At 46.2% G+C, this 144,179-nt stretch overlaps 1 protein-coding gene and 1 long non-coding RNA gene across 2 annotated transcripts; both read right to left on the bottom strand.

Moving 5' to 3' along the window:
• Positions 1-27,208: 27,208 nt before the first annotated feature.
• On the bottom strand, positions 27,209-27,724 carry LOC120965063 (FBD-associated F-box protein At1g60410-like). Its single transcript, XM_073509590.1, has one exon. It carries the CDS (start codon positions 27,705-27,707, stop codon positions 27,324-27,326), a length of 384 nt encoding a protein of 127 aa, XP_073365691.1. The 5' UTR covers positions 27,708-27,724; the 3' UTR covers positions 27,209-27,323.
• A 16,348-nt stretch (positions 27,725-44,072) lies between these two features.
• Positions 44,073-128,133, bottom strand: LOC141042055 (uncharacterized). The gene is made up of 4 exons (XR_012203864.1): positions 128,001-128,133; positions 44,708-44,742; positions 44,421-44,599; positions 44,073-44,321 (listed from the first exon to the last, which is right to left on the bottom strand). It is a non-coding gene; the product is annotated as an uncharacterized lncRNA (long non-coding RNA).
• Between the last annotated feature and the right edge of the window lie 16,046 nt (positions 128,134-144,179).

Genomic DNA, 144,179 nt, shown 5'->3' with positions numbered 1-144,179 from the left:
CTGATGTATGCCTTGCTATAAGTCTAGCAGGAAGGTACCAAAGTAATCCAGGAGTGGATCACTGGACAGCGGTCAAGAACATCCTGAAATACCTGAAAAGGACTAAGGATATGTTTCTCGTTTATGGAGGTGACAAACAGCTCATCGTAAGTGGTTACGTTGATGCAAGCTTTGACACTGATCCGGACGATTCTAAATCGCAAACCGGATACGTATTTACATTGAACGGTGGAGCTGTCAGTTGGTGCAGTTCTAAGGAAAGTGTCGTGGCGGGATCTACGTGTGAAGCGGAGTACATAGCTGCTTCGGAAGCAGCAAATGAAGGAGTCTGGATGAAGGAGTTCATATCCGATCTAGGTGTCATACCTAGTGCATCGGGACCAATGAAAATCTTTTGTGACAATACTGGTGCAATTGCCTTAGCAAAGGAATCCAGATTTCACAAGAGAACCAAGCACATCAAAAGACGCTTCAATTCCATCCGGGATTTAATCCAGGTGGGAGACATAGAAATTTGCAAGATACATACGGATCTGAATGTTGCAGACCCGTTGACTAAGCCTCTTCCACGAGCAAAACATGATCAGCACCAAGACTCCATGGGTGTAAGAATCATTACTGTGTAATCTAGATTATTGACTCTAGTGCAAGTGGGAGACTGAAGGAAATATGCCCTAGAGGCAATAATAAAGTATTATTTATTTCCTTATATCATGATAAATGTTTATTATTCATGCTAGAATTGTATTAACCGGAAACATAATACATGTGTGAATACATAGACAAACAGTGTGTCACTAGTATGCCTTTACTTGACTAGCTCGTTAATCAAAGATGGTTATGTTTCCTAGACATAGACATGAGTTGTCATTTGATTAACGGGATCACCTCATTAGGAGAATGACGTGATTGACTTGACCCATTCCGTTAGCTTAGCACCCCGATCGTTTAGTATGTTGCTATTGCTTTCTTCATGACTTATACATGTTCCTATAACTATGAGATTATGCAACTCCCGTTTACCGGAGGAACACTTTGTGTGCTACCAAACATCACAACATAAATGGGTGATTATAAAGGTGCTCTACAGGTGTCTCCAAAGGTACTAGTTGGGTTGGCGTATTTCGAGATTAGGATTTGTCACTCCGATTGTCGGAGAGGTATCTCTGGGCCCACTCAGTAATGCACATCACTATAAGCCTTGCAAGCATTGTGACTAATGAGTTAGTTGCGGGATGATGTATTACGGAACGAGTAAAGAGACTTGCCGGTAACGAGATTGAACTAGGTATCGAGATACCGACGATCGAATCTCGGGCAAGTAACATACCGATGACAAAGGGAACAACGTATGTTGTTATGCGGTCTGACTGATAAAGATCTTCGTAGAATATGTAGGAACCAATATGAGCATCCAGGTTCTGCTATTGGTTATTGACCGGAGAGGTGTCTCGGTCATGTCTACATAGTTCTCGAACCCGTAGGGTCCGCACGCTTAAAGTTACGATGACAGTTATATTATGAGTTTATATGTTTTGATGTACCGAAGGTTGTTCAGAGTCCCGGATGTGATCACGGACATGACGAGGAGTCTCGAAATGGTCGAGACATAAAGATTGATATATTGGACGACTATATTCGGACACCGGAAGTGTTCTGGAGATGTTTCGGATAAAACCGGAGTGCCAGAGGGGTTACCGGAACCCCCCGGGGAAGTATTGGGCCTTAGTGGGCCTTGAGGGGAGAGAGAGGGCAGCAGCCAGGAGGTGGCGCGCCCCCTCCCATGAGGAGTCTGAATTGGACTAGGGGAGGGGGGCGCAGCCCCTCTTTCCCTCTCCCTCTCCCTCTCTTTCCTTCCCCCCCTCTCTTCCTAGTTGGACTAGGAAAGGGGAGTCCTACTCCTACTAGGAGGAGGACTCCCCCCTCTTCTTGGCGCGCCCAAAGGCAGCCGCCCCCTTGCTCCTTTATATACGGGGACAGGGGGGCACCTCTAGACACACTTGATATACGATATTTTAGCCGTGTGCGGTGCCCCCCTCCACCATATTACAACTCGATAATACCGTTGCGGAGCTTAGGCGAAGCCCTGCGTCGGTGGAGCATCATCATCGTCACCACGCCGTCGTGCTGACGAAACTCTCCCTCAACACTCGGCTGGATCGGAGTTCGAGGGACGTCATCGAGCTGAACGTGTGCTGAACTCGGAGGTGTCGTGCGTTCGGTACTTGATCGGTCGGATCGTGAAGACGTACGACTACATCAACCGCGTTGTGATAACGCTTCCGCTGTCGGTCTACGAGGGTACGTGGACAACACTCTCCCCTCTCGTTGCTATGCATCATCATGATCTTGCGTGTGCGTAGGATTTTTTTTAAATTACTACGTTCCCCAACAGTTGGATGTAAATCCAACGCCTTCTTAGGCTTCGACCTACTGGCCCACATGTCAGCCAGTCCATTTGTTTTTTCATCCATTTGGTGGGCTGGGTGAAACAATGATGTAGCATCTATGCAGCCCGTTTAAATCCCATTTGCATTTTTCTCGAAATCCGCGGACTTGCTGGGCTGGGTGAAAATATCATGTTGGGCTAGACAAAGAAATGTTATAAAAACATAAATACATGATTGCACGTTAGTAAAATCTTTGCAAGCTTATGTACGCAATCACTAGGAGTTAACTTGCCAAGTTATATATAAACAATTATTATTATTATTTTGTAAGAACTTTCAACTTATGAAATAAAATATCATTTTAATTTGATGAGTTAATAGTACGTGGGGTATTATTATTTTTTCGGCTAGACGTGGGACAGTTGAGTTGGTTCTAGGGGAAAGTACTGGGAGAAAACTCAGTTTACATCGAAAAAGAAAGTGGGAGAAAATTCAAAGACCTGCTGGGTCCACCTGAGGAGGGGAATATGTTGGGAGGAAGGAGATTCAAAGCACGGCAGCCGAGTGAACTAGTTTTTTTACGGACAAGTGAACTAGTTTACATACATAAGCAAATAGCCACTGAAAAAGCAATCAGGTTAATGGGTTCTTAAAAGAAATATTTCGGACAGAACAGATAATTACGACACATAGGCTAATGCATGAAACACTCAGATGATAAAGGTGCTTATAAACAGATAAAGTACAACATCTAGACCTTCCTGGCACGCTTGATCATGACGCTGCGGCTGTCCGTGTACTCGTCGGTTACGGGAATCAGACACGCCCTCATGTCCAAGATCTGCCTGTACATGTCGTAGCATGCGTATGCGTCCTTGGCCGCGTAGGTTATGTAGGCTAGATTCAGAGGTACCTCCCACGTGTTCAGGTCGTCTTCTTTCATGTTGGCGTATCAGGGGTCGATGATGGTCTCAGCGAGGTCAACCACGGAGTCCTTCTCCTGCCCGTTGCTGATGATCTTGTATTGCTTCTGGATGTCGACAAGCTTGTTGCACCAGATGGCCGAATCGTCTCATTCTTCCTTCTCTCCATCGTAGCGAAGGTGCAGTCGGCGGTGCCGATGAAACGGGCGAATGCTCAAGAACCTAGTGCAGCCATAGGACTGAGGCGAGGCAGAGCTTCACCGAGTCCGTATCGTTGGTGTACATCACATTCAACTTGGTGCAGCCATAGGACTGAACAGCGAACTCAAAGGGGAACTCCTTGCTGAAGTCCATATCCAGGCGGCGGCGGCAGTTCGTTTTTCAGCTCTTGGGGAACTGGATTCAATAGTAAGCTGAGTGTGTACAGGCGACAACAGTTACTACCCCTCCCTCATCCGCTGCACGCCCGGCAGAAGATGCACCCTCGGCCACACGTCGGTTCACGAGCAGATCTGTATTGGTATTGTAATAACAGGAGTTAGTGGTCACTTTACTTAAATTTAATTAGCTTTAATAGAAATTTATACTTAAAACAAGCAATGCATTCGCTCGTTCTATCAGTGCCACAGGATCAACATGCACAACAATTATAATTATTATTCTCAGGACGCTCACGATCAGCACATTTGTCGCACTTTCACAAAGATAATACTACCAAGTTTGAACTATTTGTTATGGTTGTTGTCCTCTGCATCGTCATGCCGTGTTTCCCAGCTTGCAAGATTCAGAACCAACAAATAAGATCCAAATAATAAGTACAACAAAGATGCCTACACATCTCATTGATTCCCAACTTGCAAGATTCAGAACCAACAAATAAGATCCAAATAATAAGTACAACAAAGATGCCTACACATCTCATTGATTCCCAGCTTGCAAGATTTAGAACCAACAAATAAGATTCAAATAATAAGTACAACAAAGATGCCTACACATCTCACTAATTCCCAGCTTGCAAGATTCAGAACCAACCCATTAGAGCCTTTTGATAAAGTGAATATCGGGATTAAATCCATCTTGGCTAGCCATGTCATACAATCGAAGAACTTGGTGAATGCTCTTGACCGTCACAACATCTGTAGTTGAGTATTCCTGTTTGCACAGCGCAGATAATAAAGAGCATGATTACTATAATAGTGGCACTAGTGAAAGTCAACCTGCAGCTCCACCCGATGATTCAATTCATGCCACTTTTTCTGCAGTTCGCCTGAAATGAAGCAAAGATTGCATCATTCAGCTACAGCTCATCTTGCAAAGGCTAATAAAATGTTGCACGAGATTACCAGCAGAATTTGACGGAGATTTTGGAAACTCCAATCACCATTTTGTGCAGTTCCACCAAAATTGAGAGATGTTGCCCATGTAACATTTTAGTTGAACTGCACAAGACACTCATTCCCAAAAAGTGTTTTGTGCAGTTCACCAAAACGTCACAATAGCAACAAGGTGAAATGGATATCCCTATCTGCACGAAAAGATAGAAAGTAAATAGTTGCTGGTCAATAAGAATATACGAAACATATACAAAATGAAAAGAAGCATCTTAATTATGTTCATGGCAATCATGCAAGGACAGTAGAAATTTTAAAACGTCAGCAATGCTTCATGTTACTAGAAGCATTACGATGAACAATGAGATTCGTCAAATATGAGATTACTTTAATGGTTGCATTGCTTGTTTACCAGACACAGTAAATCAACAACAGCTAAAGAGTTGGTTTAAGGGCATGGGACCGTGGGGACACCAGGACACTCAGCAGCGTAAAGGAGCAACTTACTTATCATACTGGGGAAAACAGCAGGAGTGCCATTTGTAACACAGTTTAATTGCATCTTATCACTGGAGGCATTAGATTAACAATAACACTGGTTAGACATGTCCCTAAGGTAACAGTGTGATCGCTTCATTTTACACGCGCCCTTACATTAACAACAGCAAAAGGTTGGTATAAGGACATGCGACAGTGGACGCATCAGCACAATGTACCTACAAGGAGGCATAAAGTGGTGATGCCGAGTTTGTTCATGCTATGTGAGGGCAGCAAACCTAATCCTGGAGACCTTGTACTATGTGAGGGCAGCAAATCTAATCCTAGAGACCTTTTACTATGTGAGGGCAGCAAATCTATTCCTGGAGACCTTTTACTATGTGAGGGCAGCAAATCTAATCCTGGAGACCTTTTACTATGTGAGGGCAGCAAATCTAATCTTGAGACCTTTTACTATGTGAGGGCAGCAAATCTAATCCTGAGACCTTTTACTATGTGAGGGCAGCAAATCTAATCCTGGAGACCTTTTACTATGTGATGGCAGCAAATCTAATCCTGGACATACTCTGTTGACTTGTCCACCAGCCGCCACTTTCTATCCTTTTTTCAACCAATAATAGATCTGTTCCTTATCCAGTTTGTACTGCGTTTTCCAATTATTTCCCTTTTCAACCAAGAGACCGGTTGGGTATCCGGTCTCTACTACTTTCAACATATTATTTCCTCTTTGAATCAAGTCCTAGATTCATGCTACAACTTCCCCCCTTTCTTCGTTGTTTGAACAAAGCCCTAGATTCGAATGCATGAAGTAGCTTTACCTCTAATAATACTAAAAATTTAGGTGGCTTTGGAAGAGCTGATGGGAGTAGAAAAATATGCACATGCAGACACATGGGGAGCTGGGGCAGTAGAGCAAGGCCGCTTTCGAAGAACTTATACCTGAGGGTCGCCGGGATGTCGGCGGCGGCAGGTCGGATCTGCGGACAATATGGCAGGGAGGAAGAAGGGTCAGAGGACCTCCCGAGCCGGCGCTGTGTCGGAGAGAACGGCACGGGCAGAGGATCGGGCCCCTCCGGCAGCTGTGGGTTTCCTCCCTCGGCGGCGATGACCGCGTGAACGATGCATCTTTTAGTCCTCTACACACACCGGCTGAAGGGATCTGGCCGGATCTGTGACCAGCGGTGAGCAGAGAGAAAATGTCGCTACCACTGTCTTGTTTATATCTGGAGAGGATGAGAGAATGTAGAGAGCAACCCTAGTAAAGCAAGCGCTCAGGCCCCTGCGTCCATATATAGTGGAGTGATTATCTTTTTTCTCTCCACAACAAGCGTTTCAATTTGTGTACGTGGCATTAAAGAAAAGAAATTCTCTATTTAAGGTGACTACTGTACGACTCCTACTTACTACTAGTAGTACTACAGTATTGTTCACTTGTGCTCCCCGCCCCTCCATTCATTGAACAACCCCATGGGTGAATAAACATACAGTAAGTACTGTATTTATATAGAACGAACAAGCTCGAACTATTTTCGCGTAGTTAAAAGTTGAGGGCGGGGCTTTTCCCGGGCAGTACGCGCGGCAGTTTTCGGGTAGGCGGTTTGACAGAGAGGCGAGGAGGGTGAGCGAGTGGGGCTGTGCGATTTGACGGCGCGTTACTACTGGAAAGACTTGTGATATGACCACTCACTATAGTCATGAATTACTGGTGCTCCGACCGGGGTGATGCCCCCCTTCTGTTCCGCGCTCTAATCTGGTGCATGACACGTCGACCCGGATGCTGGCTCTCCCACATGTCAAAGTAGTAAGAAGGAGCAAAGAATGATGCGGTATATACTAGTACATTACTAGAGTACTACTCAGGTCGGAGGAGTGCGAACCACGGCAGCCCAGTGAACCAGCAGTGCGAACCACGGTAGCCCAGTGAACCAGCAGTAGAAAACAATGTGATGATATGGCCATAAAAAACAATGTGCTACGGTCCACACTGTAGCATGTACAGTAACACTCCTCTTTGTTTGGATCCCTGAGTTACAGCTAGTTTGGGTTGAAATAGCCTCAAATTATCGAAACAAGAGGGGTTAGTTGAGCTAGTTTGCTCTAACCCAGCTAAAAAAACTAGCCTGGTGGAGAGGTTCTAATTGGGTTAGTTATCCTCAGGCCCACTAAAAGAGAACTAAAAAATCTCCCATGCCCGCACCAGATTGCTCCCCTCCCTCTCGCACGACTCCTCTCTGTTCCCCATAGGGCTGCTCGCCCTCTCTCTCCTCCGGCCGCCCTCTCCTTCCGGCCTCCGCCGCCCTACTCCGGCCGCCCTCTCCCTCCGGCCTTCGAAGGTCGCCCCGCTCCCCCTTCACCAGTCGTTTTTCTCCCTCTGTCGTGCGCGGCGGCGGCGCATCTACCAGGGAGGTCGCGAGAGGGGTGAGTTTGTTCATTCCTTCTCTGTCTCATGGCCATATCATTGGTCTTGCTTGCTCTAGTGCTAATTCTGATTTGGAAAAGTAGATCCTGATCAAACTTGGTATAGATTTGTGGTGCACGCATGGAATTGTTTGATGCTGCTTGAGGAGGTAATAAATCTTTCTAGAGGCCCAAAGATTCAGGTCACCTTTCTAGGTGTTTCTATTTCAGGCTAGCATTATTTCTAGAGGCCCAAAGATTCAGTTCACCTTTCTAGGTATTTCAATTTCAGGCTTGCATTATTTCTAGAGGCCCAAAGATTCAATTCACCTTTCTAGGTATTTCAGTTTCAGGCTTGCACTATTTCTAGAGGCCCAATGATTCAGTTCACCTTTCTAGGTATTTCACTTTCAGGCTTGCATTATTTCTAGTGGCCCAAAGATTCAGTTCACCTTTCTAGGTATTTCAGTTTCAGGCTTGCATTATCTCTAGAGGCCCAAAGATTCAGTTCACCTTTCTAGGTATTTTAGTTACAGGCTTGCATTATTTCTAGAGGCCCAAAGATTAAGTTCCCAGTCGGCGGCAAGTGGCCCTGCTACCCATGCCGGTGTCGACCTCAACTCGCAAGGGCCGGCGTCGGAGGGGTTCCCGGGGCTTGGGCTCTACAGAGCCTTCCTCCAGAGCGACGATGGCGAGCTCCTCCCTCGGTGCGTGAGGGGCTCCGGGCTCCCTCCCTATCGTGAATGACTTCCGTGATGAGTTAGCTCATTCTTTGTTTCATGAAGTGTTTTTTTATTTTGTGAAGCTTGATTGACGACTTGTATGTTTAAGTGGGCTCATTTGTATGGACAAAGTAAAAATTATCATGTTTTGCATGCTTGATTTGTATAGATGGTTCGTTTATGTCAATTGTGAGCGGGAGGAGGCCACAGAAGAGCCGGCCACACCAAGAGGGTGCTTGGATCCAAGGGACTTATTTTAGTCTGACTAAAAATGGTCTCTTTAAGAGGCTAAAGTTCCAAGCACCCCTGACTAAAGAGGGGCTAAAACTAGTCTTGAGACTAAAAAAATTTAGTCAGGGGTACCCCTACTAAAATGTGGATTAGTCCTCTCTCTCCTCATTTAACTCCTCGCCTTTAACACAGGCGAGTTCTGGATTGGAGGATTTGGAGGATAATAAATGCTCATTAACTTGATTTTAGTCTCTTTAGTATTTGGATCCAAGCATGGGTGAGGCTAGCAAGTTTTAGTCCCACTACTTTTAGTCATGGAACTAAAACGTATCCGAGCACCCTCCAAATCCGGCAGGAAATAGGGTCCAAAGTAGTCAAATGATTGAGATAGAGCATTTATTATCAATCTAACCCTGCCATCCATACACCTCTTTGGTTTAGAGTTAGTTCAGGGTCAGAATCTAACTCTAACCTCTAACTGAGTTAGAGTTCTCCTCGTCTCGGTTCATCGCCATCATACTTTCCCCATTCCTGTGTTTTCAGTATCCTGCAAATCAAAGAGGCCCCTTTTTTGCGGGAAAAATCAAAGAGGCCCTTAGACTGGTTTCGGTCCGGTCATTTTTTATAAACGTGTTATGTCCAAAATTTAATGAACGTGCTCCGGTTTCCACGAAAATAATATGGTTTCATGTAGTAATTCATTCATTTATTTATTCTTCTGCGGGGGGTTTGCATGTAATTCGTGAGGTCTGAAATATAAAGTACCCTGGCATATGCTCCGAGTCGTGCATGCACTACGACCCAGATGCTCTATGTCCCACATGTCGGCGAATGGGAGCACGTGGAAATAGCCTAGGAGTACATATAGGAGGATAAATGCGTGAAATAATATGTGCTGTGAAGCGTAGCCGCGGTTCGAAAAGGAGACCTAAAGTGATGACAGCTATAGGTCGCACGCACCCAACTAGTGGTACTAGACATACGACTAATTTTTCCCTCAAAAAAAAAGAGGCACGAGTGCTCAGTACTCCTATTCTATAAACACGAGTCCCATCTGACAACAGCGTCCGTGCTACAGCTAGCTCTCCTCCCTCGTTTCTCTCTTCTAATTCTAAACTCGGCCGACGCCCGGTGGGCGGGGTGGGTTTGCTCAACTGCAGCCCCACCTCACAGTGAAAACGTTACGACTGGAATAAAAATGCCATATACTCCCTCCGTTCATAAATATAAGCCTTTTTAGATACTATTTCAAATGGAATACAGCATACAGATGTATGTAGACATAGTTTAGAGTGTAGATTCACTCATTTTGCTCCGTATGTAGTAGTCACTTGCTGGAATCTTTAGAAAGACTTATATTTGGGAACGGAGGGAGTACTATACTAATAAAACATTAAGGCCACGAGGCGATGCAGTGCTGGTTACAGGAGGCAAGAAGAGATGCATCCATCGACGACGTCCACCTCCTCGACTCAGGGCGCCGGCCCACCGAACGGTGCCCTAGTAGCAGCGACTTTCGTGTCCAGGTCGACGTGCTTCTGAACAATGGTGTCCAAAGATTCCAGCCGCTGGAAGAAGGCCAACGTCTTTTTGTCCTCGCTTGCCTTGTAGTGGCCTATGTAGACGATTTCCTCATAGACGTGGATGTGCAGGTCGACGGTTTCTTGCATGGCGAGGCGCTGCGCGGCGAGCGCGGCCTCGAGGTGCACATTCTTCGTCGCGACCTCCGGCACCTGCAGGGCCACCAGGGCTTGAAAGAGTTCGTCACCATGGAGGCCGATGAGGGTGGCAGGCAATGAGGAGCCTGGGCGCGCGGGCTGGAGCAGTAGGGCAAGGTCATCCGCGCGCTTCTTGACGGCGGTGAACTTGTGGATGGAGTTGACCATCATGTCGTCCATGCGAGAGGCGAAGCCGGCGTCGGTGAGGGCTACGATGCCTGCGGTCGCCAGCACCGTCTGGAAACGCTGCGCGGTGCGGGGCTGCAGGCCGGCTCTTTGGATGATTTGGCATAGCCGACTGCCGCTCGCGTCCATCGCCTCCATAGGTGCTTGTGGCTTCTGGTCACTTGGTCATGGATTGGAGTGAGCAGTGTTGCGCAGAGACTTGGGAGTAGATGGATTGGAGTGGTGGGGCGCCTTTATTATATGAGAGTCCAAACTGTGTTGCATTCACATCGTGCTAGCTCTATTCTGCTTCTCCAATTAATTCCCTCTGCATGTAATTGAGGATGCATCATTGACCGTTCAATGTCTCGGGAAGCGCTACCCTCTCCCTCCTTGGCATTCAAGCACCTATGGACCCGTCGACGACGAGGTGCCTATGGTGACTTCGTAAATTTCTAGATGATAGTGTCGTGCGTGTGTGCGTTCATAGGGGTGAGTGTATGCGCGTGTATATGAGCGCTTGCGTCTGTACTGTGTAAAAAAATGTAAATGCGTCTCAAAAAGAGACTAGTCAATATACTCAATATTGTGCACCTCGGAGAGGAAAACGATAGAACTAGTACGTATTTATTTACGGTGCAGATTCACTCGTTTTGCTCCATATGTACTCCATCTCGGTGTAGTCTAGTCACTTGTTGAAATCTCTAGAAGGGAAAATACTCCTTTCTGGTTTACAGGGCTATACTAGCAAGTAGTTGTACGTACTAGTACAATAGTGGGCTCACATAGCAATTTTGTCTCATGCAAGAGCCTGGCTATATGCGTGCTCCAATGTTCACAACTGCAACGTTCGGTTTGCGCTTGGCTCTTCGCTTCTTCGAGAAGATGAACAATGATGTTACTACTACTGCTTCTACAGTGTCGAATCCACTGCTGCATGTCCGTCCACCACGAGCGGGGCGGATAGCTTGTTGTAGAAGTACTACTAAGCAAAAGCCTGTCCTCATTTGCGAGCAACCGCGCGCATGGGTGAGGGAGAAGGCGTGTAGTAAAATCAAGCTTCTCCTCGTTGTACGAGTTGACGCGACACATCATAGCACTGGCCCCACATGCTTGCCTCTAAACTTGGCTGAAAGACCCGCAGTGTACAATATATTTGCTGCAACCTCTAACATTTACCCACCACAAATTAAAATATATGTGGCCGTATGCATTGTTCTGATGCAGAGGCCGGGGAGTCCCCCCTTTTCGAAAAAAAACAAATTAAAATATATATTCCTGTCTTGACCCGATGAGCGTGCAAACTACAATCACCAGGGTGTCAGGTAGGGCCAGAAGACTATTTTATTTTATTTTTAAACTTCAAGACGGCCACATAGCATGGAGCCGACCCCAACGATTTTAAGCTTACAGGCACGGTACACGCTATCCTAGACTACTCTACACATGAAACTGCCACACGAGCGTCCGGGCTGCGCTTGGCTTTTCGCCTCTTCGGGAAGTCGAACAATGATGGAGTACTACTGCACTGGAGGAGTACTACAGTACGCTTCTGGCCATCTGACACCGATTGAACTGCTGCATGTCCACCGCATGCGGGAGGGAGAGCGTGTAGCGAAAGCTTCTCCTAGTCTTGCCAGCCACCACGCTCATGGGCGAGGGAGGGACGCTCCTGCCTTTGCGTGTATGACAGGTGGGCCCGACAGGTGTGTGGCCAACCTGTCATACAGCCAAAGGCAGGTGCAGTTAAGTCCGCGAGGGAGAGGATAATCAAACTTCTCGTTGATGTCGAGTTGACGCGACACATCAAAGCATTGCACTCGATATATTTCAATAATTTGCGTTTACCGATGCATTAATTACAATGCATGCATGCCGTGACTCTCCGTGTTTGTTTAATGCACCTTGAAGTAGTATAAAATATGTGACGGTAAAGCTTTGTAATACCCCAGCCCAAGTCAAGAGATGGTTGTGCACGAGGAGGGCGAGATCATGCAGACCGAACAGGACCCAACGATGGAGCTCTCTAAGGTCTCGATGGACCTCACTGTGCTCCACTGCCCCTTGTGCCTCCGCCCCTTGACGCCTCCAGTGTATGAGGTTCGAATACACCTCGTCCGTTTGGCTGATTGAGCAAGCTGCAGGTTTCTTGATTGATGTGTTGTTTGATTGATTTCTGCAGTGCAAGGGAGGGCACCTGGCCTGCGCGGACTGCCGCGTCGAGCGCCCTGGGAACCAGCGGCAGTGCCAGAAGTGCGAGCGCGGTGGTGGCTTCGACGTGCGGAACACGGCGGTGGACTCCATCCTTTCGTCGGTGAGGGTGGAGTGCCCGCACGAAGGCTGTGGGCTCTACGTCACTTACCACAAGCTCGCCGATCACCAGAGCGTGTGTTCGCTCGCGCCCTGCAAATGCCCCGTGCCCGTCTACGGCTACGAAGGCCCGCCGCCGGCGCTCTACCACCACATCAGCACCGCGCATCCCATGCCCGTGCACAGGATCCAGTACGGCAAGGTGCTCCAGCTGCAAGTGCCACTGTCGGAGCCACGCCTCTTGCTGTTCTCGGAGGAGGACCGCCGTGCGTTTTTCTTGGTCGGCGGCGTGCTCGACATCGGCGCGCCTATCGCCGTGTCGGTCGTCTGCATCAGAGCGGGGGCGTCCCCACTGCCGCACGGCCCGCCGTGGGATCCCAAAGGCACGACCGACGCTGTCAAGGTGGAAATGGAGGTGACAAGCAGCAAGGATCCCGACGACGTCGACGTGCAGGAGCTGACCTTCTTGACAGTTCCGCCCAAGCTGCTAGCCGGGGCTAAGCTTGTGTCCCTCCACATTCAGATTGACAAGCTCACGTCCTAAATGTTTCTACAATGCCTTCTGTTTATCTTAGTAATATGCTAATATAGGGATTACCTTGGTCTACTTTAGCTTATGAAATTGTGGGTTTTGGTGGCGATGCAGCAATTACTTCGACATCAGATCAGTAAATTCCAACAGTCGAACGGATATTTTGTGTCTGTTGGATATAAAGTTCCTTTGGGTAAGAAGTAATACTTGTCATCAAAATGGATAAAAGGAGATGTATGTAGACGTATTTTAGTTCTAGATACGTCCCTTTTTATCCATTTTGATGACAAGCACTCCCTCCGTTCCACAATACATGCCTTCCATTTGTCAAAATATAGATGTATCTAGACATGTTTTAGTATATAGGTACATCCATGATAGAGCCAATCGGATGGTTGAGAACACTACAATTCATAGCTACAGATGCGTGTGTGACTCCTAGATGCAGAGGCCGGGGGTCACAATCCTCCTTTTCGAGAAAAAACAGACGCGTGTGTGAGAGCTCGCCACGCGGCTATTCCTGTCGAATGCCCCATTAACCGTAAGATATGTATACGACGGTGCCAGTTATTGCACGTACACAGCAGTAATCCCTCCTTTCCGGTTTATAGGGCTTAATTCAAAAATCTCACCAACCAAGAAGGTGAGTGGTGGAATATTTTTTGTAGTTTGCAAAAGCACCTAATTAATGCTCTTGTTTTTCTCAAAAAATTATGTTTATCAATGCATTAATTGCAATGCATGCATGCATAAAGTACATGCATTGGTCAATTTTCTCTTAATACTTGCATGCAATGATTTAATGCACCTTGGAATCTGAACATGTGTTGGGGAACAACCAAATTGAGCCTTATAAAATGAAAAAACAAAAATTTTGAGATAAGCCCTATAAAACCGGAAAGGAGGGAGTAGAAAAAGAAGTACTCCATCCGGGAATAGTGTCGCACTTCGAAACTAGAACCGTCAATAAATTTTGAGCTTGTGTCTCGTCACATTCCAATTTACTCCACGCTATATTGAATTGCAAACCTGTTCACACCGATCACAACCTAAACGGTTCCCCACTTAGGAGCGTATTAGTACCACGCTATATTGAATTGCAAACCTGTTCACACTGATCACAACCTAAACGGTATCCCACTTAGGAGCGTATTACTACTCGGTTATAAATACTAGTATGCCAAGATGAGTGCACATTCCTCCTCAACTCCTCATCCACAAAAACAAACAAGTCATTCAGCATCCTTCCCTTGCGTCTGCCATGGCCAGCGTGAGTTCTGGGTCGAGAGATTGCCACCAGGGAGAGGCGAGCATGGAAGTGGAAGCACGAGAGATGTCCCGCCTCGCTGCGAGAGCAGCCGACATGTCCCGCCGCGCGGAAGTAGCAGCACAGAGGTCCCGCCGCGCCGCTGAAGCAGCATGGAGGTCCCGCCGCACCGTCGATGCAGCAGACTGGTCCGGCCGCGCCACGGCAGCAGCAGAGATGTCCCGCCACGCCACGAATGCAGCAGAGATGTCCCGCCGCGCTGCGGCGGCCTGGGAAAATTTCTCACGGGCAGGCGACGACTGTTACAGGCGCATGCATGCGATCGTCCATAGCCAGATGGATCAGATCTCCGGCTGGGCGAGGTTGCAGGACGACATGAAAGCCTCGTTTGAATAGGCTACCGGCGTCATCCGGTAACTAAGGGAGGGCAATGAGAGGCTCCGGGCCGAGCGCGACCTGCTGAGGGAGAAGATCGTCCGAAGTGCAGACCAGCAGGAGGAGACCAGTGCCTTGTTGAAGAGGACCGGCGTCATCGTCAAGAAACTTATGGACGAGAATGACATGCTCCGCAACGAGCGCCAAAGGCTGGTGGAGGAATCCGTGGATGTTCTCAAGCAGCGTCTTGAGGACACGAAAGAGCTCATCGCCGCTCGCCGCGGAGACTAGTTCCCGCGGCCTGCAGCAACGCATCAAGAAAGTAGAGATCAACGAGCTAGATCCTTGTCTTCCTTCTTCTTTTACCCTTGTGTATTTCGGGCATAGCCGCATGTGGATTTTTTAATTATCTTTCTAATTATGTAAGACAATTAATCGTCCTTATCTTTCTGTGGAGGATCAATGTTGCGAGGCTGGAATGAAGAAAACTCTTGCTGTGGCGATCCTGGCATTGATGTTCTTCTAGTTGTTGCTGGGCTTCCTTCAGTTTCCTGGTTTCTTTTGATGTAATAATCGGTTTAGGATGTGGATTGTGTCGTCGGTTGTGAAATGTTTGGTTGTAGTGCGGATGTTTGGCCTTTGTTGGCCTCTTGGGATGTTGCAATTTCAATCTGGTAGCTTTTAGTCCTTCGTGTTAGGCTGGAGTTGTGCTGAACTTCTTGTGAATTGTGGTGGTTTTCAGTAATGAAGATCGGAAGGGGCAAGCCCTTCTTTGATCAAAAAAATTAATCGTCCTTATATATTCATCAGTCTTGCTATAAGTCGCAGTAGATGCTATATAGGTCCATCGGATCTTACATCAAGATCCGTGCTTTCAGATTTTCTTTTTTCTCTCTTAAATCTCAGTCGAGTGAGACATAGCCACGCCATTAAACAGAGGCTTGGGCGCCATTAATGGAGACCTTGGGAGAGAGGTGGACGGCAGATGGAGGTCAAAGGGCTCTCCTCCCGGTAAGCACGCGCAGGGGTCTGATTGCACGCCTCTCGTACTCAAATAGCTACCCTGCATGGCGCCTCCTAGCTAATAAAAAATGGGGACGCATGGCGGCACGTAAATGGTACTAGTAAGTAGAACGCCCACGGTTTCAATAATACTTGTGTTTCCGATTGTAACGTGACAGCACTTGTTCCAAAATGACTTTGTTGATTGTTAATGTGTGTGCCTTCGCAAATCGGACTGCAAATTTACCACAACATGTTGGTGTCATGTCATGGCACCAAGCCAAGTTTCATTATTTTCATGCGTGTTTTGGATTTACAGGAATTAAAAAACTAAGTTTCTCAATGTTTCCAACCCAGCCACGACGCCCAGAATTTTGAATTTCATTCCCATTTCTTGCATGGAATCTAGAAATTTACCCGAGGACACACATGTGATTTTTCAACCAACTTTGGTGCACTGGAACATGTGCTTGTATTTCAAATTTGAATTATGCACACAAAGGTGACACGTTCCCTCCCAGAACCACGAGCCTTCTTGAGAGAAGCTCCGATTTGCAAGAAACTTATACCAAAATTTGTTCCTATTCGGCCAATTTTTTTTACCACGGCATGGTACTACCATGACATCACACCATGCCAAGTTTCATGATTTTAAAACCAAGTTTCTCAATGTTCTCGACCGAGCCACGATGCCCAGATGTTTGAATTTTATTCTCATTTTTTGCATGGGACCTACTCCCTCCTTCCATCTATATAGGGCCTAATGTGTTTTTCAAGACAGCCTTTGACTATTGACAAGATTAATAGAACATGAGATGTATACTATGAAAATCATATTATTGGAAGCTCCTTTGACATACAAATTTGAAGGTATGCTTTGTGTAAGTTGCATGTCATATATTATTGCTCTAACGTTTGGTCAAAGTTAGCCTCGAAAAACGCATTAGGACCTATATAGATGGAAGGAGGGAGTAGAAATTCACCCGAGGACACAAATGTGATTTTTCAACCAACTTTGGTGCACGGAAGCATGTGCTTGTAGTTCAAATTTGAATTATGCACATTAAGTGACCAAAAACTCAATTAATGTGTAAATAAGGCCAAACGAAGCCGGAATAATTCCAAAATTTTACAGGGCACTCATGTAGTTCTATGTTGCCTTTGTAAATAAACTCAAGGGGGACAGCGTATATCGTTTCGCACTCAAAGGTGGCACGTTCCCTCTCAGAACCAAGAGCCTTCTTGAGAGAAGCTTCGGTTTGCAAGAAGCTTATACGAAAATCTGTTCCTATTCGGCCAATTTTTTTACCACAACATGGTAGTACCATGACATGACATCCATGCCAAGTTTCATGATTTTCAGACGTGTTTTGGATTTACAAGAATTCTAAAACCAAGTTTCTCAATGTTCTCGGCCGAGCCACGATGCCCAGATGTTTTAATTTTATTCTCATTTCTTGCATGGGACCTAGAAATTCACCTGAGGACACAAATGTGATTTTTCAACCAACTTTGGTGCACGAGAGCATGTGTTTGTAGTTCAAATTTGACTTATGCACATTAAATGACCAGAAACTCAATTAATGTATAAAAAACGACAAACGAACCCGGAATAATTCCAAAATTTAAGAGGGCACTAATGTAGTTCTATGTTGCCTTTGTTAAGAAACTCAAGGGGGCAGCGTATATCGTTTCACACTCAAAGGTGGCACGTTCCCTCTTAGAACCACGAGCTTCCAAATCGGCCCAATTTTTTACCACAACATGTTAGTGCCATGACATGACACCATGCCAAGTTTCATTATTTCCAGGCGAGTTTTGGATTTACATGAATTTAAAATCAAAGTTTCTCGATGTTCTCGGCCGAGTCATGACGCCAAGATGTTTGAATTTCATTCTCATTTCTTCCATGGGACCTAGAAATTCAACCAAGGACACACATGTGATTTTTCAACCCACTTTGGTGCACCGGAGCATGTGCATGCAATTCATATTTAGATTATGCACATTAAAAGTGCAGAAACTCAATTAATGTATAAAAAGGCCAAATTAACCCGAAATAATTCCAAAATTTAATAGGGCACTCATATAGTACTATGTTGCCTCTGTAAATAAAATCAGGGGGGAGGCAGCTTATATCGTTTCGCACACAAAGGTGACATGTTCCCTCTCGGAACCACGAGGCTTGTTGAGAGAATCTCCAGTTTTGCAAGAGGCTTACACCAAAACTTGTCCCAATTCAGCCAAAAATTATACGTATGAAAACAGGGTTTTGATTATCCCAAACATCTCGCTACCTAGACCAATAATGTACTATGATTTGAATTCAACATAAAATGGATACAAATATTTGAATTGGAGAGCGTATGGTACATGTAGTTCATAGTGAAATATGATTACTACTATATGTATGTTTTTTGTTACCAAGATAATATTTAAATTATTGTATAACTTGACAACATCGTATTCAAATAAGGAAAATTGATTCAAATTTAGTCCATATAGTAGACGACAATATGTATGTTCACATGGTGGAGTAAAATGTTCATATATGATGGAAGATCAAAATATACGACTACATTAATTATAAACCGCAAGGTCACCTAATGATATATTTGAATTCAACATAACATGGATTCAAAAATTGAAATTCGAGATCATGGCATCTGTAATCATATAAAAAGGGACATTACTCTTTCTTTGGTGGGAATTGATTTGTTTTTTGTTGTTGTTGAGGGAAGTGCGAATCGATTTGGTACTATGCAGGGTAATCTTGTTCTCCCGATTTTTTTTACATTTTTCTTGTAGTTTTTTCAATGGCATCTATAGCAATATAGTAAAAGGGGACATGACTCTCTTGTGTCTTGTATGAATTGTTTTTTTTACACGTTAAGGTTGTTCTGCCGAACAAGGAATCCGCACCTTGTTATCCTGAAATTTTCAAGCTCGAGTATCTTTTGTCTCACCTACTTTGAAACTCCCGCTTCTTCAACCCGCGCCACGCCTTGTTATCCCGAAATTTGGACGCGCGCGAGAACTCCCTCCTCATATGAAATCGCTCCCGCAGCCCAGACACGCGAAATACCCCTTCTACCCCTCAGCCAAAAATGAAGCTCCACGTCGCGGTGTCAAAACCGGTGAGGGTACGCTGGTAACTTACCCTACATTTCGGACAAGCGCGTCCCTAAGCTTGGCTCCCCCCTCCCCCTTCGCCCCCCCCCCCCATTCGTACACCGAGGCCGGCAAAACCCGCGAAACCCCACGCTCCCCCGTCGGCCTCCCGACCGCCGCCCAACCGGAGACTCTTCCCCGACTACGTCGTCCACCGCAACAGCTCGTCGTCCCTCATCCACCGCACCGGATGAGGATCCGTTGTCAATCTCGTCGTCCCACCGGATCAGCCGCCCCGTCCTCCACCTCCAAGGAGCTTCCCCGACGTTCGCCTCGTCTATCGCGCCACCTCAATCCCCACAGCGCTGTCTTGACCTGCCCCACCAGAACCGCAGCACCCTCGCCAATTCCTCCGATGAAGCCGAGGCCAACTCGGCGCCACCAAAGAGGTTCTGCACTCACCGCTGCATTTTATCTTTTATTCGATCTCACGGGGCTGCCGGTGCTCGATACCGAGCAGACATGGCGTGCCTCCATCGACGGCGCCGTCGCCGGCCACATCATCCATGGCGTCTCCCCCCATGTCATTGCTTCGTCTGCGGCGACTTCCACAACGGCACTAGCTGCAGCTGCTCCGGCTCTCGCTCGCGCTGCGGCTCTGTTCTTGCTGTCGGTCGCGCTGCTGCACTGCTCCTGCTTTCGTTCGTGCTGCTGCTCTGCTCTTGCTCTTGCTTGCACTGCTGCTGCTGCTGCACGACCTCCGGCAACTACAGGAGTTACTGCTTTAGCACTCGCTCACGGTGCTACTGCACGACTTGCTCTCTGCTAGTGTGTTCCCTGCTCGAGCGTCTGCTGATTTAGATCACTGCTTCTCTGCTACTAGTGCTCGAACGCCCTAAACATCTATTGCAATGCTCTGTTACTAGTTCAATCAGTTTCGACAGTAAAATTCAGTTTCGAATGTGAAGTTCATTTTCTTCAGTTAAGTTCAGAGTGAACAGTACTTACAGCATCTGTCGGAGCGGCCGTGGCGCGGCTGATGCGTTTTACATCTAGCACTTTTTGGTGATGTATTTTACATCATCTATTGCAGATGATATTAGGGTCCTACTTCAGATTAACGTTGTCTGTCTTGTCATGCTTCAGCCTCGTCGCCGTACACCTTAGCGGAGCTGCTCCAACAACAAAACTGTCCATCACAGTGGAGCAGTACCCTCGGCGCCGTTTCCAGAGGCCTCGGATCTTCTTCCCCGCCTCCGACAGTCACACCAGCATCATCACCATCCTCCACGTCCAAACCAATGATGCTGAGGTCCACAAGGCTATGCCAAAGAGGTTGTACACTCGTCGCATCAGTTTGTTTCTCCATTCCTCTGTTCTTCCAATTCATGTGAGCCAAACACCCAGGTTGACTGAAATCCTATGTTTCCAAATGCTCTGTTTTGCATGTGCATTCCTATCCTATTCCTGTGTTTTTCCTGTCCCTGCGTTTATAGAATCCTCCAATTCTAAGGAGCCCTTACAGATTTACTTCATTTTCATATAGGCGTCAAAGAAAACTCTATGTGTTATGTCCTGCTCCTGCCGTGCCGTCATCCACCCCACCTGAGTTGCACCATCGACAGAAGCGTTCACTGCAGCAGAGATCCCCCCTGCGGACTTCCTTTCACCGCCTCAGATCATCTTCCCCGTTGTCGGCAGCCACGCCAACTGCATTACCATCATCGACTGAGCAGATGAACCTGAGGACTACACAGTTCCGGAAGAGAGGTCGCGGTCTTTCGTGTTTGCTTACGTTATACATCGGTTATTATTACCTGCTACTTTATCGTTCAATCTTGAGTTTTGAATTGCCAATGGGTCTCATATCGAGCCAGCAACGAATAGTATCTGTCTACTATCTGGTTCATCTGGGGTCTTCTATGTGGTTCATGTTGGGTGGGCAACAAACAATAGATGATCCATTGTCTATCTTTTTAAACTGAAGCTATAATATACCTGCTATCATTAGTTTTGGATCCATCCACTTGTTTGCTACCATCAGTCTTGATTTTTGCATGCACCCCTTAGGCCTTACAAAATGTAACTATTTTTTATTATGCATGTTAGATATTGTACACAATCGTACTAAACATGTAGAGAAAAAGAGAAGACCGTTACGTGCGAATATAATGTCATGCAGACGCCGCTCCATGGTGGGCAAAGTGCCCCCCCCTCCTGCATTTCCAGATTGTTCCAGAGGAAGATAACTGTTCAGATGGAGATTCAAAAGGAGCCGACCACGCCTGTTTACCACCTGAGGTGTTTGCTCTAACCTGGCATGCTGATGTTGGTCATATCATGCATATGGCGCCTTGCATTGCTTACATTATACATCTTATATGTCATCAGCTTAGTTTAGATTTGCTTCGTGTGAATGCCACCTGTTTGGTTTCTATATCATACTCCCACCATTCCTAAATATTTGTCTTTTTAGAGATTTCAACAAGTGACTACATACGGAACAGAATGAGTGAATCTACACTCTAAAATATGTCTATATACATCCGTATGTGGTAGTCCATTTGAAACCTCCAAAAAGACAAATATTTAGGAATGGAGGGAGTATATGGGAATTATGCAATGCCATCTTCTTTAGCAAGGCATCATATACGTGAACCATGCAATGCCATCCTGTTTAGCCAGTCATCATATATGTGAATTGTATTGTGCCATATTTTTTTCCATAATGTATTCCATTTGTCAACAATGTTTATACATTCATCTACTCTTCCTGTGCATCAGCCATTTGAGTCGGTCATGGGAAAATCTGGAGTGAAAACAAGGTCTTCTGAGCAGTCAGTGCTACCTATCGATGCAGATTTCTTGCTGGTTACAGATAGCTCCTCAGAGGAGGATTCAGAGAGAGATCACCAGTCGTATTCCCCCCCCCCCCCCCGAGGTGCATGCTCTAACTTGGCTGGGTTATATTGCTCATATCATGCATATGGTGTCTTGCATTGCCATGCCATCTGCTTAGATTATACATGCTTCGTGTGAATGCCTCCTGTTTGCTTTCTATATCAGATATGTGAATTATGCAATGCCATGTTTTTCAGCCAGTTATCATATATGTGAATTATGCACCGCCATGGAGCCAGGCATCATATATGTGAATTATCTCATGCCATCTTTTTTTTCATTACGTATTCCATTTGTCGACAATCTGTGTATATTGAACTACTCTTCATGTGTATCAGACATTTGAGCCGGTTATGGAAAAATCTGGAGTGAAAACAAGGTCTTCAGAGCAGGCAATGGTACCTGTTGAAGCATATATCTCGATGGTTACAGGGAGCTCCTCAGAGGAGGATTCAGAGACAGATGACCAGTCCTATATCCCACCTGAGGTGTATGCTCTAAGTTGCAATGTTTATATTTCTCATATGATGCATATGGTGTCTTGCATTGCTTAGTTTAGACATCATATGCACAATATTGAATTCTATCTGCTTAGTTTAGATATCATACATGCGAGTGCTAGCTGCTTAGTATATGAATCAATTATGTCAATTATATCATGCCATCCTGTATACTTAGACAACATGTATGTGAATTATTTCATCCCAACCTATTTTAGAAAGACATCATATAGTTTTGTCATGTCATCCTGTTTAGGTACTCATCAAATGTTGATTATGCCATTATATCCTGTTAAGTTATCCATCATATATCTGAAACTGTGTCATGCTATCCTGTTTAGTTAGGCATCATATATGTGAAATTGTGTCATGTTGTCCTGTTTGGTTAGACAACATATATGTGAATTACCACATCTGTCTATCATACAATGTCTGTACGTTCAATTTCTTTTCTTGTTTATCAGCCATTTGAATTGGAGGGGGTGATGGCAGTATCTAAGGGAGCAAAAACCCGTTCTTCACAAAAGACAGTGCTACTCGTTGATGCAGATAGAACCATGGTTGTACTAGCCCACAAACTAGCCCCACCACACATAATCGAGACTCTTCCAGATTGCACACTTACACCGTTGGGCAGAGAACCAGCTACAACCCATCTAACCGTAACCCCAGCGGATAGTAACCCACTTATAGTTGATAAAGCACCATGTCCACCACAGAGTACCCCCACACGAGCAGTTTGTAAAGCTACTGCAGTGCACAAAGCACGAAGACCACCACAGCTAACCCAAACTCCACGTTTAAAGCAGAAGAGCAACTGTTCTCAGGTCAGATTCCGTAGCTATGGTCCATACTCCTTTGCTGTTGCATCACTGTATTTACTCATACCAACTACTTTCGAATTTGAAGGATCCAATTGAAACTCCAATGGCGCAACAGGTATGTTTTAAACCTATTTCTTTAACTGGATTGTTGTTCTAACTTCTTGCTCTATGTTGATTTCAGTTTAAGTTGTATAAACAGTTATGTTCTCATGTGATGCACATTACAAGTGCTGCCAACGTTGTGTAGTTTCTCACACTTATATTCTGTCTATGCTGTTGTGTCTTAAAAATATATGAGTTGAACTGTGTCTCTATCTTGATTAGGGAACATAAACTAGAATGATATGGACAATACAGTGACCATAGTACATAGATATTTGTTTGTTTCATGCTGTTATCCTATCCACCTTACTACTGAACCGGTTTACCAAAATGAGTTTCGTATACTACAAGCTAAACCTGTGATGTGTCTGCTTGTTTCTCTTGTAGTATGCAAACAGAATATTGGAGAAGAGCACCCCACTATGCAATGGTAGAGAAAGTAATGCAGATAAGGTTCAAGATAGTGAGACAACCCTGTTGGTCTCCAAGAAAGGTGATAAAAGCGATCTTGTAGACAGTGAGAAAACCCCATAGTCTTGTGTTGATGTAGTGTTCGAGTTACTGGCCAGTACCGATGGCACAAGCTCTTCGAACTCGCTGCCTGAATCACTTCGGCTTCTTCAGTCTCAGCTACAAGCTGAAAGGCATCAGTCAGCTGTGCTGCGGCAAGAAGCCGAAGGACTGAGGAAGTCCCTGCAGAATTCAGATGCGTACTTTCTTGTGCAACAGCAAGCGTTGGAGGATTTAAGCGCCAAACAAGAGAAAGTTAATAAGCTTGCTAAGCATCTTGCCAGCATTATGGGTACCTAGGATATTGTTTCTTGAACTCTTCTGAAGTGGTTTCAGTTCTGGACTTGTTTTGCTGCGGCGTTTATATGCTGCTTTGTTCCCTATATTTGCACTGGTGGCGAACTTTGATGCCCAATGCATGTAATATGTGTAATAGCCGTGATAGCCTAGCATAAGTTGCTTGCTTATTTATTTCCTTGTTGTCTTGTTTATTTGTTTGCTTGTAGTCAGTGCAGTTCTTTTTCCGCGGTTTGCTAGTGGCTGCAATAACCTATTTTTTAAAACTAGGCCACAATAACCATGGGCTAATATTTACTGTAGTGACACTGGGCCTCCTACGGGCCGTAGAAATAGTGGGCCTTCTACGGGCCGTAGAAACAATGGGCCTTCTACGGGCCGTAGAAACAATGGGCCTTCTACGGGCCGTAGAAACAATGGGCCTTCTACGGGCCGTAGAAACAATGGGCCTTCTACGGGCCGTAGAAACAATGGGCCTTCTACGGGCCGTATCATCAATGGGCCTTATACGGGCCGTATGATCGATTGGCCAAACATGGGCCAATAACAGGCCGCATTATGGGCGTAAACGGGCTAGAGTTGGAATCGTCCCTTCATGGGCCGACCATAACGGGCCATCGTTAATAGGCCGTATTTGATGACGCTATGAAAACGGTCCAACGTATTAACGGACCACAAACGGGCCGACTGTAACCACGGGCTGAATTTGGCCCACAAGCAGAAAATGATAGTAATGGGCCGTAAGTAAACGAATGCTGGAAATGAGGCCAAGAATAAATAGGCTCTGAGAAGGCCGAAAGAAAACATGGGTTGGAAACGGCCCAACGGAATAACGGGCCGTTAATGGGTATAAAGTGATACGTTGTTCATTACGGGCCGGTTTCACCACGGGCCGTTAATGGGTGTAACACTACAGGAAACAGCTACTTTGTCGTCTGCCACGGCGGACGGCAAAGGCTCGAAAGGCGGACGGCAAAGACCTTTGCCGTCAGCCGCGGACGGCAAAAGGCTCCGGCAAAGAAGGCTACGGCAAAGACCTACTTTGCCGTCTGCTTCCAGGCGGCGGACGGCAAAGGCTCTTTGCCATCTGCGGCGGACGGCAAAGAAGCGGACGGCAAAATGAGTAGTGTTAGTGTCCGTTAGGTGGCTAACGGCAGCCTTTGCCGTCCGCCAGCTGACGGCAAAGGCTGCAGGCTCTTTGCCATCTGTTGGCAGATGGCAAAGAGACCAAATAGGCATTAATTCTGTTTCTTCTTATATCAATTCATTTTCACAGAAAATCAAACACATATATATATATGACCAATATAGCATATCCAACACATATTACCAATACTCATGAACACATATATATCCAACACATGTTACCAATATATAGTCATGAACACATATATATCCAACACATATCCATGAACACATATCCAACAAATATTACAAGGAATGATCTAAAACTAAATATCTATTTTCCTAAAAGACTATCTTATTACTAAGATCTTCTCCGGATCTTCTTCTTTTCTTCCAACCTGCATAACAAAAACACTAAGAAAGAGAGAATGGGTTAGGAGTAGAAATGTAGCATTTCACTTGGTGAAATGCAATGCCCTAGGAGCCAGTACTTGAGATCAAGATAATCAGCCAACCAGACCAAGTCCCAACACATCCAACCACCAGCAGCTTAGAAGAGATAACTATTAAGGAGAGCTACAGAAGACCTCAAGGTATACTTGAGGGATTATGTGCTCAGACAGCCTCGAAGTGCCAGGGCTAGTTCATCACAGCACAGGGATAGTCACATGTAAATTAAGCCTAAGAGAGGGGGGCTCAGACCAGCATCACTGCCCAAATCAGATGTAGTATCTGTCTTATCAGTAGAAAACTAGGAAAGTAACAGCCAAAACCAAGTATAGCATCTGTTCATAGGCTATTAGAAAGAGACAAATAGGAATAGCCAAACCAAGTGGTATCTGTTCATATCAGTATTAGAAGTAAAATAACTAAGAACAAGTGAGTATCCGTTCATGAGTAAAGTAACTGACCAAAGTAACAACTCCAGGATCAACTAAATAGAACAGAGCAGTACAGGAGTATATATACTTCACAAATACACATAGATGGTCACTGACCAAAACCCTGACACAGCAAGAATCATCACAGAGAGCTCCAATACAAGTTGATGCTCATCTACAGCAGCTAACCACAGCTAATAGAGCCTCACATCCCACAAGATCAAGATCTAGAGCTATGCATTAGAGAGATCAGGAGGGGAGCAAGGAGAAGCTCACCAAAAGGAGTTGTAGCCGAAGTAGGATGCAGCCACACCATCACTATGGTGTGACCAGCATCACAACCAACACCACCACAACAAGCCGGAGCTTGCCAAAGAGCACCACAACGGCGGCACCAGTGAGAGCACGGGCACGAAGGCGCCAACCAGGGGCACCGCAGCACGGAGGCGCCACCCAGGGGCACCACCGCGCCACGGCACATCCAGCACCGCCGGCGACGTGGGCACATCCAGCACCACCGCGCCACGGCACATCCAGCACCGCCGGCGACGTGGGCACATCCAGCACCACCGCGCCACGGCGCATCCCACAACCACAACCACGGCACATTCAAGTTGTGAAGTGCCATTCATGTGTCACTAACATGTGGCCCCAGGGCACTTTTTAGGTATACATCTTTCTGTGGTACCAAGTTAAAAAAAATCTTGGTACTAGTTGGCCCCAGACGCACAGAGGTCAGGTTTCTGAATATAGCAATGAGCTGCTTCGGAGGTTCTGGCTGAATCCAAATCTGCAGCAAGAACATACATGCACAACTGAAACTGGTAGAGAAGACATGGTATGACGATGCAGAAGATTTATATTTAAGTGGTGCGCAGAAATTAAGTATACCATTTGGTACCCAAAACACAGAGTCAGTGTTGACAGGTTCCTGGCACCAACACTCGTTGACAGGCATTCGCTAAGCGCGAATGGCTCTTGCCATGCCTTGGCTTTAGAAGCGGGTACTAAACCGCGAAGCTCAGGAACGTAGCTAAAGCGCACTGGAGGGTTATTGAAGAGCCAACATTTGCACTCCACTTGTCTAAGCTTGGGGACAGAGACGAGCTCGATCCGTGTGCACAAAAGGCCGATGAACTCAAGCTCCTGGAGCTCAGAGCACGGCACATCGATCTTGAGCGTGGAGTGCAGATCAAGCAGTCTGCAGAATCTCAAGCTGAGGTGCCTGAGCCTACTGCAAGTGCTAATGAGGTCAGGTGAGGGGAAGACGTGTAGAAGCTGAGGACGAGCACCTTGAGGGCACCACTCTCGCACACTCCCTCGGCGGGAGGCACCCGGGTGAGCAAGGCCCGCGCCGCGCCCGTGAACGCGTCCATGACCTGGAGCGATGTGGCGCCGCGGAAGTGACCGGCGTCGAGGTGCACGAGCGAGAGGTGGCTGGGGAGGTGCCGCCACCGCGTGGAGAGCGCGCCGGCGCGGACCGCCTCGCGCAGGTGGAGGCGCTCGAGGATGTCGAGGAGGAGGTGGTCGGGGAGGGCGCTGATTCCGTCCTCGCCGACGTGGCCGGCGTTGCGCTTGGGCGGCGGCGACTCCATGGTCCCGACCGATTGACTGAAACCCTAGCTCGAATAAATGCGCCCCAGGCGGCGGCCTTCTGTTCGAGGTCGCGGCTCCCCCACCTTGTGCCTGCCGCGCGATCCGGTGGCGAGGCCCGCCGGGAGGTCAGTGGCGCCGCCCGCGGCATCCCCGGGGCGCCGGTCCCAGGCGACGGAGACGGAGAGCGGGTGCGAGGAGTCCGGGCAGCGGCCTCGCGGGGCCTCGGCGGGCGCCCGGGAGAGGGAGACCGCGGCGGCGAGGAACCCGGCGAGGCCGAAGAGGAGGCAGGCCGCGGAGACGGCCGGCGAGGAGAGGAGGCGGCGGAGCGAGGAGCGGCGGGGGCGGCGGTGGGTGCGGATCTGGTGGGCCTCAGGGAGGGGAGAGAGGGAGAGAAGAGATAACGGCGGGGGGGAGAGAGGGAGAGAAGAGATAACGTGCGGTGGGGGTGTGGATCTGGTTTGCCGTCCGCTGTTTTGTCTCTTTGCCGTCTGCTAGCAGACGGCAAAGTGGGGGCGTTTTTTTCCGTAAACGGCTCATTAGTGGGGGGCCACCTCTCTCTTTGCCGTCCGCCAGCTGACGGCAAAGATTCTTTGTCGTCCGCCAGCTGACGGCAAAGAACTGACTGATGGCAAAGGCCTGTTTTGCTGTCTGCCATTTTCTTTGCCGTCTGCTTTTGGGTAGCTGATGGCAAAGACCTTCTTTGCAATCCGCTAGCAGACGGCAAAGAGCTGGCAGATGGCAAATTAGCTGATTCCAGTAGTGTAAAGTGATACACTGTTCATTACGGGCCAGTTTCACCACGGGCCGTTAATAGGCCAAGAGTTACATAGGGCCTCATATGGGCCGAAAGACGTCATGGGCCATACATGGGCCAGAAGTGAAAACGGGCTGGAATCATATTGGATGGCCCAGATGACGCTACTGGGCCTAATTCGGATAGGCGTAACGGGCCTTGGGTTAGCGGGCTGTAAATGGGCTATATGCGAACAGGCCGTTAACAGGCTTTCCATGGGCCGGCCCACCACCTTTTAACCAAGTCAAATGGGCCGGCCTTTTCACAGGAATGGGCCTCTGTTGGGCCGTGCCACATGTCGATGTATCATAGGCGCCTTCCGTCCAATGAGTGGATGACATCTGTCCCAACGATGAGCCGACACGTGTTTGCTCCAGCCAATGATGATTTTACACGTGGAAAATCCCCATTGGTCGGGGCTGTTAACGGATTATCGGATCCAAAACCCGACCCGATAACTTAATGGCGTTCCGTTACGGTGGATGCCACGTGTCGGTCACCCTTGACGAAAGCACTTCTATGACGCGCGATTTATCGTCATGGAAGTGGACACTTCCGTGATGATAATTTTGGCAATGTCATGGAACACTTCTACGACAGCACATGTATGACTATCTTGATTATGTCATAAATTTGTCATGGATGTACATGCATGACAGAAAACGCGACCTACTGTGACAAACACTTACCATCACGGAAGTGTATTTTTTTGTAGTGGGGCTACTGGAGTTGATCTATATGGTTTTTGGAAATTTACAGAACATTCTATTATGTCCAATAAATTTGGCGGCTAAGGGAAGAATATTTATGCAGAGTTAACAGCAGTTAGCTCATACCGCTCCTTCATCATGTTAACTAAACCGGCTTCATAGTCACGCTTGTGTACAAACAGTTTAAAAACCCAGAATAGATATCTTGGGCGCTAAGGTGGGCATAGCTTTCCAGGTCCGCCTTCCACTTGCCCTTATCAATAGCAGAGATTTCTTCTTTGGCATTGTGTTTTGACAGAGCAATGGGGTTGCCAGGAGTTGTGTAACCAAAGCCAGTAACCACAATGTCGTCAGCTTTGTCATCTACAGCTTTAGTTGGGCTTGGCGGTTTATCAGCTTGAATCATCGGATCAACTTCCATACGTTCAACTTCAGTTTCATGATCTTGCGGGGGCGGGTCATCAGGAATGTTTTCAGCATTTGGATTAGACGGTTCAGGGGTCCTTTCTGGTTCAGATGGAATGGGGTCTTCAGCCGGTTTATTCACTTTGGCCCTTTTACTGGCTCTGGCTTGGGCCTTGAAAATAATAAGTATAGATTAGGTCAATATGAAGATCAAGTATAAGATATGAAGGTCACTTAAATATGCTCACCCAGGAACTGTTTTGAGGGTTGGAATTTGCATTCCTGTTGATTCGCCAGAGGAAGAATGGGAAGTTCCCTGATAGTTTGAATCAGACGGATTAAGAGGATGTCGGAAATAACCCGCCTTGGGATAACATGTGTCAGAAGTATAAGAGACCTCTGGGCGGCGTTTACGAACCAGTGTGTTCGGTAAACCGGAGGAAGTTACCACCTGGCCGCTATGCCAGGTTGTGCGGCGAGCTTCGTGTTGCTGTTTCTTCAAAAGAAAGTTTGGATCCAAGTGAGCTAGAGGGTGAGAAAATCTTACTTTCCGGTTTGCTTGACGGGTTTTCTGTGTTGGCAGAGGATCTGAGCCGGAGGAAAGAATAATTACCTCTACGTCACCAGCATGGCTAGCCTCAGCGTCACCCTGATAAGGATCATTGTCAATGAGATGTATGAAAAAAGAGCCAAGTGAATCAAGTTCTACCTCTGACTCATGATTGTCATCGTCATCATCAATGTTTAACTCGGTGGACTCGGCGGTTTTCTTCTTGGCAGTCTTCTTGGTGACCTTGGTTTTGGGGCGAGTTGTCTTGGCCGGTTTATCCTGCGGTTTCCTCTTCCAGAATGGATCATCACCCTGTAAAAAGTTGAAAAGATCATAAGGGAATATTAAAAATATGGATTAAGCAGAAATTAGGCAATTCTTATAGATGGCGGTTTGTTGGAGGCGCAGAAAGGACTAAGCCCTGTTTTGCTGCATTCGGCCACCGGTATATCCAACATCTTCTTGACGGCTTCAGTAACTTCAGCGTCGGTCAGCTGAATATCAATGTGGCGTTGAGGGTCTTTCATATCCCCTGTGTATTCACACATTAAACCGGGGCGACGGCTTAAAGGTAAAATACTCCAAGACACCCAGCAACGGACGAGATCGACGCCTGTTAAACCGTTTGCCACAAAGCTCTGAGCTTTGAAAGTTGTGGTGCATACTTGGCCCGTTCCTTTGCAGTGAGTCTTTGGGGGAGTGGATGTGTACTGCTAAGCCGGTGAGCACGATAACCCGGCAGAGGATTTTCATCATCTGGAGATGTATCTCGGCAATAGAACCAAGTTTGATTCTAGTCTTTGGGATGGCTATGCTGGTTAGCGTGAGGGAAGCTAACATCTTTCCTTTTTTGGATTGACACCCCTCCAAGTTCAGTATTGGGCCCGTCCACAAATTATGTGCGGCGGTTTAAATAGTAGAAGCTCTGAACAGTTCGACCGTGGGCTCCTCTTGCAGATAAGCTTCACAGAATACTTGAAAGTTGCAAATATTGGATATGGAATTAGGTCCAATATCTTGAGGGTGAAGTTGGAGGAAATGGAGCACATCACGGAAATTTTTTGATCCGGGAGGGCTGAATCCTCAACTCAGATGGTCAGCAAAAACAATCACTTCCCCTTCCTTGTGTTCAGGAGGACATTCAGGACCAGGGACTCTCCAGTGGATGACTTCCTTTTTGGCTAAAGCGCCAGTAGCAACACACCCATTCAGTTTTCTTCTGTAACCCGGGGTTGAACCCAGTTGCAGGAATAAAAGGACTTGGCCATTTATTTGAAAACCTGGAAGAAGGTTTGTGCCGGTTTAAGATTCATGTTTAATCCGTTAAAGGTTAACGGGCAGAAAGTATTGAAGCATGCAAAAGTGTTAAACCGGAGATTGGCATTATCAAAGTTGCAGAGATGAGCAATTGGCGGTTTAAGAGGGGACTAATGGTACCTGGCGGGTTATTATTTTCTGAGTTAAACCGCCTACACAGGTATTGAAAGTATATATCTGAAGTTGGAAAATGACTAAGTGATGAAAAACAGTTTTCACAGGTTGATATCACAGTTTCGGATCTACTGCGTGTCAGAAAAAGAAAATATATTCAAACCTAAATATTGGTACTTGAACAGTTTATGAAGTTCCAGATTGGGTTTTCTACATAAAAGAGATGATCTGATAGAAAAAGAAGGATTATTGGTACTACCGCACAGGAAAATATCCAGTTTGAATCCGCCGTTTATGCTAAGGTGAAGAACAGGTGAAGAACAGCACCGAACCTCCATGAGCTCGTGCGAACCCTAATCAGATCTACGGAGGGGAGGAGGAAGAACTTACTTAGGTTGTTGAATGGCGGAGGCGCATGAGTGGAATCCGGTCCGAACAGGTTGATGCAGCGGCCAACGTTGAAGCAGAGGTGAAGCTTGACAGCGGCGGCTGAGCTCAAGCGCTAGGGCGTCGCAAGGAAGACGGCGAGACGAAGAGGCGCGGGGGGGAGTGAAAGGGACCCCCGGTTCTATTTATAAGGCGAATGGATAAGTGGCAGGCGCGGGAATCGAGGAGGTCAAAAAACAAATCTGTAAACGTGCAGACACCTCGATTTTCGGAGATCCATTAAAGATAAGGAAATACATTAAAAGATTTTGGCTTTGTATAAAATTAATGACAGGTGACGTCATGGCGAGTTATCAGGATCTCAGAAGATGACGTCACGGCGAGTTACAAGACTTCGCAAAGGTAATCAAGAAGGAATTTTTCTAAGTGTTGAAGATTGACATGAACAAGTTCAAATCAACCTGGGGCCTAATGTTGGGGATATAACTATTGAGTATAAACCACCCAGGAGGGGCCGGATCATACTCATGATGATTTACCAGTATTGAAGCCCATGAAGACATAGAAGATGGCGACTTATGAAGGAGACTTAATAAGAAGGCCCAAAGCCCAGAGGCGGGTTAGGGCCCATAGACATAAACCGCCATATGCGTGTGACTTGTATTGTAAGATAGGAAAGAGTAGATACCGAGCCAGACAAGTTTATGAGCCGGCCGGTATTCTGTGAACCGCGGGGCGTCAACCTGTGTATATAAAGGGACGACCTGGCGGCGGTTTAGGGACAAGAAACAACAGATCGAGAGCCAGGTTAAGCGTATCCGCTCCCTGGTCATCGAAACCCTAGCAATACCACCTCAAACTGGATTAGGCCTTTACCTTCACCGCAAGGGGCCGAACCAATATAAACTCCTTGTGTCCTTTGTCCTGTTTAACCCCTTTAAGCTAACCTCGCTGTGATGGCTCCACGACTAAGTCCTCACACTAGGACATCTGCCATGACAATTCCACGACAGATAGTGTTTATTAAACTACGGACAAGAAATAAAAGACAGAAAAGTAAAGAGACTAAATTACGTGAAACGATGCTTCAGTAGTAAACATTCTCGAGAGAGTCGGAGTCATCACCACAAGTATGATGACAACACATGATAAACATGGATCTCTAATTGTATCACTAAGCCACTTGTATATGATCTCGCATGGCTGGAGCCATATAAAGTATGCATCCCCACTAAGGTTACCGCGTACACTCGTGCCACCACTGTGCTTCCCCACTCCGGTTATCACCACGATGATAAAGGGGAGTGAACTCCCCGTGGTCACGGCCTTAAGTTCTATGGTTCTCCACTAATCCCTATTGCAATGATCAAGGAGGAAGTGAGAATAGGTCCTGTCACCACCTACCCTCAACAACTACCCTTCTCACCAACATAAATCACCTCAAGTCCATTAGTGGCTAATGTTGTGTGGGCGCCCTTCACAACACCATGAGACAATCAACGCAATATATATAAAGAAAATATTGGATCGCTTATTCAACAAAGTACCAATCATGCAAGGGTTCATCCAATTCATCAAGAACTAACACAACTACTCAAACATCATAGAGGGAGAGGGCAACTTATAAGCTGGCCTGAAGCCGGTGGAGGAGAGGGGCATGGCGGAGCTGGTGGTGGTGACGATGGCGCACCGGCGGTGAAGACCGCACCGGCACGAAGGCCGGTGTGCGTGGTGGAGGCACCCCTTTTTCTTCCTCTTGGCTTGGACCTTCTCTTATCTATGGAGGTGGTCTTGGAGCAACAATGGAGATGGATGAAGGCTGCGTGGATGAATGACTGTGGATGTGTGATGACCGCGGCCATGGTTGAGGGAGACATATAGAGAGTGTCTCCCTAGCCTCCTCTCTCGATGGGCTTCGTCCAAGGGCTCTAGATGAGCCAAATTCTCTCTCAGTCTCTTCTTAACAAGCCAAGGATTCCATGGGGTCAAATGGGGATGAAATCGGTGAAGAATCCCATCTGGAGAGGCAACTTTCGGTGTTGTCTGCCTGTCAAAACAACCGCTCAAACGACCATGTGCGGTCGTTCGGAACGTCGTCTTTTGGTCTGGACTCCTCCGGTAAAACGGCCACCATTTCTTCATACGAACTCAGAATTTGACTTTCTTGGGCTCGTTGGATTCATATGAACGACTTTGATCCATTTCTGGTCTTATATATTGATTTGGAGCACTTTGTAAATATAACTTTTTTACCTTCGAAATGGCTAAGTCTGACCCCTAGCTGACTCCGTATTGAACCCATCCTTGCTCCTTTCATCGTGCTCGGTGCTAGGTTGCTCCAATACACCTATGGACACAAGAAAAGAAGGAAAACTAAGAAAAACAAATAAATACACAAATGTGAAATGCTCACAATGAAAAGTGCAAAAGCCGGTAATCATAACGGACATATATTTGGTTCAGTGGGACATAATATATGAACAGAACATGCAACATATGAGCTCTAAAAATGCGTAAAATATAGAGCCATCAACCTCCCCACGCTTATGCCTTTCTCATCCTCGAGTAAGTAGGTTGACTACCAAAATCTCATTGCTACCAACTCTAAACCATACATTGGACCAAACCCCAAGAGTGATATCCATGTTTATCGTGCAAGGATGCAAAAGTTAACTAGCAAGGAGTAATACAAGCTATCCCCTTAGTTCCATTGCCATAGAGGTTGAGAAAGAGGAAAATATTTTTGTGGAGTCCAAATTCCCATTGCCAAAGGTTCAGAGAGGAGGTCAATATTATGTTAGGAACACATCAATAACTTTCATGGACAAAAGAAATCAAGCGTTAGCGATCGCTTCAAAAACACCAACGACCTGAAGCATACCAGGTACAATAGAAAAGATCGTATGTCTGCGTTATTAAACCACTCGACTACTTATGCAGCACTGAGTGCAAGTCTATGCCTTGCACTTAAGGGAATGATAGAAAATGGTTGTGGTTTTTGAGAAGTCGAAAACAAAGAAAATCTTGCATCAACGCATCTGACCATTAAGCAATGGAGAAGGCCATATGATCATTGTAAACGCAAGGAGTAGTGATCACCATGCAACTAGGATGCACATAAAGCTATGAATATGTGAAATCTCTCCTATGGACTAAGTGGGGTGCATCCGACTTGCTTGCTCATGAAGACCTAGAGCTTTTGAGGATGCTCATCATCGGAATATACAACCCAAATTATTTAGTGTAGGTTTCCCGCTAGTATGAAACATGAAGCTCATGAAAATTTCTATTTGACAATGCATGAAGTGGTGCTACTTTGAAGCACAAGTGTGGTAAAAGGATAGTAGCATGCCCCTTCTCTCTTTTTTCTCAAAAAAATGTCTTACTTTTTTTTCTTTTATAACAGTCTCATGGACCTCATCCCCACTTTCTCGGGGACTCATGAGTCTCCACCATTCTTTCTCTCTTTTTTTAAGAACAGTTTCATGGACCTCATCCTCACTTTTTCAAGGACTCATGAGTCTCCATCGTTCTTTTCCCCACAGGGGCTTGCTCTAATAATGATGATCATCACACTTTTATAATTAATGACTCGCTTCAACTGAATGTTATCATAACTCAAAACTGCTAACATGAGAGAAACTCTATATGATGAATGCCTATGGCAGCGTGCCAGTATGTCCAATGATTCGGTGTAGCATAGACATCAAAGAACGGACAAGCCATGAAAATGTCGAGCTAGCCATACTATGATCATGCAAGGCAAATGAAAACATGTCTCTAGTCATGTAATTAAAATGATGGTAGTTCATGGAGATATTCTCGGAATGGCTATGAAAATGCCATGTAGGTAGGTATGGTGGATGTTTTGTGGAGACGGGGTGTCTTATGTGTAAGAGAACAAGAGAAAGTCCTCCCACGTGTTTGGTGTACCTATGAAGTTTTCTCCAAGTCCCAATGTGAGAGTGGGCAATGCAAGGTACAGTAGAGACTAGCAATAAAGGATGAACGGAAGTGCAAAAAGTTTTGAACTTTCCTTAGTCATAAAGAACTCAAACACTACACAAGAGTATCGCAGTGTCATGTTGCATAAGACTCAAAAGTTAAGTACCCCGAGGGGATAGTTTGGTGGAGATAAACCCGTTGCGCGTCCCGGATCAACCAAAGATGTTGGGTTCATCAGCAAAAAGCCTCTACAATCGTTCAATCGCTAATCAAGCCACTACTCAAGCCCTCAACTTATGTAATTAGGTGAAAGAAAGGCATCAGTTCAAAGGACTCCTTTATTGGGTTTTTGATAAAAGAACATGGCATTGGTTTTCAGAAGATAACAAGATTCCCACAAGCTAAATTAGACAAGTGCAAAGCAAGCATGTCAAAACAGCGGGACACACTAATGCACGCAAACCATATAATGAAGAGCATTACACATGACACTACACATGCAAAAGTAACCTCCCCATGCTTAGAACTAAACTACAGAAAAATACAAAAGTGGAAAGAAGATGCAGTTATTAAAAGATAGAGTGAGAAGTGGTTACCTCCCCTAAGCTTAGTTAAGCAAAGGGTTAGACACTTTTACCATTGAGGTGCATATGACCTCTTTTCTAATAGACATGGACCTTGCTTCATGTGATCTCCTTGTTGTGGTCCAGCGTCTGCCCTCCGATAGAACCTGCTAGAACGAACTAAAAAGAAAAAAGTATTTTTGTGCATTTCAGGGTTTTCATTTTTTGTAGCACAAAGGATTAGCAACACGGGTGATAAAGCATAAGCCTCACAATACTCGGTTCATTAACCTAAGCACCTCACTTAAGTCAACAAACTAAGTCTAAGAGTGTATTGGCCTTAGGTGTGGATGTAGTGCAAGTGAGACAAAATATAGACACAAGGCCTAATTAAAAAAGGAGATCTTCACATAAGGTGAGAAACTCAACAATAAGAAACTTTTATTTGAGCAAGGTTTGTATTGGAAAACGTTGTCGGGCACTTGTTGTTGAAGTTTGTCATGATAAAGCAACCAAGCGGCTTGTGTGGGTCTTTCATACGGTTGGCACCATACCATACATGTCACCACATAAGGTCCAAGCCCTGCGAAAATAAAACACGAAATAAAAACATCGGTTCGGTATACGAACGGAGTTCGTATGCCCAACCGGCAAAAAGAAATAAAAGAAAACATAGTTGCTACGGAGATCATTGGCTATGGAGTTTCAGAGGTAATTGTCATTTATTAGAAAGCAAATAATCGGTTTAAAAATACCTCGGCGACCTCATACATTTAAAATAAATCAAATGGAGGTATATTTGCCCTCATGCGAGCACACATACAACCAGGAGCGGTCATAAAATACGCCGTCGTTTGCTCTGCCGATCTATGTCCAGCGTCAGCCTTTGATACGGGCGCTCGTACGAGCGCAAGCGCTCGTACGGAACACCGTCATTTGCTCTGTAATTTCTGCTTCTTGGGGTGGACTTGGCATACGGGTGCACGTACGAGCCCTCGTGCTCGCACGGTATGTCATCTTTTGCTTTGTGGAGGTGCTCTTCGTGGCTGCCAGATGATACGACCATCTATACGAGTGTGTCTGCTTGTACGATAGGCCGTCTTTTGCTCTTCTCTTCTCATTTCTTGCGGCCACGAGCTCATATGGGTGCTCAAACGACCAAGATGGTCGTATGGAACATCGTCTTTTCCCTGGGAGCCGCAGAACTTCACGAAATTTTGTGTGCTTCCTCCTCATGTTAAGCCCATAGCAATATTGCAATAAAATTAGTAGGAGGTATGCAAAAAATATAGGTTACCGACATGCTACAATTTTTACCAATGAAAACTATATGAAGCCAACTCAGATAGCAACTACTCAAAATAAATCAAAAGTGCCAATGCAAACATGAATGCAACTAGACTGAAGACACAAAACTAAGAAAGACACCTATGGACTTCCGGGTTACCTCCCAGACCGTGCTTTATTTATAGCCATATAGCTAGGCTTCGGTGCTCCGTAAGGTCATCCACCCGGATCCCAAGGGATATCAACCCCGAGCGTGAGATCAAACTCCGACTGGGGTTTGGAGCACCTCATAGCAGGGCTCGGTCGGAGTCGTACTCTCTTCCGGTGCATCAGCATCATATAAGAAAATTCATACTCGCTCCTTGGCGAGCACCGATGCATCCGTTTTAGTGGAGATATCTGCAAGGTTAGTAGCTACTATTTGACAATATTTTTATAACTGAGAGGATAGGCAGCTACTAGGAAATCATAAACCTCTTCTTCTTCTTCTTCAGTGTACGTGGGAATTTTAGTATCCAAATTTGCAAATTCAATACCAAGGCTATTATCATCTATAAGACTTTGCAATTTACTCTCCAAAGGAGGTCCATGGAGAGCCTGCAGAAAATCATCCCATATATCTTCAAGATCAATTTTAGAATATGCAATTTGGGGTTTGTCCAATATTGATAAATCCATAGGTACAAAGGAGTGATCGGCACTATGGTAGTTGCATATCTCTTTGATAACTCTCTTTATGCAAGCAACTCACCCTCCTTTTGTGCTATCTCATCCTTAAGATGAATGTCAATTGGTGTTTCATCAAAAGGAGTCATCGGAGGCACATTAGGAACAATGCCAATATCTAGTTCATCTCTAACAATAGACTTAGAAACATCATCCCTCACTATATCGTCTGAGGGCAATATTCAAGCATTGTTTCAATAAGTTCCATGAAAGCTCTAATAGAACATAGATATGATAAATGATCATCGAGTTGTGCATTAATGATGTCTAGAAATTTATCATGATTGGTAGGAGTTGTTGGAAGGGGGCCTATTGTGGTTTTGTCATGGCAGATGCCCTCGTGAAAGGTCTTAGGTGTGAGTCCATGGCTACGGTGATTAGCTTAAAGGGGTTGAACGGGACGACAGACACACAAGTTTACCCAGGTTCGGCCCCTCACCAACGAGTGAGGTAAAAGCCTACGTCCTGCTTTGTGTTGTATTGATTGAGTATTGATTACAAGGGAGCGGAATCGCTTAACCTAGCTATCGATTGATCGTAACATAACTTTCACCCACCGCAGGGTCTCGCCTTAACATACATAGGTCAATGCCCTGGGCTTACAAGAGTCCAGGTCGGATCATACTCAGTGACCGACTCCAGTTCTAAGTCACCTTGTCTTGCTAGGCAAGTCGCCGGCGGGCGGCTTACACCTCCGGGTCTCACGCCACCTTTGGGTCTTGGGCCTTCAGTCAGCCCGCTTCGTAAGCCGCCTCCAGGCTTTATATCTTGGCTTCTTGGGCCTGCTTATGCTTCATCATTGAGTCGCCAACAGTGTAAACCGGCCCCTCCTGGGCAGGTCACACTGTGGGGTTATATCCCCAACATTAGGCCCTAGATTGATTTGAACCTATTCATGTCAATCTTCACTCCTCGATTGGCAAGTCTTCATTGATTCTTATAGAACTTCAATCTTGAATAAATATTCATGACCCACCATACAAAAAAGGGATGACGTCATCTTCATAATTTCAGAAAAAACCTCATGACGTCAGAACGGATCTTTGCATTAAACAACCGTTTCGAAAATCAAGGCGCCCCTCACGCTATAGTAATTATTATGCCTCCTCGATCTTCGTGCATGTCGTTTCACTGTTCCCTTATAAATAGGGATGGGGGCCTACCTTTTCACTTTTTACCCCCGTCACCTTCTCTTCTTCTTCTTCCTCACATCGTCAGCCGCAACCGGAGCTCCGCCGCCCCAGCCAAGCTTCGCCAGCAACTCCGTCAAGGCCGCTGCATCAACCTGTTGGGACCAGAGATTTGTGGCGCTCGTCCTCTCTTCAACAACACCATGAAGTATCGTTCTTCCCCTTGCTCAGATCCACATTAGGGCACCCGATCGAGTTCATGGAGTTCATCGGTGTTTATCCAAGTTCATCCAGCCCGCACATAGAACCAATACTTGAATCCAAAAATGGTATAGGAACAACGAGGTAGCGGTTTTGGCCTTCATCTTGTATCTAGAAAAGATCCCTTCTTTTTTAGAATCAACACGCACCTTGCTAGTTCTTCCACTATTGCGTTCTAGGTTTAGCAATTATTCACCTTTTCTAAACTGTTGTAGATTCATGAATATAGTTGTAGATTGTGAAATCTGTTTGTTCCACACTTAGTAAAATCCAGCAACCTTAGATCCATAGACAATTGACCTGCCCTTCACCTTTCGGGCGGCTTAACACTGAATTTATAACTCGCCAATGAATTCCAAGAATTGCTTCTTTCAATTAACCTGCCAATATGTTGTCGGCTTATATTTTCATAACTTAACCCTCCATGCTCTCATAGCTTGATAGTCACTTCAACCAATGGCTAGAGCGGCTTATAATTTTTTAACTATTCAGTGTAACACATAGTCTCTAATCATAATTAGCTTATTATTGTTGAAACACCATGTAACCACTTGGGCGGCTTAGAACTGTAATTTTGACCCGCCATATCTTTTATGCCTTGATCACAGCTCTTTAACCCGGCCAACCATGACAAACCCCCCCCCCCCACTTCCTGTGATTGGGAAGCCTCCCAAGTCTCAGAGCTCATGCTCAATGAGTTTGTGGATATGGGCGTCTTACCTCCCAAAGAAGTCGTTCACTAGCGGGTTCCAGGTCCTAAAGTTACTCCACAACCCGGAGAAGGTGAAGTGGTAATCTTAGTAGACCACCTTCTCCATGGTTTTTCACCGCCCGAGTCAAAGTTTTTCCGGGACGTTTTGAACTTTTATAACATTCATCCTCAAGACATCGACCCCAACTCCGTCTCCAACATATGCCAGTTCCAAGTTTTTTGTGAGGTGTATCTACGATAAGAGCCTACCATTAATCTCTTCAAGGATTTCTTTTATATCAACCGCCAGACTGAGATGACAGATGGACCCAGTCTAGAACTTGGAGGTGTTTCCATCCAGCGGCGAAGAGAAGTGACCTTCCCCGTAGCTATCCTACCAAGCCACCCCAAAGGTTGGAACCATACTTGGTTTTACTGTAGAAATACTACCCCAGCTGAAGAGAACCCCCTGCCGGGTCATCGCCCCTACCGGCTCAACACCAACACCGAGCTCCCAAGCCGACTCACTGTCGCAGAGTGCACCCAATATGTGCCAACTTTTTCAAAGATAAGGGCTTTAATTGCCAATGGCTTATCTGGAGTCGATTTGACTCGTTGTTGGGTGCCATGGAGGATCTTGCCTTTGAGCCGGCGCGGCGGCTTAATGTGTGAATATACTGGTGATGTAAAGGACCCGCAATGTTGCAACCAGAAACCTTTGACTGACAAAGAGGTTAATGAAATGGTCAAATCGTTGCTTGGAGAGCCTTAAGAGAACTACAATAAGGCAGGGTTGAACCCCTTCTGCACTCTTAACCCGGTGATGTTTGCTTGAACTACGTCGGTATTTCCCCAAAGAGGAAGGGATGATGCAACACAGCAACGGTAGGTATTTCCCTCAGTTATGAGACCAAGGTTATCGAACCAGTAGGAGAACCACACAACACCACGTAAACAGCTCCTGCACACAAAGAACAAATACTTGCACCCGACGTAAGAGAGGGGTTGTCAATCCCTCACGGGTAAAAAGATAGATAAAATTGTAGTAGATTGGATAAATAGATCTCACGGGAACGCGAGATAAAATAAATAACAATAAATTACAGCAAGGTATTTTTGTCTTTTTGGTTTAATAGATCTGGAAATAAAAGCAAATAAAAATAGATCGCAAAGGCAAATATAATAAAGAAGAGACATGGGGACCACTAGTGGGTAAACGAATTACTGTTGGGCAATTGATAGAACTTCAAATAATCATGACGATATCAAGGCAATGATCATTATATAGGCATCATGTCCAAGATTAATAGACCGACTCATGCCTGCATCTACTACTATTACTCCACACATCGACCGCTATCCAGCATGCATCTAGTGTATTAAGTTCATGGAAAATGGAGTAATGCAATAAGAACAATGACATGATGTAGACAAGATCTATTTATGTAGAAATAGACCCCATCTTGTTATCCTTAATAGAAACAATACATACGTGTCGGTTCCCCTTCTGTCACTGGGATCAAGCACCATAAGATCAAACCCATCACAAAGCACCTCTTCCCATTGCAAGATAAATAGATCAAGTTGGCCAAACAAAACCCAAATATCAGAGAAGAAATAAGAGGCTATAAGCAATCATGCATATAAGAGATTAAAGAAGACTCAAATAACTTTCATGAATAAAAACATAGATCTGATCACAAACTCAAAGTTCATCTAATCCCAACAAACACACCACAAAAAGAGTTACATCATATGGATCTCCAAGAGACCATTGTATTGAGAATCAAAAGAGAGAGAGGAAGCCATCTAGCTACTAACTACGGACCCGTAGGTCTACAATGAACTACTCACGCATCGTCGGAGAGGCACCAATGAGGATGATGAACCCCTCCGTGATGGTGTCTAGATTGGATCTGGTGTTTCTGGAACTTGCAGCGGCTGGAATTGATTTTCGCCGACTCCCCTAGGGTTTTTGGAATATTGGGGTATTTATAGAGCAAAGAGGCGGTGCGGGAGCCACCGAGGTGGGCACAACCCACCTAGGTGTGCCTGGGGGCCCAGGCGCGCCCTGGTGGGTTGTGCCCCCCTCGGGGCACCCCCCCCCCCAGGTGCTTCTCCGGCCCATTGGGTGTCTTCTGGTCCATAAAAATTCCACAAAAAGTTTCGTTGCATTTGGACTCCGTTTGGTATTGATTTCCTGCGATGTAAAAAAACAAGCAGAAAACAGCAACTGGCACTGGGCACTATGTCAATAGGTTAGTACCAAAAAATGATATAAAATGATTATAAAATAATTGTAAAACATCCAAGAATGAGAATATAACAGCATGGAACAATCAAAAATTATAGATACATTGGAGACGTATCAGCATCCCTAATGCTGCCTAACATGTTCATCGCATATTCTTTTCTTTGTAGCATGGACATTTGGACTTTTATATGGTTCAAAGCAATAGTCTAGTTTTGACGTGAGGACTTTAATACTCAAGCATATCAACAAGCAACCATGTCTTTCAAAATATCAACGCTAAAGCAAGTTATCCCTAGCCCATTATGCTCAATCATTGATCCATTCATGAAACACACTCGCACATTAGCTACACCCAATGCTCAAGTACGATCATAATGCCCCTTAGTCGGTGCTTTATAAGAGAAGATGGAGACTCACCGGTACGTGTCGGTGCTATACAAACGGTGTTTAACCCCTTTCCACGACGGCATTTCGAACCGTTGCCTAGTGAGCGACGGCGATAGGGGGGTCCTTCCCACACGACCCAGAAACCGTCGGGGATATGCCCTCCTGGCACACACGCTCGGCGAAATGAGTTCATGTGTGACCGGCGAGAGCTCAAATACGGAAATACATACAGTAGAGCTAAAAATACAATTATACAGGTGAAATTGTTTCCAATCGCAGGTACATCCCACACAGTCAGTCCCCGCTAAACGTTTCCGCTCGTATGTACATCCCACACAGAATATCCAAGGAAAACGTTTCCGTTCACAGGTACATCACACACAATTTTCCCCGTTAGATCATTTGTGATAGTGTTGCCATTGCACACGATATTGACAATTTTATCGTTTGCGTTATTATGCATCACACACGGTGCGTAGAAGAAACTGTGTGGCAAAGGCTGTCCATCACACACAGTTTTTATGTGGTAAACGTTTCAGCAAGGTGGCCTAATGCAAACAGTTTTCAAGAGGATGTCGTGTGTGCATTGGAGATTGATCGCACACGTAGTGGATCCTAGAAACGTTTCTGATATCCACGTCTATCGCAGACGTTTCGCTTTCACAAACCGTGTGCAGTGTAATCCCTAATTTAAAAATCACATGCTTTGAATTTGAAAGTAGGCAATCACTTATTTCATATCCAACCATGTTTATTACAAATATAGGTTCAACCACCAATGCACAAGTACAGATACTAAAGTACTACAGAAGAACCAAGTAAAGAATGATGAACCACGGTTGTACTAAAGACTGTAAAGAGAGAGGCGAAAGACATTATGGTTGCTGGAGAAGGTGAAGCGGAATGCCCATATTGTGCCCTCCTCCATGCGTAATGCGTGCATGACTGTAGGCCAACCCCTTGTGATGGCTGCCCGACCATCCTTCACTATCTTCATTACGACTTCTCGATGCTCATTGTAGTCTGGATGAAATACTTTAACCTTCATTGCGTGTCCACCAATCATGTACTTTGCGAGGTAATCTTGAGTGAACTCCTTTAGGAACCACTGGGAACGAAAAAGATTCAGACATTGTTGTCTAACAACTCATTATGGGCAGTAAAAAGAGAAGGCTGCAGAGTTTGCAGTTACCATCCTACAGCTCACTGTTGTGTTGGATAGAGCATAAACAAATAATTTGCTTGCCACCATTCGTATCTTTTTGCTAATAATCCTTATCAGTTTCCTCACTTGATGTTTGTTCATGAATATCTCATTGCCCCATATGCAAAAAGGGTCGATGCGTGGATCCTTGCCAAGGGCATATGTACCTACAAGCAACAAGTCAATATTAGAAGCTAACAAGTGTCCAGGCCTGGATCTATATGCACTACATTATGGAACGACGGGGGGAGTACAAGCCGAGGGATGAAGCTAACCTCGGCGGAAAATGGTGGCCACTCCCGTTGTTGTCCTGCATAAGTAGCAGAAAGGCATGATAAGTACAGCAACCTTAACATCAAACAAATATAGCAAAGGTAAACAACATCATCTCCAAATGATAGCTTGAATGTGTTGGTTTCAGCATGATGTTAAAGGAGATATAAAATGGAAGGCAATGTTACCGACAGCAGGCTTAACAGCCATCAAATATTGCAATTCAAATTGGTATTGTTGAAAATGAATAGAACGTAGGTAATGCTTAAACATCACACTGGATAAATGTGTAAAACTAAAATAAACGGCATGTGTTAACTACACCGGGAATAACTAGAACCAAATATAGCCGTTCAAACTAGTATTGATGTAGTCGAGCGGCATAGTTCCAACTTGCACATAATGAACAACACATTGTGAATGACTGAAATAAACAAGGCATAAATGACCAGTATAACAACCAAATATAGCCATTGAAAACTGGACAGAGTCTCACTGCAACCAACCTAATAAGCAAATACAGATAAACAGGGCATATGCTTGAAAACTTGACAAATGCTCACTGCAACCAACCTAACAAGTAGATACAGATAAACAAGGCATCTGCTTGATAACTGGACAAATGCTAAAAAAGCAACCTAACAACCAAATACAGATAAACAAGGCATCTGCTTGATAACTGGACAAATGCTCACTGCAACCAAACTAAGAACCACATACATATAAACAAGGCATCTGCTCGATAACTAGAAAAATGCTCACTCCAACCAACCTAACAACCAAATACAGATAAACAAGGCATCTACTCACTATAAACAACCAAATATAGCCATTCGTGAAACTGAAGTGGACAATTCATGCTTAAACATCACATAGCCCTATTGAACAATACATTTTTGCATAACTGAAATAATTAAACACGGCACAGTTAAAGCACCACACGGCAAATGCTACTACAACAAAGGGTACGGGTTGGCAAGGTAGAAAACGTAAGATTTGCTGATAGAATGTTGCCTCACATTTCATGGAGGTGATCCTTCGAGTTGGAAGAGCACAGACCCATGGTGCGCTCTCTGATGTCACGGATGGGTTGTTTCACCTTGGAAGAACCTTCGTGGGTGCCCTCCTCGTGGTCGTGGCCGTGGTCGATGAGATCTTACTTGGCAATTGAGGATCCCAAGCCGCCGCCATAGAACGTGTCCTTCAGAAATGACAAAATGGGCTCGATGGTGTATAAAGCTCGCAAATCCTTGACCGCTTGGCGGAGGAGATCAGCGGCAGGGCCGTCGAAGAGATCGACGGCGGTTGAACCAGAGGGGTTGGGGATGGACCATGTAACCTGTGACATGGCCCGCGTGAAGCCATCACTATGGACGAGCTTGATGTCGTAGCCATCTTTCCCGAGATACAGTAATACGCTAGCCCGCTGACATGAAGCCTTCGGCATGGCAACGTAGTCAACATCTTCGCCGGCTTCCCTGGCGACGTGTTGCTCCGGGATCGACAGGTCAGGGCAAACGGCGGCCACCTCGCCAACGTCTGCCGGAGTGGCCATGATAAACCTCTTCTTGGTCGAATGCTCGTCGGGCTCCCCGGTATACGTGGTCGAGCTTAGGCTGCGACATTCTGGAGCAGGGGATGTGGATCTGGTGGGCAGGGACACCGCAGGCCTCATCTAAAAACTCAGGGGAGTGGGGCGACGGTATGGGAATCGCTGGGTAACCTGACATTTATTGTCTAAGCTAAGAGGAATGGCCAGACCGGCAAGGGTTGGCGGCGGTGTTGGCAGCGCCGGCGGTGGGCGCGAGCTAGGGTTCAAGGGGGGAGGGGGCGGGTGGGGACTGTGGAGGGGGGGTGTTTGAGGATACGCCGCGGCTACTAATTTTTTTAGTAATGGTGGGTGGAGATGGTGGTGGATGAGGGAGGGCGACGGTTCAAATGCCTCGGATACTGCAATTTTACTATAAGGTCGATGTTGGGGGAGTGTGGGCGACGGTTGAAGTACGGCGGATACTAAAATTTGGGTAAAGGAATTGATGCGGGGCGGGAGTGCCCAAGATCGTGCACGGTCCAATAACAATATGCGTGTATGATAATAAGGAAAAGTGGCGCGGAACCGCCGATTTTTGCAACGCTCAAGGCGAGTAGTTTGTTTTTATATTTCTAGCTAGCTGGTCTATCGCACATGGTTCGTCCTAATTTCCAAATAAACTTACCCGCCTTTAGCTTGCACAGGTGGTGGTTTTACAGCGCACTTGCATCGCACACGGTTAAGCCAGTACCTCCACCCTTTGCTCGCGCTTGCGTGGTCGTGGTGATTTTACAGCACACTTGCATCGCACACGGTTGAGCCAGTACCTCCACCCTTTGCTCGCGCTTGCGCGGTCGTGGTGATTTTACATCGCACTTGCATTGCACACGGTTGAGCCAGTACCTCCACCTTAATTTGCTCGCGCTTGCGTAGGCGTGGTGATTCACAGCGCACTTGTATCGCACACGGTTAAGATATTATACCCGCGTCCGTTGAGCGTCATCAGAGTCTTTGCAGAAAAAATAACGTTAGAGAGGGTCAGAAGACAGCCACACGAACATGTGGCCCAAATATATATGAGTGAAAAGGGTGGTCTATGATGTTCAAAATTTCAATGCACAACTTTGACCGTGCGGGCCCACGGTTGGGCGCGTCGTCGAAGATCGATGAGAGGGGCCAGATGTCAAGAACCACCTGGAAGTGGCCAAATATATGTAGGAATATTGGGGATGTTTAAAACTTTAAATACACAATGCATAACTTTGGTGGCACCTGCCTCGCAAACCCGAAAGCACCCTTGGATATATATCTATAATGACATAATGTCGTACCTAGCTAGGATGCTTGGCCCACCACCTCCCACTTCGTGTCAGCGGGGCGGATGCACATAATGATCGATACTTTGGTCATACATGCATGTCGCCATGACCTACCATAAGACGGACCAATGAATCTATCATTTGGTCAAACGACAGCTGTTGTTGTCGATAAACCGCTTGGGCCAATAGATTGAACCATCATAAAAATCACACGAGAGGGACCACAAAACCAGCACCTCTTGCATGCGGCCCAAAATAATGTACGTTGGGAAGGGGTGATGTGTGTTTTCAATATAGAATAATGTACAATTTAGATGTGGTGCCTACCTCTCGATACAGACAACAACCATGAAGGCAAGGTAGTTAAGGACGAGATACGCAGGGTATGATGTAGGCATACCCAACAATCCGAGCATGTGGGAGGGAATCCTAACAACGCATGAGCTCGAGCTTTGGTTGAGCGACATGTGATGGTGACCGGCCCTAAGACGAACTAGGAGGAATCCATTCATGGCCAACACATACCCCTCATTATCGGTCAAAGGGATGATATATATATACACTCAGAGAGCCCACAGATATGTGTGTCATCACAAAAAACTGCACAAGGGAGACGTGGTCGATCAGAAGACCCCGTATACACTGCATGCGGCCCGAAAATATGTATGGGTACGGTGGTGTGTGATGTGTTTAAATTCCAAATGCACAACTTCGATGGGCCACCAACTACATTACAAACCGAACACCATACCCGACTCCAAGCCTGGTTCAATACGTATGATGTCAGTTTCCCAACTTCGAGGCGGCGGGGGGGAGGGGGTCGTCTCACGCTTGCGTCATTTGAACCTCGCGAGGTTCGCCTTGCCTTGATCTCTCCGCCCCTCGCGAGCTAGCCTGGTGAGGCCGCTCCTGAGGAGGTCTTGTGTCGTCCGCCTCGTGAGGCTTGGCCCCTCGCGAGGGTCTTGAGTGTTTGCTGGTGAAGACGGGCTGTACTGGGCCGCGAGTGGAGCCGCGTCGTGGGCCGCAGGCAGGCAAGTCTGGGGACCCCCATTCCCAGAACGCCGACAAAAAGAGAGAGAGGAAGCCATCTAGCTACTAACTACGGACCCGTAGGTCTACAATGAACTACTCACGCATCATGGAGAGGCACCAATGAGGATGATGAACCCCTCTGTGATTGTGTCTAGATTGGATCTGGTGTTTCTGGAACTGGCGGCGGTTGGAATTGATTTTCGTCGACTCCCCTAGGGTTTCTGGAATATTGGGGTATTTATAGAGCAAAGAGGCAGTGCGGGAGGCCACCGAGGTGGGCACAACCGACCTGGGCGCGCCTGGGCTGGTGGGTTGTGCCCCCCTCGGGGCACCCCCAGGTGCTTCTCCCGCCCATTGGGTGTCTTCTGGTCCATAAAAAATTCATAAAAAGTTTTGTTGCATTTGGACTCCGTTTGGTATTGATTTCTTGCGATGTAAAAAACAAGCAGAAAACAGCAACTGACACTGGGCACTATGTCAATAGGTTAGTACCAAAAAATGATATAAAATGATTGTAAAACATCCAAGAATGATAATATAACAGCATGGAATAATCAAAAATTATAGATACCTTGGAGACGTATCACCTGGCTCCTCCTGTAAGTACTCTTATTAAACTTTCTTCTCACTCCTTCATCCTTTATACTCTTACTCCTTTTTAAACCATTGTCAACATGTATATGTATATGCAGGCTAGTCACGCCTTGTGGAAGAGGAAGATAGCAGCCGCTATACCGCTTAAGAAACGAAGGCAGTAAAGACTCGAGTTTCGAGTCGCCCCAAGAAGCAGACAGCCAAAGAGTTACTCGAGCTAGATGTGTCGGAGGTAGAACTTGACTCTCTTGGTCTTCTTTTCATGCAACTTGTTGACGTTGATTCTTCTCAGGACGAAGTGGAGACGAGCCATGCCGACGAAGCAGAGGTAACTACTATCTCCTCCGACTCAGAACCTTTGCCAAGAAAGAAAACACGGCGGGTCATCCAGAAAGTAAGATTTTCACACCCTCTTGCTTATTTGGACCCCAACTTTCTTTTGAAGAAACAGTAGCACGAATCAAGGCACCAGACTAGGAGTGGCAGCACTGAAGATCTTGTGGCCGGCTTATCCAACACACCGGCTCCTCGCAGACGTCGTAATGAGGTGCCTCATAGTCCGAATCTATCCCTTCCAAAGGCCGGTCTCATGCGTCAACCTCTTACTCCTTCTGATTCAAACTATCAGGGAATGCCACCATCATCTAGCGACTCAAGTGGAACCCAGATGCATGTCTTCATTGTTGCCCAGGGGTAAGTGTTTTCACTTGTTGATAAAGAACTTGTGGTGATATACTCATAAACTTTCATATCTTTGTCATAGCGCCAAGGCCAAGACTGGCAAGAAACAGAAGGTGGGCGGCTCTTCCAAAGCCCCCGAAGTTTCTGAGCCGGAGAAGCAAGTGATGGAAACCCCTGAGGCCCCCATACAAGACCCCGAAGAGCCTATTAATCAAAATGATCTACCTCCGCAAACTGACGCTGCAGCCCTTGATCCCATGGACACTGAGGTTAACCCGGTCACTAGCTATGACCCGCCAAGTCCTAAGCCACCCTCTCCTGCCAAGTCCACTAAGAAGAGCCCTGCTGCTGCTGATGTCAATGACATTGCTGTTACCGGGTCAGCCTTTAAGGCGCCCGAGGTCTCCAGAGTGCTAACCAAGCACTCCACTAAGGAAGAAATACCCTCATGGGAGAAGGGCAAGGCCAAATTGGATCTGGAGAGCTACTCCTCATTCAATGCAAATGAGATATACTCGGGCTATTTAAGCCGCCTTCACACAAGCCAGGACATGGCGGCCAGGTTAGTCCAGTTGATGAAGCAAAAATATGAGCTATGATGATATCCAACTCCTCTTTAACCTATATATATATATGTCATACCAGCCCCCAAGTCTTAAGTATAGGAATGATAATGGGTATGCTTTAGACTTTGTGAAAGTTTCCAATATGTAGCCCCCAAGGGCCGGCTTATCTTGATAAAATGAGTCGGGTCTTTAAATCATTGTTAAGAACCAAATAGGTAGCCTCCAAGGGCCGGCTTATCTTGATAAGATGAATCGGTTCTTGCAACCATTGCTTCAGAACAAAATCTGTAGCCCCTAAGGGACGGCTTATGTTGATAAGATGAGCCAGGTCTTATAAATTGAAATGACCTACATTAGTCCCCAAGTGCCAAGTATATTCCTTGCAATGTGCTTGGGACTTGAATACCATGGTTGAATATGAACTTAACCATCTTAATCATTGCTTGTCACCCTTGGCAGGAGGCATTGAATGTGGGCGAGTCAAACACCGCCGAGCTGAAAAAGAATCTGGAAACTCAGCAAAGTGAACGCGCCAAGGCTGAATTAAGCCTAAAATCATCATTGGAAGATATTGAGAAGATCAAAGCCAAATTCGATGAAGAAAGAGCTGCCTTGGAAACTGAGAAGGCTAATCTTCTAAAGAGAGCAAAAGATGCTGAGGCTCAGCTTAAGCCGGTGATTGAAGAGCTATCCGGCTTAAAGCAACATATCCCTCAAATGACAGACGCCATCTTTGGTAAGTTTAACATGCGACTCATCATCTCCTTTAAAGTTCTGTAACCCGCCTGGCAACTCATAATATGATTTCTAACTCGCCTAGCGACTCTTGTGCAAAAACTTAACAGGCGCCAGAAGTGCAAGTCTTGGTCAAAACATGTTGTTGAAGCTGAAGGCGGTTTATTCATTGACTGAGCAATTATACACTGGAACTCTGCGCAGTCTTGTAGCCTTATCAAGTGGCAAAAAACCACCAACCCTCCTCAAGACTGTGCTGGATCATCTTTCAATAGTGCCAAGTCAAGTTGAGGAGCTTAAATTTTTGGCCGCCCGTGCAGGAGCCATTGTCTCTCTAAGCCGGTCCAACGCTTGGCAATCAGAGTTAGACCCAGAAGAAATGGCTGACGGGTGTCCAGAATTCAACGATGACAGGTCGATATTTGAAGAGGAGGACTTCAACAGATGCGTCAGAGAGATGCGGCCCTTGGCATGTAAACTTGTGCAGGAGCTGGATCTGAACAAGTACTAGCCAGCTTATGATAGCAATAATGCTAAGATTAAGCCGCCATCCCATGATGTTATATACCTTACTCCGCCAAGGCGTAAGCATATCTTCCCTCCTGATCTTGATCCTTTTGTTATACTTAAAGATGAAGCAACATTTGAAACTTTAACCGGCATCGACTGGACCTCGTCCAATCTCCAGATGGCCATCGACGAAGAGCCGACATGGGATGACCTGGGGGCTTCAAGATCAAGATGCCATGAAGACACAGACCCATCCAGTTCTAACCCAGACGGCACAAAGGCCGGCTTAGAGGAGTGAACAAATAGTTAAGAAAAAAACTCGCAGGCACAGCTTTAGCCTTGTAATTAATAGGTAGCTGAAAAACAATTATCTTCTCTGCCAGGCCTTCGTGCATGTTCTTATCAACTTATGCTTCAACAGCTTGAACTTCTGTGATCTTATCATACATAGTTATTCTTGCAACATTGCCAAAAGACTTTGGCAGCTTATATAATCCGTCAAAGAGCCGTTAATCCTTGAACTGACGGCTTATAATTATAATCCAGGGCGAGTTAGATAACTCAACAATCCAGGGTGATTTATAATCATCTCTAGTCTTTGAAAAGATTACTTTGGCGGCTTATAGCCCCAGTAAAACCAATATAGAGCGATATAACCCGGATCTATATGACCCGGCAGCTTCTCATCTGTAAGAACTTCTGCAAAGCATAAACATAGAGTATGTATAACTCGAGTTTTGTTAAGCCGGCTTGTAAGGCACGACCAAAATAGATTGATTTTTGAAAAAACTCAATTTTTTGCTTCAAAGAAGCTTGGCATGATAGCTTGTAATCCCGTAAGCCGGCTCTCACGTGACATAAATCCATCATTTAAACCTTAATCAATTCAGGGTCTTATTAAAATGATTGTCTGTTAAGAGTACAAACATGCCACATAACTGAAAGACTATAGCAGACGGGTGATTTTATCCTAGCTCACTGTAAGCCGGCTCTCACGTGACATAAGCCGCCGTTTTAACCTTGACGAGTTCAGGGTCTTATTAAAAGATTAACTGTCAAGAGTACGGCGAGTCACCTAGCGGAGTAGCAAGTTGCAAACAGGCAGGTTTAACCCAGTTATGGCATGAAAGCCGGCCAAGTGGGTTATAAAGCTATACTCATAGAGTAGGAAGCCCCCAAGCGACCTATCACATGAAAGCCGATCAAGAGGAATATGAAGCTATGCTCATAGAGAAGGAAGCCCCCAAATGGCCTATAACATGGCATAAAAGCCGATCAAGAGGGTTATGAAGCTATGCTCATAGAGCAGGAAGCCCCCAAATGACATATAACATGGCATAAAAGCCAATCAAGTGGGTTATGAAGCTATGCTCATAGAGCAGGAAGCCCCCAAATGACCTTATGATGTAATCAATAATGACTCTTGCTCATAAAATTTGAGATGAAATGACAAAGGCCCTGAAATTGGGGATGCCGGGCTTATTATACTGATCATAAAAAGGTATGTACATCAATGAAGGTATATACAATGATGAGAGCCAATGACTCATGTGTAGTAAGGCCGAAGATGAGCACTGTTCCACGGCATGTTGGTCTCCTGCTCAGAAGTATGTGATTTCTTGCGCTCACGTATATCAATGAGATAGTACGTGCCATTGTTGAGATTCTTGCTAACCACAAAAGGTCCTTCCCAAGGCGGGGACAGCTTATGCATGCCTGTCTGATCTTGAATCAGTCGGAGCACTAAGTTGCCCTCTTGAAACGCCCGAGTTCTGACTCTGCAGCTATGATAGAGATGCAGGTCTTGTTGATAAATCACCGACCGGGCTGCTGCAAGATTACGTTCTTCATCCAAAGCATCAAGTGCATTGTGACGTACCGTCTCGTTATCAGCTTCAACGTAAGCCGCCACCCGAGCGAGTCATGACGGATATCTATTGGGAGAACCGCCTTTGTGCCATAAACCATGAAGAAAGGCGTATAGCCTGTTGATCTGTTGGGGTGGTTCTAATACTCCAAAGGACTGAAGGAAGCTCTTCAACCCAACAACCCGGCGTCCGCTCCAAAGGAACCATAAGCTGGGGCTTAATGCCTCTCAGAAATTTCTTGGTTAGCCCGTTCTGCTTGACCATTAGACTGTGGATGAGCCACTGAGGAAACATCAATACGGATATGCCCTCTTTCACAGAACTCCTTCATAGCACATTTGGACATATTAGCGCCATTATCAGTGATAATACTATGAGGGTAACCCAAACGGAAGATCAGTTTTTTAACAAACTAAACTGTAGTCTCCGCATCACACTTGCTAACTGGCTCCGCCTCAATCCACTTGGTAAACTTGTCAACCGCCACCAGAAGGTGGGTCTTCTTATCCTTAGACCTCTTGAATGGTCCAACCATATCAAGCCCCCAAACCACAAACGGCCAAATTATTGGGATCATACGCAATTCTTGAGCCGGCAAATGAGCTTGTCTGGAAAAAATTTGACACCCATCACACTTGCTAACAATATCCTCTGCATCAGCATGAGCCATCAACTAGTAAAACCCATGACGAAAAGCTTTAGCCACCAAAGACTTTGAGCCGGCATGATGACCACAATCACCTTCATGAATCTCTCGTAAAATTTCACAACCCTTCTTGGGAGAAACACAGTGTTGAAACACGCCTGTCACACTGCATCGGTGTAACTCGCCATTGGCAATAGTCATAGGCTTAGACCTCCTGGTGATCTGTCGTGCTAAAGTTCATCCTCAGGTAACTCACCCTGAGTCATATAGGCCAGATAAGGCAATGTCCAGTCAGGAATAGCTTGAAGAGCCGCCACCAACTACGCCTCTGGGTTAGGGATAGAAAGGTCTTCTTTAAACGGTAATTTGACCGAAGGATTGGGTAACACATCGAGAATATATTAGGGGGCACCGGCTTACATTGAGACCCAAGCCGGGACAGTGCAGCAGCTGCCTCGTTCTTCCGTCAATCAAGGTGATCCACCTAATAACCCTTAAAATTTCCTGCAATATTATCAACCGCTCGGCGATAAGCCGCCATGAGCGGGTCTTTAGAGTCCCATTTGCCGAAGACTTGCTGCACCACGAGATCTGAGTCACCCACGCACCTGACCCGGCTTAAATTCATTTCTTTAGCCATACGAAGGCTATGAAGCAGAGCTTCATACTCACTTGCATTGTTAGTACAAGGAAACATTAGCCTTAAAACATAGTAGAATTTGTCACCTCGTGGGGAAGTCAAAATAACTCCAGCCCCCGAGCCCTCCAACTGCCTGGAACCATCAAAGTGGATTGTCCAATATGTGTTCTCAGGTTTCTCCCCCGAGGTCTGCAACTCTGTCCAGTCATTGATGAAATCCACCACAGCTTGAGACTTGATGGTTGTTCTTGGCACATACTTCAAATTATGAGGTCCAAGCTCGATTGCCCACTTAGCAACCTGGCCAGTGGCTTCTCTGTTTTGAATAATATCCCCCAAAGGGGCAAAACTGACCACCATAATAGGATGCCCAAGGAAATAATGTCTCAACTTGCGACTCGCCATGAACACCCCAAACACCAACTTCTGCCAGTGTGGGTACCTTTGCTTGGATTTAGTCAAGACCTCACTGACACAGTAAGATGGCCACTGGACTGGGTACTCTTTTCCTGTCTCCTTGCGCTTGTGACACCCAAAAAATTTATTTTTGGTTTTATCAAAACTTTTATTTGATTTGAGGGAGGTTATTTAAAATTTTCTTCTAAAGAACTCTCCCTCTCAAAGATTTCCTTTTATGACAAGTATTTTGTTTGGATTCACCAAAGACTTGATTTTGGTCTTGGAGGTTTTTCTCCATCTTATGTTGACTCATCACAAATGTTTTTCATTTGGGAAAAAAAATTGACAATCTTTTTAAATAGCCCTATGGCATTTGCAGTGATCTTTTCCCCTTTCAAAAATCCCCTCTTGCCATGACATGAGTGGAAATCCCCTCCCAAAAGTCATCTCCCATCTTTGTGTCAAGTTATACTTCAAATCCAGCAAGTTGAACTTCCCCATGTTTTTCCTTCCATTTATTTCTTATCAAAAATATTTTCTGCCTTCTACTTTGGCTCTTGGAGATTTACAAAGGAACTACCTTTTCTCCTTTGAGTTTTGCCTCCAAACCATTTTCCCTGGCTAGTCCTTAGAGCCCTCAACCAAGATCCATGATGATCCACTGGTCTCCAGTTCAAAATTTTCAAATTGTGCTTGCTGCAAGTTTGGACCACATTTGCCAAATTTGATGAAATTAAATTGTTTTCCGCTCCTAAAAATCTGAGAAAATTCAGGCAGCCTCTGGATGCATTGAGAGGTCACCTCACCAAGTCCCAGCTCCAGAAAAAAATTTCTTCATGCCAAATCATTTCGTCGAACACCTGAAGGGCACTGTTACTGTCAAGTTCAGAAGTTCAGTGATACAGTTTCAGTGAGCCACTGTCGTTTTCTTCAGAACCCCTTCTCGATCTCGCCAGTAGCCGCGGTGGCGCCATGCGCCCTGTGCTTCCTTCTTATCCCCTGCGCCGCACGATCGCCTGGAGGCTTGCGGGCATCGGCGACGAGCAGGAGGAGGTGCGCCACCCCGTGAGCGACGGTAGCAGCGCCCTTTGCGGCTGCCAGAGAGAGGCGCAGCGTTGGACGGCGCCGTCCAGCGCCGCCCAAGCCACCAGAGGCCACCGCGTGGCCATCCACTCACCCGTGCACGCTGCAGTCCGTCGTCGTGAAATGGTAGGCGCGGAGCGCGCTCTCTGCCGCCGCCGTGCCCGTACGGCCGTTCCGTCGAGGGCCAGTGCATTACGCAAGCCCGACCGAGGTTTGAGCAGAGAAACGGCGCCAGTGATCCTCCCTGATGGTGCCTAGCCTCCTAAACCCCCTGCCCAACCCCTACCTCGCCGTAATTGCTCGCCGGAGCTATCCCGTTCACGGCCACCCCCTCGGATCGCCTATAAAAGGAGGTCCCGAGCTCGAACTCGAACCCGCACCACCTCTACACACCACCAGTACCACGCCAAGCCACTGGGAGAGCCCCGAGGGAGCCTTCTTCCCCAACTCTGGCCGCCTCGACCCGTTTCGGGATCCAGCGCGATTCACTCCCGTGCGTGCACCCCTACCCATTAGCTCTTGCCAGTAGCCTCCTAGTACATCCACATCTCTGACCCGCGCATCAATTTGACACTTGCAGCACCCACCGGAGTACTCCACCATCGCCCGAACCACTGTCCGCCGGAGATAGTGTCGCCGTCGATGTGGTGCTCTCTGACAGCCAAGTCCACCACCCACCGACGCGGAAGAACACCCTGAACCTGTTGGTACCCTCCGATCTCTCTGCCTCGCCGTCACCGCAGCCTTCGGGCGCCGGCGAGCTCCGTTGGGAGTTTTGAACCCGACGGGTGGGACCCCCCAGTCAGCCTCTCTTCTTTTCCCCCTTCGAACCGTTTTCTGAAAGCGCCTTCGGGCAAAATGTGTTTTCTCTTTGGGCTGACGTATTCCTTACCGAACCGTTTTCTGGTTTTTCAAACAAGTCCCTGGTTCTTTTTTGTTTCATCACAGATCAGTCCTTGGACTAAAACCCTTATATCTTTTTAATAAAGGATGCTTTTTGATTGATTCTTTTTCTGTCAGTCTTATATTTTTGTCTAGTTTTTTATAGTATTTATTTGTAAAAAAATTGGAACAATTTTTATGCATGCAACGATTTTCACGTTAGTGTACGATTTCGTTATACCGTAGGTTCCGGAGGAGGTGACGGAGCCGCGAACTTCGCCGAGCTAGACTCCGACTTCTCCGAACCAGGCAAGCATGTTTGAACCTCTGATATGATAGGTGTTTTGCATGTTTGCTTGAATGGTTTGTGCATGGCATATGAGTATCGGTGAGTATTACGTTGCATGCAAGGCAACTAACCGTGTGTTTCGAAGTTACTGTGATCTCTGATGAGAGATGACCTGATCATGTGGTGACATGAAAGGTAGTAAGATGGTATTGTTGTAGCATGCCAGTCTTACATCATCCGATAAACTCCGACGTTAACGTGGGCTGAGCCACGTTACCGTTTCTCCCCTTTCGTGCTGCCACATGTTTTCTGCAAAGAATACGGTTTAGTAAGTTGCTAACCTCTTTCCTTGTACACACCAAATAGAGGGGCCGGGATGAGGGTTCCATGGCCCTGGATTAAAGCCAGTCATCCGGTCAGGGGGCATGGGTGTTTCCGGTTGGGACCGAGAGGGGGGCACCCCTTAGAGCGCGCGGTATAAATTTGATCCCATGCTATGCGAGGTTGTAGCCTCCCCGTCTCAAAGTTTTTCTTGAACGTTGCCGAGGGTGATTCCTGGCATCGGAATGTTGAATGGTGTGTACTGGTTAGATGTGTTTCTCCTAAAACACCGTAAACGGAACTAGTCCCTTGTGACTACTGAAATCCGTTGGTTGTCGTTAAATAGTACAAACTCTGCAGAGTCAAATCCTTCCGAGTCATCGTGTCCATGGTCAAGGACCATGGCCAGTATATCCATATCCATGTCAGTCCCTATGACAGTCCCCGTGGTAAATCCCCGGTGAACAAGCTTGAGTGGTAAACCCGGTTGAATTGTTATTCCTGTGGATGGACTAACCTTTTATTTATCTCGTACCTGAATATCCCCTTGAAATGATTTAAATTCATGAGCTGCTGAAATATCAAGTTATGAAATATAAGCCCTTTATGTGATGTCGCTCAGACGTCCGACTGTGGCACTCTTGTCATTTACTTTCGATATAAGCCCTTTATGTGATGTCGCTCAGACGTCCGACTGTGGCACTCTTGTCATTTACTTTCGATATAAGCCCTTTATGTGATGTCGCTGTGACGCCCCCGATTTGGCCGTACACTAATCATGCATGCAAATGTGTACGATCAAGATCAGGGACTCACGGGAAGATATCACAACACAACTCTAAAACATAAATAAGTCATACAAGCATCATAATACAAGCCAGGGGCCTCGAGGGCTCGAATACAATTGCTCGATCATAGACGAGTCAGCGGAAGCAACAATATCTGAGTACAGACATAAGTTAAACAAGTTTGCCTTAAGAAGGCTAGCACAAAAGTAGCAACGATCGAAAAGGCAAGGCCTCCTGCCTGGGACCTCCTAACTACTCCTCGAAGCCGAACTCCATGTAGAATCATCCTCGGGATCTCTAGCTCCTGGACTCCAGCATCTGGTTGCGACAATCAGGTACAGAAAGGGAAAAAAAAGGGAGAAAAGCAACCGTGAGTACTCATCCAAAGTAGTCGCAAGCAAGGAGCTACACTACATATGCATGGGTATATGTGTAAAGGGGCATATCAGTGGACTGAACTGCAGAATGCCAGAATAAGAGGGGGATAGCTAGTCCTGTCGAAGACTACGCTTCAGGCCACCTCCATCTTGCAGCATGTAGAAGAGAGTAGATTGTAGTCCTCCAAGTAGCATCGCATAGCATAATCCTACCCGGCGATCCCCTCCTCGTCGCCCTGTTAGAGAGCGATCACCGGGTTGTATCTGGCACTTGGAAGGGTGTATTTTATTCAGTATCTGGTTCTAGTTGTCATAAGGTCAACGTACAACTCCGGGTCGTCCTTTTACCGAGTGACACGGCTATTCGAATAGATAAACTTCCCTGCAGGGGTGCACCACATAACCCAACACGCTCGATCCCATTTGGTCGGACACACTTTTCTGGGCCATGCCCGGCCTCGTAAGATCAACACGTCGCAGCCCCACCTAGGCTCAACAGAGAGGTCAGCACGCCGGTCTAAACCTATGCGCGCAGGGGTCTGGGCCCATCGCCCTATGCACACCTGCACGTTGCGTACGCGGCCGGAAGCAGACCTAGCCCCCTTAATACAAGCGCGAGCTTACGGTCCAATGCGGCGCGCGCCACTCAGTCGCTGACGTCAAAAGAGCTTCGGCTGATACCACGATACCGGGATACCCATAACTACTCCCGCGTAGATGGTTAGTGCGTATAGACCAAATGGCCAGACTCAGATCAAATACCAAGATCTCGTTAAGCGTATTAAGCATCCGCGAACGCCGACCAGGGCCAGGCCCACCTCTCACCTAGGCGGTCTCAACCTGCCCTGTCGCTTCGCCATAAAGTAACAGTCGGGGGCCGTCAGGAACCCAGGCCCACCCCTACCGGGGTGGAGCCACCTGTCCTTTCAGCCCCCTCATCAGAATCACTTGCGGGTACTCAACGAGCCGACCCGACTTTAATCACCATATGTCATGTATATAAAGTGTATAGTATATACCCGTGATCACCTCCCGAAGTGATCACGGCCCAGTAGTATAGCATAGCAAACGGACAAGAGTGTAGGGCCACTGATGGAACACTAGCATCCTATACTAAGCAGTAGGATAGCAGGTAAGGGTAACAACTGTAGCAACAATGTCAGGCTATGCATCAGGATAGGATTAACGGAAAGCAGTAACATGCTACACTACTCTAATGCAAGCAGTATAGAGAAGACTAGGCGATATCTGGTGATCAAGGGGGGGGGCTTGCCTGGTTGCTCAGACAAGAGAGAGGGGTCGTCGGTGACGTAGTCGACCACAGGGGCATCAGCATCGTCACGGGGTCTACCGAAGAGAAGAGGGGGGAGAAACAGTAAATACATAGGAAGCAAGTACATAACAGGACAACAGGCAGAGCTAGACGTGTTCTAACGCGGTATGAGGTGATACCGGTGAAGGGGGGAGACATCCGGGAAAATATCCTCGGTGTTTCGCGTTTTCGGGCAAATGAATCGGAGGGGAAAAGTTGCGTGTTCGATAGGTTAGGGAGGTGTGGTGGACGAACGGACTGCGTATTCGGATTCGTCTCGTCGTTCTGAGCAACTTTCATGTTGAAAATATTTTAACCCGAGTTACGGATTAAAAGATATGATTTTCTAAAGATTTTATTACTTTCTGGAATTTAATTAATTATTTAAATTAATTTGAAAATGGATTTATGACATCAGCATGATGTCATGCTGACATCAGCAGTCAACTGGGGTTGACTAAGTCAAACTGACATGTGGGTCCAGTGGGACCCACCTGTCATTCTCTGTTTAGTTTAATTAGGGTCTAGCTAAATAATTACTGTTTAATTAATTAATTATCTAATTAGATTAATTTAAACAGGATTAATTAACTTAATTAATTTAGTTAATTAATTAATTAATTAATTAAAATTATTTTTATTTTTATTTTATTTATTTATTTATTCATTAATTTTTTTATTAATTAATCTATTATTATTATTATTTTATTTATTATTTTTATTTTTATTATTATTTTTTATTTTTTTTATTTTTTTACAATCATTTTTTTTTGTTTTTTTGTTCTGTGGGCTGGGGCCCGTCGTCATAGGCCCTGGGCCAACTCGGGGCGGTTAGCGGGCGAACGGGCACTGGGGTTCAGGCGCTGGCCCCGTGCGGTTGCTCGCCCAGCAGGGCTGCCAAGGCCATGGCCACGACCGGCCACAGTGGGAGTTGGCCGGCGAAGGCAACGCAGGGGCGAAAGGGGCGGGCCAGAACGGGCGCAGCGGCGGGGCGCAGCAGGCGCCGCGCGGCCACGAGCGGCAGCAGGTGGCGCGAGCAGGGGAGGCCCGATGCGTGGTCTGGCTAGCAGGGACGCGCGGGATCGATGGCCGGGACCATGTCCGACGGCGACGAAGCTACGGGCACGAGCGGGTACGGCGCGGGGAAGGGAGAAGGGACTGGAGGCCGGAGGTGGCCTCACCGGCGTTGGAGAGAAGCGGGGCGGCGAGGCTCGGGGGCGACCGTTGTGGAGGAGGATGGGGACGAGACGTCGTCGCCGTGTCGGGGAGGCGGACGCAGTCCGGCGGGGAGGAGGACGGGGACGCGGCGACGGCGGGGCAGCGTCAGGCGAGGTCAGCTCCGGGCGGCGGCGGTCCGGTGATGGGGTCACGGGTGGTGGCTTGGGCCGGGGTGGTCGAGGCCGACGCGGGGAGGCGAGGTGGCGGAGGAGGTGGTCGAGGTCCGGCGAAGGGCATCGGGACGGCGATGAGGCATGGCCGCGGCTTCTGGTGGTGTCGCGCGAGGGAGAGGAGGGCAAGGAGGCAACGGCGACGGCGATCCGGGTGACGGCGTCGACGGGGTCGGGGCGGCACCGGGCGGCGGCAGCGGGGGCGAGGTGAGGCAGCAGCGGCGGGGTCGAGCCCTGGGGCGAGGTGAGGCAGCGGCGGCGGGGTCGAGCCCTCCCCGATCCAGATCGAGGGAAGAGGGGAGTGAACGTGGGGGAGGGCGAGTGGGGAGTGGGGGACGTGGCTTTAGGTCAAGGGGGGTGCGGGGATAAGGCGACGGGGTGGGCTGGCCTGGTGGCTGACTGGGCCGACCTGTTGGGTCGGTTGGCCCGGGGGTCTTTCTTTTTTTCTTTTCTTTTTTTTATTGGTTTGGTTTTCTTTTATCTATTTCCTTTTTACTGTTTTATCTCACTTTCTATTTACTATAGTTTTATAAAATGCTAAATTAGTTCCTAAAATAGTGTTACTACTTATTCTATTGTCACAATAACTTGGGCTCCCAAATAAATTAGTTTAATATTTTATATATTATAAAAAGCATTTAATTATTGGTTTTAGCTGCTGTTTTGCTCATTTTAGAGTATTTACACATTTTATAAAAGTGTGGTTTCTCCTCCATTATTACTTAGGATTTATTTGTTCCAATTTGAACATTTTAGTTTTAATGTTTGAAAACTTTTATCGTTTGCCTTGATTTTGAATTTTGAATTTGAACGGGATTGAATCATCGGGAGAATAACAACAGTGATCGTGGTGATGTGGCCCCATTAGTAGGGAATTACTGTAGCCTAATTATCCGGGCGTCACAGTCGCTCAGACGTCCGACTGTGGCACTCTTGTCATTTACTTTCGATATAAGCCCTTTATGTGATGTCGCTCAGACGTCCGACTGTGGCACTCTTGTCATTTACTTTCGATATAAGCCCTTTATATGATGTCGCTCAGACGTCCGACTGTGGCACGCCCGTTATTTACTTTTGATATAAGCCCTTGACGTGATATCGCTCAGACGTCCGACTGTGGCACGCACTATCCTTTATATTCCATTATAAGCCATTTATGTGGTGTCACCTTGACGCCCGACTGCGGCATTGTTATTTCATTTGTATCCTTTCGAGGAGTCATTCAGACACTCGAATATGGCCTTCATCTTCACATTGGGATTTCGGGAGGACTACCGCCCGACTTCCCTTTATTTTCCATCCATCGCTATCTCATTGTGTGAGTGCGCTCTGTTAATGTGTTCATATGCATCATGTTTACATTTGTTATATCTTATGTCCAAACTGTCTTGCGAGTACTTTCATAGTACTCACCTGGCTTGTTGATTTGGCCAGATGTTGACGAAGGCGATCTCATGGATGAAGAGTTTGATAGTGAGTCCGACGCCTAGAGGAGTCCCAGTCAGTCCCGTGCGATCCTGGATATTGGTCACTTGTGTTATATATGCTTCCGCCACCCGCAATAAGAATCCTCGAGCCTCACTCCGACGCTCGATGAGTTGTAAGATTTAGGAGTCATGTCACCCACTTCACTGTGACATATCCACCACCGCTTTTATTTTGAGTCAGTAGTTATGCCACCCTATCCGCCTTTATGTGTAATATCGGCGCGCTTGTAATAAATTGTTGAGCAGCCTCCGCTCAACCTTGTATTATATTTAGTACTCCTGGTTTTTCTTCTGTGATCAAGAAATTGTCTACCAGTGAGAAGGATTCTTCTCTACTGGTCCGAATAAGGGATCGGTTTCTCAATAAATATTTTTATTGGAAAACCGGTCGTGACAAGCTTGGTATCAGAGCCAGGCTGACTGTAGGAAGCCACTAGGTGCGATCGCTAATTGGTTATTAGCGTCTTTAGTGCTTTTTCAGCATTCTGCAAATGTAGCTATTTTCTGTTGGTCATCATAAATTTATGATTTGACTACTCAGAATTTTTGCCTACTTTTGTAGATGGCTGGCAGCGACTGCGAGACTCGGGTGTTCACGAATGTGCCCGAGGGGTTTATCAAACTCCTCGTCTCCATCACCAAGCTCACGATCGGGCCAGCGACTCGTCCGGAGTTCACGCTTTACCAGCACAAGCTCAGCGACGACGTGTCTATGCACCAGGCCGTGGTGCAATTCAAGGGAGGACGTTCTGCGTCTCGCCACTTCCGTTTTGTGGGAAGGGCCATGCCTACGGAGAGGCATGCCATGAAGATGGCCGCCCGTGAGGCCATAGCCCGCCTTCGGGATATTCTTCCTTCGATGAAGACTCGTCGCTACCGCTACCTCCCATGCCATGTGCCATATACTTGTCACTATGCATTCGCCTGCCATAGGGGAGAGCGAGATGAAGCTATCGAGATGCTTGTTGAGTATCTCAAAGCTCTGGAGGAAGCTTTCGACAACCTCGTGGACGATCTTGTGGTTGCCCGCATGGACTTAGTCCGGGGCTGTTCTTCCAACAGGAGGGAGCTTCTCCACATGGCACCACCACTGACATTCGTCTCGTCCTCAGCATCCTATTCACCTGCCATTTTGGCCACCGCTCGCCGTCTGCCTACCACTGAGGAGTTCGACCAGGTCATTGCTCCTACCCCAGTCAAAGCTGCACCGCCTGCCGCGCCCACACTACCGCCTGTCGCACCCGCGCCATCTCCTCAGCGCAGTGCTACGCGCCTGGAGCCTATTAGGGAGGAGGTGGAGGTTGAGTCTCCTGCACCGCTGGGTCTTGCCCTCGGCAGGGGGAAGGACATCTTCACCATCTCCGACTAAGTGCGCCTAGTCGCCGCGCGTTGTGTCTGCATGTATGATATGTTTTATATGTTCATAAGTTTGTAGTAATTGTATGCGCATCATGTAGGATGCCGGAGGAGTGTGCTAGCCTTAATAACATGTCAGGAGTGTGTACGCACATCCTGAGTGATGTATAGTGTGTTTGCGTGTCGCGTGTAAGATATGTATTGAGCAGTCCTTCTCCGTGCGCAATCAATTATGTTCTTGAAAAATCTTGAGGTCTTTTAAAGTTTTTGCCTTTGCAAAATTTTCCTTGTGCCACACAGCTCTTCTCAAGAGTTTTGCAAAATAATACCCCAGAGTGGAAAATGTCTCGTCCGTGGACTCGTTCCATGCCGAATCCACCCGAAGAAGTTTATGGAACACAGACAAGCAACAACTTCACTCAGGGGCAGTCTAGTCAACAGGACAGCGAGGCAGCCTTATCTCAAGTATGCCGCCTTTTCGAACAAAGCCAACAGCAACACCAAGAAATGATGAATCACGTCATCAATATGGGAAATCACCGTGAGCCATACCAACCACACTCCAAGTTGTCTGAACTACAGAAGACACGCCCTCCAACATTTGCTCACACTGATAGGCCACTTGAAGCCGATGATTGGCTTCGAGACATCGAAAGAAAATTGATTATTGCTCAATGTTCAGATCATGAGAAGGTGCTTTATGCACCTCACTACCTCACTGGAGCAGCTGCAGCATGGTGGGAGAACTTCCTACACATGCATCCAAGTGAACATAATATCACCTGGGAAGAGTTTAAGGAAGGTTTTCGTGGGGCACACATCCCCAGGAGCATCATAAAAATCAAGAAAAGGGAGTTCGATGATCTCAAGCAGAGAGGCATGACAGTGACGGAATACAACAGTCAGTTTACCCAGCTATCTCGCTATGCCTACGATGAGCATATGACCGAGAACAAAAGGATGGAAAAAAATTGGACGGCCTGGCGCCGGCACTAAAATGCCAACTGGTCGTACACACTTTCCCAGATTTCAAAACTCTGGTCGACAAGGCCATTACGTTGGAGAATGAGCGCCGCAGTCTGGAGGATATTCGTAAGCGAAAAAGGGACAAGACGACTCTTGCCCGCAGCATCCGGAGCAAGACTGATGTTCAGAGGAATGAAGCAAGAAAATCCATGACTACTACTCTAAGGCCAACCAGACAATTTCATTCAAGGGACAAGGACTTTACATACCATCCAGGGGTCACTTGCTATGCTTGTGGAGAGGAAGGGCACTATGCCAAACAGTGCCCAAAACCAAGGAACTCGGCCCCCAAGCCGAACAATGGTGGGAACAATCCAGCCCCCAAGCCTAACAATTTCAATCCCAACAACAATCACAGGAAGGGTCATCTGAACCATGTGACCAAGGAAGAAGCACAGAATGCCCCAGACATCGTACTCGGTACGTTCCCTGTCAACACAGTACCTGCCATGGTTTTGTTTGATTCTGGAGCTTCTCACTCGTTCATTTTGAAGAGTTTTGTTTTGCAACACGGTTTTCTGATACTTCCTTTGGAAAAATCTATGATTATCAAGTCCCCCGGGAATAAGCAGATCACTCAGAGTTACTGCCAAGGAGTGATTATTGAATTCGAAGGACTAAAGTTTCAAGCAAATCTCATCGTGTTGGAAAATAAAGGACTGGATGTTATCCTAGGGATGGACTGGTTGACCACCAACAAGGGATTTATTGATTGTTTCAATCGGGCTGTGATTCTCACTCATCATCACGGCAAGACAATAAAAGTTACAGCTCAAGAGAGACCACGGTCACGGCAACCAAAGTTGAACAAAGTGGACATTTCAGAACTGAGAAAAGTTCCAGTGGTGTGCGAGTTTCCCGACGTATTTCCTGAAGAACTACCAGGCATGCCACCAGACCGAGAGATAGAGTTCAGCATCGAACTAGCACCTGGCACCACCCCCATCTACAAGAATACTTATAGAATGGCACCATCCGAGTTGGTAGAATTGAAGAAGCAAATAAAGGAATTACTGGACAAAGGATTTATTCGAGCCAGCTCCTCACCATGGGGTTCACCGGTATTATTCGCCAAGAAAAAGGATGGGACACTGAGATTGTGTATAGACTATCGAGCTCTCAATATGGTCACCATCAAAAACAAATATCCGATGCCACGGATAAACGATTTGTTTGACCAGCTCGCACAAGCCAAGGTGTTCTCAAAAATCGATTTAAGATCGGGATATCATCAATTAAAAGTACGGACAGAAGATATCCCTAAGACAGCATTCACCTCCAGATACGGATTATATGAGTTCACAGTAATGCCGTTTGGACTGACGAACGCCCCCGCATATTTCGTCCACCTCATGAACAAAGTGTTTATGAAATTTATGGACAAATTTGTCGTGGTGTTCATTGATGATATTCTGGTATACTCAAAGACACCAGAGGAACATGCTGAACATCTCAGAATTGTATTGGGAGAATTAAGGAAACATCAATTATACGCCAAATTTAGCAAGTGTGAATTTTGGCTAAGACAAGTTGGTTTTCTAGGCCATATATTGACCCAAGAAGGCGTGGCCGTAGACCCAGAAAAGGTCAAAGCCATACTTGACTGGAAACCACCAGCCAACGTAACTGATGTACGGAGTTTCCTAGGAATGGTTGGATATTACCGAAGATTTATTGAAGGATTCTCCACTGTGGAAAACCAATGACACAGTTGCTCAAGAAAGACAAGAAATTTGTATGGACTGAAGCGTGCGAGAAAAGCTTCCAAGAGCTCAAGAAGAAACTAACAACAGCACCGGTTTTGATTGTGCCAGACATACACAAGAGTTTTGAAGTGTATTGTGACGCATCCCGGAAGGGCCTCGGGTGCGTATTGATGCAGGACGGCAAAGTTGTCGCGTATGCTTCCAGGCAACTACGGAAGCATGAGGAAAATTATCCTACTCATGACTTGGAGCTAGCAGCAGTCATCCATGCACTCAAAGAGTGGAGGCACTTTCTGTTGGGAAATCGTTGTGAAATATATACGGATCATAAGAGCCTTAAATATATTTTCACACAACCAGAGCTAAATTTACGACAACGACGCTGGTTGGAATTGGTCAAGGACTATGATGTCGGCATTCACTACCATCCAGGGAAAGCAAATGTAGTGGCAGATGCTCTTAGTCGGAACCCCAGCCCGGGCAACGACAGTCCACAGAACATGAGGCCTGAGTTTCAGCAGGAGTTTGCTAGACTCAACATGGTGTTAGTCCCTGAGGGCAACGTATCAAATCTGGAGATACATCCCACCCTAATGGAACAAATTAAGGAGGCTCAGCAGGGACATCCCAGCATCGAAGGTATAAAGAGAAAAATGAGCCTTGGCAAGGTTTCAGAGTTCGTCACAGACAATGAGGGAATATTATGGTACGGGGACAGACTTTGCGTACCAAACATTGAGGAACTCAAGCAACAAATCCTAACCGAACGCCACACCGCCCCATATTCGATCCACCCTGGAGGAACCAAAATGTACAAAGACATTCAGGAAAGATTTTGGTGGCACGGTATGAAAAGGGATATAGCCGCATTCATTGCTTGTTGCGATTCATGTCAGCGCATAAAAGCCGAGCATCAAAAGCCAGCAGGGCTACTACAGCCAAACAGGATACCTGAGTGGAAATGGGATGAAATTGGAATGGACTTCATCGTCGGACTACCTCGATCACAACGCGGAAATGATGCCATATGGGTCATCACAAATAGGCTAACCAAGGTAGCACATTTCATTCCCATGAAGACGACCTACTCCACTCAAAGGCTAGCTAAGCTTTATCTCTCCCGTATAGTTTGCCTGCATGGAGTCCCAAAGACTATAATATCCGACCGAGGCACTCAATTTGTCTCTAAATTCTGGGATCACTTACAACAAGCTCTGGGCACGCAACTAGCATTCAGTACAGCGTACCACCCACAGACTGATGGACAAACGGAACGCGTGAACCAAATCCTAGAGGACATGCTGAGAGCCTGTGTGCTCACCTATGGATCCAGTTGGGAAGAAAGTTTGCCGTATGCCGAGTTTGCTTACAACAACAGTTACCAAGCCAGCCTACAAATGGCACCTTTTGAAGCATTGTACGGACGGAGATGTCGTACCCCACTAAATTGGTCAATAACAGGTGATAGTCATATCTTCGGCCCAGACATGCTCAAGGAAGCCGAGGAGAAAGTTAAACAGATCAGGGACAGACTCAAGACAGCTCAAAGCCGACAAAAGAGCTATTACGATCGAAAACATCGTGAGGTCAGCTTTGAACCCGGTGATTACGTATACCTACGAGTGTCTCCTATGCGAGGCCTGCAACTGTTCAAAATTAAAGGGAAGCTAGCCCCGAGATTTATTGGACCCTTCTGTATAGTTGCGCGAAGAGGCACAGTAGCCTACCAGCTAGATCTACCCAAAGAGCTGTCAGACGTCCACGACGTATTCCACGTCTCACAATTGAGGAAATGTGTGAGCAACCCGGAAAAGCATGTATCTCATGAGAGCATTGATGTGCAACCAGACCTCACCTACAGAGAGCGGCCAGTAAAGATATTGGAAGAGTCTGAAAGGAGGACCCGTCAGAAAACAACTAAATTTTTCAAGGTTCAGTGGAGCAATCACACCGAGGACGAAGCAACATGGGAAAGAGAGGATTTTCTTCAGGCAGAGTACCCACATCTATTTGAGGATCAGCTGAAATCTCGGGGACGAGATTTTTCCTAAGGGGGTAGGTGTTGTGACACCCAAAAATTTTATTTTTGGTTTTATCAAAACTTTTATTTGATTTGAGGGACGTTATTTAAAATTTTCTTCTAAAGAACTCTCCCTCTCAAAAATTTCCTTTTATGACAAGTATTTTGTTTGGATTCACCCAAGACTTGATTTTGGTCTTGGAGGTTTTTCTCCATCTTATGTTGACTCATCACAAATGTTTTTCATTTGGGAAAATTTTTTTGAAAATCTTTTTAAATAGCCCTATGGCATTTGGAGTGATCTTTTTCCCTTTCAAAAATCCCCTCTTGCCATGACATGAGTGGAAATCCCCTCCCAAAAGTCATCTCCCATCTTTGTGTCAAGTTATACTTCAAATCCAGCAAGTTGAACTTCCCCATGTTTTTCCTTCCATTTATTTCTTATCAAAAATATTTTCTGCCTTCTAGTTTGGCTCTTGGAGATTTACAAAGGAACTACCTTTTCTCCTTTGAGTTTTGCCTCCAAACCATTTTCCCTGGCTAGTCCTTAGAGCCCTCAACCAAGATCCATGATGATCCACTGGTCTCCAGTTCAAAATTTTCAAATTGTGCTTGCTGCAAGTTTAAACCATATTTGCCAAATTTGATGAAATTCAATTGTTTTCCCCTCCTAAAAGTCTAAGAAAATTCAGGCAGCCTCTGGATGCATTGAGAGGTCACCTCACCAAGTCCCAGCTCCAGAAAATTTTTCTTCATGCCAAATCATTTCGTCGAACACCTGAAGGGCACTGTTACTGTCAAGTTCAGAAGTTCAGTGATACAGTTTCAGTGAGCCACTGTCGTTTTCTTCAGAACCCCTTCTCGATCTCGCCAGTAGCCGTGGTGGCGCCGTGCGCCCTGTGCTTCCTTCTTATCCCCTGCGCCGCACGATCGCCTGGAGGCTTGCGGGCGTCGGCGACGAGCAGGAGGAGGTGCGCCACCCCGTGAGCGACGGCAGCAGCGCCCTTTGCGGCTGCCAGACAGAGGCGCAGCGTTGGACGGCGCCATCCAGCGCCGCCCAAGCCACCAGAGGCCACCGCGTGGCCATCCACTCACCCGTGCACGCTGCAGTCCGTCGTCGTGAACTGGTAGGCGCGGAGCGCGCTCTCTGCCGCCGCCGTGCCCGTACGGCCGTTCCGTCGAGGACCAATGCATTACGCAAGCCCGACCGAGGTTTGAGCAGAGAAACGGCGCCAGTGATCCTCCCTGATGGTGCCTAGCCTCCTAAACCCCCTGCCCAACCCCTACCTCGCCGTAATAGCTCGCCGGAGCTATCCCGTTCACGGCCACCCCCTCGGATCGCCTATAAAAGGAGGTCCCGAGCTCGAACTCGAACCCGCACCACCTCTACACACCACCAGTACCACGCCAAGCCACTGGGAGAGCCCCGAGGGAGCCTTCTTCCCCAACTCCGGCCGCCTCGACCCGCTTCGGGATCCAGCGCGATTCACTCCCGTGCATGCACCCCAACCCCTCAGCTCTTGCCAGTAGCCTCCTAGTACATCCACATCTCTGACCCGCGCATCAATTTGACACTTGCAGCACCCACCGGAGTACTCCACCATCGCCCAAACCACCGTCCGCCGGAGATAGTGTCGTCGTCGACGTGGTGCTCTCCGACAGCCAAGTCCACCACCCACCGACGCAGAAGAACACCCTGAACCTGTTGGTACCCTCCGATCTCTCTGCCTCGCCGTGGTTCAACGCCGGCGACCACCGCAGCCTTCGGGCGCCGGCGAGCTCCGTTGGGAGTTTTGAACCTGACGGGTGGGACCCCCCGTCAGCCTCTCTTCTTTTCCCCCTTCGAACCGTTTTTTGAAAGCGCCTTCGGGCAAAATGTGTTTTCTCTTTGGGCTGACGTATTCCTTACCGAACTATTTTCTGGTTTTTCAAACAAGTCCCTGGTTCTTTTCTGTTTCATCACAGATCAGTCCTTCGACTAAAACCCTTATATCTTTTTAATAAAGGATGATTTTTGATTGATTCTTTTTCTGTCAGTCTTATATTTTTGTCTAGTTTTTTATAGTATTTATTTGGAAAAAATTTGGAACAATTTTTATGCACGCAACGATTTTCACGTTAGTGTACGGTTTCGTTATACCGTAGGTTCCGGAGGAGGTGACGGAGCCGCGAACTTGGACGAGCTAGACTCCGACTTCTCCGAACCAGGCAAGCATGTTTGAACCTCTGATATGATAGGTGTTTTGCATGTTTGCTTGAATGGTTTGTGCATGGCATATGAGTATCGGTGAGTATTACGTTGCATGCAAGGCAACTAACCGTGTGTTTCGAAGTTACTGTGATCTCTGATGAGAGATGACCTGATCATGTGGTGACATGAAAGGTAGTAAGATGGTATTGTTGTAGCATGCCAGTCTTACATCATCCGATAAACTCCGACGTTAACGTGGGCTGAGCCACGTTACCGTTTCTCCCCTTTCGTGCTGCCACATGTTTTCTGCAAAGAATACGGTTTAGTAAGTTGCTAACCTCTTTCCTTGTACACACCAAATAGAGGGGCCGGGATGAGGGTTCCATGGCCCTGGATTAAAGCCAGTCATCCGGTCAGGGGGCATGGGTGTTTCCGGTTGGGACCGAGAGGGGGGCACCCCTTAGAGCGCGCGGTATAAATTTGATCCCATGCTACGCGAGGTTGTAGCCTCCCCGTCTCAAAGTTTTTCTTGAACGTTGCCGAGGGTGATTCCTGGCATCGGTGAATATAAGCCCTTTATGTGATGTCGCTTAGACGTCCGACTGTGGCACTCTTGTCATTTACTTTCGATATAAGCCCTTTATGTGATATCGCTCAGACGTCCGACTGTGGCACGCCCGTTATTTACTTTTGATATAAGCCCTTTACGTGATATCGCTCAGACGTCCGACCGTGGCACGCACTGTCCTTTATATTCCATTATAAGCCCTTTATGTGGTGTCGCCTTGATGCCCGACTGCGGCATTGTTATTTCATTTGTATCCTTTCGAGGAGTCATTCAGACACTCGATTGGCCTTCAGCTTCACATTGGGATTTCGGGAGGACTACCGCCCGACTTCCCTTTATTATCCATGCACCGCTATCTCATTGTCTGAGTGCGCTCTGTTAATCTGGTCATATGCATCATGTTTACATTTGTTATATCTTATGTCCGAACTGTCTTGCGAGTACTTTCATAGTACTCACCTGGCTTGTTGATTTGGCCAGATGTTGACGAAGGCGATCTCATGGATGAAGAGTTTGATAGTGAGTCCGACGCCTAGAGGAGTCCCAGTCAGTCCCGTGCGATCCTGGAGATTGGTCACTTGTGTTATATACGCTTCCGCCACCCGCAATAAGAATCCTCGAGCCTCACTCCAACGCTCGATGAGCTGTAAGATTTAGGAGTCATGTCACCCACTTCACTGTGACATATCCACCACCGCTTTTATTTTGAGTCAGTAGTTATGCCACCCTATCCGCCTTTATGTGTAATATCGGCGCGCTTGTAATAAATTGTTGAGCAGCCTCCGCTCAACCTTGTATTATATTTAGTACTCCTGGTTTTTCTTCTGTGATCAAGAAATTGTCTACCAGTGAGAAGGATTCTTCTCTACTGGTCCGAATAAGGGATCGGTTTCTCAATAAATATTTTTATTGGAAAACCAGTCGTGACAGCGCTCTACAACAACTACCACGCTAACCGCCTTGTTATTAGCAGCCACGTACAGGAGCAAAGGCTCTTTGTGGATAGGAGCAGCTAGGACGGGCGGCTCAGCCAACTGTTTCTTAAGATCCTCAAACGCTTGATCAGCAGCATCACTCCAGACAAAGTGGTATGTCTTCTTCATCATCTGATATAGTGGAATTGTCTTCTCTCCTAGGCGACTTATAAACCACCTCAAATCCGCAATACGACCCGCCAGACGCTGGACGTCATTAACACACTCCGGCTTAGAAAGCGAAGTGATGGCTTTAATCTTTTCCGGGTTAGCTTCGATGCCCCGTTCTAAAACCAGAAACCCTAGCAGTTTACCCGTAGGCACACCAAAGACACACTTAGTCGGGTTAAGCATCATTTCATAGACCCGGAGATTGTCAAAAGTTTCCTTCAAATCATCAAGAAGAGTCTCCTTCTTCCTTGACTCGACCACAATATCATCCACATAAGCATGAACGCTGCGCCCAATCTGTTTGTGAAAACAATTCTGAACACAGCGCTGATAAGTCGCCTGGGCACTCTTGAGCCCAAAAGGCATAGAAACATAGCAGAAAGCCCCAAAAGGTGTGATGAAGGACGTCTTCTCTTGGTCTTTAACTGCCATCTTGATCTGATGATAACCAGAATAAGCATCCAAGAATCATAAACTCTCACAACCCGCCGTTGCATCAATGATCTGGTCGATGCGGGGGGGGAGCAAACGGATCAGCTGGACAAGCTTTGTTGAGATCTGTGTAGTCAACACACATATGCCATGTGCCGTTCTTCTTGAGTACAAGCACAGGGTTAGCCAACCACTCAGGGTGAAAAACTTCCACGATAAACCCAACTGCCAAGAGCCGAGTTACTCTTCTCCAATAGACTTACATCGCTCTTCATCGAAATGACGGAGGAACTGTTTGACCGGCTTAAACTTGGGATCCACATTAAGAGTGTGCTCAGCGAATTCTCTTGGTATACCCAGCATGTCAGAAGGTTTCCATGCAAAGATGTCCCGATTCTCATGGATGAACTCGATGAGCGCGCTTTCCTATTTAGGATCCATATTAGCCCCCACAGTGAACTGCTTAGATGAGTCGCCAGGGACAAAATCAACTTGCTTGGTATCATCAACGGACTTAAGCTTCAACAAAGGTTCTTGCTCAGAGGTGGGCTTCTTCAGAGGGGTCATATCAGCCGGGTCAGCATTATCCTTGTTAAACTTAAGCTCCTCAGTAGCACAAGCCGATTCTGCATAGGCCGCATCTCCTTCCTCACATTCCAAAGTGACTTTCCGATCACCATGGACCATAATTGTACCCTTTCACCCTGGCATCTTGAGCTGTAAATAAACATAGCAAGGGCGAGCCATGAACTTAGCATAAGTCAGCCGGCCGAATAAAGCATGATACGGACTCTTGATTTTGACCACTTTGAACCACAGTGTCTCTGCTCTGTAATCATAGTCATCACCAAAGGCTACTTCCAGGGCAATTTTTTCGACAGGATACGCCGACTTACCAGGCACCATGCCATGGAAGACTATGGAAGACGGCTTAAGATCCTTGTCAGTTAAATTCATCCAGCGAAAAGTGTCATAGTACAAGATGTTGATGCTGCTGCCACCGTCCATAAGCACCTTAGTAAATTTATAGCCACCAACCTGGGGGGCTACCACAAGGGCTAAATGACCTGGGTTATCAACCCGAGGCGGGTGATCCGCACTACTCCATGATATCGTGTGCTCAGACCATCTCAAATACTGCGGAACAGCTGGCTCTACAGTATGAACCGCCCTCTTATGAACCTTCTAATCTAGTTTGCAAAGACTTGTGATGAAAATAGGGTATTGGCCACCATTGAGCTGCTTTGGATTACTTTGATATCCTGGCTGATTACCTTGCTGTTGGTACCGTGACAAGACTGCTGCTTATAACTACCTTGGTTACCTTGACCTTGATAGCCAGAATTTGAGTCGCCGCCACCAAAGCCGGACCCTGTGAATCGGTTCCTGACCCGCCGGGCGGCCCATTATTATTCCCATGATTCTGATTGAGGCTATAATTCCTGAACTCTCGCATAACCCAACAATCCTTCCAAGCATGAGTGGATGGCTTGTTAGGAAGACTGTGCTTCGAGCACAGGGTCATTAAGCGCCGCCTCAAGATTAAAAGGCTTTGCACCGCCAAAGGGCGGCTTACCATTACCATTGCGGCGCTGGTTCTTATACCCAGTGTTGGGTTAGCCACCAGATCTGACCCGCCGTCGGGGTGTCTGTGCTTACCATCGTTACCCTGGTTATTGCCATTATGCCCTGCCATGTTATGCTACTGACCCTTACATTGCCACTCTTTTTACCCTTGTTGGAGTTCTCATCATCAGATCCAGGGTCCTTGGTATTATCAGAGTCTGAATACTTAATGAGAGCCGCCATGAGCTCACCCATGTCAGTGCAATAACGCTTGAGCCGCCCTAGCTTCTGCTTAAGGGGGTGAAGTGATAGTTCTTCTCTAAGACCAGAACCGCCTGACCCGCCGCAATACTATCCGACGAGTGAATAATAGCAGAGATCCGCCGGACCCAATGGTGGGCCGACTCATCCTCACGCTGCACACAGTTATCCAGATCGATAATCGTCAGAGGCTGCTTGCATGTCCCTTGAAATTTTTTTGATGAAACATGCCTTCAGTTCTGCCCATGAGCTGACAGAATCAGCAGGCAACTTTTTAACCATGTACGAGCTGGCTCATCCAACATCCTAGTAAAGTACTTGGCACAGACCGCATCATTGACATCCAACATCTCCGGCTAACTCATAACTTTCAATCCAACCCTCTAGAGGAAGATCAGCCACATAATTAGGCACTTTACGAGGACCCTTGAAATCCTTAGGGTGCCGTTCATTACGCAAAGCTGGTACTAAACACGGCACTCCAACCGTCCTGGAAATCGTCCCAACTGCTACCAAAGCTGAAGGAGTCACCAAAGGCTTCTGATAAGCCCCCTGCTAGGCCGCCGCTTCCGCCTCACAACGAGCTCTAGCTTGATCTACAGTAGCTTGAGCATTAACCAGTAGGTTATCATCGCGGAGCGGGTTATCGTCACGGGGCGGGTTACGACGCCGTTCGCTGCTGGAAACTGCAGGCGACTCAACACGCCGACTGTAACTTTGACTTGGACGAGGGGTCGAGTGAACACGATCATGACTATATGAGTAAGCCGCCTGCTGTGCAACAACCGTTTGAAGGAGTTCAACTACGTTCCAGGTCTCCACCGCAACTAGTGACTCGTCGACGATTGGAATAGCCGCCAACCGGGTTGCCGCTGCTAACATGTTATCCACCGGGTTAGAAAAGTGCCCTGGTGGTGGCGTCAGAGAACGCTGTGGTGGCGTCAGAGAACGCTGCGGTGGCGTCTGATTGGGGGCGGGTTAGGCGCCCGATCCTCCCACCGTGCTGGCTCAGGCTGACAAGGCTGAGCCGCCGCACGACTACCACTCACTTCCGGGTTTAACTAAGGATTCACCCTCGTATCTCGAGTGTTTGGCCCTGCCCCTGGTGTGTTAAACAGATTCATGGGCTCATAATGCAAAGGCAAGTGAGTCTGGTGCCTCCTATGAAGAACTGCATTAGAGGCGTTCTAATCCAGACTTAAACGCTGATACGTATCCAACGTATCTATAATTTTTTATTGTTCCATGCTGTTTTATTATCAATCTTGGATGTTTTATAATCATTTTGTACTCATTTTATATCATTTTTTGGTACTAACCTATTGACATATTGCCAAGTGCCAGTTGCTGTTTTTTCCATGTTTTTTACATCGCAGGAAATCAATATCAAACGGTGTCCAAATGCCACGAAACTTCACGATGATTTTTTATGGGCAGAAGAAAGGCAATGGGCCCTGGTTGCACTTGGGGGGTGCCCCGAGGGGAGCACAACCCACCAGGGCGTGCCAGGAGGGCCAGGCGCGCCCTGGTGGGTTGTGCCCACCTCGGGTGCCCCCTGCACCGCCTCTTTGCTCTATAAATACCACAATATTCCAGAAACCCTAGAACAAGCGTCGAAATATTCATCCAGCCGTCGTAGAGTCCAGAACCACCAGATCCAATCTAGACACCATCACGGAGGTGTTCACCACTTCCATTGGTGCCTCTCCGATGATGCGTGAGTAGTTCTTTGTAGACCTTCGGGTCCCTAGTTAGTAGCTAGATGGCTTTCTCTCTCTCTCTAGTTGGATTCTCAATACAGTGGTCTCTTGCAGATCCATATGATGTAACTCTTTTGCGGTGTGTTTGTTGGGATCTGATGAACTTTGAGTTTATGATCAGTCATATCTTTTTATATCGACGAAAGTTATTTGAGTTTCTTTGTTCTTTTATATGCATGATCTCTTATAGCCTCGTATTTCTTCTCCGATATTTGGGTTTTGTTTGGCCAACTTGATCTATTTATCTTGCAATGGGAAGAGGTGCCCGGTAGTGGGTTCGATCTTACGTTGCTCGATCCCAGTGACAGAAGGGAAAATGACACGTATGTATCCTTGCTACTAAGGATAAAAAGACGAGATCTATATCTACCGCCATATAGATAAACGGATCTTGTCTACATCATGTCATCGTTCTTATTGCATTACTCCGTTTTTCCATGAACTTAATACACTAGATGCATGCTGGATAGCGGTCGATGTGTGGAGTAATAATAGTAGATGCAGGCAGGAGTCGGTCTACTAATCTTGGACGTGATGCCTATGTAATGATCATTGCCTGGATATCGTCATAATTATTTGAAGTTCTATCAATTTCCCAACAGTAATTTTTTTACCCACCGTTTGCTATTTTTCTCGAGAGAAGCCACTAGTGAAACCTACGGCCCCCGGGTATATTTCTCATATATTTGCCTTGCGATCTACTTTTCCTTTGCATTTTTATTCAGATCTATTAAACCAAAAAAATACAAAAATACCTTGTTGCACTTTATTCATTTCCGATCTATTATTTCAATCTATTACTATTTACCTCACGTCTGCTTGCCAATTTCTAGGGCCGTTACCCGAAAGGGATTGACAACCCCTTTAACATGTCGGGTTGCGAGGTGTTGTTATTTGTGTGCAGGTGCTGTTTATGTTGTGTTGCTTGGTTCTCCTACTGGTTTGATACCTTGGTTTCATAACTGAGGGGAATACTCTACCGTCGCTGTGCTACATCATCCCTCCCTCTCCGGGAAATACCGACGTAGTTCTAGCTACCATCAAGGAGAATTTCTGGCGCCGTTGCCGGGGAGGATCTTCAACATAACCAGGTTCCTAATCACAAATCTCGTCTCCTTGCCATTTACATTATTCGCCATTTGCCTCTCGTTTTCCTCTCCCCCACTTCACAAAAATTTGCCATTTTATTCGCCTCTCTTTCCCCGTTCGTCGTTTTCTTGCCAGATCTGTTTTTAAGTGCAATCTTGTTGTGTTGTCATCATGACTCAAGAGAACACCAAGTTATGTGATTTCTCAAATACCAACAACAATGATTTGATTGGCACTCCGCTTGCTCCTCCCGCCACTAGTGCAGAGACTTGTGATATTAATACCGCTTTGCTGAATCTTGTTATGAAAGATCAATTTTCCGGTACTCCTAATGAGGATGCCGCGTCCCATCTTAATACCTTCGTGGAATTATGTGATATGCAAAAGAAAAAGGATGTGGAAAATGATGTGGTCAAGATGAAATTATTTCCGTTCTTTTTGCGTGATTCTGCAAAAAATTGGTTCTCTTCTTTGCCTCGCAATAGTATCGATTCTTGGAACAAGTGCAAAGAGTCTTTTATCACTAAGTATTTTCCTCCCGCAAAAATTATTTCCCTTAGAACCCAGATCATGAATTTCAAGCAACATGAACATGAGCATGTTGCACAATCTTGGGAAAGGATGAAAATGATGCTAAGGAATTGCCCAACTCATGGGTTAAATCTTTGGATGATCATACAAAAATTTTATGTGGGATTGAATTTTGTTTCTCGTAATCTTTTAAATTCCGCCGCAGGTGGTACTTTTATGGAAATTACTTTGGGTGAAGCCACCAAATTGCTTGATAATATCATGGTAAATTATTCACAATGGCATACCGAAAGAGCTCCTACTAGTAAAAGAGTTAATTCGGTTGAAGAAATTTCTTCTTTGAGTGGAAAAGTTGATTCTCTTATGAAATTGGTTGCTAGTAAAAGTGCTCCTATTGATTTTAATGATATGCCTTTGTCTACTTTGATTGAGAAAAATAGTGATGCCATTGATGTGAATTTTATCTCTAGAAATAATCTCAACAACAATGCTTGTTGAGGTAATTTTAATCCTAGGCCTTTTCCTAGTAATTCCTCTAATAACTATGGTAATTACTATGGAAATCAATCTTATAATAATAATAGGAACCCCTATGATCTTGAGAATATTATGACAGAATTTATCAACACGCAAAAAAAATTCAACACTTTGATGGAAGAAAAGTTCAATAAAGTTGATGATTTGTCTAGAAGTGTTGATAGAATTGCTCATGATGTGGAAAATCTCAAGATGAAAATTTTTGTTCCTAAATTGGATGAATCAATTAAATCTCTTTATGTTTCTATGGAGGAAAGTAAGAAAAGAACTGCTATGCTTAGAGCTAAAAGAGAATTTTTAGAGAAAGCTTTTTCTAGTGATTTTTCTTACAAAAGTGATGAAGATCTTAAAATGATTGGTGTTTCTTCTATTGATTCCTTGTTTAGTAAAGTTAAGAAATATGAAAAGGGACTGGAGAAGAGTCAACTTTAGGTAGAAGGCGTCCCAATATTTCGGAGGGTGAAAATCTTGTTGAGAAAATTGATAAAAGTGGGTTTGGAGAGGTCAAAACTTTAGCTAGTGATGTACCCACTCTTTTGGATTACAAAAACTTTAATTATGATAGTTGCTCTTTGATTGATTGTATTTCTTTGTTGCAATCCATGAGAAATTCACCCCATGCTTATGAACAAAACAAAGCTTTTACTAAACATATTGTTGATGTTATGATGAAAGCTTTGGAACAAAAGTTGGAATTAGAAGTTTCAATTCCCAGAAAATTGCATGATGAATGGGAACCTACCATAAAAGTCAAGATAAAAAATTATGAGTGTTTTGCTTTGTGTGACTTGGGTGCTAGTGTTTCTACAATTCCGAAATCTTTATGTGATGTGCTTGGTCTTACTAATCTTGAAGAATGTTCTTTGAATTTGCACTTGGCGGATTCTACTATTAAAAAGCCCATGGGAAGGATTAATGATGTTATTATTCTTGCAAATAGGAATTATGTACCCATAGATTTTATTGTTCTTGATATTAATTGCAATCCGTCTTGTCCAATTATTCTTGGTAGACCGTTTTTACGCACTATCGGTGCCGTGATTGATATGAAAGAAGGAAATATTAAGTTCCAATTTCCTTTGAGGAAGGGTATGGAACACTTTCCTAGAACTAGAATTAAGCCACCTTATAAATCAATCATGAGGGCATCTTATGGATCTCGAACCAAAGATGACAAAACTTCGATCCTTGCTTTATGCCTAGCTAAGGGCGTAAAACTATAGCGCTTGTTGGGAGGCAACCCAATGAATAAAATTATTTTTGCTTTTTGCTTTATGTTTTTGAGTGTTATCACAATTATGCTACTGTTAATATTGTGTCTTTTATGTTTTAATTAGTGTGTGTGCCAAGTAGAACCAATAGGATCTTCTTGGGTGATAGTTGTTTGATCTTGCTCAAAAACACAGAAACTTTGTGCTCACGAAAATAATTCTCATTTTTGTTCAGAAAGAGATTTTGCCCTGACTCTTTTTGCACAAGATTAATATACAAATTACCCTGGTCGTCCTATTTTGGTAGAATTTTTGGAGTTCCAGAAGTATTCGTTTAAATCAGAATCCTACAGACTGTTCTGTTTTGACAGATTCTGTTTTCTTTGTGTTGTGTGCTTATTTTGATGGCTCTATGGTTTTCTTTGATGAGTTTTTGCCATAGAAAAGTTGGAATACTGTAGATATAATACAAAAACAAAATATGAATTGGTTTGATACAGCACTTATAGTAGTGGTTTATTTTCTTACACTAACTGATCTCACGAAGGTTTTGTTGAGTTTTGTGTGATTGAAGTTTTCAAGTTTTGGGTTTTTTTATCCACTACAAAAAAAGACACTTCCGTGATGATACGTGTTTGTCACAGTAGGTCACGTTTTCTGTCATGCATGTACATCCATGACGATTTTATGACAGAATCAAGATAGTCATACCTGTGCTGTCGTAGAAGTGTTCCATGACATTACCAAAATTATCATCACGGAAGTGTCCACTTCCATGACGATAAATCGCGCGTCACAGAAGTGCTTTCGTCAAGGGTGACCGACACGTGGCATCCACCATAACGGGTCGCCGTTAAGCTATCGGGTCCAGTTTTGGATCTGGTAACTCGTTAACATCCCGGACCAATGGGAAATTTCCACGTGTAAAATTCTGATTGACCGGAGGAAACACGTGTCAGCTCGTCAGTGGGTCAGATAGGCGCCTATGATATGTCGACACGTGCGACAGCCCACCACTGGCCCATTTAGCTTACAAAGGTCGGCCCGTTTGACTTGGTCAAAAGTTAGCAGGCTGGCCCATGAAAAGCATGTTAACGGTCTCTTCGCAAATAGCCCATTTTACGGCCTGGTAACTCACGGCCCGTCAGGGCCTACACAAAATCGGCCCAACAACGTCATGTGGGCCGTCGAATATAACACCAGCCCATTTCACTTTCAGCCCATGTATGGCCCACGACGTCTTTCGGCCCATATGAGGCCTTCGTATCTTTAGGCCCTTTAGAGGCCCATGGTGACTCTAGCCCATAATGAACAGTAAATTTCTTTGTACGCGTTAACGGCCCATGATTCACATGGGGCGTTTCCAGCCCGTGTTAGCTTTCGGCCTACTGATGGCCCATACATTCTTGGGCTCCTTTCCGGCCCTCGATTACTTCCGGCCCTTTACTGGCCTGTTCCCCTAATGGGCCAAGTTCGGCCCATGGCAAGAGTCGGCCCGTTTCTGGCCTGTTAACCGGTTGCGCCATTTCCAGCCCGTCCTATATTCTGGCCCATTAACAACCCGTTATCCCTGTGACAGAATTAAGCCTTTGCTGTCCTCCGGCCTATTAACGGCCTGTTACCATGCTGGGCCGATACCAATTATGCCCGTTTACAGCCCATGTAGACCCATTTATCCGACGGCCCGAGGCCCACCGATTCTACGGCCGTGTTGGAGGCCCATTTAAATACGGCCCGTAGGAGGCCCATGGATCCTACGGCCCATAACAGGGTCAAGGTTACCACGGTCCGTATATGGCCCATGGTTGCTGCGGCCACTAGCAAACCAGGGAAAAAGAAGACTAGGAAATAAATAAGCCAGAAACTAACGCTAGGCTATTAACGCGATTGCACAGATTACATCCACTGGGCATCAAAGATCGACACCAGTGCAAATATAGGGAACACCCTACACTGTACAAAAATGGCTTGCTGTTTTCTTCAGCCGGTGGCTGCATGTTAAGAACAAATTTTGTATCGCAACAAAACAAATTACAACTATAAAACAAAAGGAAGGTTGGCATAAAAGTTAACAGTCTGGCAGATAAATGCACCACCAGAAGTTCAGAAGCTCAGTTCATTTGACCTGACTGTTACGTTTTCATGTTGTATTGTCCGATGGAGCACCATAACCTTCGCCTTCATTTCTCCTAGGCTCCTGAACAACATAGCAAATGTCTGATAGTCTGGTTTCAAAACCATGCATATCTTGACGACATCGAACAATGTCTGTCCTTGTTTCACAAAGGGTCTCTGTTAGGGAATGGACTTGTGTCTAGAGCGCAGATATAACATTGTTTTGAGCTTGCCTATCTTGATCATGAGGCAGTTTGGACGAGATTGCCTTAACAACCAACCCAGTATTACGCAGGAACATGCTTTTGGCACTGTTAGTGGACAGGTACTGACCCACTGCAGCAAGAGCTGACATTGCGGTTATAGTTGCCTCGCCAACTTCAGAAGGTGGCGGTTCCACCATTTTTCCATAGCTTGCTGAAAAGTTGAGTTTTTACATTAGTAGTACGAGAACAGAAGATATTAAGGAGGCAGCAAAACCAAACAAAATAGCATTGGTCTATATATAGAACTTATTCTCGTGAACCCATGTAAAATATTAGTTGTATTTTACTGCAAAGTACATAATAAAACCAGGTTCCAAACATATGACCATGTACCATGGCTAATGTATTGTCTATTTCTTCACATTGTATTGACAGCTAAGGATAAAGAGACAAAGTTTACAATACGGTAAGCATAGTATGACATCATTCATATCACAAAACAACTGAGAATAGACAAACAGGCAATTGTAATGTTGTGTGGGCAAGTCCAGCACGGAACTAGATTACAGGTCAAGATCAAAGGAACATCACTCCTCTCTTTTAAACCTTGTAAGGTGCAATGATACGCTAAGACAATTGTGTATAAGATTGAAAAGAGTAATAGACATTGGCTGCAAACCATGCAGTTCAAGGCACAAGTCAGAGTAAGTAGTAGTTAAAAGGCATGAGGATTAAGGACTTACAACAGCGGCTTCGACTGGTGTAGTCATGCCCTTCGTCTTGCTGGTGTGACAGTCCCTGAAGATTTCCACAACATTTGGTTCAGGTACTTTTGGTCCTCGCGGGCTTTCCTCTGCATTTGGAATAAGTCAATATAGATCTGATAATATGGTACAGCAAAAAGAGTGAAACAACAGCTAATTACAAGAGCCTCGCAGTGTGCAATATAGCTACGAGATCCTGTCGTCAGTTGGAATTTCACTTTCGTACAGTTGGCCTTGTTCTTTGAATAGTTCACCTACAAGAAGATAGATTTGTGTGGCACATGCGTAAATAGGACTTCAACATGTGATCTGATCACATATATATAATGTACCTGATACTTCGGATCAGACCAGTGTTTAACGAGGCCTCTCCAGTCTTCATCCGATATATTTACCACTGGAGATGTTTGGGCAAGTTCACTGTTAGCCTTGCCTTCAAAGTGAGTTTTCCTCAAGTTATACTGATACTGTCGTAGAGCAGACTTGAAAACAGAGGTGCAAGCTTGTCTGGTTGCATCATCTTGGCTATCCAACTTGAACCTCATTTGTTGAAAATTATGGGAGTCTCATTATCAGCAACCTACAAAGTATTGGACAGAGCAAGACGATATTACTAGTTTCCATACATAACCATACTTAAAGATAAATGGTCGAGGAAGGTGTTGAACTTGGTTTCGTCTTTGCCATTCCTGTACTGAATCCATGTTGAGAGGATACGTACATGACACCTAACAACAACCGCTGCCTCTGATACTAACTTGGCTGACTCTATAGCATCACGTGGCCTTTTTAAACCTGCCTCAAAACGGATCTCCATTCTTCCTCCTCTAGATTTAGTTAACCTATCGAGCATTATCCCTGATGTTTGTTTCCTCTTGCGCCTAGGTGCTACTCCAACAACGAACATAGGAAGTGTTAGTGTACATCAAATTGTGAGACTACATATAAAGAAGCATGCAACTGTAACTTGACTCCAGCAACTACCTTCTTGTTGTTGAAGCTCACAAAGTTCATCTGATCTTGCCAACTCATCTTGTGTCAGGAGTGCTTCGGAAGTAGTGTCACGTGGCAAGGCAGCTTGCGAACGTGCTGCTAGCTGAGTTGACCAACGAGTAAATGGTGTAGCTGGTGGTACTATGGAAGGTGTTGCAACAACTAGGGTTGTCTCTGCTTGTTTGGTAGCAGCTATTTGTTTTTGTTTGGCTTGTTCTGCAGCTCGTGTAGCATGGGATACCCTGTCGGTACAATTTTCCGCTGGACTTTGACCTTCTGTTGCACCATCAGTACTAGCAGAATCTGCAGGATTCTTCCGCTTCCCTTTCCCTGTCGTACTGTGTTGCTTCCTCTTTCTCTGTGCCATGTTAAGTCAAGCCGACAAGAAAAACGAATAACAATTTAGTTCTTCAGAACAAATTGATGCGTGATACAGACGAACTGAACTTTGATGTTAGACAACCACATGATAGGAGGATGTAATATGTACAAAAAACAGGACGGCATGAGATAACCAGAACTATGATGTGTAAACTAAGCAGAAGGCATTTCACTAAATTAGAAGCAATGCAACGGAACGTAGACACCATATGAAAGATGCTACAAATATCGCTCTGCTAAGTTAACAGTGTCTCATCATAAATGTCGTTTAAACAAATGTGAAGCAGTACAAGAAATAAATCATATGCAAGATGCAAACAACATCACACTACCAAGTTAAAGGTCTCTCGTCATTAGTGCCATTGCATATTCACAGCTTATGATGTGTAAACTAAGGAGAAGGCATTTCAACAAATTAGAAGCAATGAAATCTAGACACCATATGAAAGATGCACCGAATATCACTCTACAAAGTTAAAATTGTCTCGTTATAAGTGCCATTTCAACAAATTAGAAGAAGTACAAACTAGAAAGGAATGCGAGATGTAACCTATATCACACTCCCAAGTCAAATGTGTCTTATGATAAGTGATTGTTGTAGGTTACACAACAGTAGTACTTTGATGTAAGAACATGGTGTGATAGACAGATATTATAAGTTCTAGAAACAGGAACACGTGTCTTAGTCACAAGTATAATGTGTAAAGTAAGCAGATGAAATTCAACAAAATTAGAAGCAATACAAGCTAGACATCATACATAACATGCAACCACATATAACAGTGCCAAGTTAGAGGGAGCACCTGTGATGGTGCACTAGGGGATACGTGCTCATCACCAACACGGCTACGTTGAGTGTCTATGCATGTGTTGTCTTGGAAATCATCTTGGGGGGATGGAGGAGTAGAATCTATAGAGGCCCTCCATTTAGAAGGAGCACCTTCATCCGCCGCCTTGCTAACTTCCTTCCGCTTTATTGATTTGAATTGTCAAGTAAAACCGACAAGAAAAAGCAATAAAATTCACTCTTCAGAACTCATTTGTGCATGATACTGACAATCACTACTTTGATGTAAGGCAAACACATGATTCCAGGATGGAATAATACGAAAAACAGGATGGCATGGCATATTCACAACTGTTTGTGTAAACTAAGCAGAAACCATTTCAACAAATAAGAAGCAATGCAAGCTAGACACCACATGAAAGATGCAACCAATATGACTCTGCCAAGTTAAAAGCGTCCCATCATAAATGGCATTTCAACAAATTAGAAGCAGCGCATGCTATAAATCATATGAAAGATGCAACTAATATCACACTGCATATACTAAAGGTGTCTCGTCATATTGATTTATGCGGGATACAAAAAAACAATAGTTTTATGTAAGGACATGCTTAATAGACAGATGTACTATGTACTAAAAACAGGAAGGCATGTCACATTAACAGGTATAATGTATAAACTAAGCAGAATAGCACATGCAATTTAACCAGATTGGAAGAATTACAATCTAGATGCCATATGCAACATGCAACCACATATCACGCTGCCAAGTTAGAGCAAGCACCTGCGATGCTAGTGTAGGGGAAATGCGGTAATCAACTATAGAGCTACGTTCACTATCTTCATCTAGCCTTGCTGTTTCTTGAGAATCATGTGGGGAGGCTGACGCTGCATTCTTTAAATGAGGATCTTTTATCACATTAGTCCACTGGCCTGACTGCCTCATCATAAGTGATTGATGAGGGATACACAAGAACATTAGTTTGATGTAAGAACATGGTTAATAGACAAATGTACTAGTATGTACCAAAAACAGGAAGGCATGTCATATTCAAAGGTATAGTGTGTAAGCTAAGCAGATGCAATTTAACCAAATTGGAAGCAATACAAGCTAGACATCCGGCTGGAGTGGTGAGCATGATCATCTAGGACCTGAGAGCCTGTGGGAGGTGGGCTGCTTCACCACTATCGTGGCTTTTTAGTTGGCTTCCAGGTGATGCATGTCTGTGCTGGGCTTGTCACTGGCTCGGCCAGTGCCCTGACTAGCTATTTGACTTCTGGTGCTCCCGGGATGGTGGTTCATGTGAAAAATATCTTTCCTTATCTTAATAAAGACCGACTTCGGCCTTTCGAATACAAGCTAGACACCATATGCAACATGCAACCACATATGACACCGCGAAGTTAAATCAGGCACCTGGGATGGTGGTTCATTGGGAGCAGGATTGTCAACTCCAGAGCTACATTTACCATCTCCATCTGCTGACACTGCACCTATTATAAGGCTGAAACGTGTCTGGCCTATCCACGTACGACGCTGGAGCGACTTCTCTCTTTTTTTGCTTCTCTCATAGCAGCAGAGTCTGAAATACCCTTGCATAAAAACACAATAGTGAGAGTATGGGTGAAGTGTGTGCAGAACTAGTGCATTGTAAAAGTAGCAGATAACAGGTGGCTGAAAAATAAAAGACAGGAGACATATGATAGCTCTACAACATTGCATGGCAAACAAAATTAGATTCTACTCCGTATGATTTTGTAATATATGAGCACAGGAAATGCAGGCACTCCTCCAGCACACCACCACATGTGGTCCTATCAAGATAACAGTCGACTGAAAATAAATAGGTCAGTCGATTTTTTTATGAACCGTCCGATCTATAAGGAATGGGCAGATGGCCTTTGTCTACCTCCCGCCAGTCACTGTTGACGATCTTTCTCGAACCGCCGGCGACCACTGGCCCAGACCCCTGCCTCCGCCGCCCCGCCCTCCCCTCGATCTCACACCACCGCCGTGCTTGGCAGCACCCCCGGACCATCCCTTTAATCCCCGCCGACCTCTAGATCAGGCGCCAGCAGCTCTAGGCCCCACACGCCCCTAAGATAAACACCGAGGCGCTGCTTCCCTAGCGTAACAGGCGGACTAGCGCCTGTTACGCCGAGGAATGCTTCCGTTAATTGGGAATCAACTGACCAGGAATTGAAATCCAGGGGGGCGACGGACCTCTAGCTAAGGTGAAATAGTATATGAGGAGAAACCTTGTGCATCGCGAGTTACTAGGAACATCTAGTATCAAGAAGAAGCGGTCAACTAGTGACACGTAAGATTTGCACGAATAAGGGAAGAGGAGTACCATTTCCGGTTGCCAGTGTGGTCGCCTCTATATGTCGCGCCGATCTTCTTCTTTTTGCCGGGGAAACCGATGTTTTGGAGGAGGGTGCAGGCTTGGACAAACCCATGGCCAAATTGTTGATTGTGTTGCCGTGGCCGTATGTCGGCGGAGGGGAAGCAGATCCAAGGCGGCGAAGGACAGCATAGCAGGAACAGCTCTGGAGCGGTGGACGGTGGTGAAGTTGGAGCGGCAGCGGTGAGGCGTAGGACGACGTGGTTGAACTAGCTCGGGTACGTATGGCTCGGCCTCGTCTTCAACTACTAGCCTTGGAGGGCGTTGCGGTTGAGGTTGCGATGGACGACGACGTCGGGGTATCGGCTCCGGCGTGATGGAGGAGGGCGGTGGTTGATGGGTGGGATGGGGTGGCGGACGGAGGACGCCTGGGTTTCGCGGCTGGTGGAGAGGTAGTTTTGGCGCCCACGGAGTACGAATGGGGAATCAGAGTGGGGGGCGGGGGGAGCTAAGGGAGAACCATGTTTCGGTCTGGGACGCACTTGTTTTTGGTTTTTTGAACAGATGGGACGCACTTGTTTGAAATTTGGGGAAAGTACAAACTTTGCCCCCCTCTTAAATTTCGGACCTACTGCGGGTCGGGGGTAGGATGGTAATCCCAGGTGTCCCAAATAGTGGGCGGGAGCGATTTTGGCCACGCGCATGTGTGCTTAGGCGGCCATTGTGTATGAATGTTTTTTGGAGGCGGTTGTGTGGCGTCTAGATGAAGCTACAAACTTACCGCGGTTTAGACCTTTGGACGTCGGGCTGGTAGGTTTTACGGGTCGGAGTTAGAAAAGTAATTTCCTTCTACTACCAAACATTGGTCTCACACGGTTTCGGGCGAGTAGAGGCTCTTTTGGCGCTTCGTTCGAAATTTTGAAACAGAAGCATTCACGTTTAGAGTACTTTTGAACTTTGAGGATTGACCTAAATAGACAACATTAAATTTGACCTTGTATGTTTGAACACCTCATTAAATTATCCGCTTCTTTTTGAAATTTCGACACTTGAAAATCCTATAACTACGATTATTTTGGAATGGAGGAGCTAAATTTGAATCTATTTTGTACAGGACTATATATGGTATTATGTACAAGATCGGAGCAAAGATTGGTGCCCCCATAATTTTGGTATGATTTACAAATGCCATGATATCGAATTCAAATAATTGAATGGACTTCATGTTGAATTCGATTTTTTTAAACCACCTTAAGTTGAATTCAAATGTATGCTAGTTCACGGCTAGCTATTTATAATTTTCATTGTGTAAATTTCGTATGTATAATGTGCTTTACACACACAACATGAACTATACTCCCGTTTATATTCGATTGCTAAAGCGATGCATTGTCTGGAGTTCAAAATACTAACTATGTGGACCAATTATGTCGAATAATAACATAGACATGCTCAAATTCGATAGAATCTAGATGTCTGATGGATCAATGACCGTTCCTTACGCGAATTGCAAATATCATGATCCCATCCTAATATTTAGATACAATTTATATATTTAATCAATGTGTACATCAGTCTTTTACGTGTAGTTTCACTCTCCATCGGTGGTCTCTCACACATGCTCACACACTCTCCCGAGGTGTCTTTTCTCGCAGACATGCTCTCGATATAACCCTCCCTCCCTCTCGTAACCATTTACGACTGTTTTCACTAACCTTTATCATAAGCACTCTTCCTCTCACAAGCATACACACTCACAATCCCCATCGACCCTTTCTATATACATAGACATGCCTATTTGTCTCTTGTACGCTTATTATCTTTAGGCCTGTCTCTCACGCATTGTCTCACACCTCTCTTCCTAATCGACGAGTATGATTCTAGCGGAGCATTCTGTAGGATGCCCCTTAAAGTTAGGTTGGATGAATAGTAATATCAGAGATAAGGGGTTACCTTAGTCCGAGAACCTAGGGTTACAAATCCTAGCCGGCTTTGTCAATGGACACAGAGTCCTTCACAATTCTGCTATCTTTGTCTTGTACGACTAGTCATCCATGGGTCTCCCTAAATGCGTCACGGTCCGACCAATGTGGCACGGGACGGAACCGAACCAAGGGCCTTACCTCGACCCACCGGACCTCACGCGGTGACACACCCTCTGCACCCAGGTCTCGTTATCTTCTCACACCCACACATACCAACACAGACACCACACACAAAAAATTCTCCTCGTGCCTCTATCCCCTCCCCACTTGCATATACACACTCAAGGGAATCTCTCACTGTGACATCATATTCGTCTCTCTCTCTCTAGACCTCTCTCATTTCTCGTGCTATCTCTCCCACACGCCCCCTCCCCCCGCCGACCCCTCTATCCATGCCTCTCTCGAATACGTAATACACACACATACCTCTCTAGGCCCTGCCAAATACATCAACTACACATTCACACATGTTACATCACGTACCCCATTGATCTAAAAAGGCCTCTCTTCACGTTTATTTCGCATACAACATTCCTTTTGAATAAAGTGTGGCCAAATTTTTTTTAGAATTTCTAAATATATACAACATTACAAAGTTATATGGAGGAGTATGAACGTTTATTTGCATTGCGTGGTGCCCACAATGATATTTATTCCGCACTGTTATTTTTTATATTTTTATACTATATATAAAGTTAGTCATAATAAAGAGAAACGAAGAGCATCTGTCTCCATCACATACACCTCCTCTATGCCCCTTTCACGTACGCACACAAACTATCTCCAGGTCCTCTAAAAGTAAGCCCCCAGCACATTCACACATGTTTGAAGCGAAAGCATGATACGTACATTGGACTTCAGAATCCACTCATTACAGCCACCGTTTACGTTTTGTGGTTATTATACAGTCATGGGCTCACCGTACAGCTCTGTATTTGCTCAAGACATGACTAGTTGACCAGTTAAACGCTCCACGTGGCACCTCTAGTGTTGCATCACATTATCTCACTACCATTGGGCCCACCTGTCGGCTTGTATCTACTCTACATCTACATCTACACTCTTATAATAACTACACTCTTATAAAAAACAGAGTTGGTGATGATGGTGTGCCTGCCATCCTGCAATATAGGCCGTCCGATTTATATCTGACGGATAGGAAGGAAACTATGGCAATTTTGCAAAAAGGTACCCACACACCTCTCCACATTTGCAAATAAGGCCTTCCCTCGTTCATCCTTTTCTCTCACAAGATAAACTAGTCATACAAATGCATCTTGATGTTACGTGCAACGCACTGGCATCTTGCTAGTAAGAATGAAAACAAACGACAAAAAAATATTGGACGGTGGTTCGAAGTCATGACCGCAGGCACAACGGACAAGGTGGCCTTGTATTGGTATGCTGAGCCATCTGTTTTAACACACAGGAGCTGGTGTGGTGATTATACACACACGCACGCATGCACACGAACTGAATGCATGCAACACTCACACGAACACATGCAGCCACGCGCACACGCAACACTCACACATACACACACAGCCATGCACACACGCACGCATGCATGCACACACCACATGACCAACACACACTCTCACGCTAAAGTGGTCAACCTACACGTGCATGCCCACACATCAGGCCCTGACAGACACATACACAACCAGGTGATTCCCGCGCACGGGTTGGAGTCTTGTCGCGCCTGCGTAAATTTGTGTTTATCTGACCTTTTTCCTATGTGAACTGACAGGTGGGACCCACAAGGAACGTGGTCAATTTAACTAGCCAACATGGTGCCACGCGGACTATTTGGCCGGTCAATAGAGTGCAATCCGATGCTGAACGGTGAGCAAGTGACCGTATAATCACCGCAAAACGTATATAGTGACCGTAATGAGCGTATTCTAAAGTTCGGTGACCGTATTATACTTTCTCTCTGTAGGCCCTCCAAAACTACATCTCTACACGTTCTCGCATGTTACATCTAACAACTATGCAATACATCACTACTACTACACTCTAACGCAATAAATCATATGTGTTTTTAGTTTTACTAGATATCATATTGTTACTTAATTATTCAGTTTGCATACATTAAAATTGCCTTTGAAATGTATGGCCATCATCTACGCGCGGGAAAAATCCCGCCCTTTCCTGTTTAATCGGGTCTGTATCGATGGATCGTGCGAAACAGCAAAACTATAGTACTATACAGTACAAGTGACAGTTCATTGCGCCGTCGTGTCGTGTACTCCTCCGTCGTAAGAGTGTAGCGCTCGCTTTCATAAATGTTCTAGTCCCTTTCGCCGACATGTGGGACATCAAGCTATTGGGTCCACGTGCCATACCGAAATACAGTGCAGAGCAGCAGGGGTGAAGCACCCCAATCATGGCGCCGGCGTAGTAATGAGCAATGAGGCGTCAGATCACAAAGCTGCACCTTTCCTGCAGTTAAGTTGGAGGGACGAGTAATAATAATGCTAGTAAAAAAAGAAGTTGGAGGGACGAAGCAACCATCATTTCACTCGTTGTTGAATCCGCTTCTCCCTCATCTTCTTCAAGTTAACCACGTGTTGCTTCTGCCGTTGTTCTGCCTCATGTGGGATGCGGATCGGCTTGGTAAAGCACTGACACGTGGGACCGCATGTTAGCAAACCGCCAGGCCAACGTCCTCTAAAAATAAGAAACCTCCCCCGCCATCCGCGCTACAAAATAACCTCCTTTTTACTAATCTTGATTCTATAATTTTTTAGATCAATATAATTGAGATTTGTATAGATAGCACACAGGAGAAAAACCAAGTGGTACGGTTAAGGGCATCCACAATGTGTAGCCAAATGTGAAAATAGCTTTTGTCATCAATGGGAACCATTGTGGACGGTGCTGCCAAAGCCAAAAAGATGGAACCGAAGCTCCCTGATTGATTGATTGAAGGAATAGGAAAATGCAACGTCTCTCCCCTTTCTCCCGTGCTTGGACGCATGTACAGTGTAGAGCATAGATTCTACTCCCCTGTCCCTTCTATCACAAATCACAAAGCAGTGAGGCGTCAAATCACAAAGCACGGACGAAGCAACCATCATTTCACTCTTCGCTAACTCTGCTTCTCCATCGTCTTCTTCGAGAAACCACCTCACCGCACTAAGCTGGACGGACGACGCTATTGTGTACTAGTAGTACTAGTACATTTACGCGTCCCTTGGTTCAACGGACTTCCTGGATGCAAATAAGGTGGTTGTCTCGGCTTGCAGGCGGCACTTGCGAACGACTTACCGTGGTCTCCCTCAATGGTGTTCTCCGTCGAACGCACTTCGCCAAACCACAACGTTCGAGATATCATTGACGTCACCGCAATGGGGAAGGAAGTCAAATAGTTACTACCTCCATTTTTTTGTACACAAGGCCAGTATATCAAATTACAATTTACAAAAGGCCACTAACACTAATCGAGGCAAAATTGATGGGGTTTGCCTCATACTAGCAACCAAGGACATTAATATACTCTTGCATGCATGCGAAAGTGAGAAGGTTTGTTTGCATGGCGCTGCATTAATCAAGCGATGAGGAGTGAGATGGTTAGCTCTTTGGGCTTTGGAGAAAAAATACGCATTAATTGACACGTCAAACGAGGATTTGTATCGATTAATCCCGCCAAGGAAAACCCCGCCTTTCTTTTTTAACACTAGTACTCCTAGTACGTACGTACTTATCCTGTTTGGGTCTAGGCCTTGCATTGCCATACTTCACCAAACATTTTTGCCAAGCTTGCCTAAAGTTTTCAAAATGAAAAGGAGGTACAGTTGCGCACGGCTGTCGCGGTCACACCGCACCCTCACACGGTCGCTCCTGCACGTCGCGGTCGCACTGCACCCTCACACAGTCGCTCATGCACGCCGCAAACCCAACCAAGGGAACGCACCCTCACTGACACATGCTACCGCTGACAGATAATTTTCGTTTATACATTATGTTTATCCAACCGCGTGTTGGGGTGGATCTGTACGGCCCATGCGGTGGTCTGTTGGGGAAGAAGAAGAGGTGAGGAAGAAGGGTTAGGAGACGTAGTATATTCATCCAACCGCCTGAAATGGTGGACTGACCCAAATGATGAAAGTCATGCGACTTGCATAACAATATATGTTTTTACACAGCAAAAGATCCCTAAAAACAACAACATAAAGAAAAACTATGACTGCTCGTGGAACGAGACGGCCTTATCGTCTTTGGCTGCCTCCGCGAACCAGTCGTAGCTGCCGACGTGTGTCTCCGCACCGTGGTTGTCCTCGGCCTCCAGCTACTCGTTCACACGGAGCGTGCGGGCGCTCTGCACGGACAAGAGCACCGCCCGGTTCAAGTCCAGGACGTCCGGTTCCGCCTTGCAGGAGGGCCTCGATGGCAGCGGCATCCGCGCGCTCCGCGTCGAGTTGAGCCTCCGCCGCCCGGTTCAAGTCCAGGATGTCCGGTTCCGCCTTGCAGGAGGGCCTCGATGGCAGCGGCATCCGCGCGCTCCGCGTCGAGTTGAGCCTTCGCCGCCCGGTTCACATCCACGACATCCGGTTCCGCCTGTAGGAGAGCCTCAATGGCAGCGGCATGCGCGCGCTCTGTGCCGAGTTGAGCCTCTGCCTCCCGGTCCTCCTTAGTATCGCCAGGTTGAACCGCTGGTCCGCCTGCACCATGGGGGACCCGAACGCCGGCACGAAGTCGACGTCCATCGTCTCATATCCATCGGGGGCCTTCTGCGCCGTGACCTCCACCATGAACATTGGATCTGCTTCCTCCTCCTCGTAGCTTGGCTCCAGAGAACTCGGGGATTGGCCCGCCGAAAAGCAAGCTTGGGAACGGAGGTCTGTGGCGCCGACCACCGACGCGATTTCTGCATGGCGCTCCAGCGTCAGCATCTTGTAGTATGTGATCTTGCGGCGCACCATGGCTTTCCGGCGAACTAGGGGACGCTTGATGCGGTCTAGGGGATCGAAAGGTGGGGGAATGGGCTGGAGAGGACGTGTGGTTTTTGGGCAATGGCTGGCGTAGGTCGAGCAGCGAAGGTTCTTGTGTGAATAGTGGTTCCAGCCGAGCGGCGAAGGTCAATCGGTTTTGACTATACATCGATCTTGTCGCGTTCGCGTTGCACCCCGGCACGCTGGACCCTCCACGTCGTTCACCGAATGGAACGCGCTTCGTCTTGCGTTTTCGCTCGCTTGTGGGACCGCAGTTGAGAGCAAACCGACGTCCCTCCCCCTCCCCCGCCCGCGTCATTTATACTACCACTCCCTCCGTTTTATGCGGAGTAAATAAAAACAGAGGGAGTATACTACGGATGAGGATCCCCTGACGTGGCCAAACCCATTGAGTAACTGGCATGCAGGGCCTAGCAAGCATGGGGTCCACCAGTAAGTGACCGAAAGGGAGGGTAAGGTAGGGATACCTACGTCAGAGGATCCACTTCCACTACTACTCCCTCCTTCCATCTATAGGGCCTAATGCGTTTTTCGAGGCTAATTTTGACCAAATGTTAGAGTAATAATATATGACCTGCAACTTACACAAAGCATACGGTCAAATTCGTATGTGAAAGGAGCTTACAATGATATAATTTCCACATTATACATCTCATGTACTATTAATCTTGTCAATAGTCAAAGGCGGTTTTGAAAAACGCATTAGAGCATGGTTAATAATATAGCCAGCCGATGGCTATAAGAACTGTCATGTCATCTATAGCCATCATCTATATGCATCATACAATAGTGTGGGCTATAAGGTTGGCTATTTCCCGCAAAAAAATAATATAAAAGGTTGGCTATTGTATTAGTACTTTTTCCCATCTCCTCTCTATCTCTTTCTTCATATTTATTGTATTTACCTAGGAATGCGTATAGAGCTCACTCCCCTTACTTTTTCACATCTCTCTCCTTCACATAGGCAAAAGTGCCATGTAAGTTGGCTCTTAGAATGGCTATTAGGTTGGCTCTAAGCATTTAATATTTGCATGAGCAAGGTATATGATTGGAAGAGAGTTGCATGCATACTATTTTTTCTTGATCTATGTGTTATGGTCGGGCTGTAGAATATAAGAGCCCGCTTCACTCTCTCTCCTCTCTTCTCACTCCTCCAAGTAGGATTTTAATGACATGACAAGTCTTATAGCCTGCTGACTAGACCTTATTAGACTTGCTCTTAGGCCCTATATAAATGGAAGGAGGGAGTACTATATGAGCACTTCATACTCTACTACAGATGTTGTCAGTACTCCACTAGTACTATTGGACAGGGAGCTTAAAAAAGGTTACTATTGGACTGGCTATACGTGGCAAAATCCTAGTAGGAATAGCATGCGCGAGAACAAGCACATTCACGTGGTTGAAAACAAATTGAAACCATCTTTGTTTGAATACAAATCTAGGAGTACGTATGAATCTAATAATATTGATTGGGCGTTGTTGAATGCTGATACTTCTTTCTGTAAGTTTGATCAAAGTAGAGATACTTTGACTGCACATAAAACTTATATGTAAACTAGAAAGGATCGGAGGGAGTATATTGTACGTTCAAAAGAGAAACGAACATTGAATACCCTTTATATATGATTTGCGGATGCTATGATCACCGGTTCAAAATTTTGAATCCGCCTTAGGTATCACACATGCATCCACTCGTTTTCTCTCGATTTCATCTCGGGGTCTGGAGATCGATTGAAAGAGGGCTAGGGTGGGTACAATACGTTCGTTTCGCTTATACGCATGAACCAGGGCACAAAAACCACTTGTTCTGCGCCTAATGCACAACGCGGAGAACTGACGCTCGAATATGGCCGGGAAAACAGGGAAACCAACATGTGGGGCACTCCTGTCGGGACGATGTGGCGTAGACTAGTCCAATGGAGGAGCTGGCCCACGACCTCCTCGCCACCGGCAACCGTTCATGTGGGTCGTGGGGGCCAACAACGTGGCGCAGCTCCAGCACCGCCTCTGGACAGGGCGACCACGGTGAGCGACACGCTCATCGTCGCTGGACACGGTCGGTTTCAATGTGCAGAGGGTGGCGTTAGCACTATGGCACGACCAGCAGATCAACACCCGGCTCGTCGACGATGCACGGGACGCCGAAGTGCGCGCGCGCCGCGATGCGTCCGCGGAGTGGTGTAGCACAGCCAACTGCATCCCCAGGACCTGAGACCATGCCGGGTCGTCTTGCTTTTTCAATGACATGTGGGGTCGAATGTGAGCAAAGGGCATCTCCAACGTTGCCACGACCGCAGCTGACTACCCTAGCACACCAAAAACCCTCGTCCCTCGCACCGTCGCGTGGTGTGTTCCCAGCCGGCGCCAGCTGCACGCATTCATGTCGACCGTCGGTATGCCGTCGTTAAGAGGCTCGGTGCTCGAGGAACAAACTTCGGCGACTTAATGACGCGCCCGGACGCTTTGGCCTCACCGGAATGCGCTACTTAAAGCGACAATGCCCAGCTAACCTCCACACCCTAGTGCATAGTCCTGCTACCTGGCACCACATCCGCCATGACTGCGAGCGCGAACGCTCTGCTGGAGAGCTTTGTCTTTGGGGATGAAGCTCGAGGTCGCCGCCCTCACTCAAGTCGCCGCTCGCGACGCAATAGCGGCGTAGCCGGATGCGGACGCGACCGCACAAGCGGTGGCCACGATGGCGGCCGACGACGGGAGCACCGTCAGCCACGCATCCTACTTGTCGCCATCCAACATCCGGCACCGCCGAGGTCGAGGACTCCTCCGAGGATGAGTAGGGCATGGGAGGCGGCAGGGCATGGTGTGCCAACTGGCCGGTCCGTCTCCCGTGTTCTACTCTTCCTCGTCGGAGACCGCACCTTCGTCTTGAACCCCGCCCCCGTATATGGAGATCGCAGATGGAGGACGTCGGTCGCCGCCGTAGAATAGGTTTAGGGTCGGGTTTCTTTTATTTTTCTGTCCTATAAAAGTTCGAAATGTAATGAAAATCTGTTGTGTTTGCATTAATCTCGGCCGGTGTATATGAACTTTCACAATAATATAGTACATTGTAGGAGTACTAGCAAGATGCCCGTGCGTTGCACGGAATATCAAGATCTTGTGGGAGAAAAGGATGAACGAGGGAAGGCCTTATCTGCAAATGTGGAGAGGAGTGCGGGTAAATTGTCATAGTTTCCTTCCTATCCATTAGATATAGATCGGACGGCCTATATTGCAGGATGGCAGGCACACCATCATCACCAACTCTGCTTTTTATTGAACTGAGACAAAGCTAACATGCGAAGTAAATAAACACATAGGGTCTACATACACAATTTATCTTAGGCACTCCAATAGTACGTCCACTACACATTCACACATTTCACATCTTTCTACATCTACGGGAACCTACGAAAGGGTTAGCGTAAATTGCCTCTCTCTCTCCTCCCTGATTTTCATGGTGGTGGGCCCCTCCCTCCCCCAATCTACAATCAACAGCTCACACATTTGGTCCTGCACACGGAACGCGCTTCGGCTTGCCTCTTCACTGACACGTGGGACTGCACTTGGAGAAACTGGCCATGCGCCAAACTCCCCCCGCCCACCACGCGAAACCCCCCCCCCCCCAAAAAAAATTCCCCCCAAATCCCAAATTCAACTGCCCTTCGGCCAACTAGCCAATAATATTCCCCAAACCCCCCTCCCCCCATCCCCCTCCACTCCATTCACTCCGCCAAAGCCGCCCTCCCCGCCACGCTGATACGTTGGCGCCGCGGTTCGTCGAGGGGACGCACGGCGATCCTCTCGCTCCCACAGTACGCTCTCGTAGACTAACGTCCTCGAGCCGCGCCGCCACCGCTGGCGACGTTCTTGTGGAGGCGCACGGCGGTCAGCGCCGCCACCGCTGGCGACGTTTGTATGGAGACGCACGGCGGTCAGCTTCTCCCATGGTACACGCATTCTAGACTGAGGCCCCGTGCATGTCGGTGTAGCATTGAATGTTAGCTAATAGACGCTGTTAGTCTCACTGTTTGCCGAAGTAGTTTACAGTCAATATGCTCTGCTTAAGAAGCTTCCTTGCCCTGTTCTGCACTCAATCTGCTTAGCTGAGATGGCATGCCAAGCCTGATTAGTTGCTAAAATATCCTGCCATATATTTATTGTGACGTAGATTGCCATGGTCTAGTAGCCAATCTGTTAGGTGAAATAGCTCTACATTGTTTTATACTCGATCTTTGTTGCTGCGATGGCCTTTGATAGTTCGATGGTTGTGTGCTCGGCCTCATTGACTGCTGAAACGGCCTGCCATAATTTAGCACTCAAATCTGTTTGCTGAATTAGCTTTAAATATATTTTGTTACTTAGATCTCCTCGTCCAAATATCTTGCCATAGCTTTAGACATCGACCTAGGTATTTTTTCTGGACTTCATAAAAAAGCATATATGTTTTTCCTGTAATATCTAGTAGAAGAACTAATTTGTATGTCTAACAGATGGACATGACTTGGATAACTTCTGCTCGAAGATTCTCCGCTGCATATGTCGAGGGGGTTGAAAACTTCATGAACTTTATCAGAGCTGAGTACAGTGATCCGAAATCAGATGTGCTCTGCCCGTGTAGCAGTTGTAGGAATTTAGTTACAAGACCCCAGTCATCTGTGCAAAATCATCTACACTTGTATGGGATATCGGTCACATATACTAGGTGGGTTCATCATGGTGAAGCTGTGAACGTCAATGTTACTGACTACGTGGAAGCAGCAGATCACCATTTTGATCTGCCTGATGCTCAGGTGGAAGAGGAGGAGGAGGTGGTGGTCGCGGAGCCAGTGAGTTTGACCAACATTGAAACAATGCTACGAAATGCTCGTGCATTTCATGAACTTTCACCTGCAGAAGAAAAACGGTGGGCCCGCATGTTGGAACAATGCAACGTGGTTGTCACCCCAGGAAATAAGATGTCAGTATTCTCAGCTATGGTCACCTTTCTTCAGGTGAAGACATCTAAGCGGATGACCAACAAATCATTTGATGTGATGTTGGCTGCTTTCCGCAAAGCTTTCCCAGATGTGTCTGAGCTGCCACACACCTACAGTAAAATGAAGAATTTCCTTCATGCAGTTGGAATTGGATATGATATGATCCATGTTTGTAAGAATAATTGTGTTCTGTTCCGGAAGGATTATGCGAACTTAAGTGAATGCCCGAAATGCAAATCATCAAGATGGAAAGATGGCGATGCTGTGAAGAGGATTCCTCATAATGTTCTGACACATTTTCCAATTACACCAAGATTGCAGAGGTTGTTTCATGACGCTGAAACAAGAGAGGATGTATTGTGGCATTCTAGGAACCAGGATTACAGAGATCAGAATGTAATGAGCCATCCATCACATGGTAGTGAGTGGAAAAGCTTCAATCAGAAACACAAAAAGTTTGCTGCTGACCCGAGAAACATTAGACTTGGCTTAGCTTCAGATGGATTTAACCCATTTGGCCACCAGAGCGCCACATATAGCATGTGGCCAGTGCTTGTTATCCCTTACAACATGCCTCCAAATGTCTACACCAAAGAATCAAACTACATGATGGCCTTGCTCATCCCAGGTCCAAAAAGTCCTGAAAAGGATTTTGATTTATTCATGGAGCCTCTTGTGGAGGAACTTCAACAGCTATGGAGGGGTGTTCTCACTCGAGACCTATATAGCAGCCCACCAGCTGATTTCTTTCTGCGTGCGGTTATAATTTGATGCATCCATGATTATCCAGCTTTGGGCACTATGTCAGGGCGAATGACACATGGTTACAATGCATGTGTTCCCTGTGACAGGAATCCGATGTCATATGCAATACTTAGCAAGATCTGTTACATTGGACACCACCGTTTCCTTGCCAAGGACAAGCCGCGTCCTACAAAATACCGAAGACATGTGTTCAATGCAAAGCATGAAAACCGCGATGCGCCAAAGAGGCTCACCGCCGATGATTTGCAAGTGGAATTAGAGAAGGTCAGGCATATTACACCAGGAAACCATCCTTTTAATGGTAGCGGTAAAAGGAAGCGTGGCAGGGCAGAAGAGAGATTATTGTTTACCCGCAGGTCCACTTTGTGGGACTTGGAGTATTGGAAAGATTTGGATCTGCGGCATAATCTTGATGTGATGCACATCGAGAAAAATATATGTGACAGCATTATCGGCACACTTCTTAATATTGAAGGCAAGACGAAAGATACCTTAAAATCTAGGATTGATTTGACACACCTGGGTATCAGAAAGGATTTGCAGGTGGAAGATGAAGGTAAACCACGGGATATGGCACCAGCTGTGTACGTCTTGGACAAGGTAAAAAGAAAAGAATTCTGCGAGGTCCTGTCACGTGTGAGATTCCCACATGGATTTGCTTCCAACCCTGAAAGGAGAGTCAGTGCAGATGGAAACAAGGTACAAGGGTTGAAAACTCATGACTGCCACGTCCTACTTCAAAGGGTTTTACCTGTTATCCTTAGAGGATTGGGCCGCCCTGACTTATACAGAGCAGTTGCAGAGTTGGGACAATTCTTCAGGGAACTCTGCAGTAGAAATATCAGGGTAGATGCTTTGGAGCGTCTTTGAGACAAGATACCAACTATCCTATGCGACCTTGAGAAGATATATCCTCCAGCCTTTTTTGATGTGATGGTGCATTTGGCTGTTCATCTACCTGATGAGGCACTACTTAAAGGTCCAGTATAGTATGGCTGGATGTACCCTATTGAAAGGCGGCTAGGCACTTTCAAGGGCTATGTTAGGAATAGATCTAGACCCGAGGGTTCCATTGTAGAGGCCTACATTGCTACAGAAGCGTTGACATTCTTCTCAAAATACATTGAAATAGCTGATCAGCTTAGCAAAGAGGTGGGTGAAGACAATCCCGGGCTCAATGTTTTCGATTATTCTATTCGAGTTACAGGGAAGAGTCAACAAGAGAACAAACCTAAAGATTTGGACAAAATGGTTTGGTATGTGTCCTGAGATACTACCTTATATCAAGTAAGTGCTAAGTACTACAGCTTATACATTGTAATCTACTAAACTTGCAGCACATTCTTATATACTTAGATGTTTGACGCGATCACTATGTTGTGCAGTATCTACAAAAAGGAGTTACTGCCGCAAAATCGAAGAAACATTGACAAAATGGTTATGGCAGGATTTGCGAAATGGTTCAAGAGCCATGTAAGCTTTTGAATTACACTGTCAGTTTTTTTAATATATTGAGTACATAAGATGATCAGCTTGTCTATTTTCTAACCATAGGTTAAGAAGATGCGGGAGGATGGGCAGGCAGTTGATGATGCCCTTTATGCACTAGCAATGGGTCTTGATACTCGGGTAAGACATTATGAATCTTGCGTTGTTGGAGATGTGCGCTACAACACCCTTGCACGCGACGAAGGCAGGAAGACACAAAACAGTGCCATCATGAGCATGGATACGTACGACAGAGAGACAACTGAAATGTATGCTAACATAACAGACATTGTTCAGTTGCATTATATCTCCAGTTTCGAGGATCATCGGTGTGTGGTTCTGTTGTGCTGTCGTTGGTATAACCTGTTTTCCAGGATTGCAAAACCCAGAGCTGATGATTATTTCAAATCCATCAATGTCAAGGCGGCGTACCAGACCAACGAGCCTATTATTTTGGCAAATCAAGCAACACAGATATTTTTCTTGGAAGACACATTTGCACGTAGCGATGACTGGAGAGTATTGCAAAGGTTTGAGCAGAGGAATTCGCTTAATGAAGTTGCACAACAAGATGATGCTTACACTGCTCCTGATGTACAAGATTCCACAGATGTTCCTAATATCTTTGAGAACCATCACGTCAATGACGCTGGCGAAAAGATTGCCTGTCGTGTTGTGGACATACAAGAGTTGATCAAGAAGAAGCCAACGTTCGAGGACACTGAGGATGAAGAAGAAGATGACACTCTGGGGAATTATGATTTAGACTGATACACATGGCGAAGATGTTGACGCTGCTACTGCGGATGATGATTAGATTGCTTTTGTCGTATTTGCCTGTCAGAAGACGTTTTTTTATCTACTATGTGAAATTGTGTTTGCTATGACAACTGGAACCTGATGAACGTGTTGTTTAGTATTTTGCTGTGAGAACATCACTTGTTATGTATGTTCATTTGTGTTTGGTGATTGTATAACGAGTAAAACATGATGGCATTGTTGTTTAGTTGTACTCATATTTGGCTGTGACTTGAATTTGATGACATAGTTTGTTGTTGGACTGCAATTTGCTCGACGTCTTCGAATGGGAACGAAGCTGACCCAACAGGGCCTCTGCTAATTTAGTTATTTATTTATTACCAAAAGGGCCTATGCTATTTATTTATTTATGAGCAAAAGGGGATACCCCCCGATTTCTGTTAATAGAAATCATTAGATGTTCACAACACTACGCCCAGCCTGCTACACAGGTTTGATTCATTACTAGTTTCAGCAAAGTGCTCATGTCATAGCCACTGAATACATCACGAGTGCTGCATACACTGCAAATAAAGAGACAATCATCCTACAGAGCACATCGATTTTGCCCATTATCTTCACAAGCTCTTTCATCTCCTCATTGCTGTCAAGGTCGTTCAGCAGCTGTTGCTTGGGCATGATCAGAGGAACTGCATCTTTAACCTTCTGCTCTCCATCTTCCTCTTCTATCGTTCCTTCAGTTACTTGTCCAACACCCCAACCTGCTGGTATTGGGATTCCTCGGCTAACCAAATAATCAGCGTAGTTGCATTCCCCCACATCAACAACTTCCTAGAAATACAAATCACACGGATCTTCCCTTTTCTACACGAATCAAATTGGAAGATCATCAACCAAACTATTAAAAAAATCAGCAACTGAAGCAACAGAACAACACTTAAACATATTATTACCCCATGATTCGGGCATTTGTAGAAGACTCGGCCAGGGTTGAGGATTGTGGTTGAGACGCGATGGATGACTCTGCGTGATTTGCAACAGTGGCACCACACCAACGGCAGCGGGTTGCGATGAGCAACCGGCTACGATGCGTGTGTCGGCGGGGGTGTGATGAGACCCACAGGCGATGGTACGGGTGGTGACTTGGCGCATATCTGGTTGTTGCCTGCTGAAGAGCAGGTGGACGAGCAGCCAGTGGACATGGGTGTTGTGGCCAGAGCTTTTGATGCTAGGCAGAGTAAGTAGAGAAGAGGAGAAGCGAACGTTGGATATGTCAGTTTCATTACTTGTAGAGTAGCATAGCACCATATATAGTCATAGTCTAGGTATGGATTTGAACCAGCTACAGGAGCACGCCTCTCTTTTTTCTAAAACTCGGCAACGTCTCTTTACTGGTACACTAGCTTGTTCTGTACGCCTTCTCAAGTCTTCGATTTTCTTTCTTTCTTTTTTGCGAGGAAGGAAGGAGGACAAAATTGAGAGTTCCTGGGACTCGAACCCAAGACCTCTTGGTTGAAAACCAAGGGTGCTAGTCACTTATGTGGCGAACGTTCCCTGGGAGGAGGACGGCAGACGGGCGCATTTTCCTCGCAGTTTTAGTTGTGACGCAAGATCGAACGGTTGCAGTTTTGGGAATGTTATCAGGCGAACGAGCCCAGTTTTTCTTTTCTTCCTATATATAAAAAGTATGCTACTTGGTGTCAGCTTAGTCAACAAACGATTGTGCCAACCTTGATCGTTGTATTGACATTCAACGTCTGTCGTGTTTCTTCAGTCTCTTCTTCCTCCATTCGCCAAAGCCAAACCAGCGCCGGCGGGACTGCCTGCTCCCGCCTCCCATGGCTGGCTGTGCTGCAGCGCACGCATCGTGGCCACATCGCACCCTAAAACTCTGCGCATCTTCCTCGGCTCCTGTTCGTTCCCGTCCGAGGCCTCACCAACGTCCTCCGCCTTGGTTCGCTCGCCGCGGCGCCGCCCTCCGGTGTTGTCAACATGGTCAACAACCGAGAGGAATAAGGGGATGACTGTACATGGTGAGGATGACAGTAGGGACCCAGCAGCGCGCGTAGTAATTTTGTTTTTTCGGGACGGAGAAGGGTATCAACTGGGTTGTTCGGGAGCTGTGGCCCGTCTAGCACATGACCAGCCCAGTTTGTTTTTTTCCTTTCTAAAAATGGCTAGCCCAGCTATTTTGTTTTTTTGCAGAATAACCAGCGTAGGCCTACTTCTTTTTCTACTCCCTGCTGGGCCGGAAATCTTTCAAGACGAGGAGGGATGAATTTTGCCCAGAAAATGGGCTATAAGTAATATTAAATGGGCTGTAAAATGAAAAAATACAACAAACAGGCAATTAGTTCCAAAATACTTTTTTATTTTGGATTTTGATATTTTAAATTTCATTGTTTTTGTGTGGGTAAAATTTCATTGGATTTAAATTAAGGTATGTTTAGTTTTAAATTAATTTGAATCTGTCTAGAAATTTCAGGTTGTATGCTATTTGGGACAGATTTGGAGGCTGACTTGTGGGTCTACTAGGTTGACGTGTACGAAAGGCTTTGTCAACTTAGTCCACAAATGATTCTAGCAGCAGTGATCGTTGGATGTTAATCCAACGGCCGTGCTGCTTCTTCAATATCTGATCTTCTAGCTCCAGCCGCCCAAACCAGCGCCGGTGGGACTGCCTACTCCCGCCTCCCGTGGCCGGCTGTGCTGCCGCACAGGCCGCACCGCCCCACCCTACTCCATTGCTGGCCAGGCCATTCCTCTACTCACCCATACCTCCTGTTATTTTTGGCGACGGCAAACGGACCAGTAAACCCTCGTACTCCCCACCGCGTGGGCAACCACTGTCGAGTCTTCCCCGGCTCCATGTTGTTCCCTTCCTAGGCCTCGCCGTCGTCCACCGCCCTGATGCTCTTGGCGCGCCGTGGTCAACGTGGTCAATGAACGACATCCATCGGACGTGGACTGTACATGGAGAGGCTGACAGCTGGGTCCACGGCCGCACACAAGGAAATGCCTCCTTATTACGCGCAAAATAATGATTCCTCCACCTGACATTTGGGACCCACGGGAAGGGCCTCTGTATTTCGCGAAAAAAACGTTCCCCCCGCTGACAGGTCGGACCCACCAGCTATATCTTCGCAAGCAAGGAAGTGCCTCCTTATTTTTTTGAGGGTGAATGACAGTGGGAGAGGCTCCCACTGACTTTGTATTACTCACAAAGGAACAATTACATATGTGTTACAAAGGGTTTTTGTGGCCCCCCGGCCATGCAAACTATCCACAACCCTAGTGACCCAAATTTACAATGTAATTAGACAGGAAGGGGCGAAGTTCCTCTCTGTAGTTATGTGTTAGCAACTCCAAGAGATGCTTGAATCTAGCCAGCCATGCTCCAAAGGAATGCTGAATCCCTCTGAAGTGTTGGTTGTTTCTCTCCATCCATAGACTCCAAGCAGCCAAAAGAAATATATCCATGAAAAGAGGTTGCCTCCAGTTATCCCTACCCCCACGCAGCAGAGCCAACCTGTTGGCATCTATCGGCCACGCCAATCCAACTTTACTCCAGCAGTGTTGGCTAAAGGGGCAATTGAAGAACAGATGTTCCACAGTTTCCTCGGGAGGGTTTTGACAGAACATGCATGTGTAGTTGCCCCCCGCGACAGCAAAATGTCTGCGTTTGAGCATATTCCTGGTATTCAGACGATCAACTAGGAGTAGCCACCCAAACATCTTGAATTTGATCGGGCTTTTGGCTTTCCAGAGCCATCCGAACGCCTCATCTGCCACAACCTGCTTATAGCAATGGTTATAGAATTTCTTGGACGAGAAGCACCCGAGCGTGCATTCCCAGATGTCACAACGGTCGTTGGCCACACGATTTTGTGTCAACCCCTCCTGGATCTCTTTGATTTCCTCCCTCGCCTGGATCGAGAGAGGTAGACTAAAGATCATGGCTGGGTCAGTTGCAGTAAGAACCTTAGCAATGGAGTCGTCTTCATTCAAGCAAAATGAGAAAGCCCGTGGGTACATGTCCATGAGGGGGGAATCCTGACTATTATCAGACCAAACATCTTTCCAGAATAAAGCGCTAGAGCCATCCCCCGGGGTGACTTTGGTGATCCCTCGGAAGATCCCACTGAGTTGCATCACGTCCTTCCACCAGAAAGAGCCCACTGCCTCAGTTGCATGCGGTATTCTGTTTCTGTAGTAGGCGTCCCAAACTAGCTCCACCCAGGGGACATCTTCATGATTATAGAATTTGAATAGATGTTTTAGGAGAAGGGCAACGTTCTGTGTTTTGATATCAATAACACCAAGGCCTCTGCATTGTTTTGGGCGGCAGACAAGTTCCCAGGCCGCAAGGGAGTTATTCTTGACCCCATCATCAGAGTTTTTTGCCAAGAGGCAATATCTACGCAGTTTGTCCAGATGCTCGATCACCTTTGGGTGCAGTTTGATTGTGCACATTGCATATATCAGCATCGAAGTCACAACAGAATTGACCAAGGTCAGTTTGGTCCCGGATGACATCAGCGACAACGCAGTGGACGTCTTCCTCTCGACTGCATTTACTAGCGGCATAAGATCGAGAACACTTGGCCTCGTCGTGCCCATTGGCAGGCCGAGGTAGGTGAAGGGCATGGAACCAACAGAACAACCAAAAAACCCAGCCAGTTCACAAGCACGCTGGTGATCAATGTTATAAGAGTTGATTTCTGAAAATTGATCTTCAGCCCAATCGAAATAGCATAATCCTCCAAGATAGTTTTCATACGGGCAGCCTGTTCGGGACATGCCTGCATAACCAAAATCGTGTCGTCAGCGTATTGGACAACGGGGAAGTCACCCGCCCTGTCACGAGGGAGAGGAAGCTCAACTAGTCCTCGAGCAAAAGCATCATTAATTGCTGCTTGGAGAAGGTCTGCCGCAAGGACGAAGATCAACGGTGAGAGAGGTTCCCCCTGTCGCACACCACATTTACAGTTGAATTTCCGACCAGGAACTCCATTAAGGAGTACAGAAGAAACCCCCTAGCCAAAGATCGTTTTCATCCATCCAAGCCATTTGTCATCAAAACCCATGTGCTTCATGATCTCCATCATGGGGGCGTGCTCAATCCTGTCAAACGCCTTAGCAAAGTCTAACTTGAGGAGGATGTTTTCCCTCGCTGAGGTATGGCATTGATGGATATATTCAAACGACCACGCCAGGCAATCTTGGATTGTCCTCCCTTTGATGAAACCGTACTGGTTTTTGTGGATGATTTTGAGGATGACTTTCCATAGCCGGTTAGCCAAGATCTTTGTGATGATTTTCAGACAACAATTCAGTAAGGTAATTGGTCTATAATCATTTGCAGTTTCTGGAGAAGAGTTCTTAGGGATCAAGGTGATATACCCCTCACTAATGCTGGTGATATCTAGCCCTCCAGCATGAAAGGCATGGCACAGCTCATAGAAGTCCGACTTGATGATCTGCCAGCAGCTCTTAAGGAAACAAGCATTAAAACCATCAGGACCCGGAGCCCGGTCACTTGGCATTTCCTTAATAACAGTATCAATCTCTTCATTGGAAAAAGGTGCCGACAATTGATCCAGTCCCTCGATCCGACGAATGATTCTAGAAAGATCAAAACGCATGTTAGTGGGTTTAGAAGAACCCACACGATCCTTATAGGAAGTGCCTCCTTATTACGCACAAAAAATGAATACTCCCCCTCCTAGCTGGGACCCAGCATAGTGGGAGGCTGACATGTGGGCCTACTAAGTTGACGGGGACGGAGGGCTTTGTCAACTTAGTCAATATGAACGATTCTAGCTCTAGTGACCGTACGATGTCCATCCAACAGCCGTAGTGCTTCTTCAACCTCTGGTCTTCTTACTCCAGCCGCCCAAAGCAGCGCCGGTCGTGCCACCTGCTCCTGCCTCCCGTGGCCAGCTGTGCTGCCGCACAGGCCTCACCGCCCCCTACTACTCCCACCGCTGGCCAGGCCCTGCGGCGACGGCAGCCTCACACCGCAGCCGAAGCAGTCAACCCACGTACTCCCCTCCGCGTGGGCATCTACTATCGCGTCTTTCCCGGCTCCGCGTCGTCCCCTTCCTAGGCCTCGCCGTTGTCCACCGCCCTGGTGCTCTCAGCGCAGCATAGTCAATGTGGCCAACGAATGACTTTCATCAGAAGAGTACTGTACGTGGAGAGGCTGACAGCTAGGTCCATGGTCGCAGCAAGGAAATGCCTCCATATTACGCGCAAAATAATGATTCCTCCACCTGACAACAGGGACCCACCTGTAACACCCCGGATGTAACTTTCCATATTTGTAACTCCAACTCTTGCCATTTTCGGCTATGTGTTATGATATTCCCTCCGTGGTTGGGTTTCGTCTTCGTTTTGCATTTTGTTCATGTCATGCATTGCATATCATGTCATCATGTGCATCTCATTTGCATACGTGTTCGTCTCATGCATCCGAGCATTCTCCCCGTTTGTCCGTTTTGCAATCCGACACTCCCACATGCACCGGAGCACCCCTCTTGTCTCTTTTCGTGAGTGGGTGTTAAACGTTCTCGAAATGGACCGAGTCTTGCCAAGTGGCCTTGGTACACCACCGGTAGACCACCTGTCAAGTTTCGTTCCATTTGTAGGTCGTTTGACGCTCCAACGGTTAACCGGGTAACCGCTAAGGCCTTTTGTGTGTTGCAGCCAAACACCCCTCCAAACAGCCCAATAACCCATCTAAGCCCCCTCCATGCTCTCGGTCGTTCGATCACGATCGTGTGGGCGAAAACCGCACTCCATTTGGAGTCTCCTAGCTCCCTCTACCTATAAATAGGTGATCCCCCCGGAATTTTCGCGCAGATCAACCCTAACCCCTTCCCCTCTCCGCAGCCGGACGTGTCCGGTCCGGCCGGATAAACCCGCGCCGCCGCCCGCAGCCAATCGGGTCTTCCCGGGAGAAGGTTTATCCTTCGTTGACCATGAGAGCTTATAATGGGCTAAGTTGGGACACCCCTGCAAGGTATTATCTTTCGAAAGCCGTGCCCGCGGTTATGAGGCAGATGGGAATTTGTTAATGTCCGGTTGTAGAGAACTTGACACTTGACTTAATTAAAATACATCAACCGTGTGTGTAACCGTGATGGTCTCTTTTCGGCGGAGTCCGGGAAGTGAACACGGTTTGGGTTATGAATGAACGTAAGTAGTTTCAGGATCATTTCTAGCTTCGCGACCGTTGCGTTGCTTCTCTTCTCGCTCTCTTTTGCGTATGTTAGCCACCATATGCTTAGTGCTTGCTGCAGCTCTACCTCATTACCCCATCCTTTCCTATAAGCTTAAATAGTCTTGATCTCGCGGGTGTGAGATTGCTGAGTCTTCGTGACCCACAGATTCTACCAAAACAGTTGCAGGTGCCGACGATACCAGTGCAGATGACACAACCGAGCTCAAGTGGGAGCTCGACGAGGAACGTGGTCGTTACTATGTTCCGTTTCCTGATGATCAGTAGTGGAGCCCAGTTGGGACGATCGGGAATCTAGCATTTGGGGTTATCTTATTTTCATTTGGATTTGACCATAGTCGGTCTATGTGTGGATTTTGGATGATGTATGAATTAATTTATGTATTGTGTGAAGTGGCGATTGTAAGCCAACTCTCGTTATCTCATTCTTGTTCATTACATGGGATTGTGTGAAGATGACCCTTCTTGCGACAATACCTACAATGCGGTTATGCCTCTAAGTCGTGCCTTGACACGTGGGAGATATAGCCGCATCGTGGGCGTTACACCACCGTACAGGCCATCGTATTTCGCAAAAAAAATGTTTCCCCCCTGACTGCTCGGACCCACCAGCTACATATTCGCACACAAGGAAGTGCCTGACAGTCGGGACCCACCTTGTCGAAGCATATGTAGCGGGTTCATTCTGGTCGCGAATGTGTACGTACATACTAGTCAATGTAGAGGCACGCACGTGTCGTAGTAGAGGCGCGCACGTAGCATGTACACGTACGTACAGCGGCCAGGGTGCAAGAAAGAAAATACGACCACGTACGTACATACGGGTGGGGTCTCGAACGCCTACTCGCGCATACGTACGGCCAGGGACGGTGTACATGGCTGGTCGGAACGGAGAAGCTGCGTCATCGTCATGTTCATGGGGAGGCAACCGGCTGGGTCAGAATAGAATGCGTCGTCGTGTTCATCGGGAGCCAACCGGCTTGGACGGAACAGCCGATGGAAACGAGGCCTGGCGTACCGCAGAACGGAGGAAACGGCCTTGTGTTCGACCGGCCACGGTCGAAACGGGATCCTGTTCATCGGGAGGGGTCTGGCGTACCGCAAAACGGTCGAAACGGGGTCCTGTTGATCGGGAGGGGTGTGGCGTACCGCAAAACGGAGGAAACGGACTTGTGTTGGAGCGCGACGGTCGAAACGGGGGTCCTGTTCATCGGGAGGGGTGTGGCGTACCGCAAAACGGGACTCCACGGGATACTGTTCATCTCCTCCGTCGACCTCCTCCAGCCTCCACAGGCTACTGTTCATCCACCGTCCACCTCCTCCAGCCTCCACCTGCGACTGTTCATCCATGGGCTCCTGTTCATCCAGCCTCCATCGTGCGCTCCTCCACCGGCTACTGTTCAACCAGCCCTCTCCACGGGGTCCTGTTCAACCACCCCTCCACGGGCTACTGTTCATCCAGCCCTCCACCAGCTACTGTTCAACCAGCCCTCCACCGGCTACTGTTCATCCAACCCTCCACGGGCTCCTGTTCATCCACCCCTCAACGGGGTCCTGTTCATCCACCGGCTCGATCGATCGGGGTACTGTTCATCCAGCGACAACGGCCTCTACTACCACGGGGTCCTGTTCATCCAACCCCCACCGGGAACTGTTCATCCAAACCCCCCAACAACGCTCATTGTTCATCCAGAGGCAGCATTGATCGGCTTCAGTTAGCAGCAGTAGCGAAGGAATCACTCGGGTTCAGTTAACAGCAAGGGATCGATTGATCGCTCGGGTTCAGTAACGCGTAGCCTGCAATGCAATCGCTCCGGTTCAGTTAGAGCCCAACGCCTCGCACACACGCACGTACGTACGAGAGAAACGTGCATCGCTCGACCCCCGACCACCCACCGTAACTAGGAACTCCTCGATATTTTCCTCATCCTCGCTTCTACCACGGTTTTTTCCGTCGTGGACGGCCCAAAGAATGTCATGCAGCTACGTCTCCGGCCCGCCTACGACGAAAAGCCCATTTTTTGTCATGATTTTTTTGTCATAGAAGTAGGAGCCCACCACATCTATGATGATACCGGGTTTTGTCACAATTATCGTCATAGAAGTGTCATAAGTATGACAGAAAAAAATTCGTTCGGCCCAAAATGCCACGGATGTGTCTTTTTTTTGTAGTGATCTTACGATGGATGAAGGAAGGATGTAAGAGCCTAAGCTTGGGGATGCCCCGGCATCCCAAGCTATTATCCAAGAATGAGCACCCAACTAAGCTTGGGGATGTCCCCGAGTGGCATCCCCGCTTGCTTCCAACAACTATTGGTCTTTTACTCGAGGCTATATTTTTATTCGTCACATGATATGTGTTTTCTTGGAGCGTCTTGTATGATATGTGTCTTGCTTGTTTTATTTTGTGTTTTAAGTCATCAATCCTTGCTGGACACACCTTTTTGAGAGAGCCAAAATTATATCATGACTTGTTAGAATTGCTCTCTATGCTTCACTTAAATCTTTTATGAGCTAGGACTTGCTCTAGTGCTTCACTTATATCTTTTTTAGCACGGTGTGCTTTGTTATTTTTGAAGAAATGCTCTCTTGCTTCACTTAGATTTATTTGAGAGTTAGTAATTTTTGTGAAGAAATTCTCTCTTGCTTCACTTAAATAATTTTGAGAGAAAGAATATTTGTTATGCTCATGATCTTCACTTATATTTGTTTGAAACTATGAAAAGCAACACGTGAAAATTAGTTCCAAAGTGATAGATATCCAAGAAGGATAAAAGAAATAAAAATGTCATGAAGATCATTGGACAAAATAAACATGATTCCTAGTAATAGTTTTGAGATATGATGATGTGATATGTGAGTTATGTTGATGAGAAATTGTGCTCTAATAAGAATATTGGTGTTAATGTTTGTGATTCCCTATGCATGCACGAAAGTCAATAATCATGCAATGAAAATTATATCATACTTGTGGTGCATTATTTGGTGTTAATTATGCTTAATGCTTGCTTATGAGATTATTCGTTTCTTGGTTGGTCGCTTCCCAATCTTTTGCTAGCCTTCATTTTGCACTAAGTATGATCTCTACTTGTGCATCCAAAATCCTTTAAACCAGTTTTGCCACATGAGTCCACTATATCTACCTATATGCGGTATTCTTTTGCCGTTCTAAGCAAATTTGCATGTGCCATCTCTAACTTTCAAAAATAAACTTCTCTTTTGTGTGTTTGTTTCGCTCGCGGAACGGTAACGGGTGGCTAATGTTTTCCATGCTAGATGTGTTATTCTCAAGATAAGTGTTTACTCACTTGTCATTGCACGAGAGTAAGGCAAAGGTTTTAGGGATGCCCAGTCCCGAAATGCAAAAAAATATTTACTTTATGTTGTCAAATAATAAATTCCTTGGAAAGTGTTGGTATGGAGGGCGCCCGTGGATACGGTTAGCCATGGAAAGTGAAAGAATGGTGGAAAAGGAATAAACTTTATTTTCTGTTTGGGAACCGCCTATGGCATATCTAGCATGGAAAGTGTTCGTAGCTCTGAGTCGTTTTTGTTGGTGGGATGGATACACCTCCCAAAATGTTTTTATCTCTAATTTTTCACCTTGAGCTCTGGCACCTCTACAAATCCCTACTTCCCTCGCGATGGGCCTTTATTTTACTTTATGCAATTTTTATTTTGAAATTTGAGTCTCCATCTTCTCTCATAGAAAGCACCAACTAGGAGGCAATATGATCGTGCTCAAGTATTGGGTGTAGTTAATATTCGAGTGTGTTTCATGAATGGATCAATGTTTGAGCATGATGGGCTAGGGATAACTTATTTTAGCGTTGATATTTTGAAAGACTTGGTTGCTTGTTGATATGCTTGAGTATCTAAATTATTATGTCAAAACTAGACTATTGATTTGAATCACATAAAAGTCCAAATGTCCATGCTATAAAGAAAAGAATATGATATGACTTGATGAACAGCACTCCACATCAAAAATTATGTTTTTATCACTTACCTACTCGAGGACGAGTAGGAGTTAAGCTTGGGGATGCTGATACGTCTCCAACGTATCTATAATTTTTTATTGTTCCATGTTGTTTTATTATCAATCTTGGATGTTTTATAATCATTTTATAGTCATTTTATATCATTTTTTTATACTAACCTATTGACATAGTGCCAAGTGCCAGTTGTTGTTTTTTCCATGTTTTTCACATCGCAGGAAATCAATATCAAACGGTGTCCAAATGCCATGAAACTTCACGATGATTTTTTATGGGCCAGAAGAAAGGCAATGGGCCCTGGTTGCAGCTGGGAGTCCCAGGCGCGCCCTGGTGGGTTGTGCCCACCTCAGGTGCCCCCCGGACCGCCTCTTTGCTCTATAAATACCACAATATTCCAGAAACCCTAAAACAAGTGTCGAAATATTCATCCAGCCGCCGCAGAGTCCAGAACCACCAAATCCAATCTAGACACCATCACGGAGGGGTTCACCACTTCCATTGGTGCCTCTCCGATGATGCGTGAGTAGTTCTTTGTAGACCTTCGGGTCCATAGTTAGTAGCTAGATGGCTTTCTCTCTCTCTCACTGGATTCTCAATACAATGGTCTCTTGGAGATCCATATGATGTAACTCTTTTGCGATGTGTTTATTGGGATCTGATGAACTTTGAGTTTATGATCAGTCATATCTTTTTATATCCATGAAAGTTATTTGAGTTTCTTTGATCTCTTATATGCATGATATCTTATAGCCTCGTATTTCTTCTCCGATATTTGGGTTTTGTTTGGCCAACTTGATATATTTATCTTGCAATGGGAAGAGGTGCCCGATAGTGGGTTTGATCTTACGGTGCTCGATCCCAGTGATAGAAGGGGAAACGACACGTACGTATCGTTGCTACTAAGGATAAAAAGACGAGATCTATATATACCGCCATATAGATAAACGGATCTTGTCTACATCATGTCATCGTTCTTATTGCATTACTTCGTTTTTCCATGAACTTAATACACTAGATGCATGCTGGATAGCGGTCGATGTGTGGAGTAATAGTAGTATATGCAGGCAGGAGTCGGTCTACTAATCTTGGACGTGATGCCTATGTAATGATCATTGCCTAGATATCGTCATAATTATTTGAAGTTCTATCAATTACCCAACAGTAATTTGTTTACCCACCGTTTGCTATTTTTCTCGAGAGAAGCCACCAGTGAAACCTACGGGCCCCGGTCTTATTTCTCATATATTTGCCTTGTGATCTACTTTTCCTTTGCATTTTTATTCAGATCTATTAAACCAAAAAATACAAAAATACCTTGCTGCACTTTATTCATTTGCGATCTATTATTTCAATCTATTACAACTTACCTCACGTCCGCTTGCCAATTTCTGGCGCCGTTACCCGAAAGGGATTGACAACCCTTTAACACGTTGGGTTGCGAGGTGTTGTTATTTGTGTGCAGGTGCTATTTACGTTGTGTTGCTTGGTTCTCCTACTGGTTTGATACCTTGGTTTCATAACTGAGGGAAATACTCTACCGTCACTGTGCTACATCATCCCTACCTCTCCAGGGAAATACCGACGTAGTTCTAGCTACCATCAAACGCCAAGCTTGTGTCCTCACACGCTCTGATTCAGCCACGATTTGAGCATGTTCCTCTGCCATCCTGGTATTCTCTGCATTGATATCCTCCTGGGCCTTGGTGATCTCCGCCTAAATCTTTACAATTTCTACATTGCACTCTACTTGATTCGCTGCAGTCACCTCTGTCGCCAGCAAAGTTGTCAGAGTGCCCAAGAGATTTGATAAGACATGAGCTGGCGGCCTAGCTGAGCCGCCAGCCCTAGCTGTCATAGCAGCAATCGATCCAGATGTCATAGCTGCAGCTGTTGATGAATTTAGAGCCGGGCCTGTGTCAGCCATGAAGATAGCAGCCCGACACGGCGGCTCATAGAGGTCCGGAATACTATCACCATCGGAATAGCCCCCGAGCCTACCGTCTGGAAGATGATAAATTGACTCTGTCTCTCCGGTCAAGGACTCATCACCTGAGTAAACGAGAGTCTCTCCTCCGGATACAGAATCCTCCGCAAGATCCATGCCATGCACGAAACCGACGAAAGCACGTTTCCGAACGGGTTGAATCCGGGCGGGTTGCATGCGCCGAGCCAGCTTGATGATGTCGGTGTAGATGTCCGGCTAAGGCTCTGATCCACCAATCTTGTCGATGAAGACATGAATCCCGCGGAAGGGGACCTGGTGCCCGTACTCGATTGAGTCGGCCTCAGGGCCCCAGCCAATGTCGTCGATGTAGAGCTTGCCGCGGTGACTCTTAGTCAGCCTGCCAACGGCGTATCCCTCGATCCCTGGGAAAGTGCCCTTCAAGAACTCGAAACCACCATGCACTGGCACCACAGTGGGCGCCAACTGTCATGGTTTTGTCACGGCAGATGCCCTTGTGAAAGGACTTAGGTGCGAGGCCATGGCTACGGTGATTAGCTTAAAGGGGTTGAACGGGATGAGAGACACATGAGGTTACCAGGTTCGGCCCCTCAGCAACGAGGCAAAAGCCTACATCCTGCTTTGTGTTGTATTGGTTGAGTATCGATTACAAGGGAGCGGAATCACTTAACCATTGATCGTAACTTAACTTTCACTCGCCACAGGGTCTCACCTTTATATACACAGGTCGAGGCCCTGGGCTTACAAGAGTCCAGGTCGGATCATGCTCCGTGACCGACTCTGGTTCTAAGTCGACTTGCCTTGCTAGTCAAGTTGCCATCGGTCGGCTTACACCTCCGGGTCTTGGGCCTTCAGTCAGCCCACTTCGTAAGTCGCCTCCAGGCTTTACATCTTGGCTTCTTAGGCCTACTTATGCTTCATCACTGAGTCGCCAACAGTGTAACCCGGCCCCTCCTGGGCGGGTCACACTGTGGGGTTATATCCCCAACAGGGCCCTTTCCTCCTTCATCTCCATGTTCCTTCTCCGGCTTTTCTCCTAGACACACTTCGTGGAAAGTGGTTCCCTTGTTTTTCTCCCATCGCTCGATTATCTCCTCAGATTCTTTTACGAGGTTATGTTCCTGCAACATAGAGGCCTGAGAAACAGCAATCCACTTCTCATAATCTTTAATTAAAAGGGGCATTATGGAGGTTGTTAGTAGTACACCATTTATAAATACTCTCCACCAACACCATATATTTCTAGACCTCTTTATGTTGTAGAGTGATACGTCTCCGTCGTATCTATAATTTTTGATTGTTCCATGCCAATATTCTACAACTTTTACATAATTTTGGCAACTTTTTATACTATTTTTGGGACTAACATATTGATCCAGTGCCCAGTGCCAGTTCCTGTTTGTTGCATGTTTTTTGTTTCGCAGAAAATCCATATCAAACGGAGTCCAAACGGGATAAAAAATGACGGAGTTTTTTGGAATATATGTGATTTTTGGGAAGAAGAATCAACGCGATACGATGCCCGAGGGGGCCACGAGGCAGCGGGCGCGCCCTGGGCCCTCGTGGCCACCCTGTAAGGCGGTTGGTGCCCTTCTTTCGCCGCAAGAAAGCTAATATCCGGATAGAGATCGTGTCCAAAATTCAGCCCAATCGGAGTTTCGGATCTCTAGGAATATAAGAAACGGTGAAAGGCCAGATCTGGGAACGCAGAAGCAGAGAGAGACAGAAAGACAGGTCCAATCTCAGAGGGGCTCTCCCACGCCATGGAGACCAAGGACCAGAGGGAGAACCCTTCTCCCACCTAGGGAGAAGGCCAAGGAAGAAGAAGAAGAAGAAGAAGAAGGGGGGCTCTCTCCCCCTCGCTTCCGGTGGCACCGGAGTGCCGCTGGGGCCATCATCGTCACCGCAATCTACACCAACAACTTCACCGCCGTCATCACCAACTCTTCCCCCCTCTATGCAGCGGTGTAACCCCTCTTTTACCTGCTGTAATCTCTACTTAAACATGGTGCTCAACGCTATATATTATTTCCCAATGATGTATGGCTATCCTATGATGTTTGAGTAGATCTGTTTTGTCCTATGGGTTAATTGATGATCGTGATTGGTTTGAGTTGCATGTTTTATTATTGGTGCTGTCCTATGGTGCTCTCCATGTAGCGCAAGCGTGAGGGATCCCCGCTCTAGGGTTTGCAATATGTTCATGGTTTGCTTATTGTCTGCGTTGTGTGAGTGACTGAAACACAAACACGGATAAGTGGGTCATGGCGTATGGGAATAAAGAGGACTTGATACTTTAATGCTATGGTTGGGTTTTACCTTAATGATCTTTAGTAGTTGCGGATGCTTGCTAGAGTTCCAATCATAAGTGCATATGATCCAAGAAGAGAAAGTATGTTAGCTTATTCCTCTCCCTCAAATAAAATTGCAAATAGTGATTACCGGTCTAGTTATCGATTGCCTAGGGACAAATAACTTTCTTGTGTGACAACAAGTTCTCTACTAAAACTAATTTAGTTGTGTCTTTATCTAAACAGCCCCTACTTTTTATTTACACGCTCTTTATTATCTTGCAAACCTATCCAACAACACTTCTAGTTTCATACTTGTTCTAGGTAAAGCGAACGTTAAGCATGCGTTGAGTTGTATCGGTGGTCGGTAGAACTTGAGGGAATATTTGTTCTACCTTTAGCTCCTCGTTGGGTTCGACACTCTTACTTATCGAAAGAGGCTACAATTGATCCCCTATACTTGTGGGTTATCAAGACCTTTTTCTGGCGCCGTTGCCGGGGAGCAATAGCGTGGGGTGAATATTCTCGTGTGTGCTTGTTTGCTTTATCACTAAGTAATTTTTATTAGTTGTTCTAAGTTGTTCTCTATCTTTAGTTATGGATATGGAACACGAAATACCAAAAAAATTAGGTGTACTTGCTACTCATGGAGATGGGGAACCTCCTAAAACCCTCGATGCTCATTATGTGAAAGATATTATGTACTACTTTGATAATCCTGAGAAAACGCCATTCAACTTTGTAATGGGAGACACGTTGGATCAACGTGAATACTTTAGGGATTATCGCTTGACTCAAAAAGGGAAACTATTATGGGATCAAATTTATTTGTTGCATTGGTATGCTCGGCAACTATGCTTGAGATATGATTATACTTGTTGCTCTAGGATGAAGGCTCCACACCTTCCCTTTTCATGTGAATTTAATGATAATGAAACCTTAGCTTCTTATGCTAATGGTATATATGATTACTATGATGTGGAACAAATAGAAGAGTTCGTTGCTTTTATGGGTGCTTACGAAAGTGAATCTTTGTTTGAAGAGTTTAAAGATTGATGTAGGGTGGAACCCTAGAGGGCCGATCTTTCACGACAGGAGCGGATCCCAACTAAAGAACACGAAGAACACGAGGGAAAAACGAGGGGAAACACGAGAGAAACACTCAAGCCAACAAGATTCGATTACACATGTGCTAGATCCTCGAAACACAAGGGGAGATACAGGATCCAAAGTCAACAACGGATGATACAAAGGGTAACCGGTTCTTCTCCGTGAGGAGGTCTTGATGGGGCCACCCAAGAGGGGGTCTTGAATCCAAGGGGATCTTCTCCGTAGAGGGGCCGCGGTCTCTCTCGTGGAGTAGATCCGTAATGGATGAGCAAAGCTCTATCTCACATATGAGCTAATCCTTTGCTAACCCTAGAAAGAGGGAGGAAGGGAGTATATATAGTCTAGGGGGCGAAAGGGTACATGGGCCTCGGCCCTTTACTGTGCGCAGACAGACGGAGCCGGATGTCTGGGCGATGGGCCGGATGTCCGGGCCTTCCCAAAGGGCCGGATGTCCGGGCTTGGAGGCCAGATGTCCGGGCTGGTGGAGTCAGCTTCTGTAGGTTCTGGTGCGTGGCGCCGGATGTCCGGGCTTCTGGCCGGATTTCCGGGATCGGTCCGGATGTCCGGGCTGGGGCCGGATGTCCGGGGCCTGTAAATGTTGGGCGGCTGGGCTGCTGCTGTGGTGGACGCTCCAGGGGCCGGATGTCCAGGGTCTTGGCCGGATGTCCGGGGCCTGGGAGGTGCTCTTGCCTCTTTCCGTTGGTTCTCTTCATTCATGTACTTGGCGGCTTGTCCGTCTTCACATGCATCCTCGGGAGGGTCCTCTTGACACCTAATCATGCATAGCATATCGGACTTAGGTAGTAGCCATGTCTCGAGTGGATCATATGTGATATCACTAAGGAAGGAAGTCACCTCGTTCTCAAGAGCTCTAGCTCGTGCTCGTGTCATGGGTCCTCTTGGCTCTTGATGAGACGATGGTAGGTCCATGGGGATGACCGTAGGATGCTCCGCATCATCTCCCCTTCCTTGGGAAAGATCTGACCTCGGATCGAAATCCTCATCACCATGGTACGGGGAGAGATCTTTGATGTTGAAGATGTCGCTCACGGAGTACTTGTCGCGTGGGATGTCGATCCTGTATGCGTTGTTGTTGTAGCGTGAAAGCACCTTGAAGGGTCCATCGGCTCGTGGTAGAAGTTTGGACTTGCGTTCGTTGGGGAAGCGGTCCTTGCGAAGGTGTAGCCACACAAGATCTCCAACATTGAATATGATGGGTTGCTTGTTGACGTTGAGCTTGGACGTGAGTCGTTGTACTTGGCGCTCGATGGTGTGCCTAGTATCTTCATGCATCTTCTTGAGGTAGTTGACTCGGGCACTCGCATCCATGTTTGTGCGCTCTTGTAGTGGTAGAGGTAGAATGTCCAATGGGGACAACGGGTTGAAGCCGTAGACGACCTCGAAGGGGGACTTGCCGGTAGTCGAATGTCTTGCCCGGTTGTAGGCGTACTCGGCGATAGGTAGGCACTCCTCCCACTCCTTGATGTTCTTCTTTATCAACACGCATAGTAGAGTGGAGAGCGTGCGGTTCGTCATCTCCGTTTGGCCGTCGGTTTGTGGATGGTATGCCAAAGAGAACAAAAGCTTGATTCCGAGCTTGGCGCACAAGGTCTTCCAAAAGTAACTCAAGAACTTGACGTCGCGGTCCGAGACAATCGTCTTTGGCACTCCAAGAAGGCGCAAGATTTCCCTAGAAAACAAATTTGCAACATGTGAAGCATCATCTATCTTGTTGCAAGGAATGAAATGAGCCATTTTGGAGAATCGGTCCACAACAACAAAAACGGAATCCTTGCCATTTCTAGTTCTAGGGAAACCAAGCACAAAATCCATGCTAATATCTTCCCATGGTTGATACAGGATTGGAAGAGGCATACATAGGCCATGAGATTGAGCGTTAGACTTAGCTTTGCGACATGTAGAGCATCGGTTGGTGAAGCGGTTGACGTCGCGGAACATCTTAGGCCAAAAATAGTTCTTGGAGAGCGTAGCGAGGGTCTTATCGCGTCCAAAATGTCCCATTAGTCCTCCTGCATGAGATTCTTGCAAAAGCAACAAACGAAGAGAAGACTCGAGGATGCAAAGTTTGTTAGCTCTCATAAGATAACCATCTTTGATATAATAGCGTTCCCAAGATGGATGCGTCAAGCACTTTGCATAAGGGATAGCAAAAGTAGGGTCATGCGCATATAAGTCTTTTATGTGCTCAAAGCCAATGACATTCAATTCAAGTTGAGTAACAAGCATGCATATATGGGAAAGCGCATCCGCCACAACATTTTCCTTGCCTTTAATATACTTGATGACGTAAGGAAAAGACTCAATAAATTCACTCCACTTAGCATGACGCTTGTTCAAGTTAGTTTGACCCTTAAGGTATTTAAGTGTTTCATGATCGGTATGGATGATAAATTCATGAGGGCGTAGATAATGTTCCCATTCACGCAAAACTCGCACTAAAGCATATAGCTCTTTATCATAGATGGGGTAATTGAGTTGCGCTCCGGGAAGTTTCTCACTAAAATATGCTATGGGGCGCTTCTCTTGCGTTAACACACCTCCTATGCCATTACCACTAGCATCGCAATGAATTTCAAAAGGTTTGTCAAAGTTGGGTAATGCAAGCACGGGAGCATGAGTAAGCAAATTCTTAAGCTCATTGAATGCGCTATCTTGAGATGGTCCCTAAACAAAGGGTGCATTCTTCTTGCTCAAAGCATGTAAAGGTGAAGCAATGGTGCTAAAATCCTTCACAAATCTACGGTAGAAATCGGCTAAACCAAGGAAACTACGCACTTGTTGCAAATTGGTTGGTTGGGGTCAAGCTTTAATAGCATTGATCTTAGATTCATCAACATGAACACCCTTAGAAGATACTACAAAACCCAAGAAAACAAGCTTATCAACACCGAAAAGGCATTTTTCCATATTAGCATAGAGACATTCTTTTCGAAGAGTTTGTAGCACGGTTTGAAGGTGGGTGACATGCTCTTTGAGAGATTTGCTAAACACAAGGATATCGTCAAAGTAGACAACAACAAATTCACCATTATAAGGGCGAAACACATTATGCATAAGACGCATGAAAGTGCCGGGTGCTTCCGATAAACCCATAGGCATGACTAACCACTCATACAAACCAAACTTTGTTTTGAAAGCGGTTTTCCATTCATCACCCTCTTGTATGCGGATTTGATAGTAACCACTTTTAAGATCAATTTTGGAAAAAATAGTGGCACCTCTAAGCTCATCAAGCATATCATCAATGCGTGGAATGGGGTACCTATAGCGAACGGTGATAGCATTCATGGATCTACAATCGGGACACATGCGAAAGCTACCGTCTCTCTTTGGCACAAGAATGACCGGTACGGCACAAGGACTCAAACTTTCACGCACATGTCCATGATCTATGAGATGCTTTACTTGCCTTTGTATTTCTTTGGTTTCTTCGAGGTTGACTCAGTAGGGAGCTTTGTTTGGAAGTGGCACTCTGGGGATGAGGTCGATGCGGTGCTCGATGCCTCATAGGGGAGGTAGACCCGGAGGTAGCTCATCGGGGAAAACGTCTTGGAATTCCTGCAAAAGAGAAGATAAAACTAGAGGAAGATTGTGAGAGGTGTTAGCTTTTGGTGCCTCATCTTTGCACAAAAGGACATAGTGTAGGACACTTGAGGGGTTCTCACACACTTCTCTCATCTCACGTTTGGTGGCAGATAGAACTAAGTTTGTCTTGTCGCTCATCATGGAGGCACTCAATTTGGGCTTGTGGCACTCACTCTCTTTTTGGTGGTTCGCTCGCTCACGATTCTCTCCACGATGGGTGGCTTGCTTGTCGGCGATCACTTGGCTTGGAGACATGGGTCGTAGCACAAACTCCTTCCCTTTCATCTTAAAGCTATAGTGATTTGTACGCCCATTGTGGATGACACCTCGGTCAAATTGCCATGGCCGTCCAAGAAGGAGGTGGCAAACGGTCATCGGAAGGACATCACACTCCAAAGTGTCTTCATAAGCTCCGATCTTGAAAGAGACTTGCACTCTATGGTCGACTTGGATGGTGCCGTTGTCGCTTAGCCATTGAACTTTGTAAGGGTGTGGGTGCTTCATCTTGACCAATTGGAGCTTGGAGCATAGTTCTTCACTTGCTAAGTTGGCAACTCCCTCCATCGATGATGACCTTGACGGACCTTTCGTTGATGTCGGCTTTAGTGTGAAAGATATGGCATCTTTGGTCTTCTTCTTGTTGATGTTGAAGAGTCAAGACCTTGGAGACAACAAGAGCGGGGCTCGAATCTTCGTCACAAAAGACTTGATCATCTTCATCGTCGTTGTTCACTTGGTGATGCATGGCCACTTGCTCAAGGGCTTCCATTTCTCCTTCACTCATGGAGTCATAGGTTCCATCGTTGTTGAGGATCATGGTGCGCTTGTTTGTGCACTCAAAGGACTTGTGGCCTCGGCCGCCGCATGTGAAGCATTTGAAGGAACTCGTCTTGATGGTCTCATCATTTGGGGTAGATGATGATGAAGCTTTTGACTTGAAGTTGCTTGTAGTAGGAGGACGACTTGAGCTTGTCGAAGTTTTCTTGTAACTTGACTTGTCGCCGTTGCTCGTAGATGGCTTGGTTGAGGTAGAAGGTGTTGGAGTCGTTGAAGCTTGATTGTTGGAGAAGCCGTAGGACTTGGATGAGTACTTGGCGTACTTGAAGTCATCTTGCACTTGACGTTCCGCCTTTGTAGCTTGATGCACTAGCTCGATGAGGTTCGAGTATGGTTGGAAGTCGGTGATCTTCTTGATAGGATGATTGAGTCCATTCAACAAACGTGCCATAGTTTGCTCATCACCTTCCATGACATTGGCTCTTATCATGGCAATCTCCATTTCCTTGTAGTACTCTTCAACGCTCTTGGTTCCTTGCTTGAGTAGTTGGAGTTTCTTGAAGAGGTCGCGGTTGTAGTAGTTAGGCACGAAATGTGCTCTCATGACATCCTTCATTTGCGTCCAAGTGGTGATGGGTGGTTCACCTCTTGCCGCTCGTCACTCAATGACTTGTTCCCACCAAATGAGGACGTAGTCTTGGAACTCAAGGGATGCCATCGCGATCTTCTTATCTTCGTAGTTGTGCAAGCGAAAGATTTTGTCAACCTTCAATGCCCATGAGATGTACTCTTCGGGGTCATTGCTTCCGGTGAACTTGGGCATGGTGAACTTTAGCTTGCCATATCGTTGCTATTCATTGTGTTGGGGTCGGGGATGATGACGCCCATGTCAGTGAGGATTGACAATCTCATGTTGCTCTTGGCGAGGAGGATTGTCGTTCTCATGTTGTTCTTGTCTTGGAGAAGGTCCATTGTCTTGATGCTCTCGATGGACTTGATGTTCTTGTCTTGCTGGAGGAGGAGCTTGTGGAGGAGCTTGTCGAGCTTGTGGAGGATCTTGGCGATGCACACGCGCTTGGAAAATCCTCTCTTGAACTTCATCACGAAGCGCTTCTTGGTGTAGACGAGCTTGTCGGCCTCGGTTGGCTACGGCTCGACTTGAGTCTCGAAGGGCACGTTCCGCCTCAAGTGCTTGAGCTTTGCATAGTTGTTGTTCTTGACGTTGTGCCTCGGCGTCTTCTGCATCTTGATGTTATCGCGCACGCTCCTCTTAATCTTGTTGCCGTTGGCGTTGTCGTTCCTGTGCTTGCACGAATGCAGCTTGGGCTTGATGGTGTCGATGCTCTTGAGAGTCGGTGTCATGTAGAGGGTTGCGGTTTGCTTGACGATCTTGATGCATGGCACGACGAAGAGTGTTCGATGTCGGGGTACTTGAGCCGGAGATAGTGTTGTCGGAGTGTCGACTCGAGCGACTCCTTCTTGAGTAGGACGAAGTGGTAGAAGAGCGGTTGACCAACAAGGCACGAATCTCGTCCATTCTAGCGTCATTCTCGTGCTTGTGTTCGTCGAGCTTGTTGTCGAAGTAGTCTCTTGTATGTTGCTCGGAGAGTCGCAAGTCGGTGGCGAGGTTGTCGATGCGGTCGCTCATTGCTTGTTGTTCTTGATGCAAAGCTCGTTGTGCACCAAAGAGGTGGCTCTTGGTGACGTAGGATGACATGTCGTCGTCCTGCTCCAAGAAAAGTGGGTTGGTAGAAGTACTTGGCCTATCCATCATTCCAAACAAAGATATGTGAGTTGGAGAAAAAGAAGAACCAATACCAAATGTACCTTGACCGATGTTGAAAATGGATCAAAGATCACTCCAATGTATAACAAGCAAATAGCACAATTGGTACCAATTCTTGTCGGTTTCTCACACCTACACACAAGTGAAAGCTTATGGTGGAGCTTGGTTAGGATGGTGGCACAAAATTTGATGCAATTGTTAGTGAGTTTCAATAATGTTGGAAAAGATTCGCAAATTGCAAATGCAACAAGTAGACCAAGCAAGATAAGGTACACGGAAACACACACGCAAATAGATAAGTGGGGTCGTGCAACCAAGGGTGAGCCAAAATGTGGAAACCACAAAGATGCTCGTGTTGTACAACACTAGAGAGATGCTAGCACGATTGCACAATAGGCGGATACGAACTTGTGCACAACCTACTAGGCAAAAATGCAACGACTTCTATCCCAAGTATGCTATATGTATGGTATTCCAATGGTATGATCCAAGATGATCGAGTGTGACAATCTTAATGTAGTATGATGCTATGGTTCTTGCGTATAAGCTCTTTGCTTATCTTTCCTCTTTTGCTTAAAAGCTTGTTTGGCTCGTCGTTGTTTGAGCTCTTTTCTCATGCAATGCTTCACGAACCAAGGTAGCAATTGTGTATGCGTTGATAACTTTGTGACACAAGAGATGATACCAAGATATGCAACACGATAATATGGTATACTATGGGAAGTATGATCACTAATGTGCACAAGTCATGTTGCCGGCAATACTCAAAGGCTAGTCTCGATGGGTAAGTGACGCAAAAGTAAGGCTATGGGGTTATCAATGCAAATGCAAGCAAGTATGATGATATCACGATACCAAGATGATACCAAGGTGAGGTTGATACCAAAGTGATGTAGTCGTTCGTAGTATTCCTTGGCGAAGATGAGCGGTGGTGATGTTGATGTTGAACCGTACCTAGATAGCCGAAACACAATAGGACACGGAAACCACAACTCGAATTCTCAAAACAAAACGGGTCAAAAATTGTCGCAGTTGGTAGCGGGAAAGGCTATGGTGGCGCTATGCGGAAGTGGTGGTGGTATGCGGAAGTGTATGTGGGCACCAGAACAAAATTGGGTGAAAGTTAGGTGGGAAACGGAGCGGTGGATGGAAGTGTTGCTGCCAGGGGCCGGATGTCCGGGCTGATGGCTGGATGTCCGGGTGGGGCCGGATGTCCGGGCTTTGGATCCATGGACGAATTTGATGAACACCGCATGGAGAGGTCAAATCCGGGGCAAAAATCGGAAGATTTTGTGGATGGAAATTGGGGAAAAGATGGGGGAAAGCTAGATCTACCTGCAACACACGAAATCCACGGATCGAATCCAACAAAACTTCATCACACCAACAAATCACAAAAAAAAATTGGGGCTATTTTTGTGGGGCAATTTTCGAATTTGGGACAAAATCAACAAAACTAGGCTAGAAAACACAACGGGGAGGCTCCGAAATCGTGATCAACGTGGCTCATGATACCAAGATGATGTAGGGTGGAACCCTAGAGGGCCGATCTTTCACGATAGGAGCGGATCCCAACTAAAGAACACGAAGAACACGAGGGAAAAACGAGGGGAAACACGAGAGAAACACTCAAGCCAACAAGATTCGATTACACATGTGCTAGATCCTCGAAACACAAGGGGAGATACAGGATCCAAAGTCAACAACGAACGATACAAAGGGTAACCGGTTCTTCTCCGTGAGGAGGTCTTGATGGGGCCACCCAAGAGGGGGTCTTGAATCCAAGGGGATCTTCTCCGTAGAGGGGCCGCGGTCTCTCTCGTGGAGTAGATCCGTAATGGATGAGCAAAGCTCTATCTCACATATGAGCTAATCCTTTTCTAACCCTAGAAAGAGGGAGGAATAGGAGTATATATAGTCTAGGGGGGCGAAAGGGTACATGGGCCTCGGCCCTTTACTGTGCGCAGACAGACGGAGCCGGATGTCCGGGCGACGGGCCGGATGTCCGGGCTTGGAGGCCGGATGTCCGGGCTGGTGGAGTCAGCTTTGTTGGGGATCGTAGCAGAATTTTAAAATTTTCTACGCATCACCAAGATCCATCTATGGAGTATACTAGCAACGAGGGGAAAGGAGTGCATCTACATACCCTTGTAGATCGCGAGCGGAAGCGTTCTAGTGAACGGGGTTGATGGAGTCGTACTCGTCGTGATCCGAATCACCGATGACCGAGCGCCGAACGGGCGGCACCTCCGTGTTCAACACACGTACGGAGCAGCGACGTCTCCTCCTTCTTGATCCAACAAGGGGGAAGGAGAGGTTGATGGAGATCCAGCAGCACGACGGCGTGGTGGTGGAAGTAGCGGGGATCCCGGCAGGGCTTCGCCAAGCGCAAGCGGGAGGGAGAGGTGTTGCAGGGGGAGAGGGAGGCGCCAGGGGCTGTGTTGTTGCTGCCCTCCCTCCCCCCCACTATTTATAGGGGTCCTAGGGGGCGCCGGCCACCCTGGAGATCCCATCTGAGGGGGAGCAGCGGCCAAGGGGGTGGCTTGCCCCCCAAGGCAAGTGGGGCGCCCCCCACCCCTAGGGTTTCCAACCCTAGGCGCAGGGGGAGGCCCAAGGGGGGGCGCCCCAGCCCACTAAGGGCTGGTTCCCTTCCCACTTCAGCCCATGGGGCCCTCCGGGATAGGTGGCCCCACCCGTTGGACCCCCGGGACCCTTCCGGTGGTCCCGGTACAATACCGATAACCCCCGAAACTTTCCCGGTGGCCGAAAGTGGACTTCCTATATATAATTCTTCACCTCCGGACCATTCCGGAACTCCTCAAGATGTCCGGGATCTCATCCGGGACTCCGAACAACTTTCGGGTTTCCGCATACTAATATCTCTACAACCCTAGCGTCACCGAACCTTAAGTGTGTAGACCCTACGGGTTCGGGAGACATGCAGACATGACCGAGATGCCTCTCTGGTCACTAACCAACAGCGGGATCTGGATACCCATGTTGGCTCCCACATGTTCCATGATGATCTCATCGGATGAACCACGATGTCGAGGATTCAATCAATCCCGTATACAATTCCCTTTGTCAATCGGTATGTTACTTGCCCGAGATTCGATCGTCGGTATCCCAATACCTTGTTCAATCTCATTACCGGCAAGTCACTTTACTCGTACCGTAATGCATGATCCCGTGGATAACTCCTTAGTCACATTGAGCTCATTATGATGATGCATTACCGAGTGGGCCCAGAGATACCTCTCCGTCATACGGAGTGACAAATCCCAGTCTCGATCCGTGCCAACTCAACAGACACTTTCGGAGATACCCGTAGTGTACCTTTATAGTCACCCAGTTATGTTGTGACGTTTGGTACACCCAAAGCACTCCTACGGTATCCGGGAGTTGCACGATCTCATGGTCTAAGGAAATGATACTTTACATTGGAAAAGCTCTAGCAAACGAACTACACGATCTTTTGTGCTATTCTTAGGATTGGGTCTTGTCCATCACATCATTCTCCTAATGATGTGATCCCGTTATCAATGACATCCAATGTCCATAGTCAGGAAACCATGACTATATGTTGATCAACGAGCTAGTCAACTAGAGGCTTACTAGGGACACGTTATGGTCTATGTATTCACACATGTATTACGATTTCCGGATAACACAATTATAGCATGAACAATAGACAATTATCATGAACAAGGAAATATAATAATAACCATTTATTATTGCCTCTAGGGCATATTTCCAATAGTCTCCCACTTGCACTAGAGTCAATAATCTAGTTACATTGTGATGAATCGAACACCCATAGAGTTCTGGTGTTGATCATGTTTTGCTCTAGGGAGAGGTTTAGTCAACGGATCTGCTACATTCAGGTCCGTATGTACTTTACAAATATCTATGTCTCCATTTTGAACACTTTCACGAATGGAGTTGAAGCGACGCTTGATATGCCTGGTCTTCCTATGAAGCCTGGGCTCCTTGGCAAGGGCAATAGCTCCAGTGTTGTCACAGAAGAGAGTCATCGGGTCCGACGCATTGGGAATCACCCCTAGGTCGGTAATGAACTCCTTCATCCAGATTGCTTCTTGCGCTGCCTCTGAGGCTGCCATGTACTCCGCTTCACATGTAGATCCCGCCACGATGCTTTGCTTGCAACTGCACCAGCTTACTGCCCCTCCATTCAAAATATACACGTATCCGGTTTGTGACTTCGAGTCATCCAGACCTGTGTCGAAGCTAGCATCGACGTAACCCTTTACGACGAGCTCTTCGTCACCTCCATAAACGAGAAACATATCCTTAGTCCTCTTCAGGTACTTCAGGATATTCTTGACCGCTGTCCAGTGTTCCATGTCGGGATTACTTTGGTACCTTCCTACCAAACTTACGGCAAGGTTTACATCAGGTCTGGTACACAACATGGCATACATAATAGACCCTATGGCCGAGGCATAGGGGATGACACTCATCTTTTCTCTATCTTCTGCCATGGTCGGGCATTGAGCCGTGCTCAATTGCACACCTTGCAATACAGGCAAGAACCCCTTCTTGGACTGATCCATATTGAACTTCTTCAATATATTGTCAAGGTATGTACTCTACGAAAGACCTATGAGGCGTCTTGATCTATCTCTATAGATCTTGATGCCTAATATATAAGCAGCTTCTCCAAGGTCCTTCATTGAAAAACACTTATTCAAATAGGCCTTTATACTTTCCAAGAATTCTATATCATTTCCCATCAATAGTATGTCATCCACATATAATAAGAGAAATGCTACAGAGCTCCCACTCACTTTCTTGTAAACACAGGTTTCTCCATAAGTCTGTGTAAACCCAAACGCTTTGATCATCTCATCAAAGCGAATGTTCCAACTCCGAGATGCTTGCACCAGCCCATAGATAGAGCGCTGGAGCTTGCATACCTTTTTAGCATTCTTAGGATTGACAAAACCTTTCGGCTGCATCATATACAATTCTTCCTTAAGAAAGCCGTTAAGGAATGCCGTTTTGACGTCCATTTGCCATATCTCATAATCATAGAATGTGGCAATTGCTAACATGATTCGGACGGACTTCAGCTTCGCTACGGGTGAGAAAGTCTCATCGTAGTCAACCCCTTGAACTTGTCAATAACCCTTAGCGACAAGTCGAGCCTTATAGATGGTCACGTTACCATCCGCGTCTGTCTTCTTCTTAAAGATCCATTTATTTTCTATGGCTCGCCGATCATCGGGCAAGTCAGTCAAAGTCCATACTTCGTTTTCATACATGGATCCTATCTCGGATTTCATGGCTTCTAGCCATTTGTCGGAATCCGGGCCCGCCATCGCTTCTTCATAGTTCGAAGGTTCACCGTTGTCTAACAACATGATTTCCAGGACAGGGTTGTCGTACCACTCTGGTGCAGAACGTGTCCTTGTGGACCTACGAAGTTCAGCAGTAACTTGATCCGAAGCTTCATGATCATCATCATTAACTTCCTCCCCAGTCGGTGTAGGCACCACAGGAACATCTTCCCACGCTGCGCTACTTTCTGGTTCGGAAGGGGTGACTATCACCTCATCAAGTTCCACTTTCCTCCCACTTAATTCTTTCGAGAGAAACTCTTTCTCCAGAAACGACCCGTTCTTGGCAACAAAGATCTTGCCTTCGGATCTGAGGTAGAAGGTATACCCAATGGTTTCCTTAGGGTATCCTATGAAGACGCATTTTTCCGACTTGGGTTCGAGCTTTTCAGGTTGAAGTTTCTTGACATAAGCATCGCATCCCCAAACTTTTAGAAACGACAGCTTAGGTTTCTTCCCAAACCATAATTCATACGGTGTCGTCTCAACGGATTTCGACGGAGCCCTATTTAAAGTGAATGTGGCAGTCTCTAAAGCATAGCCCCAAAATGAGAGCGGTAGATCGGTAAGAGACATCATAGATCGCACCATATCCAATAGAGTGCGATTACGACGTTCGGACACACCGTTTCGCTGAGGTGTTCCAGGCGGCGTGAGTTGTGAAACGATTCCACATTTCCTTAAGTGCGTACCAAATTTGTGACTTAAATATTCTCCACCACGATCTGATCGTAAGAACTTTATTTTCCTGTCACGTTGATTCTCAACCTCACTCTGAAATTCCTTGAACTTTTCAAAGGTTTCAGACTTGTGTTTCATTAGGTAGACATACCCATATCTACTTAAATCATCAGTGAGAGTAAGAACATAACGTTAGCCACCGCGAGCCTCAACACTCATTGGACCGCACACATCAGTATGTATGATTTCCAATAAGTTGGTTGCTCACTCCATTGTTCCGGAGAACGGAGTCTTGGTCATCTTACCCATGAGGCATGGTTCGCACGTGTCAAATGATTCGTAATCAAGAGACTCCAAAAGTCCATCTGCATGGAGCTTCTTCATGCGTTTGACACCAATGTGACCAAGGCGGCAGTGCCACAAGTATGTGGGACTATCGTTATCAACTTTACATCTTTTGGTATTCACACTATGAATATGTGTAACATCACGTTCGAGATTCATCAAGAATAAACCATTGACCAGCGGGGCATGACCATAAAACATATCTCTCATATAAATAGAACAACCATTATTCTCGGATTTAAATGAGTAGCCATCTCGAATTAAACGAGATCCAAATACAATGTTCATGCTCAAATCTGGCACTAAATAACAATTATTGAGGTTTAAAACTAATCCCGTAGGTAAATGCAGAGGTAGCATGCCGACGGCGATCACATCGACCTTGGAACCATTCCCGACGTGCATCGTCACCTCGTCCTTCGCCAGTCTCCGCTTATTCCGCAGCTCCTGTTTTGAGTTACAAATATGAGCAACCGCACCGGTATCAAATACCCAGGAGCTACTACGAGTACTGGTAAGGTACACATCAATTACATGTATATCACATATACCTTTGGTGTTGCCGGCCTTCTTGTCCGCTAAGTATTTTGGGCAGTTCCGCTTCCAGTGACCACTTCCCTTGCAATAAAAGCACTCAGTCTCAGGCTTGGGTCCATTCCTTGGCTTCTTCCCGGCAACTGGTTTACCGGGCGCGGCAACTCCCTTGCCGTCTTTCTTTAAGTTCTTCTTACCCTTGCCTTTCTTGAACTTAGTGGTTTTATTCACCATCAACACTTGATGTTCCTTTTTGATCTCCACCTCCGCTGATTTCAGCATTGAATATACCTCAGGAATGGTCTTTTCCATCCCCTGCATATTGAAGTTCATCACAAAGCTCTTGTAGCTTGGTGGAAGCGACTGAAGGATTCTGTCAATGACCGCGTCATCCGGGAGATTCACTCCCAGCTGAGACAAGCGGTTGTGTAACCCAGACATTCTGAGTATGTGCTCACTGACAGAACTATTTTCCTCCATTTTACAACTGAAGAACTTGTCGGAGACTTCATATCTCTCGACCCGGGCATGAGCTTGGAAAACCATTTTCAGCTCTTCGAACATCTCATATGCTCCATGTTTCTCAAAACGCTTTTGGAGCCCCGGTTCTAAGCTGTAAAGCATGCTGCACTGAACGAGGGAGTAATCATCAGCACGTGATTGCCAAGCGTTCATAACGTCTTGGTTCTCTGGGATGGGTGCTTCACCTAGCGGTGCTTCTAGGACATAATCTTTCTTGGCAGCTATGAGGATGATCCTCAGGTTCCGGACCCAGTCCGTATAGTTGCTGCCATCATCTTTCAGCTTGGTTTTCTCTAGGAACGCGTTGAAGTTGAGGACAACGTGGGCCATTTGATCTACAAGACATATTGTAAAGATTTTAGACTAAGTTCATGATAATTAAGTTCATCTAATCAAATTATTCAATGAACTCCCACTCAGATAGACATCCCTCCAGTCATCTAAGTGAAACATGATCCGAGTTAACTAGGCCGTGTCCGATCATCACGTGAGACGGACTAGTCAAGATCGGTGAACATCTCCATGTTGATCGTATCTTCTATACGACTCATGCTCGACCTTTCGGTCTTCCGTGTTCCGAGGCCATGTCTGTACATGCTAGGCTTGTCAAGTCAACCTAAGTGTATTGTGTGTGTTCCGAGGCCATGTCTGTACATGCTAGGCTCGTCAACACCCGTTGTATGCGAATGTTAGAATCTATCACACCCGATCATCACGTGGTGCTTCAAAACAACGAACCTTCGCAACGGTGCACAGTTAGGGGGGACACTTTCTTGAAATTATTATAAGGGATCATCTTACTTACTACCGTCGTTCTAAGCAAATAAGATGCAAAACATGATAAACATCACATGCAATCAAATAGTGACATGATATGGCCATCATCATTTTGCTCCTTTGATCTCCATCTTCGGGGCGCCATGATCATCTTCGTCACTGGCATGACACCATGATCTCCATCATCATGATCTCCATCATTGTGTCTTCATGAAGTTGTCACGCCAACGATTACTTCTACTTCTATGGCTAACGCGTTTAGCAATAAAGTAAAGTAATTTACATGGCGTTATTCAATGACACGCAGGTCATACAAAAAATAAAGACAACTCCTATGGCTCCTGCCGGTTGTCATACTCATCGACATGCAAGTCGTGATTCCTATTACAAGAATATGATCAATCTCATACATCACATATATCATTCATCACATCTTCTGGCCATATCACATCACAAGGCACATGCTGCAAAAACAAGTTAGACGTCCTCTAATTGTTGTTGCAAGTTTTTTACGTGGCTTCTATAGGTTTTTAGCAAGAACGTTTCTTACCTACGTAAAACCACAACGTGATATGCCAATTTCTATTTACCCTTCATAAGGACCCTTTTCATCGAATCCGTTCCGACTAAAGTGGGAGAGACAGACACCCGCTAGCCACCTTATGCAACCAGTGCATGTCAGTCGGTGGAACCTGTCTCACGTAAGCGTACGTGTAAGGTCGGTCCGGGCCGCTTCATCCCACAATACCGCCGAAACAAGATAAGACTAGTAGTGGCAAGAAAAATTGACAACATCTACGCCCACAACTGCTTTGTGTTCTACTCGTGCATAGTAACTACGCATAGGCCTGGCTCTGATACCACTGTTGGGGATCGTAGCAGAATTTTAAAATTTTCTACGCATCACCAAGATCCATCTATGGAGTATACTAGCAACGAGGGGAAAGGAGTGCATCTACATACCCTTGTAGATCGCGAGCGGAAGCGTTCTAGTGAACGGGGTTGATGGAGTCGTACTCGTCGTGATCCAAATCACCGATGACCGAGCGCCGAACGGACGGCACCTCCGCGTTCAACACACGTACGGAGCAGCGACGTCTCCTCCTTCTTGATCCAGCAAGGGGGAAGGAGAGGTTGATAGAGATCCAGCAGCACGACGGCGTGGTGGTGGAAGTAGCGGGGATCCCGTCAAGGCTTCGCCAAGCGCAAGCGGGAGGGAGAGGTGTTGCAGGGGGAGAGGGAGGCGCCAGGGGCTGTGTTGTTGCTGCCCTCCCTCCCCCCCACTATTTATAGGGGTCCTGGGGGGCGCCGGCCACCCTGGAGATCCCATCTGAGGGGGGGCGGCGGCCAAGGGGGTGGCTTGCCCCCCAAGGCAAGTGGGGCGCCCCCCACCCCTAGGGTTTCCAACCCTAGGCGCAGGGGGAGGCCCAAGGGGGGGCGCCCCAGCCCACTAAGGGCTGGTTCGCTTCCCACTTCAGCCCATGGGGCCCTCCGGGATAGGTGGCCCCACCCGGTGGACCCCCGGGACCCTTCCGGTGGTCCCGGTACAATACCGATAACCCCCGAAACTTTCCCGGTGGCCGAAACTGGACTTCCTATATATAATTCTTCACCTCCGGACCATTCCGGAACTCCTCGTGATGTCCGGGATCTCATCCGGGACTCCGAACAACTTTCGGGTTTCCGCATACTAATATCTCTACAACCCTAGCGTCACCGAACCTTAAGTGTGTAGACCCTACGGGTTCGGGAGACATGCAGACATGACCGAGATGCCTCTCCGGTCACTAACCAACAGCGGGATCTGGATACCCATGTTGGCTCCCACATGTTCCACAATGATCTCATCGGATGAACCACGATGTCGAGGATTCAATCAATCCCGTATACAATTCCCTTTGTCAATCGGTATGTTACTTGCCCGAGATTCGGTCGTCGGTATCCCAATACCTTGTTCAATCTCGTTACCGGCAAGTCACTTTACTCGTACCGTAATGCATGATCCCGTGGCTAACTCCTTAGTCACATTGAGCTCATTATGATGATGCATTACCGAGTGGGCCCAGAGATACCTCTCCGTCATACGGAGTGACAAATCCCAGTCTCGATCCGTGCCAACTCAACAGACACTTTCGGAGATACCCGTAGTGTACCTTTATAGTCACCCAGTTACATTGTGATGTTTGGTACACCCAAAGCACTCCTACGGTATCCGGGAGTTGCATGATCTCATGGTCTAAGGAAATGATACTTGACATTGGAAAAGCTCTAGCAAACGAACTACACGATCTTTTGTGCTATGCTTAGGATTGGGTCTTGTCCATCACATCATTCTCCTAATGATGTGATCCCGTTATCAATGACATCCAATGTCCATAGTCAGGAAACCATGACTATTTGTTGATCAACGAGCTAGTCAACTAGAGGCTTACTAGGGACACGTTATGGTCTATGTATTCACACATGTATTACGATTTCCGGATAACACAATTATAGCATGAACAATAGACAATTATCATGAACAAGGAAATATAATAATAACCATTTATTATTGCCTCTAGGGCATATTTCCAACAAGCTTCTGTAGGTTCTGGTGCATGGCGCCGGATGTCCGGGCTTCTGGCCGGATTTCCGGGATCGGTCCGGATGTCCGGGGCCTGTAGATGTTGGGCAGCTGGGCTGCTGCTGTGGTGGACGCTCCAGGGGCCGGATGTCCGGGGTCTTGGCCGGATGTCCGAGGCCTGGGAGGTGCTCTTTCCTCTTTCCGTTGGTTCTCTTCATTCATGGACTTGGCAGCTTGTCCGTCTTCACATGCATCCTCGGGAGGGTCCTCTTGACACCTAATCATGCATAGCATATCGGACTTAGGTAGTAGCCATGTCTCGAGTGGATCATATGTGATATCACTAAGGAAGGAAGTCACCTCGTTCTCGAGAGCTCTAGCTCGTGCTCGTGTCATGGGTCCTCTTGGTTCTTGATGAGACGATGGTAGGTCCATGGGGATGATCGTAGGATGCTCCGCATCAAAGATTTTGATGATTCGGTTTATAGACCTGAAAATTTTAGTATACTTAAATATTGCTATGAGAATTATGAATTCAATTCCGATATTGATGATTTTATTGAGAGAGTCTCCGTTGTCCAAGAAGAGACTAATATTTTGCAGGAGTCTATGGAAGAAGAAATTAATGACATTGTGAGTTCATTGGATGAAAAAGATGAGGAGGAGAGCGAAGAACAAAAGGAGGAAGAGCGGATTGATCACCCGTGCCCAGCTTCTAATGAGAGTAACTTTCAACTCATACATTGTTTAATTTCCCTTCGTGCTTACCGAAGGATGAATGCTATGATAATTGTTATGATCCCGTTGATTCTTTTGAAATATCCCTTTTTGATGATGCTTGCTATGCTTGTGGCCAAGATGCCAATATGAATTATGCTTATGGAGATGAACTTGCTATAGTTCCTTATGTTAAACATGAAATTGTTGCTATTGCACCCACGCATGATAGTCCTATTATCTTTTTGAATTCTCCCGACTACACTATATCGGAGAAGTCTGCCCTTATTAAGGATTATATTGATGGGTTGCGTTTTACTATTACACATGATGATTTTGATAGATATAATATGCATGTGCTTGCTGCTCCTACTTGCAATTATTATGAGAGAGGAACTACATCTCCGCCTCTCCATGTTTCCAACATGATAAAATTGCAAGAAACTGTTTATACTATGCATTGGCCTTTACTTTTTGTGCATGAATTGTTCTTTTATGACATGCCGATGCATAGGAAGAGAGTTAGACTTCGTCATTACATGATATATGTTACTTTGTGCTCACTATTAAATTACAAATCATTGTTAATTAAAATTGGCTTTGATATACCTTGGGATTCGGGTGGATCCATTACTTGAGCACTATATGCCTAGCTTAATGTCTTTAAAGAAAGCGCTGCTAGGGAGACAACCCAGAAGTTTTAGAGAGTCATTTATTTCTGTTGTGTGATTTTATAAAGTTTAAAAATAAAAATAATGTGCCAAGGTTTGCCTTTAGGATGTTTTAGATTACTTGTTGGTTTGTGCGGTGCAGAACAGAAACTTTGGCTGTAGTGTGCGATTTTACATTTTTTACTGGAATGTCAAACGGTTCTGAAACCTTTTTGCACTGTCTTTCTATACAAATTGTTTATTTTTCCTAATTTTGGCAGAATTTTTGGGGTATCAGAAGTATGGTGAATGTTCAGATTACTACAGACTGTCCTGTTTAAGACAGATTCTGTTTTTGATGCATAGTTTGCTTGTTTTAATGAAACTATCGATTTCTATCAGTGGATTAAGCCATGGAAAAGTTATATTACAGTAGCTACAATGCAAAAACAAAATATGAATTGGTTTGCACAGTACTTAGAGTAGTGATTTGCTTTATTATACTAACGGATCTTACCAAACTTCCTGTTGAGTTTTGTGTGGATGAAGTGTTCGAAGATCGAGGAAGTCTGGATGTGAGGAGAAGGAGGAGAGGAAAGAGCTCAAGCTTGGGGATGCCCAAGGCACCCCAAGTAAATATTCAGGGAGACTCAAGCGCCTAAGCTTGGGGATGCCCCGGAAGGCATCCCATCTTTCTTCAACAAGTATCGGTATGTTTTCGGATTCGTTTCATTCATGCGATATGTGCAAATCTTGGAGCGTCTTTTGCATTTAGTTTTCACTTTTCTTTTATGCACCATGCTGGTATGAGATAGTCCATGGTTGATTTATAGAATGCTCATTGCACTTCACTTATATCTTTTGAGTATGGATTTATAGAATGCTTCATGTGCTTCGCTTATATCATTTGAAGTTTGGATTGCCTGTTTCTCTTCACATAGAAAACCGCCATTTGTAAAATGCTCTTGTGCTTCACTTATATTTGTTAGAGCGTGGGCATATCTTTTGTAGAAAAAATTAAACTCTCTTGCTTCACTTATATCTATTTAGAGAGATGACAGGAATTGGTCATTCACATGGTTAGTCATAAAATCCTACATAAAACTTGTAGATCACTGAATATGATATGTTTGATTCCTTGCAATAGTTTTGCAATATAAAGATGGTGATATTAGAGTCATGCTAGTGGGTAGTTGTGGATCGTAGAAATACTTCTGTTGAAGTTTATGATTCCCGTAGCATGCACGTATGGTGAACCGTTATGTAACGAAGTTGGAGCATGAGGTATTTATTGATTGTCTTCCTTATGAGTGGCGGTCGGGGACGAGCGATGGTCTTTTCCTACCAATCTATCCCCCTAGGAGCATGCGCGTAGTACTTTGTTTCAATGACTAATAGATTTTTGCAATAAGTATGTGAGTTCTTTATGACTAATGTTGAGTCCATGGATTATACGCACTCTCACCCTTCCATCATTGCTAGCCTCTTAGGTACCGTGCATTGCCCTTTCTCACCTCGAGAGTTGGTGCAAACTTCGCCGGTGCATCCAAACCCCGTGATACGATACGCTCTATCACACATAAGCCTCCTTATATCTTCCTCAAAACAGCCACCATACCTACCTATTATGGCATTTCCATAGCCATTCCGAGATATATTGCCATGCAACTTCCATCATCATCATATACATGACTTGGGCATTTATTGTCATATTGCTTTGCATGATCGTAAGATAGCTACCATGATGTTTTCATGGCTTGTCTGTTTTTTGATGTCATTGCTACGCTAGATCATTGCACATCCCGGTACACCACCAGAGGCATTCATATAGAGTCTATCTTTGTTCTAGTATCGAGTTGTAATATTGAGTTGTAAGTAAATAAAAGTGTGATGATCATCATTATTAGAACATTGTCCCATGTGAGGTTATCAAAATAAAAGTGGCCAAAGAAGCCCCCCAAAAAATAGAGAGGCCAAAGAAGCCTACAAAAAAAGAGAGAGAAGGGACAATGTTACTATCCTTTTACCACACTTGTGCTTCAGAGTAGCACCATGTTCTTCATATATAGAGTCTCTTGAGTTATCACTTTCATATACTAGTGGGAATTTTCATTATATAACTTGGCTTGTATATTCCAACGATGGGCTTCCTCAAATGCCCTAGGTCTTCATAAGCAAGCAAGTTGGATGCACACCCACTTAGTTCAGTTTGAGCTTTCATACACTTATAGCTCTAGTGCATCCGTTGCATGGCAATCCCTACTCCTCACATTGACATCAATTGATGGGCATCTCCATAGCCCGTTGATTAGCCGCGTCGATGTGAGACTTTCTCCTTTTTGTCTTCTCCACTCAACCTCCATCATCATATTCTATTCCACCTATAGTGCTATGTCCATGGCTCACTCTCATGTATTGCGTGAAAGTTGAAAAGGTTTGAGAACATCAAAAGTATGAAACAATTGCTTGGCTTGTCATCGGGGTTGTGCATGATTTGAATATTTTGTGTGGTGAAGATGGAGCATAGCCAGACCATATGATTTTGTAGGGATAACTTTCTTTGGCCATGTTATTTTGAAAAGACATGATTGCTTTATTAGTATGCTTGAAGTATTGTTGTCTTAATGTCAAATGATAGACATGATTAGATTATATGATCAAGATTAGTATGCTTTGAATCACTCGTGTCTTAATATTCATGCCATGATTAGATTATATGATCAAGATTATGCTAGGTAGCATTCCACATCAAAAATTATCTTTTTTATCATTTACCTACTCGAGGACGAGCAGGAATTAAGCTTGGGGATGCTGATACGTATCCATCGTATCTATAATTTTTTGATTGTTCCATGCCAATATTCTACAACTTTTACATACTTTTGGCAACTTTTTATACTATTTTTGGGACTAACATATTGATCCAGTGCCCAGTGCCAGTTCCTGTTTGTTGCATGTTTTTTGTTTCGCAGAAAATCCATATCAAACGGAGTCCAAACGGGATAAAAACTGACGGAGTTTTTTTTTGGAATATATGAGATTTTTGGGAAGAAGAATCAACGCGATACGATGCCCGAGGGGGCCACGAGGCAGGGGGCGCCCCCCAGGGGGTCAGGCGCGCCCTGGGCCCTCGTGGCCACCCCGTAAGGCGGTTGGTGCCCTTCTTTCGCCGCAAGAAATCTAATATCCGGATAGAGATCGTGTCCAAAATTCAGCCCAATCGGAATTACGGATCTCCGGGAATATAAGAAATGGTGAAAGGCCAGATCTGGGAACGCAGAAACAGAGAGAGACAGATCCAATCTCGGAGGGGCTCTCGCCCCTCCCACGCCATGGAGACCAAGGACCAGAGGGAGAACCCTTCTCCCACCTAGGGAAAAGGCCAAGGAAGAAGAAGAAGGGGGGCTCTCTCCCCCTCGCTTCCGGTGGCACCGGAGTGCCGCCGGGGCCATCATCGTCATCGCAATCTACACCAACAACTTTACCGCCGTCATCACCAACTCTTCCCCCCTCTATGCAGCGGTGTAACCCCTCTTTTACCCGCTGTAATCTCTACTTAAACATGGTGCTCGGCACTATATATTATTTCCCAATGATGTATGGCTATCCTATGATGTTTGACTAGATCCGTTTTGTCCTATGGGTTAATTGATGATCGTGATTGGTTTGAGTTGCATGTGTTTATTATTGGTGCTGTCCTATGGTGCTCTCCGTGTCGCGCAAGCGTGAGGGATCCCCGCTGTAGGGTTTGCAATATGTTCATGGTTTGCTTATTGTCTGTGTTGCGTGAGTGACTGAAACACAAACACGGATAAGTGGGTCATGGCGTATGGGAATAAAGAGGACTTGATACTTTAATGCTATGGTTGGGTTTTACCTTAATGATCTTTAGTAGTTACGGATGCTTGCTAGAGTTCCAATCATAAGTGCATATGATCCAAGAAGAGAAAGTATGTTAGCTTATGCCTCTCCCTCAAATAAAATTGCAATAGTGATTACCGGTCTAGTTATCGATTGCCTAGGGACAAATAACTTTCTTGTGTGACAACAAGTTATCTACTAAAACTAATTTAGTTGTATCTTTATCTAAACAACCCCTACTTTTTATTTACGCGCTCTTTATTATCTTGCAAACCTATCCAACAACACTTCTAGGTTTGTACTTGTTCTAGGTAAAGCGAACGTTAAGCGTGCGTAGAGTTGTATCAGTGGTCGATAGAACTTGAGGGAATATTTGTTCTACCTTTAGATCCTCGTTGGGTTCGACACTCTTACTTATCGAAAGAGGCTACAATTGATCCCCTATACTTGTGGGTTATCATATAGAGAGCTCCTTCACCCTATTCATCAATTCTAATGTTCTGTAATAGAGCATTAGTTCCTCAATAATTGCAACATGATCAAATATGTACCAGTCACTGTTATATGCTACTACAACAGGGTTACGTTAAATTTACAGCTGAATCTCATATGGCATTTGGACTTACAATGCTCACAAGATGATGGATATGCAAATATACCTTTAGCGTAAATATACAATGCCTCCAATTTATCACCCATTTCAATACCTTTAAATGAATATTGATATTGAGCATATATCATTCCTCTCTTTTCGTTTTGTTTCCTTGTAGCATTCTAATTCCTGCAGAAGACATCTCAAAGCCAGACATTTTTTGATGTTTTTTGTTAAGTAGAAACAAACATAAATAAACTATATGCGAGCGGGTAAGTAATAATCAAGCGTTATGCTCCCCAGCAACGGCGCCAGAAAAGGCTTGATGACCTACAAGTGCACATGGCTGTTGTAGCACTTTCGTGATAAATAGAGTGTCGAACCCACAGGGAGCAAATAGGAAGGCACCACAAACCCCGTAGCTACACTGTCACTTAACGAGCTACGTACGCACCCAAACCGTAGTTTGGAAATAGCCTACTTTAGTAAGTTGCTAGGAACACGAATAAAAGGGATAGTGTTTAGTAAACTATGAACAAGAAATAAAAGACAGAAAAGTAAAGAGACTAAACTACGTGAAATGGTGCTTGAGTAGTAAACGTTCTCTTGGGAGCTGGAGTCATCAACACAAGTATGATGCTGACAAAACATGATAAACATGGCTCTCTAATTGTATCATTAAGCCACTTTTATATGATCTCGCGTGGGCGGAGCCATGTAAAGTACGCATCCCCACTAAGGTTACCACATACACTCGTGCCATCACCATGCTTCCCCACTCCGGTTATCACAACGATGATTAAGGGGAGTAAACTCCCCGTGGTCACGGCCTTAAATTCTAGGGTTCTCCACCAATCCCTATTGCAATGATCAGAGAGGAAGCGGGAATAGGTCCTGTCACCACCTACCCTCTACAACTACCCTTCTCAACATAAATCACCTCAAGTCCATAATTGGCCAATACTGTGTGGGCGCCCTTCACAACACCATGAGACAATCGATGCAATACATATAAAGAGAATATTGGATCACTTATTCAACAAAGTACCAAACATGTAAGGGTTATCCAATTCTTCAAAAACTAACACAACTACTCAAACATCATAGAGGGAGAGAGCAACTTACAAGCCGACATGTAGCCGGTGGAGGAGAGGGGCAAGGCGGCGCCGGTGGTGGTGACGATGGCGCGCCACGGTGAAGACTGCACCGGCCCAAAGGCCGATGCGCGTGGTGGAGGCACCCCTTCTTCTTCCTCTTGGCTTGGCCCTTCTCTTATCTATGGAGGTGGTCTTGGGGAAACAATGGAGATGGAAGACAGTTGCGTGGGTGAATGAATGTGGATGTGTGATGACCACGGCTAGGGTTGAGGGAGACATATATAGAGAGTCTCCCTAGCCTCCTCTCTAGATGGGCTTCATCCAAGGGCTCTAGGTGAGCCAAATACTCTCCCAATCTCTTCTTTACGAGCCAAGGATTCCATGGGATCGAACGGGGGCGAAATCAGTGAAGAATCCCATCTAGAGAGGCAACTTTCGGAGCTGTCTGCACGTCAAACAACCGCTCAAACGACCGTGTGCGGTCGTTCGAAATGCCGTCTTTTGGTATGGACTCCCCCGGTAAAACGACCGCCATTTCTACATACAAACTCGGAATTTGACGTTCTTGTGCTCATTGGATTCGTATGAATGACGTTGATCCATTTGTGGTATTAGATCTTGATTTG

This window comes from Aegilops tauschii, chromosome 2 (assembly GCF_002575655.3).
Source record: "Aegilops tauschii subsp. strangulata cultivar AL8/78 chromosome 2, Aet v6.0, whole genome shotgun sequence".
NCBI lineage: Eukaryota > Viridiplantae > Streptophyta > Magnoliopsida > Poales > Poaceae > Aegilops > Aegilops tauschii.
This window is presented reverse-complemented; position numbering and strand designations above follow the sequence as displayed.

Coding starts and splice junctions, on each gene's coding strand:
- LOC120965063 (XM_073509590.1), bottom strand. CDS start 27,707: ATGGAGTCGCCGCCGCCCAAGCGCAACGCCGGCCACGTCGGCGAGGAC.